Source organism: Melanotaenia boesemani, chromosome 5, assembly GCF_017639745.1.
Source record: "Melanotaenia boesemani isolate fMelBoe1 chromosome 5, fMelBoe1.pri, whole genome shotgun sequence".
Classification (NCBI taxonomy): domain Eukaryota; kingdom Metazoa; phylum Chordata; class Actinopteri; order Atheriniformes; family Melanotaeniidae; genus Melanotaenia; species Melanotaenia boesemani.
Genome location: NC_055686.1, coordinates 5,874,183 through 6,018,361, shown reverse-complemented (window position 1 = coordinate 6,018,361; position 144,179 = coordinate 5,874,183). Strand labels below are relative to the sequence as shown.

General features: G+C 39.0%; 1 protein-coding gene across 1 annotated transcript; it reads right to left on the bottom strand.

Moving 5' to 3' along the window:
* Positions 1-31,066: 31,066 nt before the first annotated feature.
* Positions 31,067-113,536, bottom strand: npy2rl (neuropeptide Y receptor Y2, like). Its single transcript, XM_041984556.1, has 6 exons — positions 113,050-113,536; positions 79,305-79,556; positions 78,955-79,087; positions 46,351-46,516; positions 38,387-38,540; positions 31,067-33,366 (listed from the first exon to the last, which is right to left on the bottom strand). The coding sequence occupies exons 2-6, from the start codon at positions 79,491-79,493 to the stop codon at positions 32,785-32,787; spliced, it is 1,224 nt and encodes a 407-aa protein (XP_041840490.1). The 5' UTR covers positions 79,494-79,556; positions 113,050-113,536; the 3' UTR covers positions 31,067-32,784.
* Positions 113,537-144,179: the final 30,643 nt, after the last annotated feature.

The following is a 144,179-nucleotide window of genomic DNA, read 5'->3' as shown; positions in this document are numbered from 1 at the left end:
GGAAGCAGTCAGTCCTTTTTAAAGGAGAGGACATAACTACTTGTTTACAAATGCATGAATCCAAAACTAATCTGACAACCAGCCCAAGGCAAAAGCTGCTTCTCTCCAAGTTAATTAACCAGTAATAATGAAAAAGCTGCTGGGTCCTTTAAGAAGCCCCCCTGTTGCTCCAATGACAGGGCTGCAATCCCCAAAAGGCAGTGTGGATGAAAAGTAATATTCATTTACCTTCCTATGTTACGCTACTGTTCTTTAATACTAATTAAATTCTACCCTGAACTTTAAACACTTGGTTTTCCCTTTGATAACTTTCATAATTTTCCTTACCCGGATACTTGCAGGAGTCTGTAAATAGGTGCAGGAATTGGGCCACATATTAGAGATTATGGCTCTTTAGGATCTAGCTCCCTTTAAAGTTATTATTTTTAAAATTTTAAAGGTAACTCATTTTATCAAAGAAATTAGAAGTTTGATTTATTAAGAGCCAAATCTTACCTGCAATATTTATAAAGGTAAAATTTTAATTTGAATTATATACTGTTTTGGTTAGAATATTTCTGACACATTGGTCATAATTTCATCTGGCTTGTGTTTTGTAATCATTATAATACATTACAATCATTCCATAAAGTGTCTCCATATCCCCATGTTCTGACAGTCCAATCACTATTTTGGATTTTCTCTCTCCCAAAAACTTTGTGGTACAACAAAAACTAATCAGGCAAAAATAAACTTTATTCCAAAATTTTCCACAAAACGAAATAAATAAATAAATAAAAATAAAAAAATTCAGTCATGCAAAAAACTCACAATATATAAGAATAAAAAATGTACTTATATAAAATCTACTATACAAGATAAAAAAAAAAAAAAATACTGGAAAAAATACAGAAACACAAGAAAAATATAAATAAAAATAGAATAAACCTGAGCGACATCTTTGAAAATTTTAGTGAAAGTTTTTGAGAAAACTCACAATATGTTTCCAATCAATACTACCTGCCCGTACATGCAACACGTGAAGGGAGCGTGTTGGACGTCAGACTCCCACGATGGCGCCACACATCACATGAATTTGGTTATTTGTAGGGAAAAAAAAGAACCGCTCTCAAATGAACTACTCACAGCTGTGTCTGGTTTCTCATCATTCATTTAAAAGAGCTGTTCAAAAGAACTGATTCGTTCATGAACGATACATCTCTACCACACGTTTCTGAGATTTTATTATTGTACTGTTCGCACTATGTGTTAAACTTAAGAAAAAGTGGCTATAGATAAACAGCAAGTCAAACCCTAGCCAGGATAGGGAGTAAACTTGATCTTTGATTCATCACAGTGGCAGCATTGATTTGGAGAGAAAACTCAGAAAAAAAAGAAGGTAAGGTACTTACTGGATTTCCATCTTAAATCAACGGATAAGTGTAAATGCCCATTTATGAGCAAGTAAATATGCAATAAAATTATTTAAATTAAAACAAAGTTAGCAAAACATGAACAGAAACATTATTAACAACTGTGAGGCACACGAACAACCTCTGGTACTTACAGCCATTTCTTTCTGGAGGTTTAACAATAAGGATGGCTTTGGATTCAATGGAGAAAACATCAGGTGCAGCCATGATCTTCTATTTTTACAGCTTGAACTTCCTGCTTCCTACCAGATGTCAAAATAAAAGTTCCTACTTCCTACTATGGAGGACCAGTAGGGTCTTCAAAATAGAAATACAGCATTTTTATGATGAGTAATTAATTGTGAAATAAAATATAGATTGATAAATATTATTTCAAATTCAACAATTAATTTATACAAAACTAAATCAAATTGCAAAATGTTTTGTAAATACACTTTTAAATTGAAATACTAAAGAGAAATTGCACAGTCAAATAATAACTGATCATGAAATACTGTGATATGTATTTTCAAATGCTATTTCTAAAAGGAGAAATAAAAAAACACAATTCCTAAATTTGGTTGTAAATACTGTACCTTTAATGACATACGTTTAAAAAGGTGATTTTCTTTTCCCCACATTTTCAAATTATTTTTGCAATTGGATATCCTGAATGGTTTACTCTCTCCATTTAGTTTTTGCGTGATACGTTGGGCCTTGAGCAGTAAAAATGAAGTTAAACCAACCACGGCTGCTCCCCGAATGTAACCACCTCTCTCGGTTAGACAGCAATACTTGCATCTGTCTTTCACCTCTGATTTGGCAACAGCTTGTAACTGCTTGCTAACAGCTTGCTAACTGTGTCAAACATGCAGATGTAAAAAATGCAAATAATTTGAGGCGACATTTGCAGATAAGGAGAAACTTTAAAGCATCCGTCCAGCATTCAGAACAGTTTTCTCTCAAAGTTTGATGAGGTTGAGCTGTAACTATTTCAAAGACCTTCCTGTCCATATTATACTTCCTTTTTTCTGTGTTACAAAATAAAAGCCTCACAATATGTTTTAGCAAATAATCCTTTAAAATAACTTTCGATGGAAAACTTGGTCACATTAACATACAAAAATACACTCAGAGCAGGACAATCGGAATGATAAAGTGATTTCTCTGAAACAAGGAACTCGATAACAGTGGGTCTCTAAAGTTCTACAATTTATTGGTGTTTAAGAAAGATTTGATTTAAAAAAAACATCCAATCTCTTTAAGCATGGTTTGAATTATGGCAGAGCTAAAGAGAAGAAGCAGTAAGTAGAACGGTACCACTGATGTCTCACATCCAGCTCAATTAGTCACAGATTCCTTTGAAAAATGCTGTAAATTAGCTCCTCAAAAGATTAAAAAGTCTAATTACATGAAAGGCTGATGTGACATGTCAATCCTAAATCTCTCAACATTAAGTGTCTTGCTGGCATCAACCTTTGACTTATATTTTCTGTATAAAGTGAAGTGAAGGCTGTAATGATCATTTATTTGTATTTGTCTCTGCTAAAGGTTCAAATTAACTAAAAAAGGTCAGATTTTAGCTTTTGTTTGCATTTTTGAAAATTAAGTCAAATTAACTCATTTAGTTAAGCTAAGTGTGGAAATTCTCCTTAAACAACTGAGTCTTTAGCTTGCTCTTAAAAGTGGATAAGGCCTCTGCGGATCGGACGGAGTTTGGTAGATCATTCCACCACCGGGGGACAACAGAGGAGAAGAGTCTAGCTACTGATTTTGCGCCACGTTGTGGAGGGAGCACTAGGCGTCTTTCGCTGGCAGAGCGTAACCGTCGAGAGGGAGTGTAGCTCTGGATTAAGGAGTGAAGATAGACCGGAGCTGTTTGGGTTATTGTTTTGAAAGCCAGAAGCAGAGCTTTGAATTTGATGAGTGCTGCAACTGGAAGCCAGTGAAGAGCAATTAGCAGCAGAGTGCTAAATATGTGAGAATGACGAGGTTTATCCTTTGCAGGAGTCATTTTAAAAACCGTTAAGCATTGTTAGATATTTATCCTGCCTAAGAAATTATACAAAACTCTTTCTGTTACTGATAAAAAGTCCACCACATCCACTATTTGGATTAAAGCACATCAGTGTACCCTCTCCTACCACTACTTTCATGTTGACTAAGGATTAAGATCTTAATCTTCCAGCTAAGGGCCACAGTGTGCAGAGCAGCCAGCAGACCCTCAGTGTTGGCAGAGATAATTTTATGTAGGAGGTATTTGCATTTGATTGGTTTCCCTCTTGGGAAGGGACTGAGCGTAATTATAGACAGCAACCAGCCATTTAACTGATCAGTGTGATCATTGCCCATGCAATCTCTATAATTTGCAGCACTTTGCTAAATAAGGTTGGAAATGTTGACAGCTGTAATCAGCTGTTTCAATCTCCCAATGCCTCCCACTCACATCATAATAAAAGAATCATCATCAATATCAATGGAGATGAGTTGATAATGGGTTTCTGCTCTAAGGCTCAAGAGCTGAGCTATTTCAGGGTAAATCCTGGATTACTTAAATATGTCACACTAGTGTTTAGGAAACACCTTCCACATCTTGTAGAGAGTCCTTATTTAGAGTCATTTTGACGTCATTTCAGCTAAAAAAAAATGACTGGTCTGAGAGCTTTGCAACTTTAGAATAAGGTTGATGTATGAGTCAAGTCTTATCACCTACACTTTTCTAGGGGCACGGTGAATGTAAAATGTAAAATACACTGCTTAAAAAAAGTAAAGGAAACACATAATCATTACCGTGTACGTCAAAGTCAGTCCCATTTCTGGAATTTTAATCTGTCCAGTTATCAGTGGTTCACCATCAGTGTCACTTCCACTGACTGTGAATAAGTTTCACCTGCTGTTGTACAAATGGACCAGACAACAGGTGGAAATTAGACAATTAGCAAGACAACCCCTAGAAGGAATGGTCCTGTATGTGGGGACCAGAGACCATTTCCCTGTCTTCATCCTTTCCGGCTGATTTCTGCTCATGTTTGCATGTTGACAGCGCCTCTTACCACAAAAGGTAACATGAGGTGGTGCAGCTGATCCAGGACATCGATGTGTGCTGTGGCAGGAAGGTTTGTTGTGTCTCCCAGTCAATGTGCATAGAGGATAGAGGGGCCTAGAGCATAGAGGAGATACAAGAAGACAGGCTAGTATACTACGAGACATTGCAGGTGGCCATAGGAGGACAACATTCCAGCATCAGGACCGCTATCTCCTCCTCTGAGGGTGGTATGAAGACCCCACGTCCACAAGTGGGGCCTGTGCTCACAGCCCAAGACTGTGCAGCTCGACTGGCATCTAAGAAAACAAAATGTGTTAATATCCACTTGCTGGCATGTGACACAGTGCCACAAAGTGAAACTCAGTTCTAACTTGAACCTCTGGGGTGGAAAAATAAGTTGTTAAGCATTGTTTCTCAGCCTGGGACTTTGCAGTACAGTAGCTCCAAAAATTACAATAATGCATGCCAGTGTGCCATCAAATTGAGTCAGAAGCAAAGTTTTAAAGTCAGAATAGTGCTGCTTCAACCAAGTGATGTACTCTAAAAGTGACCCTGATGTAACCAAAAGATAAGGATTTCAAAAATCTCTGCTTGAGAACGAATGTATTTTGTTTTGAACAGCAATGAAATTTCTTTTTTCCTCCAAGGCTACAATACCTTTAGCTTCCATCACTTATCACACTGTTGCTCAAGGTTTTTTTCATGTCATAGTTTAAAGAAGAAAAAAACTTGATAAAATCTCTCAGTGAAAAATTAAAGTCTTTATTATCTCCCCTCCAACCTCTAACAACCTCATCCTCATCTCCCTCATCTCACCACCTCAATGTCAACGTCCTACCTGTTTCCATGTGTTTTGAATCTCCGAGCTGGTGAAACTTGCTTCAAGCAGGTGAAACTTATTAGCATATAAATACAAGAGATGCACAAACACTGAAAACACTGGAGCGCGAGATGCCTTGGCTCCTGGTGGCCTCATGGGGTTGAATACCTCCAGATAATCAGCAATGAAGAGAGAGAGAAAAAAAACAATCAGCAAGAAAAGATGCAGAGCATGATTATTAATAAAAGTCTTAATGGATAAATGGACCAAACAGCCCAGCAGGGATACGTTCCGCTCAATTCATGAATAATAATTATTAGCATCTCAGTTATTCGCTCTGTGTGCTTCTTTTGAGGCTGTTTCTACTGATTTTAAGGGTCTCTGAAGAATCACTTGAAAGTCTTTTCCTTTTAAAATGCTGTCCCAGTGATACATGGAAGACATGAAACAGGACAAAACAACATGTGGCATATCATCCCCACAGCCTTCAATCCTATCTAGTTTAAAAATCCATTTTGTGTTTAATAAAGTGCTGCTAATGGAGCATGATGGCTATCACAGGCACAGTTTGTCAGCGTCCAATACCAATTAGTGAAGTCTGAAACTACCTCTGGGTTTAAAGATATTAGAGGTAAAAATGGAGCAGATTCAGTTTACGTTGCAGCTCGCTCGCTGGTGAAGTGGACCTCTGAGCCACAAATCTTTTAGCCATTAATTCTTAAAAAGATGTGAAATTTGAAAATTAATGTGTCATATACTGTGATCCACAATATAGAACAATAACAGTAACAGGAACCTGAAGGTGTAACAGAAGCTGAAAGACTGCAGGCCAGATAAAGAAGCAATCCTAAACACAGCAGCAAGAGAAAACAAGCACTATGTTTGATGTTGACATCAGTAGGGACAAATAAGTGTCCCACAGAGGTCCCTGGAAGAGAAGTGTTATTTAGCACTAAAACAGACGTTTATTTGCAAAATGTGATTTAGAGCAGATAGAAAATCTGCTTTGTAATAAGTTTATTACCCAAGATATTCCATTCAGGGTCTGACATAAAGGTTTTTGTCTATACTGAATGCATTAGTAATTTGTGTTATTATAATTTATTATTAACAGTTTTATCATCTGACAAAATAACATGTTGATGCCGTATGAGATCAAATGACCACTTAAATAAAACAAAGAGAAATAACTGCTACTATGGTGATAAACTATTATAGCTATAGTTGTGATAACTTTAAAAAAAAATCTATTTGTGATCATTTTGAATCACCGGTATATAGAATTTTTATATTAGAAGAAATGTTCATTTGTATGTAATTCTTATTCCCATTTTAATAAAAACAAAATGCCTTTTTTATGGTCTACAATATCATGTGAAGTTCAGGTAAACACCAATTCATCCAGTTTCTATACCCACTTATTCCAATGCAGCATTGCCGGGGGGGGGGGGGGGGGGGGGGGGGGGGTGGGGGGGGGGGGGGGGGGGGGGGGGGGGGGGGGGGGGGTTCTGGAGCAGCACGTAACAGGCCAGAAATAAACATTTTCATTACATTTTATGTTAGTATGAAGGCCATGTTACAATTGTAAGTACTGAAGCTCACTTGCTGTGACACCTCTCCTCCTTGCTATAAACTACCAGCAGTTTTGATTGGGTTACCTGACAAAATAACACTGCATGTATGCTACGGAAAACAGATTTTTGCTGAATCATTATCACCATGGTTATAGAAGTCAAGAAATTAATTTCTTTGTGATTTAAACTTTAGTGTTGACTCACTCTAATGTCCACCTGTCTTTTCTTTTCTCCTGACAGGCTGACTGGAGACACAACCACTGTTAGCATTGCTAGCTAACCAGCTAACATAGCTCTTTCAACAAGCAGGGACAGTACGTTAGCATGTTAGCAAGAAAGAAAAGAGCAGAACCCAATCATGTACCAAAAGAAGCAGGTTATAAGGAGGGACTTAGAGCACAAACATGGACATGTCCAATGATGGTACAAGTCCTTTCCTTGATTTTACTATTCTAATGTTTGATATGGAACCTGAATGCAGCCATGCTTGACCATTGTTTTCTTAATCGTTTTGTTGAAATAGCAGATCTCAATATTATGGGAACTGTTTTCTCATGATAATGGGATAATTTATTTATTTTTATATTTAGTCCCAGTACAAAAAAGTCCCAGAAGGCCAAGTTTTTCTCAAGATGATGAGAAAAATTACACTACCTGAAAACAGTACATATGATCTTGAGATAACAAGAAAGTTATCTCATGATACTGGGATGACCAATATCAAGAAAATAAAGTTTGTTTTCTACTTTTTGTTTTATACTCACTTAAAAAAAATCCCACAAAAACAATGTTTTCCTAAGGATGAAGGGAATAAATTATCTTTTTATCACAAGAAAACAGTTATTATTGTCTCAAGATAGCAATTTAGCTTGTCTTGAGATCCTGGGACTTGTTTTCTACTTTATGTTTTATAATAGTGCATTCCCAGTTGAGAGAGTCCCAAAAAACAAAGTTTTTCCTCAAGATGATGTGATAAAGTATCCTTTTATCATGAGAAAACAGTCAATTTTACTTTGAGATAACAAGAGCATTGACTTATCTCAAGTTAATGAAGTTAACAAAACAAAACGCAAGCACACCTGCTCTCGGCTTCCATAGTTGTTAAAATGTCTAATAATTGGACTGTTTTTCTTATTTAGTTCTTCCACCCAGGAAGCTAACAGAATATAAATATCAGTGAAAAAAATTAAAGCTAGATGTTGGTTGAAACTAAGAATCCAGAGTATCTTCTGCATCTTCTTTAGCAGGATTTATTGGTAAATCTGTGTATTTCCCAAAGATGGAGCTGTCTCTGAAATCATTAATGAACATTATTTACCAACTCATTTTTAAGATATTTATTCACTGCTGTCAATCTCACAAAACCTCACAACAAACAGCAGAGTGTGTTTCCTTTTAAGGACAACATTGATTAAAAGAAAGCAACCAACATATCCAGTTTATGTTTGTGAGACACTGAAAGAAGAAAACATTTCCAAGATGTCAAGGTCGACTCATTCCGGAGATTTCACTTTGAAAAACAACATATTTTTTCCACTGAGACTCGTTTAAAGTGCATATCAAACTACACCAGGTGATTTATTTTGTGATTTTAAAGACTATTCATCAAGTCCTCCATATGCATCTTCTGGCAGTGTTTACATTTAATCAGGGCCGTATGTCTTACAGCTGCAGCTATTTACAGCCTCTTTGATTAATATTTTCTCCTTATCTTTCCCTGAGACTGTGTCCCCAGAACAAGAAGATAAACTCCGGATAGACCTGTGCTTTGATCGCAAACCAACCGTAGACCCCCAAGAGCCGAACAGCAAACAGAGCGGAGATTTTGGAAAGTAAAGGAGAAACACATCAAACTTATCAAAGCATCTCAAAGACAGACATCCAGCTCTGCAGCGACATGTCATGCTGAGTTAAACCTGCATTCACAAAGGTCCAAACAAAGAGGCTGAAAACTGGAAAACTTTTCCCCCACTGGTCATCCTGTTATTAAGCAAAACATTGATGTTTTTCCCAGTTAGAGCATTAATCTGATGAACTGTTAATCGTCTAATCACTGATGTTCCCTCTGAGCAGATAAGCTGTGTCTTTGTCTGCAGCGCTGTGTGGAAGCCGAGTGTATGAGTGTGTGTGTTATAACAAATTATTAATGCTCTCTTACCCACCACAGCATAGCACTGACTGACAAGTTCCACACGGAGCTGAGCCGGAGGGAACGTTTGTGAGGCCTCAAATCTGACAGACTCACAGCAGCAGAAAAGCACTCGCTAGAGTAAAACCTCAGGACCTCCGCGAGGGAGGTGGGAAGCTCGCGGCTCTGGCTACTGAAGTCATACCAGCAGCAGCTGGAGAACCTGAACAAAGAATTAGTGGGAGTGCTGATTTGTTATCTTCAAGACTGGCTCAAACCCCATATACCTATTTTTAAGAAATGAATGTCAAGGTCTTAAAGAATTGCTCATCTGTGTACAGATTAGATCACAGACTGACCCAACTTTGGTCCTCAAGACAATTCAAAATAAGGGTTCAGTAGGGTGTGTGTGGCCTCCGGGTGCCTGTATACAACGTCTGGGCTTCAGATGAGACCATGGAAGTTCTCCTGAGGGATCTCCTCCTAGACCTCTATCAAGCCATCAGTAGACCCCTGGACAGTCTGTGGAGTGATGTGGCGGCCGTGGATGGAACCAGGCAAGGGGTCCCAGAGGTGTCCAGATTGGATTCAGGTCTGGTGAACGGGCAGGCCAATCCATGGCATCCAGGGCTGGACTGGACAAAAAGTCAGACTGGGAGTCATAAACCGAGGTGGCCTAATTCACACACTGCTCACATATGCTCACACATGCATGTGAGCATATATGTGCAGCATATGAATCACCAAAGCTTATTATTCTGAGTAGACCAACATTTACACAGTACTATCAGCCACCAGTCCACAGCTTTTCTCTCTCCTACACTCATCTAAAGACTCAATACAAAATCCAGTATTCATATCATAGGTTAATCTGAAACAACATGATTGTGTCTTTTAATCAGCAAATAATTGAGATGCCAGTTTACCATAAACATGTTACATCAATAATCTCTGCAACAGTTAAAACAAGAAGTGGTCAACAGCAGCTTCACCTGATGTGATTCTACTTACATTAGAAATTTAAAAAGTTAAGTCATCCTAGACAGATAAGAGACTGTCCAACCTTAAGAAGGGTTCCCAAACTTTTCCATGCAGCAGCCCATCTGTGGAAGTATGTTTGGTCCAGCAAGACCCACCAAATATTTCATGCTGTAAAATAAGCCAACGAGCATAAAACCCTGCAATCATGTCATTTACAACCAGATAAACACACTGATGAAGTCACAAAGTTTCCTCATCAGCTTTTAAAATTTCCTCATGGGCCCAGTTTACAGCTGTTTCTGAGCTGGACAAGAACAGATGTGGACAGTAGCCTATGTGTACAGAATAATTTTGCTGAGCAGCCTCAGTATTAAAATATTCACCTGTCACTTTAACACAGCACATTAAATTAACTAATATTTTACCTATAGTAGAAAATCCCATATAGGGCCCCCTGTATATCCAAGGTTGGAATAACCAGTAGCTTTTATGTTTGGGCTGATGGGAGATATAACAGTACAGCAACAAACCACGGCAACATTAACAGCAGAATAAAGTTTTGACAAGTAGTACAAAAAAATGATTACAGCCGTAGTACCAGGATGACAGCTACACAAATACTAAATTTTCGCTTGCCACCTCCTCCTCAACTGTCCTCCCCCTTTCATCTTTTTATTCTGAGTCCATTTCGCCACCACATTTCTCAGCATTTTGCTGAGCTTTGCTCGTGTTGATTTCTGGTAAATACCAATGGGGCTGCACGGTGTTTGGATGTGAGCCCATCCTCACTCGTGAAGTCTGTTTCTGACAGTTTGAACAGCAACATGAACATTAGTGTCTTTTGGAGGTCATTGTTGAGGACTCGGGTAGTGCTCCTCCTGTTCCACCTGTACAAACGAGCAGGTAGGGGTCCTGCTGGGTTGTTGCCCCTCTACGGACCCCTCCGCATCTCCTGGTATCTCCTCCATGCTCTCCACACTGTGCTGAGAGGCACAACAAACCTTCTTGCTATAGTCAGAAGCAGTTAAGCGCAAACACCAACAGTTGGGACACCAATTGGAATTGGTAGCACCACCTTTCAAGGCTTGTTTCACTTCTATTGCAGAACAGCTTTAAAGTAACTCTAGACAACTTTCTGCCCTTCAAACTTTGTGCTTTTGGCTTGTTTTGATGCTACACTGAAATTCAGTATGTAAATTCCTGGAGCTGTCGTAGCCCAGCAGGCAGTCAGGCTGAAAAACCACACTGGACAACTTTTATTCTCCAGCCAGGAATATCTCATTCAAGCTGCATTTTGCTTTACGCCGCCGCATCACATGCTAACACTGCCCGTTTGGACAGATTCAGCAAAGAAACACAAAAGGACATTATCAGAAGAAGAGAGCCTGCAGTCCAGACCTGTCTCCATCTCAAAACATTTCATGCATTATGAAACAGAATTTATGTTAAAGGAGCTTCTGCAGGTTCAATACAAGCAAACACACACGGCCTCATACTTGTAAACAATGTAAAATATCAACATGTTTGTGAAACGCAGCCTTTAATTCTATGAATAAATCATTAATGCATTAATGTCAGACTCCGTGAACAATGTCAGATATTGTTTTGATGAATAAATCAGTCACAACAGGTGTCCTTACAACTTTCACAATACATTTCATGGTTTCTCTCAGAGAGGAGAGATGTAAAGGTCCCAGCAGTAATCAGGCTTCACCCCGGGAGAGTTGGTTCAGGCTGATAAGCAGCAGCCATGTTTTCTGTTCGGCATGACCTCACGCCGAGCTGCACAACCAGGTGTTTCTTTCACAGAGAGTGGCCTCAACCCATAATTCCTCTCTTTGTGGTTTCAAGCTTTGACATGTTTTTCTTTCTGAGCTTTCTGTTTCCAACAACTTATTGTGTTGCCAGTTTTTCTGCTTCCCCAGGTTGTTTTTCCAGGGGTTGACTCTAGTTTTGGACTTAACTGTGGGTCAGTCATCCAACAGATGCCGTTGTAGTAATTGTTTGCTTTCCGCCACATTGCCGTCACGGTTCAATGATCATTGCCAAAGTGAGGCCAATTATGTTGTTTGCTTTTTGTTCGTCCTTCTCTGTCTGTCTGAGAAGCAATTAGTGTTTTTGGAAAGAGCATGTCATAGAAAATGTTGCAGAGAGACAGCAGATTCATAAATATTCAGCCAATGAAATAGTTTTTTTTTCACCACATAGCTTTAATTTCTTTTCAGTTAACTCTTTTTCACAAAAAACAACACACACAAAAAAAAAACATTTAAAACATAAAGAACAAGTTAAAAAGATAAAAATAAAAAATAAATAAACTTTTACTGCTGCTGTGTCACCATTACCAGCCCCGCTACTTCATTCATTGTACTTTATCCATTTAGTAGATAATACTTTTAATTATTGGAACCTAAGGACTACAACAAATACAACTAATTGTCGCTGCTGCTGTGTTATCTCTGTGATACTTTACTTTGTTTTGCCTGCTTTTATCCAGATGCAGCAGGAACAAAATTGCAGGAAGGATTTGAGTGCAGGGGGAACACATCTGAGAGAAGTGTCCTTGTTGCAGGAGGGTCAGTGGAAATTGAAAGGCTGCATTATTGCTGTGGTTTAAGAAACACGGTGGGTCAATGAAAATCTTCCATTCAAAGTTACTTTTTATATCTTTCAGTTTAGCTCTCACTGCTTGGCTTCTCTTCAAGGATGTGGCTCAATATGTGGGAGGCCTTGCATTATTTCTACATTTAGACGTCAAAGCTTCAAACTTACACAGATCCTGCAGTTTTCTCTGACCCTGGAAAAAGTAGTTTGTATAAGGAGAATTCTCAGACTCTCATCAGAATGATTTTTTTAAAGAAATTGTGTTACATCGAGTGACATTGAGTGCTCAAGCCATGCCATTCATCCACCAAATTTTATATACTGATCAGAAATGTTATCAGGTTCACCTGTTAAATTGTGTGTTAACACAAATATCTAATCTCTTTTCCAGACAAGATTTAGAGAAACTTTTTCATGCCTTCATCTCCAGCAGGCTGGACTATTGTCTTTTGTCTGGTCTTCCCAAAGACAGAATGCTGCTACCAGAGATTTAACAAGAACCAGGAGAACAGAGCACTTCACTACTGTTCTTAAATCTTTACACTGCTACATGTTACCCACAAAATCAATTTTAAAGTGCTACTTCTAGACTATGAAGTCACTCAATGAAATGGGGCCAAAATGCACGTCTGATCTTGAAGTCTGCAAACCCAGCTGGGCTCTGAGATCTTTAGGAAGCAGGCAGGTGGTAGTACCTCAGGTCAAGTTAAGCTGCTTATCTTAAATGTGCCCAAACTCTAACCACCTTCAAATCTCAGCTGAAGACTTCTGTTTTCCTCTGCCTTTTGATTGGTTTCACCTTCTGCATTGTAGAGCGTTTCTTTCATTTTCTTTTTATCATATGTATTTTATCTATTTTTATCTTGTTTTTTTTTCTTGTTTCTGTAAAGCATTTTGAATTGCCTCAGAGTATAAAATGTGCTATATAAATAAAGTTGCCTTGCCTAATCAGCCAATCGCAATCGCCAATGGCAGCAACTCAACACATTTAGTCTTGTAGGCATGATGAAGACAACTTGCTGAAGTTCAGCTGAGCATCAGAATGAAGAAGAAAGGGGATTTAAGAGACTTTTGACATCTCTGAACACACAACACGTCCAGTCTTGAAGCAGATGAGCTACAGCAGTAGAAGACCACACCGGGTGCCTCCTGTCAGCTAAGAACAGGAAACTGAGGCTACAGTTCACACAGACTCACCAACACTGGATAATAAAAGATGGAGAAATGTTGCCGATCTGATGAGTCTCTATTCCAGCTCCACATTCAGATGCTAGGCTCAGAATTTGGTGGAAACATGAAAACATGGATCCATCCTGCATTGGATCAAGACTTCAGGCTGCTGTTCGTGTAGTGGTTTGGAGGATATTTTAATGGCCCACCATTTGAGATACCAACTGAGCATAATTTAACCCCTTAAAACCAGTGAGAGTGCTGGTACTTCCAAAAAGATTGCTATCATTCCCAATGTCATGCACACTAGCAGTAGGGATAATGCCACCACAGCCTACCTGAATATTGTTGCTGACCTTGTCCATCCCTTTATGACCACAGTGTTGCATCTTGTGTTGGCTACTTCCAGCAGAATAATGCACCATGTCACAAAGTTCAGTTCATCTCCAACTGCTTTCTTGAACATGAAAACAACAAATTTCTGTGTCTTTAAGCCTTTAGAGTCTGACCAAAGAAATGAAAAATTTGTATCTACTTATCTTACTTACTTATCTCTATTTAAGTCTATACTTCAACCTTTAACCCTGACCAGGCTCCACTGTATATCAAAGATCTCATCATTCCATATGTTCCCAACAGAGCACTTCACTCTCAGACTGCAGGTCTATTTGTGGTTACCAGAGTCTCTAAGAGTACAATGGGAGGCTTTCAGGCTCCTCTCTAATTAAACCAGATCCCAGTTTGGTTTCAAGAGGCAGAAAACCTCTCTCTTTAAGATCAGGCTTAAAACCTTCCTTTTTGATAAATCTTATAGTTCCAGGTGGTTAGTCTTCCCTTCGTTATGCTGCCACAGGCTTAGACTGCTGTGGGACATCCAATGACAAGATGCCCTGAGCTCTTCCCTTTCTATTCTCTGCCCTATGTTTTCCATATATAAGCGTATGCCAGTATTGGCATCAATTAATGCATTCTCCTCTCTCAGCAGGTCTTCCTGGCTAAAAGGTACATTACTTGTTGGTCTCTCATTCCTGTTCTCTTCACCCCAACCGGTCGAAGCAGATGGCCGCCCATTCACCCAACCTTCTTCCGATATGCTGTCACCCAAACCTTATGCATGCTCAGAATTAACAAAATGTATAAAACAAAATTAGTAAAAATTATTTGCATGTGCTCTGCTTGATATGCCAGAATTATTGCAGTGCATAGGTTATCCACAGTATCAGACTGTTTACTACAGGGTCTTAGAGCTGGGATCACCAACTCTGGACCTTTTGAGCCAGTTTCCTGCAGGTTTTCACTACGTCATTGCTGCAGAACACTTGGTTCAAATAAAAGAGTACTCCAACAGCTTATCGTCAAGGTCTACATCAGCCTCTTAATCAGACAGGTGTGCTGCAGCATGGACACATTAAAAACCTGCAGGACACAGACTCAAGAGGTCTGAAGGTGGTGATCCCTGTTTTAAAGCATAAAGTCTTGCAGCAGCTCTCAGAAACTGTATAGTTCAATTATGTTACAAATAGTGTTGAAGGGTTAAAAGGTTTTGCTCTTCATCAGTTATTTACAGCTGGGAAAAGTCACGGTAGCCCCTTTACAAACCTTTTCAAGCTAGATCTCTTAATGGTCTTCCATTCTTGTAAAGGTCCTTCACATTTCTTCTATAGTATTTCATCTATTTATTTATATCCAGGAATAATAGGAGAGCTTACAGTTTGTGCCCTTTGCATAGTCGTTTTGTGTCTGTACTTCTCCTGGTTAATGTTCTATTCAGTGATGATGCTCTATTCTATTCCTGCAGAACTGAAATACCTACCTGTACAAATAAAGCCACCTTTGCCTTTGATGGTTGACCAGTGAGATGTGAAAGGGCTGAGATGGAGTTGGGGTCAAAGTTAACCCACCTTTGATACACCCCTGAGTCAGCATGGGAAGTAGTACTAGTCATGCCACATCATACACTACATACCAACTTTACCAAGTTGACGTCACGTCTCTTATGCAACTAGAAGGGCACATTGCCAAAGGATAAAGCTTCTATCGATGTACAAAACCCTAAACATAGTGCTGGATGTAGAGAAGAAATGGTTCATTCCTAAAGTCAGATTTAGTTGTTGGGAGAGATTTCTTGCATCTACAGATATCTTAATCTCCTCTTGTCTGGAGTGATTGCTCATAAGCTGTAGACAGTCATTCTCTCCCTGTCAAAATACATTAGTTCTGGTCAAACCACGTGGTCCCATCTTTCCACAGATAAAAGATTTCATGAGACAATTATTTTGCTACAGCTCAATGGCCAGCTTTACAATTTGCCTCCATTTCTTTCCTAACCTTTCAGTAAATGATGTATTTATGGAAAATGAGATTTTATTATCATCGTGTACGCCTCAACACCAACCAGTCCAGCTCTGCAGCTTTTAATACACCCCCCCGCCAGCCTCAGTCATTCAGTATGAAACTGGAATCCAGTGTTTAGTCATAGGGGTCAACAACAGTATGCCCTGATATCAACTATTATCACATCCGCTCTGACAGATGTATATGGACTGAAATAAGCTTTTTCTTTCTATCTCATCTGTGTGGAGCCTTCCATCAGTCCTCATCTACTCACCCACTCCATTCTTGTCAGTCACTGTCTTAGTTTTCCTCCTCCTCTGGACTCCCTACAGTTTTAAATCAATAGCTCATCTGCTATGTCTGAATTTTCTTCTCACCTGTTGTGTTCATGTCTGTGATAGTTTTATCTTCCTCTCAGAACAGTCGATAATTACACTGACATGATATAAATGTCTTTAAAGTGGGCTCTCCACAGTTCATACAGTTAATTGTAGAATTTCAGTAAATAATAAATAAACTAAAATAATAGATCTTTATATTTGGTCATTTTGACCATGCAAACGACTGAATGTAGTTTTCTCATAGTTACGTAATATCGAGACAAATAATCCATCAAACCAAAAGTAAGGCTCAATTCGTTTTAAAACAACAACCCCCAACACTTTAAATCCACTATTAAACCTTTGTTTGGCAGCATAGTAAGAAAGAATATGAAAGAAGCTCATTTGAGAAGTTGAACATGCCTTGGTTGTAAATCCTTTACCTTGTGGATCAATATTAAATAAAAAAAATCTATTCTCACATGAACAATGTGAAGGAAACTAAAGGGACTGAACAGCTGTGTAGCCATAATAAACCACTAATGAGTGAGGCTAACCAGAGAAAAAGGCTTCAAGTTGCTAGGAAGCATAAAGATTGGACTCTGGAGCAGTGGAAGAAGGTCATGTGGTCTGATGAGTCCAGATTTATCCTGTCCCAGAGTGATAGGAGCATCAGGGTAAGAAGAGATGAGGATGAAGTGATGCAGCCATCATGCCTAGTGCTACTGTACAAGCCTGTGGGGGCAGTCAATGATCTGGGGTTGCTTCAGTTGGTCAGGTTTGGGTCTAGGTTCAGGTCTGGGTTCGGCAACATTATGTGTCCAAAGAATGAAGTCAGCTGATATCTGAATATACTGAATGAGCAGGTTATTCCATCTTCCCTGACGGCTTGGTCATATTCCAAACTGACAAAACCCAGATTCATGGGAATCAGATTGTGAAAGAGTGGTTCAGGGAACAGGAGACATCATTTTCACACATGGATTGGCCACCACAGAAACCGGACCAGAACCCCACTGAGAATCTTTAAGATGTGTTGGAGAAGGCTTTGAGCAGTGGTTGGTAGGAAATAAATCTTGTGGCACTGCAGAAGCTTATCAAAACAACACCACAGAGAATGCTGCCTTAGTCAAAGGTAAAAGCGGTTAGACGAAATTTGTGTGACAATTTCTGTGATTTTTTTTTGTTTGTTTTTTTTTTTGCCAGGCTGTGAATGCTGTTCCAAAGTGCCACCAGGTGGCAGCAATTTGTACAAAGTTCAACCATGCTGTTTTATTATCTTGAAATACAGCTGACAGTTTTCAAGACAACCACCATCAAATTCTCTTTTCAAGAAAGTTTTCCATGCCGTTTTGGAGGCTGTGCTTTGCCTTGCACATTAAACTCATGGCAACTGTGGAGTCGTTTACCAGCGGGATCAATTTCACTCATTAAATTAAATGAGTGAAATAGCACATGAAGCTCACGAGTTGAAGAGCAAAGAAAGACGACAGGAGGCATGCTACTGCAATGCTGCCCTCTTCTTGGCCTTCAATCATTGCCTGGATTGTGTCAGCCACGAGTAAAAACGAGCTTAAAATCTAACAGTCAAAGACTCTTAGAAAAGTTTTCACTCACCTCTTTGTCAACATCAAACACTTATATAAACTATGGATCATCTCTGGTCCACTGCCCTTCCCCCGTTTTTGTTAAATAAAACTCAGCCCACTACAAGGTTTTGGGAAATAATGAGGGGAAATCTCACATTTTAAAAACATACTCAGTTCATGGGTACTTAGGGTCGGTGTGAAAGTCAATGCTGCTATTTTGCTGCTCTGTTTTGCTCTTTTTCTTGTGTATGTAAATATGCTCAGGATGGGGGAATTAAATCAAAGTCAAGATTCGGTGCAATCTGCTGGTTTCCTTAGCTATATTTTTTAAATGAATTGGCTTACATGCATGCGGATTAGATGACAATGAATTGACTTTAAATTGATGTGTCTTTAAAGTGCCCTGAGGTGATGTTGTGGTTTGGTGCAGTACAAATAAAGCTGAATTAATACACTTTTATGCTGCCTATCTTATATCAGCTGGAGTTGCTCTGTGACTCATTTTCTCTAAGACAAAAACAAGCCTCTGACTGCAATGTTTATCCTGTTTTATTTCCTTTATTCTCCTCCACTTGATTGATGGCTCCCATCTGTGGCAGAAATCAACATTCATATGTGCATAACAGCAGAACTTCAGGAGATTTTCAACAGATTTCTGGCCTCTTGCAGTTTTAAATATTAGAGGAAAGGTGTGAAATGGAGTCACACAGCATGTTATCCAGCCTTTATTAGAAGGAGTGATGAGTCAGAATGCTCTCCCTGCTAGTAAATAAAAAAATAAAAGACAAAAAATCTGTTGGATTAGCTTTTTCTTTCAGCTCCACTTACATTATGACTATCTGTGTAAAATCTGAGCAAGCACACACAAGCACGTTCTCATTTAAATGAAGTGGTTGGCATCTCTTCATTTTCAACTAACTTTAAATGCAAAACTATGTAGATTTACATTTCCTAATTGTTTTTTCTATCAGTTTCATCTAAAGGACATGTGTATGAGCGTTAAGAGATAATACTTATTATTATTAGATCAGAACTCAATCACACTTGATGAGAAGCAGCATAGGGAGAAAACTAAAGGAATTTATTGATGACATCAATGAGAAAGTAATAGTTGTCACAAGAAACACTATTAGCACTTTGCTAGGAAAAAAAACTATTGACCTTGATTCTTTACTAATGCCCTTTATTGCATTTCATTTCACCATAAACTGTGAGCTAAAACCATAATTTGGCTGTGTGGCGGCTAGAGTCCTGGCTCAGATCCTAGTTTGGGTATTCCTCTGAGTTTACATGATCTCCCTGTGCATGCATGCATGGGTTCTGTCTGAGTTCCCTGGCTTCCTCCAACAGTCCAAAAACAATGTGTAAAACAAAATGTTTATAAGGTTAACTGGTGACTCTAAATTGACTCTAGGTGTGAGCATGACTGGTTGTTTGTCTCTTCTATCTTTGTAATGGACTGATCCACAGTCCAGAGTTAACTCTAGAGATGGGCGATGTCAAATTCTTCCCGTTGATACGATACCATTAGTTTATGGTACTGATATCAATACTTCATGGCCCCTGTGAATTAATATCTTTCTTCCAGCAACAGCATCATCAGGACATCTGACTGGTTACCATGATCAGAAGGAATATAATGCTGCTTGGCTTCACATGCAATTCTATAGCCTAAAAACTCTCAAGAAGTGAAAACAAATGGCACGTTTTGTATCAGCAGAGGTGTCTTGATACTCAGAATAGTATCAAATCCGATATTTTGACTGGCAGATGTTGAAGTATCAACTCCAGATTATCAATCCACCCATCCCAAGTTCACTCCCCGGCTCATCCAATGGCATGTGGGACTGCATGCCTACTAGAGGGTATAGAAAAAAGATGGATGGGTGGTCTTGCCTCATATGTCTCACTTGGTCCATGGCTGATGTTTCCTGTGGTCATGCTTCTTGCAGTCCCTCCAGTTTATCATTCCCTTGAAAATTAAATGTGAGGTTTACTCTGACAAACCACTTACTCAGGGTGGGTCTGAAGAACATTTATCTTGTTTCTCCAGTCTGTTTATATCACTGATAACAATCTCAGACAGGTTTGACAATTAGTTCCCCAAGTGACCTTCTTTAAGTAGAAACTACTGAAGGAAGTTTGTCCAAGTCACAGTTTCCATGCAGTCTGGGGAAAACATTGGATATTTCAGGAAACCTTAAGTGATATCATTATACTGTTAAAATAATTGTTTATGATTCAGAGAGCAAACAGGTTTGTTCTAGTAAAGGCAGATCAAGGAAAGTCTCTGTCAGGCAAATGTGTCGTATTAACAGAGCAGCTGTAGGCTATATAAAGCTGCTGCTTATCCTCTCCATTAGGACACTCCAGAGGCCGCAGTGGTGCATAAAACTGTGTCTGGGCAACCCTTAACAAATGCTCGCAAAGAGTAACGTTTGTAGTGGAAGAACAAACAGTTTTATTCACTGATGAATGCCGTGCTGCACTTTATGGTCCAGATGGATGGAGGTCTGGATGGTTTTGTGGATGGCCACCATGTCCCATGTCACCACATCAGCAAGGTGGTGGTGGAGTGATGCTTTGGACTGGAATAATGTGGAGTGAGATTGTAGGACCCTTTAGGGTGGGCTCTCATAAATCTGCTCAGTTTCTAACAGACCATTTCCTGTCATGGTATTAAAGGAAGAAGCATTTTTTCTGCACTAAAGACAACACTCCATCTCATGCTGCAAAAATACCAGCTGAACCTTTGGCTACTATGGCTATAAAGGGAGAAAAACACATGGTAAGGTCACAATTATCTCCTGACCTCGACCCTACTAAGAACCTGTGGAGCATCCTTAAAAGGAAGCTGTATGAGAGGGGGTGTTAGACCTTCAAACACCAATTTTGATAGGAAATTCTGATCGTCTCCATAAAATCCAGGCAGATCCATGGACTTCCAGATTCAATGATGAGTTGCTAAGGTGATATCAATGAAGGAAATGGGTCTGGAAACATTTTTGATTTGTTATTAGAAAAATTATCTTCTATGTGATGCAAAACAGACATTTTCAGTTTAAAAAAACCTATTTAATGTTTTGAAACTTATGCAGAAAAAGCTGAAACACTGGATTTTGAATGGTAGGAAAAATGGCTACTTTCATCATTAGTATGGTTCCTCAACAAAATCTAGATTATTATGTAGCCTAAATACAGTTTACTATCATTAGTATTGCTTATTTAGGATAAATTATCAAAACATATGCAAAATTTGGTGATAATTTTAGCTAAAATACTAAATATCTGATGGTTTCAGTATAAATACTTAATTTTGTCAGAATAACATACTTTTATTTTTGTTAATCCAATTAAAGTAACACAGCATAACCTTCTCAGTTTAAAACTCTGTGGTTCTGACTTTTACTGACTGTAGGAAGCTCAGAGAAGAGACAGGATGCAAGATGGATATCGATGAAGCTGTTGCTAGGAAGCACTTCAGCCAGCCTGAGCAGTAGGGCTTTAAAACTGAAAATTATTATACTTTTGTAATGTAAAATGTCACTTGCTTTACATATTAATATCAAAAGCAGATTATTAGGTTAACCCTAACTTTTCATATTTTAAGAGTAGAAGAACAAACACTGTGAAGGAAAGATTAGTCTCCATCTCCCTTCGATATTCATGGATCACCTAGTGAATCTCTGAAATCCTTGTTTTGTACCTTATTTCTTCAGACAAATAAAAACATTAAAATGGGATTTATTGGTTGGAATACCGTGAATAGAGACTTTAATCCAGTATGGAGCATTTATGATTATTTTTTCACACCTTTGTGACACACAAGTGGAGCCAATGTTGCCCATTGTTTCCCTGCACCTCTTAATTTAAGTCCCATCTATGTACATTATTCACTTTTTTTAACCTCTTTTATGCCAAACAGGGGAAAATTCTCCATACTTGTCATTTAAAGGTATAGTAAATTAGCTGTTAGCCATCCTATGAACTTAAAAATCTAGTTGTTTTCATATAATTCTTTGAGCATCTTTTCTTTTTAAAAGAATAAGTTGACCATTAATTTCTGCTTTGGTTTGTGCCACTTAATGTCCATGTATATGATGAAGAAGTGAGCTTCTGCTAATTCAAGTTTTTCCATTCATGATGAGCAATCAGGAAAGTCTGATAATAATATGCATCAGAGTCTTGTACAATGTGAGTCATGAATGTCAAGAAGTAAATATGAAGATTTACATTTATTATAAGATCAGCAGTAATAGAGGAATTATGAGCTAGTCTTATGGGCTTTCATCTTGATAATCCTTGATAATCCTCATAATGACTCTAACATTTCAGTTTTTAACCTGAAAACTTCATAGGTCACACCAGAATTATGGCTTGTTGTGACCTGCTGTAATCAGCTTAATCTTAGCATTAATGAAATTGGGCTTTGTACAGCTACCATTCTTGGGATAATGAATTGACTTTAATTAATTTCGTACCCAAACCCTCACCCTAACCTTACCCAGGACTTACCAGGGCCCTATTTGCCAACCATTCTTACGAAATTTGTTCTCACATCCTACTTTCAAACTTTGAGGATTGACTAAAGACTGAAGATTGTGGCATTTATGAAAATCCTTGTATCTTGGATTGGTTGGATTTTGAAAGTCATGACCCTTTATAAGAATTTTTGGGTGTTTATCTGCAAAGTAGGGCTGGTCATTTACCAATTAGAGTAAATATACAAAAAATTTTGCAGTCTACAAATGCATTCGTGATTCTGATGAAGGGTTTTCATGAAAAGCTTCCTCACTACAATGTCAGAAGAAAATCATTCATAAGATAGTGACAAAAATGAGGCCGAATGTTCTGTTCTGTCTCTGGACCCCATAAGAACAAGTATGCCCATCAAGGTTGGTGATTATGCAAGAAAAAGTCCTTATAAGGTAACAAAATTAAGAAAACAATACAATAAGAAAGAACTCAGAGACATGGTTGTGCTTCACAATGGTACGTTCTGTGTTGGACATCAGGCCAACAGTTTGTGCTTGGTTACAGTCATTCACACAGTTGCTATTTACACAGAACTATACAATTTACATTGTTACAGCCATATTACAAAGCAGTTTACATTCACGTTTGATAGAGGTCAAGCAGCATCTGTGGCAAACCTGTCACAAACTTCATAATAACTAACAATATCTGTAAGAATTTAAAACTTTTCACATTTTATTTTTTCCTTACAAATTAGAAAAGGGAAAAAAGAACAAGATGAGGCATTAAAAATATAAAAAATTAAACACCAAGAGCATTTGAAACAGTAGTTCATAAAAGTTGGTCATTCAAGCTCACACAAATAACCAACATAAAAAAAATTTATGAACCACGTTAAAAGTCAATGTTGCTAGCAGTGCCACAAGAGCAACTGTGAAGCAAACAAGTGAGAATAAATGACTGTAATAACAAGAAAACTTCATAGAAGGCCTGAAGATGCTAACACTGCAGTCAAACTAATTAGCCTAATTTGCTAGCATTTACACTTGCTAACTAGTCGCAAAATCAGAATTTTATTGTTCATCATTTTATTCCACCATATCCCAGATTGGTAACTCACCAGGCACTATGATACTTAGCAAATAACTAGTTAGCAAGTGAGGTAGCAGGTATGTTAGCTTGCGCATTTGATTGCAGTTGTCTCCCTAGGTAAATAGTCCTATTCATTTAACTAAAGTGGGACTGTAGTTGGTGTATTTTGGCAGCGATGATCAGCATGAAACTCTTCTGGTTGAACAATCTTTACAACAGAAATAAATTACATAACATTAGCATGAACACAATACTTTGTAGAGACATGTATTGCTTTAAAACTACATGTCAATCAGACACAAAATGTGTTTCCAATATTATCTTTGTTACCATGATGAAAATCCTGCCTTCTATAAAAATGTTTAGGATTTTAAAGCTGATTCATGGGACTGCAAATACAGGTGTGGTTTTTTGGTGTTGTCTGGATGACCATCACCTTTCCATAAATCAAACAGTTTTTTCTTGTCCAAACCTAACCAAATAGTGACTGAAAACATACATAGATACAGCTGGCGTACATCTAGCCAAAAACAAAAACTTTAATATACAGTACAGAATTAAAAATAATAATAATAATAATAAATAAATAAAAATAAAGACACAAATGAAATTGAGCCAAAGTCATAATGAAAGACTGGAGTCTGTGAAGTTCACCAGCATCCCCTTCAACCTCCAGCTATAGATTTCCATGTGTACTTTTACTTGCTCAACTGAGAAACTGGCATTACATTTCATCATGGCTAAATGACTTTCGAAGTCCATAAATAGGCTGGAGCACTTATTTTGGGTTTGCGCGAAGTGGTTTATGCATCTCCACAGAAATTAACGTTACACGTTGACAAGCTGCAGTATTTCAGTACCACTGAAAGTTGGAAAGTTGGGGCAGTGTTGGAAAGAATTTGACTGGAAAGAAGAGGATTGACAGTGATAAAATGTCAAAGACAAAACACAGGATTCTTGTGTTAAGAATCAAGTACTAGCACCCTCTGTTGCCTCAATGTTTTGTTTACACCTTGCAAATTCAGCAACTCTATCCTGTCAGTGATCTCTAGCGCAGTGGTTACCAAATTATTTGAGCCCCGACTTCCAGGATAACATTGGGGCCCGCGACCCCTGCAAGTGGTTAATTGTGATATACTGTATACGATTCTCTAAATGTAAGGCTTGAAAACGGCCAGAATCTTCATAAATATTGAGGATAAAATGGTTTTTGATGGAATCTGTTCACAGATGTAACAAAGCACATATATGCCCAAAATCACCTCTTGCCGAGATAATGCCGAATTCAGATTTTTAAAATGGTATGAGTGATACCTTTGATCATTAATGCCCTAAAAATTAATGCATTACTTAAACAGATTAATCTCTTTGACATGTTTATTTTGACAGCTTTAATAAAAAACACTTATTTATAGAAAAATTTAGGCTATTTGTTTGTTTTTTTTTTTTTTTTTTTTTTTTTACAATCATCTAGCGACCCCCTGAAATTATCTTGAGAGCCCAAGTTTGGGAAAGGCTGCTCTAGAGTGCCCCCTAGTGCAATCCTTCGGTAACAAGTACAGAAGCAAGTGCGTGAACAGTTACAGAGTAGTAAGCTGGATGCTGACACAAACACAAAAAGCAAGTATATTCTGGGCTTCATTTGCATTCATTTTGTGCTACTGGAACATATTTTGATACATTGGTAGACATTGACCCCTGAAGCCCTGTTTGCTTGTTTTGGACATTTGTATATTTAAATGCTTGCAGTTTTACTGTACTCTGTTTTTCTAAAATTGGTTTTGCTGAGCTTGTAGTTGACTTTTTTTTAGTTACATGGATGTATAACATGTAAATTGATCATGCATCAACCACCATACACATACTGACACAAGGGGTTAAGGGGATAAAGAGATTGTAAGGGTTGGAGATGTTTTTGTGCGTGCAAGGCGAAAGCCAATATGCATAAAAACTTTAGAGCAAACATTGATTACCACTTCCTTGAAGCATTTTAATGAGGACTATCCACTTCTGCGCTTTACCAAGCAAAACATTACTCTTGAAATAATAAGCCTCAAAACTGAATTGATTTACAAAATTTGAAACAAACCTCTGAGTTTGCTGCAGTTTTGGTTTGTGTATCATCACTGCAGGAGGGACTTAAACTCATATCTGTGAAACACAAAATGGTGTGTCATGTTTCGTTGTTAAATGTATTGATAAATGTGTTCAAGCCATCAGGAGAACTGGAAATTATTGCAGCACTTTCAAACTGTCTTTTAGCAGGTTGGACCAGTTGGACAGCTCCATTAATAAACTAAAGGACTTCTCCTAAGATTTGGTGGTAGGCAATTGGATTTCCATTCTTTATCCTAATTAATAGGAATAAATTGTTTTCTTACCTTTCTAGTCATCAAAACAAGTAAAGATGGGTACAGACTGGGGAAATGGCATAATGAAATATAAAGTTTACCTTTGTTTTCAGTCTCTGTTTATTTAACTCTCAATGGCTTTATGGTTACATTAAACTACCCATGTTAATTTAGCAGGCACTTTCAAACTGTCTTTTAGCAGGTTGGACTGGTACAATCACAACATTTTATCCAATTAGATCAATGAAGCACCTCTCAGATAAGTCAAATCACTGAAAGTGTCATAATAGAAACAAAGCAACTACGTCCTTCCTTCTTTCCCAAAACATTAAGTTAACTCAGCATCATTTGCCAACAAATACTCTGTCTATTGAAAAATGCAAAACACTTTTCATAGTTAAAGGTGATGGCTTGTGAATCATCTAGCAGTGAGCCATTCTGACATCTTAAATGTAAACATGTAAGAGCTCCAGCTCAGGAATAGCGCCAGCATTATCTCGCTGACATTTGTTGCCATGCCAACACATGTTGTCCAGATAAACATAGATGGGTGTAATTTAAAGCAGTATCTGTTAGAGAAAATAAGTTAATGAGGATCGCAATGGTCTGGTAATTTACAGACAGGTTCTCAGAAGTGTTTTAATTTATTTTTAATTAAACTTTTGACATGAAAACTGTTATTTTTAGACAGTTCTGATACTCATTAAACTTTGCTGTGCAAGAATGAAAAGAGGCCAGAGAGACAATATTGTCTATAAATGGGAGGTACTAAATAACTTATCTAGTCTATGGTTTGTCAAACTATTTAACCAAAAATATAACATACCAGCGTTCAAATCCATGTCTTTTAATAGTATGGACTCCAATTTTCTCCCAGAATTTCAGTGATTCATTTGACTAGTTACTTTTTAAAATTTTCTTTAAAACACCCTGACTTCTTGCAATCTGATGATTACACAACAGCCATTTCCACTTATTGTGTGTGTTGACGTATGGTCAATAATTGTTGTTTTGGCGCTTGGTTGGGAAAGCCACCATACCCTGACAGCTCCAATGATATTAGATACATTAATTTTTTTTTTACCACCATCTCACCTGAAAACCTGCCAAGCAACATTCAATAAAGGTATAAAAATCACTCAAAATGTTTGTGTCTTGGCCACTGCTTAGAGCTGGAGAAGAGCGAGATATTCACTTGCAATTATGAACTTGAAACTGATTAGTGACGTCTGAACATTTGATCCAAAAGTTGAGATTTTAATTCAGGTATAATGTTTAGTGAAAGGTACTTATAGGTTTAAACTGTTGATAACTGAAACATTTAACAGTTTCAACAGAAAAAAAAAGTTATTAATTACGTACATGTGTGATTACTATGGCTGCTTTCCATACTTTGCATTTGTTTGAAGTGTCATGAGAGCATGCTTTCAGAAATTAAAGCTACACCTCTGCAAGCTACAACATGCGAGTAACCAGTAGGGGAAGTGTAGGGACCAATGTGACTAAATTTAGTGTCATGTAGTTGTAAAAATGGAGGGAAGTTTCAAAGACACAGCCTGTTTCAGGGCTCTTACATGTTATCTATAGCCCTCCTTCCACTAACGGGTCTAACTCGGGACAGGTTTGGTGCAGTGTGGTTTGGTTAATCATGACCTATGTTGTGTTTCCACAGGCAACCGTCCCCTTACCTGGTAAGCAGGGTATAGGCCAGATAGTGATGCATCAGCTCCATAACAGCGAAATGTTATAGTGGTGTGACGCCTTCCTTAAGTTATAACAAAGGAGAATCTTACACAAACAAAGGAGAATGGTGGACATATAGCAATTGTGTGTTCTTTCTTCTCGGCATGTGGCTTTAAACAACAACAAATCCACCATATAGTCAAACATGGAGCTGTTCCCACTTCACTCTTATTGCTGACTCAAACGACAAGTGATGATTCTTTTGACTAATCAACAGATTGCAGTGTGTTCCACTTCACTCTTTAGAGTCGGATTGGTAAGCCCCAGTGGAAAAGATCAATAGGATGGATCAGATTGGATACTCTGGCACCCGTCCTAGTCTTAGTGGAAACACAAAATAACACCTACTGACTCGTCCTGCACCGAGTTGGACCCATTGGTGGAAATGGGGCTTATAATATCATTGCTATGTTGTTTTGTTTGTTTTTTTCCCCCTTCCTTAATCTCAATATTAACCAAATTGTAAACTGTCAGTTGTCACCATGTTTATTGTTTTGTTTATATCCTACAAATTCTGAAGCTAATTTTGGTCAGAGTTCACTAATGTGCCCCCTAGTGGTAACAAGCATAGTACACAAGCAAGTATGTGAACAATTATGCTCACGATGAAACCAGTTGTCTACATGAACATAACGTTAGAAAAGCAAGTCAGTTCTCAGCCTTTAGCCCAGAAGTTGGATTTCATACTAGCTTTACAGCCAAAGAACTTTTCATGCTAATCAACCCTTGAAAGGCTCCCGTAATTAGCACTCTTAGCTAAAAAAAAACTCCAACCTTAGTGACAACAGGGAATGCCGACACATCCACACAACAACATAGACTTTAGAGGTTCAAAGGAAACCAGATAAAGTCTTATAATTACTTTGGTGAACTTCCATCCGACCTGCTGTCATGTAATTAAATTCTGCTCAAAACTATATGTGAATATTTCCCAATTAATCACAGATATTTAAATTCTGTCTTTGAACTAAAGTGCATCATGGTAGAAAACTTTAGTCATTAGAAAAATATTTGAGCTCTTTTAAAATGAAATCTTGCATTACACCCTATAATTGTCGTCAGTATAATTTTGCAGGCATAAATACTACCAGATATATTCATGACTCAGCACTTGGTCATATCAAACTAAAACAGGCATTTATCATAATTTGTTTTTGTTTCATCTATTTCTAGCTTACTGAGGCATGCATTCATCCGGATAGATGACAGAACAGACACTGAAGGGTGGAAACGAGGGCAGAGATAAACCCTGGGAAGGAACAGAAGGATTGTGAGATTTTAGGTTGCAGAGACAGACGTGCAGTTAAAGGATTTTATCTGCTTGGTGTTTTTTCAGTTCTTATATCACAGTTTCTCCTTATAGCTGGCATTCATTCACATGTTTTAAGTATTTTTTTTTAAACCAGAGGAACATGCTAATGTAGGTCCTGCAATAGGGACACAGATGCCGTAATTACCATGTTAAATAAAAAAAAATCTTATCTGTTTCTAGCATTTTGAAGAGTGGATTGAGGAAATCAGCTGAATTCTTTTGCATATGTACCACTCTAAGCTGAGAACACAAAGTGGAAGCTGCTGCTGTTTCTGCTACAAAATGTAAGGAAATTAGACTTTAGTGGGTTTGTTCTTTGTTGTAACAAAGCTTTTTGGTAATGAACCTGATACAGTTAAAAAGTCTGTTTGCTTCCCTTTTAAATGGAGCCGCATTAGTAAAGACAATGCATTTTTGGGATGAGCAACAGAGTATGTGGGTTTTATACATAAAAACAATAAGGGTTAGTGGCAGAATCAGCTGTGTGCCATTGGTAGAGAATATTTTACTTTTAATTTTTTTATTTATTTAATGGATGCAGTCCACATACTCAACTATGCTGCTCATCCCACACATGCATTTTCCTCATAAATGTGGCTCTACTTAAAAGGGAAAAAATCAGTCTCCAACCAAGATGGACTGTTACAACAAAGAAACAATCCACCAAACACTAATTTCCAAACTTTTTATGTTTAGTTTTGCAACTGCAGCCTTTTGTACCAAACAGCAGTCATTTTATTCCCAAAGCGTAAAAAATGTGGGCGAGCAATCATGTTTGACTGGAAAAAAGGTCAAATATATCAAGGCCACTTAGAAAAGGTGGAAATCATCACATTCATCACCACATGATAAATAACTATTAATTAGGTTTTCACTTTTATACCCCCCCCCCCCCCCCCCCACACACACACACACACACACCCCCATATAACAGCAGTGATAAAATAATTTGGCTAATACACCAAATTTTTAATCAGGCCACTAAATGTACAGATAATTAATCAAACTCGATAATATATGATAAACACTCATGAAATGGATAGAAAAATATGTAAGAATTTAAATTTAAGCATTAAGGTCTTTAAAAAATTGTTGTTGAATTAAAGTCGGCATAAAATCCATTTTGTATTTAAATGTTTTGGCTCTGTACTTCAGGTAAACACCAGAAAGAAAAAGCTATTCTGTGAAGCCTGTTACATACTCAAGAAGCGAGAACTTACTTCTGGTTCTCAAGCCCATACTAACATCACTTTGTTCTCGTGGCTTTGAAAACGCAATGACATCATTTTGTTCTGGTTTGGGTGTTCTTGCATCTTGCTCTGGCCACATCAGCCGAGCAGAACTTTCTTCTTGTGATTCTATGATAAGTATTGTGTGATTGGTAGGCGTGGTTAATGTGGGGAAGCAGAGAGTTGTCACTTCCACCTCTCCGCTGTTGCGAGGTTAAACAGATAGTTAATGAACAGCTGATCAAGATGCTGAAAAAGTACAAAAATGTATACAACATGTGGCATTTAAAGACAAAGACACCACTGCATGCTCAGCCCTGCCCTGCCATGGACAAAGTTCCTCTTGAAATATTAAATAAATGGGTCAGTTGTACATTGTGCATATAAACATGCAGTTATCCCCGTCCTGTTGTGGATGAAGTATGAATTAGTGATGTACCATGCACAAAAGATGCAGCTCAAAGAGCCGATTCGGCTGTTTCGCTCTCACAATGCTCAGTAATGAACGAGAAGAACCAAATCTTCAGAAGGGATGGGACATTATTTTTATGGGCTCACCATGCAGTCGATTTCATACGAGGAAAGATGAGGATCAAACCGCTATATGAAGAAGGAAGGGCCTTAAAGAAGACAGAGTGTAGTGGTACAGATCAGGTACATAGACAGAGCTGAGAAGCCAGAATTAAACTGCAAGTGTGTCAGGAAAAAAAAAAAGAGAAATTAGCTAATTTAAAGTGTCATACTGTCCAGATTTTGGCCTTATTTACTTGATTTGCTTGGTGTGGTTCTGTGGTCAGTTTTGATTAACGTATTAAACATAACTATATTTTCTAATTTATAAACAAAAATAAGACTTTCATAATAAAAAAATAATAATTGCTTACCAAGAACCAACTAATCATAATTGCTAAATTAGACTTAAGTAAAACTCTGAGTGAAACCAAATAAAGAGCCATTTGGGAGCCGAAAGAGCCGACTCTTCTATGGGAGCCGAGTCAAAAGAGCTGAATCTTTGAAAAGAGCTGAACTTCCCATCATTAGCATGAATTGACTGGATTAAAACTAATGTTATTCCTCGCATACACAGGTAAGTCCTCGCTTCTGTGGCGTATGTAACAAGCTCGAGTTTTTTTTATTTTCTGGAAAACAGTGAAAAGGAACTGTTGACTGATCTTGCACTTGGGGGCGTCTACATATTTTGCAGACATTAAATAGATTTTTTTTGTGACCAACAAAGAGGTAAATTGAAGTGGCCGTCAAAGGGTAAATTAGGTTTTTGAAATGAAGCTGAACTAAAAGTCATCATAAGATTTCAACTAAAAGTAAAAATCCAGTCCTTGTGCCTTTAAAACCAGCGTTTCAGCCAGATGAACAAAGGCTCTGAAATTAACCCCCAAAAGAGCCAAATCAAATCAATCACTCTAGTTGTAATTTTTTTTCCAAACATTCATGTATTGGCTTGAAAGTGGAGATCCTTTCTCAGCTGTTTGAACTAAATTGGAGCCAGTTCGTTTGAAATATCTTTTGCTTTTACATGCCATCTCATTAACCCACATTTCACACATCTTCCGTCCCACTGATGCCCCTCAGCGCCTGTTCCTCTTCTGCCCTCGTCTCTTATTCCTTTGCCCCTTCTCCTTCATCTACCCAGTCATTTATAAAAGCATCTCCCTTCTAGAGCACAGCTGGATGAATTGTAGCTATTGGTCCCCTTTTCCCCAACATCTCAGTCATAATGTGTCACATCTGCCACTAGTCCACTTTTCCATTCTGGATTCCTACAACTCCGGATAATCCACGTTAAACATTCCCTCGGAGATTTCACAGAGCTTGCATCATGCGCCCTTCCTCAGCTCTGTCCAGACCCAGCCAGCCACATCTTTCACCCACAGAAATATTCTTTTTGTCTTGTCTTCTTCTTACTCGACAGTGGTCGCTCATTAACCCCACCCCCAACAGAGACACACACACGCACATACACACACATACAGACACAAACACACTCCCTTTCCTTATTAAGCCACTCAGGGTAAGATGGATGAGCTGAAGGCTTCACTTGTGCCGTGAAGATGGAGTAAAGCTCTGTTTCAGCAAGATTAGAAAGTCAGTTTGTCACCATGAAACAAAGAAAATCCCTTTAATTGAAGCATATTCATGATCTGTTTCTCTTTAATTAAACAAACCTTGCTGTACTTTTTCTGTGAGTATCTTAGATTATTTTTTCTGTGAACAAATGCCCTGAAGAATGACATGCAGGAGTTCACAGTCACGATGAGGTCACATCCACAAAGACATGCTGCTTCAATTGTTCCAGAGCCTTTCAGAGCAGGTCCTCTTCCTCTCTAGTGTCATTCTTCTAATCCTCATCGTCTCCTCCTCCTCTATTTTGGGCTTCTGAAAACTCTTTAATCCCCTCCACCAGCTCCCTTCAGCGCCGTAGTTTCTATTTTCACTCAAGTCTTTATCACACTTCTGTTTCTGTCCCAACGTGGAATTTTCTTACTCAAGTCTTTTGTCTTCCGGGGAAGAAAAGATTCCCAAACAATGATTTTATTTCGTCCATCTCCATCCGTTGTTCCCTTCCTCTCCTCCATCAGCTTCACATTTTCATCCTCCAAAGGATTTCACACATCTGTGGCATTCAGGTGTGTTGACATAGCGTCTTGGGTTTCCAGGACGATCTTCTTCGCCCTCCCTCCACCTCCGCCTCCACCTCCAACAGGGTGGATGCTGTCCAACCGGCCGGTCCGCCCCCTCTCCCCGCTCCTGTGACACTTGAACACAGCAAGGAAGGCGGCGCGGTAGTTGCGGTTCATCCAGCCGTACAGCAGCGGGTTGGCGAAGGTGGAGCACATGGCAACCACGTGGAAGATGGTGTACAGGAGGCGGAAATCACGCATGTCCAGCACCGTGCTGTCAATGTCGGTGGCCAGCTGGAAGGCGTGGAAGGGCAGCCAGCTGACGGCGAACACCACCACCATGGTCACCAGCATTTTGGTGGTTTTGCGACGCCGGCGGTGTCGCTCAGAACCGGCGCTGCTATTGCCGCCGCTCTCTGCCGGGCTGACGTGGCCACGCAGCTTGGACCAGATGCGGGCGTAGGCGAAGGAGATGATGGACAGTGGCAGGAAATATTGCAGGATCAGCATGGAGATGCTGTAGACGGTGCCGTCTGTGTTTTTACCCGGCCACTTCTCCGTACACACCTGAGAGAGGACAGAGCCACATGTTAAGTTTAGTTCAGACTGAAAGAAACCAGGATGCTTTTAAAATACTGCTGCCATGAAGACGTGTAACCACAGGTGTCATTTATTTATGTAAATACAAGGGATGGGACTCCATTAAAAAATAAATCTAATGAATTACAGGCTTTGTAATAAATTCATCTTGATTAATCACATTTTAATTGCATAACAATAGCTGCCCCAAAAAGTCTGTTTTTTTCATTTAAATAGATTTTAGTCGATAATTGAATCAATAATACTGTAAACACAAGCTCCAGTAATGTCTGGAAAAATGCATTTATTTGCATTTCAATTCAAAACAGTAGAAGAAGAAATAGAAAATACATCTGGCCATTTGAACTATTTTAACTCAAGAAACAATCCCAATGATAACGTACATTAGTGTTCAGTGTGCTTTTGGATGGGGAGGGGCCTGCAGCAGCACCCGCTGCTTGAGAAAAAGTAAATGATACGTGTTTTCATGTCAGTCTTCTCTGCAAAAACACCAGATAAAATTGATAGATTATTTTACTAGATTTTTTTTTCTTTTTGCTAGAGGGGTCTGAGAACTTGCTAAATATTCTATTCTATTCTATTCTATTCTATTCTATTCTACAGTCATTTAGAAGACACTTTTATCCAAAGTGATCTACATCTGAGAGTAAGAACAACACAAGCAAGAATTCAAACCAGATGGGACATCATCATTAAGTGGTAGTAAGACTGCTGTGAGTTGAGTTGGACCCAGGTGCTGTCATGTAGTGCTAGAGGCAGTGCACATAGATATGTGATAGATGATATATATATATATATATATATATATATATATATATATATATGTATATATATATACAGGGTGTGCAGAATTATTAGGCAAGTTGTAATTTTGAGGATTAATTTTATTATAGAACAACAACTATGTTCGCAATGAACACAAAAGACTCATAAATATCAAAGCTGAATATTTTTGGAAGTTGGGGTGGGGCTCTTTTTAAGTTTATTATCTTAGGAGGATGTCTGTGTGTGCAGGTGACTATTACTGTGCATAATTATTAGGCAACCTAACAAAAACCAAATATATACCCATTTCACTTATTTATTTTCACCAGGGAAACCAATATAACAACTCAAAACTTACAAATATACATTTCTGGCATTCAAAAACAAAACAAAAACAAATCAGTGACCAATATAACCACCTTTCTTTGCGAGGACACTCAAAAGCCTGCCATCCATAAAAGCTTGGCAATTTTAAGAGTGCTGCATCCCTCTGCAAGACATCTCACTATTTTTGACTTTTCAGAGTCCGTCAAATCTCTCTTCTCTCTATGGAAGTTGCCTAATAATTCTGCACACACTGTATATATATATATATATATATATATATATATATATATATATATATATATATATATATATAGAACCAACAGCTTGTTGGCTCTATGACACCAAGAATTAAGACCATTTCAGAGGAAAAAGATGCCCAACTTGGTTCTATTTAAGCACACCTGATAAAAGAGGCCAGTGAGGACGTATTAAATGTGATCCATTCTGAGTGTCTAGTGTTTCTATCTGACTTTCAGGAAGAATTATGATAAAATTATAAATAGTGTGTTAAGAAAATATGTTCAACTTATTTTTTACCAAAAAAGAAGAATAACTTTTTCATTTGTTCATACATAGTGCACATTTTAATTACATTTTAAGAAAATCTGCTAAACAGAATGAAAATTTGTGCAAGCTTCCATCCACAGTGCTTTTCTGAGGTAAATAGTAGCTGCTGATTCTTTGGCATCAATCCTCCTCTCAAGCTGCAGAAGAGGAGGGCTCTGCCAAACAGTTTAGTAAAACGGTAACCTTCACATTTTTATAAAAGAAAACATGAATGCATGCATGAATAACTTAACATAATGAAAGCCTACTAACAAAATTCACAGAGGACTATGGAAACAGTCATTTGAATAACCAATATTACTACTGTGTGCTCTTGGAAGAGTTCTGCTAACAAGTGATATGTCAACATTTGTATGCTGGAAACACTGCTGTTTGGGATTGGAGAAAATGGAAAACTCCAGATAATAGTATGCAGCCCCATTTCCCTTCTTAAGAATGACTTCTTGACAGCCACCCTTCCCTGGAGAGCATTTCTGATGAGGTTTCAGCTAACAACAGATGGATCAACTGAAGGTCCAGATGCATATCTCAGGTCTACCACATGCTTTAACTTAACAATTTTAATTAATTTAAAAACCAACAAAAGCAAATATTAACAGATAGACTAGCTTAGATTGGAACTGCACACTGGTGCAAATGTCATGGTCCAATCATGACGTGTCTACAAGCATCACATGTTTGAATGGAATAAATAATTCTGACATGCACAGAATCCTACCACTGTCTGACTTTCCGGAAACAGCAGTAGAAGAAAAAAAAAGCAATTTCTGGTGTAAACAAACACTGCTACATGTACGTATTTACTGACATCTTTTTAACTAATTCTTTTAAGTCTAAGGCCATTTTTGACTACTTTGGATTTTACATTTGAATTTCAGTTTAAAACAGTATACCTGCCTTGTTTGGTGTCATTCTTTTTGGCACAACCTCTCATGTGGTATTTTACCATTATTTTTTTTCATTTTGACATCCTGTATTAACACACTAGATCAAAAGTCCCACAAAAACATTCAATAAAATAAAATAGGAGTAGAAAACGTTTGATATTTTAGTATGAAAACCGCAAACATGTTTAACAATTTTTTTATATCAGAATGCAAATATAAAATGTTGATTTTAAAAACTTATGTACAAATTTAACAAAGTTATAAATAAATATTTTTTTTTTATTAAATTTTCACATCTTATAATAAACAGTCTACAAGTGATCAGTATTATATTATTATGACATTATCATCTCCTATCCCCCACCCCCACCATATGAACAGAATAGAACTAAATAGAACAAAACAAAATATCGCTCTCTTAATTACTCAAAAATGATACGAAGATCATCAAACTAAAAAATGCAAAGGAGTATATCAATTACACTATCATACCTACAGTTACCTTCTAATCAAATATGCATTGCTGTACATTACACACTCCAGTTATAGAATACTATTAAGAAGAGTAAAGAATCTCTACACCTCCTGTAGAAAATGACCAATATTAGATTTTTTAATATAATTAGTAAAAGGTAGCCAAATTTCTTCATAGACATCTAATTTGTTTTTCAGAAAATATGTTATTCTTTCCAAGGCCATGCACTGCACCATTGAATTAATCTAGGCTCCAATACTAGGTGGTATAAATAAATATTTACTTTAAAATGCAGCAATGTCTCAGGTGTTTTCTTGTAAATTTGTATGCACAAGAAATAATATATTTGTATTTGTATTGTACATCTGTATGTTTATAAAACAATCAGATGTGACTATAGGATGCCACATGAATTATTCTTCTCCAGAAAATAGTTCCGAGTCACTACAAGAGAGAGAGGACATCAAAAGCTGGACATTTCCAGGGTGTGTTAGTCCTCCTGTCCACCAGGAGGCAGGACTTCAATCTACTTTTGGTGGACTTTGGTCACTCACACAATTGCTCCTCTTCCTCAGCAACTAAATGTGTCACGTTGTCAGAATTTGTTGACTGGTTGATGTGGTTTATATTTCCACCAATAGAAAATGGGTTATTTATGTTTGTTTTAATCATTTTTAAGGCTTTTTTATTTCTTGTTTGCAAGCACTTTCCTTATTTTTACTGGTTTTTTTTCTACACCAAATGTGACAGTAATATTCTTGGAAAACTGTTCTGTACACTTTTGATCATAGCTCATGGTTCAACTGGTCTATCAGCACTTATCACATATCCATCAGTTCCGCTTTGGTTCTATTTTACCACATCTTCTGCTCATCATAAGGGTTTTTTTTTAACAGTATGATACAAGACATAATGTCAAGTTCAGGATTACATTATGTTGACATTTGCCTGACATGACACGTATGCATAGTAATGATAATTTCTACCTGAAATTCAGATCATGTTTTAGGCAAGCTGATTCAAAGAACAATCAGCATCTCAAATGAAATTAAATTTTAGACCAGTCTTCTGATTTGTCTGTTTACATTAAGCATTTTTATGCCAATCAGCATTTTAATGTGAATACTTGTATCCATGTAAACCAGGGCCAATGTTGACCCTTTAAGATCAACACCAGGATTATCACCATTTCCAACATTGTGCACGCTGATGATCTCATCAGGAGTGCCAGCAAACCCAACATTGGAAGTGACTTTAAGACTGTCTGTCCACGTAAATGATGGAGAGAAGTGGGCCGAGCCTTGAGGAACACCATACTTGAAGCACATTTCCCAGCTGCCTCATATTTTCCAAAGACACATTGCAATGCCAAGACCTGCCACAATGGGTAAAAAGTTTAAAAGACCTTCAGAAAGTCTGGAGAAATACCACCTCAAAAGGATTATAAAAAAGTCTGACTGTTTGGCAGTAAACTATAAAGAAAATAAAACTTGATCAGGATTTCAGCCCAGTATTGTAGTGGAGGTCTCATTTCTATGACCATGTTACACTTTAATTAGTTTTTTTTTTTTCTTCTTTTATTCAGCTTAGACTAGTTGGATCAGATTTACTTATAAATGTCATTTTTACAAAGAGGAAGGATCAGAGTAAGAAAAAAGGGCAGGGGATTGGAAATAAAACACATATAAGAAGGATTTTAATTAAATTTTCAGTTCAGTCCTATTGTGCTGCCCAGATGTAAAATGATATGATTTTGGGGCTCATTATCCTGAGAAACCCAACACTTCTTTTTGAGCGGGATGAAAGCATGTGAAAGGAGACTCTACAGGGCGGAAATGTGAGAAACTAAGTCTTTAGCAGCTTCAAAAGAAATTTATAAAAAGAGAGGAAGAATAGTAGAAGGGTGGGAAAGAGGAATGTTTCAGAAGCATGCTGTTATATGTTATGTGTGTAAACATGCATGTACCTGTATGGTGTGTCCGGGCTCCAATGTGAAGGAGCCGTACTCTCTGAAAATGGCCAGAGGGCTGGCCAGCACGGCGCTCAGCACCCAGGTCAGAGCAATCACCCCGAAACAAACGTCTTTGCGCATCCTGGTCTCCAGGTGGTACACGATGCACCTGAAACAAACAGCAACAGACACACACCCATATGAGTCCAGCTTCTGGTTTGTGAATGGTTTAGCGTAGTTAATGATGGTTAAAGACCAGTCATGGATGATGGAGCAGATGATGTTATTATAAGCTGCATCAACCGAAGTGCAGAAACAGTCACGATTCAAGCTATGACATAATGCTTCGTAATGATCTCTGCAGCCACAAGTATAGCAGTTTCCTCGGCTGCTTGTAGCCCAGGAAACTGATCTAAAGAGCAAGTTTCTTTCTGTTTTTATTAATTAGCTTCGTGCTTCAAACAGCTCCTTGTTACTGGGATCTTACCATCTGCTGACTGGTCAGAATGTGCTGGTCGCATATCAGAGAGTTTCTCCAGTAAAAATATATTAACATAAGAAAAAGAACTTTCACAGCAGCTTTCAATTAAATATGTCTATCATAACATACACTCTCTTTACTGCTTCTTATACATATATTAAAGGAAATTTAAATAATAAAAAATAGATAAGAAGAACTTAACTTCATCGTAAGGCCTATTTTTTCTGCTTCCTGTCTAAAATAACATACTTAAAACAGCCCTAGAAGGGCTGTATCTATAATCTTGCCCTCAAAAGAAAGCCAGAATGTGTCTGAATCAAGATGTGTTACTGTTGTGTTCAGGGTAGAAAAAATGTCATTTCCCCCTAAAATAAAACCACATTATTTTCAGTGAAAACCAGAGAATAGCAGCCCATGAATGAGTAAAGTAGTCCTGGAAAATTTGTAAAGTGCTCCTCAGAATTATTGAACTAGCCCTAGGAAATTAGTTAGTCCTAATGATTGTTAAAGTACACTTAGGAAATTAGTTAGTCCTAATGATTGTTAAAGTACACTTAGGAAATTAGTTAAGTAATCCCAAGAATAGGTAAAGTAATATCTGATGAGGAGCTGTGCTGCAGTTGAAGGTAAAAAGTGAACCTGAGCAGGTTCCCAGGTGTTTTAATAAAGGTGTTACACAGGTAAAAATCTCGGCCGATAATGATGGACACCTCTATCAATGGTCAGAATTAGGAGAATCCCGGGATAGCCCTGACATTCACCTTAGAAACACCATGAGGATCCAGAAAGAAGGGAAGACCAAGATCGTCTAGGAAGAGTGAATACTAAGTAATCACCTGGGTAATAAAAGAACGTGGAAACCCTCTCTGATGTATTTCTTCCTGTCTTCATGTAACAAAATACTAGCAGTCAATGAGATGTCATTTTAATTTTAATTTCCTTGTTTTCTTTTTTTATTATTCTTATACTGAATTGGGGTTTGGGTTCTCCAAGTCTGAGCCCCTTCAGCTGTAGACTGTCGCAGCGACACCACTCTAACAAGAAACCTAATCCACCTTTACACCATATTAAAAGAAAGTTGTGTGCACTGTTTCACTGACGCTTTCTATGTTACATCCTGATGAATTCATTGCTGCAGTTTTAAATCGGGGCATGTTTAATGGACTAAAATCAGATTCCCACACTCACCAATCTCACTATAAGAAATAGAAATAAATTATCCAGAAAATAAATGTGATAGAACAAAAGCCCCCGTGAATAAATGAATGAAATGATAAAATAGGTCAACTGAATGAAATAATCTTGCTATATGAGTTTTGTGTATTTATTTCACAGTTATTTCACAGTTTCCTTTATTCATTGCATTTACATTTATATTATATTTTTAAGCAGATTTATTTAATTGGTTCAATCTTATTTTAGTATTCATTTAATTATCCAGTATTGATTAGAAATGCATTCTATACATTTGATTAAATTTAACATTCATTTTCAAAAAGTATCAAACTTTTTCCAGCTCTATAACAATATAAAGGAGTTTTAAGTAAAACTAATTTAACCTCATAGTATATACAGAGACTTAGAAAAATCCTCTTGCAGTGTTGCATAAGTGAGAACATAAGCATAATGCATTCTTTAGATGTCAGGCTCCTTTTCCTGGTCTTGAGCGAGCAGTTAAGTTTAGGATTCAGAGCTGTAAATGTCCAGGCAGCACAATGTGCTTTAGTTTTGCCAACTCCAGTATCTGTGAGCCAACTGGGTCTCTGCAGAGGTTCAGGTCAGATAAAAAGCTGGGGGAGCTGCTTTCAGGTCTTACACCTCTGCTGAAGCGCAAACCCGAGAGAAAACCTGAGCTGCAACCAGCTCGATTACAAGTTTTACCTGCCCCCAAGTGCCTGAAAAGGTTTCCAGTGCAGCCCAGAGTAGATGGACTGGCTCGGACAGGCATCTGGGAAAAGGCAATGGATTCTCATTAAAAGTTAATACATGATGGTCTATGTGAGCAGCTGTTCATAAATTCAATTAGAATAAAATTTAATTAAAAGTGTTGAAGCCTTTAGTGCCTGCATGGTGAGTCGGTTTTTATCTTGACCAGCATACCAGGCTCATTTACACTTTAAACAACTTTATGTTCATGTTTACATTTGCTGTACTAATTTATGTGGTTTATAAAGAGGCAGCTTTCCAGAAGGTTGTCTGGTAGTTTGTAGTGGAATGAGGTTCTTTAATAAAGCAGCTCCTTCTGGTAAATGTGATGATGAAAAGCAAAATTAAAAACAGAATTGTGGTGAAAAAGATTAGATCTCTTCAGTGTTCATTTACTGAAGATGTTCTTCATTAAAAGTTTGAAGCTCTTGTTTGTAACATAGACTGAGGAAAGTGAGGAAGTCTTAATCCTATCAGGACTCTTGGTCCAGTTTCAATGGCTTTCAATTGCGACTTTCCATGCTAAACACCACTAAAACCACCATGTAATGTAATTATCTGCCCCTGAATAACAGCAACTTACCAGTTTCTTAGCTTAATTTAATAATTCGGTGATGCAGTAGTTCAGTTGTCTACATCCTGATTCCCATGTTAAGGTATCCATGGCAACAGAACAAAAACCCATTGCCCTTCCGTATATTCCTCATTCATAATTGGTGATGAATATTAACTTTCGGTAAATTAACGAGTTGTATGTTTGAAAAAAAAAAAAAAAGCACTACAAGGTGCTCTTGATGATTGTCTGCTGTGTTTTCTTACAGAGGCCACTGGATGTTTTCTGTTTACAGGTGTAGCAGTTGGTTGTCTTGCTTTCTTTCTTTTTATAGTTGTTCTCTATCTTTTGTATCTTTGTCTCCTTTTTCCTCTCTTCACACTCTTGTGGTGCGGCTGATGCTCAGGAGGAAGAGCAGTCGTATACCAACTGGAACCCCACGTTGCCTCCCAATGTGTATACTGTGGTAGGAATATGAGTGACAGCAGAAAGCACCTACTGTAGTATATAACAATAGAAGTGTTGCATGAGTGCTATTGAAGTTGAGTCCATTTACCAAATGCCATCTTTTTTTCTCTTCTGTCCATACTTTCACTTCTTTCTCTTTTGTCCCCATTTGTCCCCTATCATGTCTCGCATTAATATGCAGAAATACTTAGGTATCAAGAGGAGCCATGTATCCATTAAAATCCTCTTGGCCAAGCAAATCTGTTAAGCACAGCATGGCAGCCAGATCTTATGATTCTTATGATTTATTAGAGGGATTTCCTGTTGTTCTGAGCAGTTAGCATACCATGCTGTGATACAGATCTGTTAGGATCCCTAGCAGGGTTCTTAGGGACTGCTCTCACCAGCTTACAGAGGTTTTAACAGACATTTTTGATCTCTAACTGGTGCATGCTATTGTCCATGTGTGTGTCTGCTAACATCATTCCAGAGTCAAAACAAGCTAACAACAGCTCCCTCAATGACTACAGATCTGTGGCTCGAACCTCAATCATCTAAGTCAGGGGTGTCACACTCCGGTCCTCGAGGGTCAGTATCCTGCTGGTTTTCATTGTTTCCCTGGTTTAACACACCTGAATAAAATCAAATGGATCCAACAGCTTCTTGTCAACTTCTTCACAATAACCCATTAATTTCCGTCAGGTGTGTTAGATCAGTGAAACAATGAAAACCTGCAGGACACCGGCCCTCGAGGACCAAAGTTTGACACCCCTGATCTAAGTACTTTAAGAGACTCATCTTGGGGCACTTGAAGACGACTTTCTCCCACCTTGGACCAGCATTTGTATGCGTACAGGGCAAATAGATCCACAGAGGATGCCTTAAAATCTGCTCTCCACTATGTCTCACCCGGAGCAGAAGGGGGCATATGTGAGGCTCATGGATTTCAGCCCCACTTTTAATACTGTTGTCCCTAGCGTACTAGTGAAGAAGCTATGGGACCTGGGACTTCGTGGACATCTGAGTCTGTGGATCAAAGATTTTTGACAAACTGCTCACAGTGAGACTTGTTCCCAGCACCTTCCCTGTCCTGAAACTTAGTACAGGAGCACCTCAAGGATGTGTGCTCAGCCCTGCCCTGTACTCCCTCTACACCTGGGACTGCTCACTCATGCACCCAGCAAACACCAGTATTAAGTTTGCGGATGATACAACTGTCACTGGTTTCATCTCAAACAATGATGAGACTGCATACAAGGACGAAGTTCGCAGATTGACCAGCCAGTGTGCAGAAAACAACCTGTACCTGAGCATCAGGGAAACTAAGGAGCTCATCCTGGACTTCCAACCCAACAGGAAAGAGTACCTGCCACTGAGGATCGGACACCAAGAGGTGGATCAGCTTCAAGTTCCTGGGATCTTAATTACATCAGCAACCACCTGAAATGAGGCATCAACACCACTGCTGTAGTGAAGAAGGCCCAACAGAGGCTGTACTTCCTCAGGATTTTGAGGAAGAACAACATCTCCCCAGGACTGCTGAAAACCTTCTACTACTGTTCTATAGAGAGGGTACTGACATATTCTTTTTTAGCCTGGTTTGGCAGCTACACAGAAGCCGGCAGAGCTGCTCTCCAGAGGGTATGAACTCAACCCAGAAAACCATCGTTCTCTCCCTCCCTTCTCTAAAAAAAATCATCTACAGGGTCATGCTGCCAATATAAGGCCTGCAGAATCACCAGAGACATCACTCGCCCCTTCCACCATGTCTTCTCTTTGCTGCCCTCTGGGAGGCGCTACAGGGCCCTGAAGTGCTGTACAACAAGGCTGAGGAGCAGCTTCTACCCCTCAGCTGTCCATGGGCTGAACTTGTCACCCCCATCCCACAGCCCCTCACCTCTACTATCTGAACTGCCCGTGGACTTGTTTTTATTCACTGATGCAACTTAATTTTTTATGATATTTTTTTACACTGTATTTATTGTGTTTGAAGATGTCTGCCTGTGTGCATGCGTGTCTGGGGGTGAGTGTGTAGGGAAGCGTTTTTTTTTTTTTTTTAAATTATTCAATGCAATGAATATACAGCAACATAAAACTATCTCAACAGAGCAATGATAAAAAGTCTTCAGCAGCTTAAGTGTTTGTAAATAAAAAAAAATAAAGCTGCTGATTAGTTTTTTTTGTTTTGTTTTGTTTTTTGTTTTTTTTGTTTTTTTTACCATGGCAGTTGTGATTTTTCCCCATCTGAGATCCTCTGAGATATGGTTCCCCAAATTCTTTCTTTCAATCTTGTCATTTCCAGCATCACGACACCAGAAAGATGAACATGTTTGCTTTCCCAAGGGAAGTTTAATAAAGAATATAAGGGCTCCCCTTGACACTTGATCCTTGTTCTTTATTTTGGACATTACTAAGTTCCATTTAATTCTGGTCCTGACAAGGAGAAACCACCCACATCTTTCAAAAATAGTTATGGCTGTTATGTTTTTTTTTTTTTTTGCACAATACAAATCAGATCTATGTTTATTTCTGCAACTCACATCTGATGGAGACAAAGCTCCAAATGGAAACTATAATTGCATCCAGTTTTGTTTTCAGATAAAATATAAAAAGTGTTTCCCCTTTTTTCTTCTTTGGTGGTTTATCAAGAACCGTCTGACAGAAACTAACTGAACGTATGTGCTGTTGCTTTGCAGCTGCTTTTCCATAACAAGTGATGACCACTGAAAACACAGGCAGGTCTGGTTTGACCTCCAGGAACTCAGCCAACCCCGACCCTGTATTAGATTAAAATGTGATGCTTTGCTGTTTCAATGATTAATAATAATCCATAAACCCTTCTGGTCCAACATCCTTTAACATCTTTCCTCAGGGTCATACAGGTTGATATTATGTAAACCAGCCATTTTTCAACCAAACCATTTGCAGCTACACTGAAAAAGCCAAAGAAAGACTAATATGAACGGTCGCTGGTGCATCCAAGCGAGGTCCATTTGCATGAGGATCTTTATTGTAATCCTCTTTTCTAAGAAAACAGCTGTATTTAGGTGGAAAGGCTTTCATATTTTTACAGTTGTATTAGGACATTATGGTAGTGAACAGTAGTGAGAGGCTGCGAGAGGTTTATGATGGATAGAAACCACACTGGGGAAAAATGTTCCCGTGTCCTCAGAGTTTTCTGGAATTTGGTTCTGAATACTTGCATGAAATAACAGAAGCTTGGAAAAATAAGTCAGTACTTAAATCTCACTGTCCTGTGGCCTCATGATAAAACTATGTATTGTTAAAATATCTGCAGGGTAATTTATTTCCCCATGGCAAACAAACACCAAAGCCCCTCAAAGAAGATTCCTTTAGCTGCTTTATTCAACAGAAACAAACTAAATAAAAATCAATAAAATTGTGATTGAAGTCTTTTTTTTTTAGATAAAATACGGAAAATTATTATTCAATCAATAAATCACAAGAAGTTTAAAAATGCAGCTGCCCGTTTTCTCACTGGCACAGAGAGAGATGGGAAAATAACTGGTTCTTTCTTCACTCCACTGGCTTCCAGTTAAGTACAGGATTGTTTTTTGTATTTGTTTTTAAGTGTGTGAATGGGCCCCAGATTACCTCTCTGATGTCATTGTACTGCATGGGCTCTCCAGCGCTTCATTCAGTCAGTCAGTTGGTCTTGGGGGTTCCTCAATCTAACAAAAACTACAGATCAGTTGCAGCTCCCACCCTGTGCAACTCTATGCAGTCTGCAAACGGTCTGTCTGCTTTAAATCTGTGCTTATGACTCACTTGTTTACCTTGGCCTTTGGTTGAGTACAGGCAACTTATTACAGTTTTTATGTAGTACCTTTGTGTATTTTCCCTGTGTTTTTATCTTTTTATTGATGTGTGTAAAGCACTTTGGAGGCTTTGGCTGTGTAAATGTGCTATAGAAATAAACTTGGCATTTTAGTTTAGATTGTTAAATGCTGGCATCTTATGTTGCACAGCGCCTGCTGCCTCCTCACATTCTAGTCACAACCTCTTCCCACTACTGCCATCAGACAGGAGATACAGCAGCACAAAAGCAAGGACAAAACGACAGAGGAAGGAAGCATTAAATGCCACTTAGCACTTTAAATGTTTTATGTGCAATAATGTCTTTACATAGGCACTAATGTCCTTCACATGCAATATTATGTTTGGTGTTTTTAGCTCAGTTGATATATATTTTATCCTTGTACCTATTTACATATATTTTCCTACACTTATAGTTGTTGCATTGACAATGAAAATATCTGATTCTGATGTTAACATCTTCATTCTTTTGAAAGAAGCTCTTTTATTACTTGGTACTGAAAATCTCAGATTATACTGAACATGGACATCTCTTGCAGGTAGTTTTGTAGGTTGTTAATCATAAAAAAAGCAGTGATCAAGCTTAAAAATAAGCTTTCTTTAAGTTATATATATATATATATACACACACATTTTTGTGTGTATGTGTGTGTGTAAGAGAGAGGGAGAGAGAGAGAGAGAGAGACTTTTGTATAAAAACAGGCAAAACTAATGCTCTGTATAAGATTTACCCACCTGTGGCGGTCCAGGGCGATAACATTGAGCGTAACCGTGGAGACGTGCACGGCGAGTCCCTGGGCGTAGGGAAGGAGGAAGCAAAGCGTGCTGCCGAATTTCCACTCTCCCTGCAGCGTGTAGACGAGTGTAAAGGGGAGGCACAGCGTGTTGACTAGCAGGTCGGCTGGAGGCAAAGAAAGCAGATGCTTGTTTAATTTTCTTCATCGTTTAATGCTGAACATATTGATGAAAAACACAATCCCATGGTTTCTGGCTTAAACTGAATCTGGGTTTGTGGCTTTATGCTAAGTTATTGACCTCTATTATATATATTTATATATAAAACTGCAGACACTGCTGAATCACCAGAAGGCCAACTGTAAGAGCATTTAACCTTTTCTGTGATTTACAAATTTAATGCCAAGTGCTCTCAGTAGTATTTGTCTGTGAAGTCTCACTGTTGGTAATTTGGCACAGCTTTTTCCAACAACATGTAACATTTATAATGCTGCTCCTTAAGTCAAACAATTGATGGGAGCTTCTAACACACTGATGCTGCCTCTGCTCTGAAGTAAGGTGGAGAAACTTTACATTAACCCCATTAAATATAACAATTAAAAACAGTTTTAATAAATAATGCTTCCTTAGCAAGTCTACAAAATGTTTTTTTTTTTATCATGATCAAGTCTGTTAGCAAGCATAGAATATTTTTTTTTTTTTGTCAAATGTCAAGTATATATTTTGTCAAATGCTCAGTTAGGCTCCAGCTTCCCCGCATTTATTGGACGAAGCGGTATAGATGATGGATGGATGGATGGATGGATGGATGGATGGATGATTGACACCCATCAAACTCTGCCTGTAGCTAAGAGCTAACTGAGCTAACCCTGAGGTAACGGTAGCTAACCAGATAACAGAGGTAAATCGTAAATGGTCTGTTTTTATACAGCGCTTTACTGTACCTGGAATGATACCCAAAGCGCTTTAAATTATACATCACATTCACTCATTCACACACACATTCACACACTGATGGCAGAAGCTGAAGTGGTAGAAAGTTACCCAATAACAATCTGAGCAGTTTAAGCAGTGGTCTCCTCTCTTTTTTCCCGTACTGTATATAATCTCCATATAATCTCCATGAAGTTCATCCCAACCTTGTTTTGAAGTAAATCTTTTTGAATCTGCAGCAGAAAGAGTTTAGCTTTGATTATAGCGGAAAAATTAAATTGCACAACACTAGAGGATCTGCATTTAATCTCAAGCCCATATAATTAAAGAAGCATCAGGCCTGAGCCGTCTGTGTGATGTTCGGAGCAGTCACTTTTCAGCTTTTTCTGTCCTGCTAACAAGCAGGAAGCAACAAGATGAAGATGGAGGCGAAGACACCTAACCACCCATTCAGATTCATTTCCTGTGCATCTGTCCATGGAATAAAAGCATTTTGGAGTAAATAGGATTGCACATTCCACATTTATGATCCTTCCTGAAGAGAGAAAAGCTGTAAAAACGCTGCTCTGGGTTAGAAAGACTGACAGCTCAGCTTTAAGTAAGTGCAAAAGTGAACCGTCTTCATAATTATGAGATCAGAATCTCTAATGTTCCCATGTTAAATCATGACAAAACTATAAAATTCAGTTGCTCAGATGGACAAGTTGTGTTGTATGTGATGGATTTCAATGGACTGTTTTTTTTCTTTTTTGTTTTTTGTTGTTGTCTTTTTTTTGTACCTACCTACTTCATATCTTTTGCTCACATAGTGGTGCTACAGCAAACCAGAAAACAAAGATTCCTGACATGTACGGTGTCAGGAATGTACATTTGGTCATATGATGATGATATGATATGATGGGGCGGTCCGGTTTTGTGAGTGACATCTCAGTACTGGGCTGAGCTGCTCACCCAGATGCAACCAGCTGCAGTGCAGATTCACACAGCTGCAGGGTGTTGGTCAGAATACTGTACATTCCTTAAGGGTTAGAAATGTTATGGGATGGGTTGGTAGAAGATATGATGTATTCACTAAATCAAATGATTGTTTTTACTTGCGTTTTTTCACTCTGTAAAGCACTTTGTGTCACATGGAAAATTGTAAAATAACTGCTTTATAAAAAAAGTGTGATTGATAATTGATGCAGTTGTGATTGAGTTGAGTCCAGGTAAGAACTACAGTAGTTTTCCTGTTTCTTATTTTTCCTTTTTTTTTTTTAAATGAGGAATTTGGCTTGGGCATCATGTTGTGGTCTGATCATCATCATCCATTTTTCTCCTTCTCATGCAGCATTAATCTGAGGCCATGACTTATCTTGTTCACACACGTTATTAATTCATGACTTCAGCCCCAGTGGGCCCAGGTTGGAACACATCTTTTGGTTTAACTATGCAAAAACTGGGAAGGGTGCCAGAGTATTCCCTGAATATATTTTATATTTTGGGACCCTTCCGTTGGGTTCTCAATCTTACCGATTTGACCCAAAACGGTGGAGCTTGACACAATGCAATCCACTGATTGGTTGAGACAATCATCACAGCTCCATGTTTAAATATACAATGATTTTTCTTTATTATTCTTTTTTTTTTTTTTTTTTTAAAGCCAGAAAACAAGAAAGAACACAAACTTCTTAAAGGTCCATCATTGTTCTCCTTTGTTTCTGTGTCCCGCTCTTCTTTGTTATAATTCCAGGAAGGCGTCACTTCGCTATGACATCACATTATTACGTAGCTGACGCATCTATTGAAATCTAGCTGATAAACCACCTACCAGGTAAAGGTTGTCTGTGGAAACACAAGGGAGATCAGGGTTTACCGAACCAGACCATCCCATCCTGAGCCAGATCTCTTGAAAGGGGGCTTTAGTAACTATCTCTTCCCCATGCATCAGAATTCCATGGCATGACTTAATTATCTTTACCAGCATTTGTAATCTGTAACTACAACTTCTCTTGTTCACGTTAGTGATCCATGACCAAGACTTAATTATCTTGTTCTCAAGTATAATCTCCAACTACTATTTATCTTGTTCACACGTCACACATTTCACAACTTAATTATCTTATTCCCACATGAAAATAATCTATGGTGGATAAGTGTCTTGCTCCCATCCATAAATAATCTGTGTCCATGATTTATCTAGTTTACATGTTAGTAATTCATGTCTGTGTTAACATGTGACCTAACTTAATTATCTTCTTCTTACATGTTAGTAATCTGTGGCCACAGCATACTTATTTTATTACCATTCATTATTGATTTTTATTATTAATATTGATATTTATTACCATCCTAATATGTAGTTTCATAAGTGTTCTGTGGCATGACTCAATCATCTTGTTCCCAAGCTGTTTGTAATCTGTGGCCATGATTTAATATGTGACCACAGGCTAGTTATCTCAGTCCTGCGTATTAGTAACACAAGGTGACAAATACATTAACTTGTTCTCACATACTAGTTTTCTGAGGCCACAACTTTCATTCATTTTCATTCTCACATTCCCAAACATAAATCATCTGTGGCCATGCAATGAATATTACTATTTCACCAGTAACATGTTTATATGCACTGCTGTGTGACCATGTTCGATATATGACCTTTGTTTCTTTTTTCCTTTTCTATTTACAAAAGCTCTAAATTATACATGAGCTTGTCTCAACTAATGAAACAGCTGCAGAAATTCAATATATTGAACCAGTTTTATGTTTAGTTTTCACTCTTCTCCTGCCAATTATCTATCCCCATCATCTGTTTTATCCAATAAGGTAATTTATGTTATTTAATTTGCATTCATTTTCTACCGCGTATCTGGGGTCAGGTTGCAGTTTCTGCCTTAGCGACCACCGAAGCCGCATTCTTCTTAGCCTGCCGATACCCATCAGCTGTCTCCAGAGTCCCACAGGCCAAAAAGGCCCGATAGTACTCCTCCTTCAGCTTCACGGCATTCCTCACTGCTGGTGACCACCAACAAGTTCAGGGGTTACCGCCATGACAGCCACCGATGACCTTACGGCCACAGTTCCAGCTGGCTGCCTCAACCAAAGAGGCACGGAACACAGCCCACTCGGACTCAATGCCCCCCGCCTCACCCAGGACATGGTCGAAGCTCTGCCAGAGATGGGAGTTGAAACTCTTTCTGATAGGGGACTCCGCCAGACGTTCCCAGCAGACCCTTACATCACGCTTGGGTCTGCCAGGCCTGACAGGCATCCTCCCCCACCATCTGAGCCAACTCACCACCAGATGGTGATCAGTTGATAGCTCCGCCCCTCTCCTCACCCGAGTGTCCAAGACATGCGGCTGCAAGTCTGATGTTACAACTGCAAAGTCAATCAAACTGCTACTTAGGGTAACCTGGTGGCAAGTGCATATGTGGGCACTCGTATACCTGAACATGGTGTTCCTTATGGACAATGCATGATGAGCACAGAAGTCCAATAACAAAACACCACTCAGATTCAGATCAGGGGGGCCATTCCTCCCAATCGCGCCCCTCCAGGTCTCGCTGTCATGGCCTATGTGAGCATTGAAGCCCCCCAGCAGAACACGGGAGTCCCTGGAAGGAGTGCTCTCCAACACTCTCTCCAAGGACTCCAAAAAGGGTGGGTACTCTGACCTGCTGTTTGGTGCATAAGCACAAATAACAGTCAGGACCCGTCCCCCCACACAAAGGCGGCGGGAGGCTACCCTTTCATCCATCGGGGTAAATCCCAACATACAGGCGCCAAGTTGGGGGGTAACAAGTAAGCCCACACCTTCTCGGGAGCAATTCATTTAATTTCTCTCATATTTTTCCTTGAGAATCTGTTTAGGGTTTTCTTTAATTCCCATGTTCTTTTTTTTCCATGATTATCCTTTAGGCCAGTTCTTATGTCATGAGTGGGAGGATTAGTTGTTCAGAATTCACAGTCATCTAAGGACAAATGCTGAAGCAAACAAGCTGGATGCATCAGAGTAGACCCCAAGTCACCAGAAAGACGGTGACGGCATCTGCCCAAAGAGCAGCCAACAGACCACAGGTCACATGATCAGTAGTCACTTCCACCTCTGCTTGTGTGTTCATAAACATGTGTGATCTAAAACCATGAATCAGCAACAGCCAACACAAAAGAATAAAAAGCTGTATCATGCACCATTGTGTAACAAATGAGGAGCCATTTCTACTCTTGCTGTCTTTCTTGCTTATAATAATCCAATCAAGAACCACTAAAATATCTCGGAGTTTAGACAAAATCCAGCTTTAACCTGACTGCACAAACAGTTCTCATTACAAAACAGTTATTAAGAAAACAAACAATACAACTATAATCCTCTGTGATCTGGATTTTGGAGGTAATATGAAGTAAAGATCAAAATGTCTTTACTCAACTTTTCAGGTAATATGCAAGTCTTTGCATGAAAGCTTAACTTACATTAGCTTTTTTATCTATGTATTTTCTACTTAAATATAAGACTAGACTAAACTGGTTAGATATTGTGTTCTGAATTTGCATCAAAAGTCACAAAAGATGCAAATAGATGTGTTTTTATATCAAGCAATTCAAATGGATCAAATACATTATTGACATGAACATTTAGCAAATATTTTTATTTTGATGTGACCTGAGGGGTATTCCACGAAACCAGAATAAAGCAATCCAGGATGATTAAGCAAGCCCAGCTTGACCTAGCTTGCGCGGCCTATCCTGGCTTAATTGGTTGCACGTTTGCTGAGCCAGGATGAAAAGGTGCGGCTAGGTTAAGCCAGGTGAAGATAGTTGGGATAAGTGCGTGTGCACGGCATACTGAAGCAGACCTCGCGATCGCTCACAGAATCACCGATGGGGAAATGGATAAAAGTCACGCGTCCTACGTCACGGCCGCTGAACAACAGCTCCTGACGGAGTTCTCTGACGAAGTTAAGGATATTATAAGGAAAAAAGGCAATACCAATGTCATACGTAAAGAACGCGAGAGAGCCTGGCAGACAATAGCCGACCGGCTCAATGCGTAAGTGGTCAAAAACTGTACAATTAATAAACAGTGCTCCACTGGAACTGTCATAATTAGGCTACAATTAAAGGAGTTACTTTTCAAATCCACTAACTGTTGTATACTTTAAGAGTGACAAGCAGGTGCATGTTACTCAGGAAATGTAGAGCAAACAATTATCCACAATGTGTCATTTAATCTGTTTTCCTCGTGTAACGTTTTTATCTATTTTATCTTTCTGTCCTTCATAAAGGACAAACCTGTCTGGCCATAAAAGGACCTGGCAGCAAGAAAAAATTAAATATAAGAACATTTTGCAGGCTGGTAAGTGACTCCAAAGTAGATAACCGTGAACAAATGAGGTGAATAGATGAGGTGTCTGCTGACATGTTCAATGTCTGTATGATTGTAGCAGTTAAAAAAAGACCTATAGAACTGGCACAGGGGGCGGCCCACCAAGCCAGGATGTGACTCCAGCAGATGAACTGGCACTCCATTTAAATAAAGGGAGGCCAGTGATGGAGGGGATCCAGGGAGGGACAATAACTGACTCTGTCCCAGCCACAGAAACTGTCCGCTTCATACAAGGTACATCACGTACTGCAATTCTACTGCACATGGAACACAATCAAATATAATATAGTGTCTGACTTTGGATTTCCTTGCAGTGTCTGGGAACACAATTACACTTTTGGAGCCACCAGAAGATGATCCGGTTAGTACAGTGTCTCGAAATCACAGGCTTGGTATGTTCTGTGAAATCTTAATCCAAGTCCTCTCGCTGCATGTATACGGCAGGGGGAAGGCACATCTGCAGCTGCAGAATGCACGTCTGCAGATGAGGAGACTGTGTCAGTGGAGTCCAGAAGGTTTGAGGCATGTCAGTTTTATGGGATTGGCCTGCTTATTTATTCCATGAAGGATATAAAGTCAGTGATGTGGTGCTAATAGAAAATGTGTAGCAGGACCCGGATGCTGCACAGTCTCCTAAGCGGCCTGGTAACATTGTGAGTATTGGTTAAAGTAAATCTACGTTATGCACAAATCCTGCTGTGCTAACTGACATTTCCTTTACAGACTTCACAAACTGTCAGAACGCTTTATTCAGGGCACCTGGAGAGAGAGATAGAGCTGGCAGATGTTAAAAGCTGACTCAAAAAGAGCAAGCTCCAAGGAATGGAGCTGGATCTTGAGATTAAACGCCGGACACTCAGAAAACTGGACCTGGAAATCCAGTAACCGAAAATCTGTATCTCTCAATGACATAGTCATCTCCAAAGGCCAGGGGATGTGAGCTGTCCCTGAAGACTCGTTCACGTCTGAATGCTCTTCTGAGGATGCGGGCTTCCTCGTCCAGCACATCCTCCGAAAAAGGGCAAGCCATTTTGAAGAGGGAACAGGTGAAGGGGAGTTGGACCTGAATATTCTACATTGCCCTCGTCACGGATTTCAACCTTTGTAACCTCATCCACTGTGTTTTGTAATCTCAATTAATGCAATAAAACACATATTTATAAAACCTCTGACAGCAATTTGACGAGCAGTCTTCATTAGCATAGCAATATAACACTTGGCCTGAGTAATAATACTACAACTCGAATCCATATAAAAAGGCTGTTGAGATTACGAACAGATTTCGATTAAATGTACAGTGACCGTATATGTAATATTTTAATACTGGATGATTAAAATGACGCGCCATACTTAGGAAGACCATGGACATGCTGTAAAACACAGTAATTCCTCATAGAATTGACGTTGGACATGCAGGTGACTCGCTAGGATTAATCTTCCGGCAGTTAGCCTGGTCTGGAGCAGGCTAGCTGCAGCGGATAAATTACCACAGTAACTTGGCCGGGATTAGTTTGAGCTGCTTTCATGCAACCGACTTAGGGCTAAATTCAGCCAGGATAACCAACATATCCCGGCTTAATCGCTTATCTTGGTTTCATGCAATACCCCTCAGGAGCGAGAATTTATTTATTTATGAATTTTCCAAGTCTTTCCTGAAACTTGTGCGGCCGGCTAACCCCCACGTGGTTCAAGCATGTACAGACAGAACATCCACCAAAGGAAAGATGAGTCCCTGTTTCCCTGTTGATCAGATTGTGAAAAGGTTTAGACCACCCTCCTTGATCTGAGAGAAAGTTCCTTCCAAATAATAACAAGTGTTCCATGTAAACACAGCTTGTGTTAAATCTAAAGACATATTACTGCTCTGTGGTCGGTGTGTCCACTAACTGGATGCTGCAGGATTTTTTTTAACACCACCTCCAACAAACTCAAGCATACACCAACCCTACACTAAATGTCCTACTCACTTCATACAGGATGTTTCTAACAGTAGTTTAACTCTACATTGAGCATTTTCCCGGGATGATTTTCCTCCCTACCTGCTACATAAATTAGAAACATGTCCTAGTTCATGATTAGGTATTTAACACCCAGTGGGACATCAGAAAACGTCCTGCTGAGATCAGGCTACTCTTAGCGGGGCTCAACCCAGAAGCAAAAATTCCAGCTGTGAAAGGCTTTAAAGACACACAAGCAAAGGAATTAAAGGGAGAAAGGCCGAAAACGTATTTGCTTTTATTTTGTGGATGCATATTTACCATGGTGCTGCATTCTGCATTTATTTGAAATGTTGTTTGTGCACATCCTCAGAAATTAGGACTATAAGGACACCAGCTACGATATGGAGCTAACTGCCAGGCGGGTGTTGGGACATACTTCACTGGATGCAAAGTCACAGAATCCACAGAGGTATAAAATGAGGGTTTAGTGTCTAGGGCTTAAATCTAGTAAATCTAGGGTTTACAGAGAATGACAAAGACACATCACGCTTGTTTTACATGTCATCTGTGATACTACTGCAGTTGTTTTTGGTTTCGTTGCAATCTGTAAATTAGCCAAATGCTGACCTCCTCGACTGACTAATTTACACCCAAATTTGGCAACTCTGTCCAGTCTAAGGTGTCTAATATGCCCCCTAGTGGACTTAATTTTATAACAAGTGTAGTACACAAGCAAACACCTGTATGTGAACAACTTTGCTCACAATGGAGTTGATTGTCCGTACAGAAACAAGGTTAAAACAGAAGTTCATTCTCTGCAAAGTACAAGCAAAGTTTAAATTTACATTTGGTTTGAGTTCACCACAAGGAAACTCATTTCAGTCATTTCTATGGTTATATAAATGTAGATTAACCAGTAAATCAACAGCTTCCCTCGTTTCTTAACCACATATCATGCATATTTGAAGAATTTCACTGATAGTGATGTTTCAATGTAAAGTCAGGACACCCGAAACGAAGGTGGTGAGACAACAGATTCAAAGTCTGAACAGGCTGTGAGATATCAGGTTGTGGTTTGTAGGCACTCTACAATGACAATTAATTATTCTTGACTCAAATACACTGAGAAATGTTGAGATCCAGACACTTTTCCTAATGATAAATGGTTTGATGTGTCTTGTACAGCAGGTATAATTTTTATACATATCAGGTTGTAAAGTTTAACTCATAATGGACATTAATTGGATTTTGAGCCCAGTGAAACAAACCTTACTACCTGTCTGCCTGCTGTATAAACGTGCATCTAGTCATTTTTATAAGCAAGAAACCCATGTTTACTGCCTGAAGGGACAAATGTATAAAAGTGGACATTAAGTTATGACCAAGCTTTGACTTTTCACTATCCCTGTCCTGATTGGACTGCCTCCTCCTGGGTCAGTGTGCAAGACAGTGTAAACAGGAGCTGCAACAGTTTTAGCTGAATCCTACGTTTGACATATAACTAGATATGACTGTTTGTCCAGTACAGGTAGGCCAATGAACCGCTGTCTCTGCACAGATTCGGCGTCGGTCTGTAACCCACTGAACCACACTGGTTTTTTTTGGGTTAAGGGCATTGTGTGTGTCAGAGCACGTTAGACAAAAACAAAAGCTGTTCAGAGTCCGTCGTTGCCTGCCTCTGTTATCTTCTGTCTTTTATTTCAGTTTCCTGTGATGCTTTAAGATGGCAAAGGTTGAAAGAAACAGCAGGAAAATGTTAAAAAAAAAAAAAGACAGATGAATAGAAACATGTGAATCAGCCGGTGGGAAATTTAAAAGAAAAATGAAGAGTGTTAGTGTAAGACAAGGTCTGTAATGCTGAGGGGCATCGTCTTTCATGTAGTCACAAATAAATGGTGCGAGAAAAATGGGAGAAAGTTTGGTGGTGAAATTGTTTCATCATGCCACATTAATCTGGTGCAAAGTAAGGAAACCTCGCTTTAAATGCCATCAGCTTTTGTGAAAACTCATGTTCAATAGTTGTTAATAAACAGCCACTCTGGTTGAAGTGCTATGTGACGTCTCTGGCTCTCAAATACCACATTAATTTAAGATGTTTCTCTCATCACTCTGAGGTTTTACATCCTGAAGGAACAAAAATATGACTCACAAACGTCAACTTATTGTTGATCTCTATAAACCAACTGTAGTGGTTGGAGACCAAAAATTTGTATTTTTACTGAGTGACCTAACATCTTAGAAAACCATTTATCAATCCATTATCTATAAAATTTATCTCATTATCTCAAGATAGCAAGAATTGTTTTCTTAAGATAACGAAATCATTCATCTCCCTAGATAGAAAGAACTGTTTTCTGAAGATAATGGAATAAATTATCTTGTTATCTCGACACAGCAATGACTGTTTACTTTAATGGAATAATTCAATTTATTAGCTTTGTTTACGTGGAAAAGTATTTCACCTATCCAATTAAATTAAATCTGACTGGAGATTCCAGCTGACGTGTTAACATGGACGCCAGATAAAGTGATCGGATCAGTTGTATTTACATGATAGACAGATTTAATTCAATCATAACACTTTTGACATGCGCAGTGCTACTAGAACTAGAGAAGGGTTTTCTTTTTTTTATTTTGAACCTTTCTTTAACTCTTTCAGTTTCTAACAAAAACATTGTATTTACCACATTCCTGTTCTGTTTTGTTGCCACCATTTTCCAAGTCTTCCCTGGAACTCATTATGCCACGTAACCACGCACAAACAACACCCACCACAAAACGTCCAGAATGAGTCTAGACATGGTTGTCTTTTTTTTTTTCTGTTGATCTGATTGTGAAAATGTTTAAATCAACCCTCTCGATCAGATTGAAAATTCTTTCTGATCGAGGCCGATCGGATCAGCTGACATGTTTACTTGACACATTTTTAATCAGACTTTCGATCAGATTAAAAGTTCTCCATGTAAACGCAGCTATTGTCTCAAGGGTTGTGTTCTTAGAACTAACGGGATATTTTATGTCATTATCTCATTACAGCAATGATTGTTTTCTCAAGATAAAGAGATCATTTATGTCGTTATCTCGACATAGTAAGGTCGCAATAACTTAACAATGAGAAAAAGCAACAATTTATCTTGTTAATTTTTAAGCCAACATAAACATTGACGGCTCAGTTTGTGGTGTTTTGCCACTGGTCCTGCAACAAAAAGCCAAAACCCTTAAAAAGAAAGCCTGAAGAAATAATGGAAACCAAGTTCAGGATGCAAAGTTTTTTTTCTTTATTTCTACACACCAAACTGCCAGCCCGCCTACACACTCCTTTTATTCATGTGGTAGCATCGAACTAACAATTTTGTGGCCACCACCCTTCTACCTTTCTACACATTTCACAACCCATCACAACACTCGCCAGCCTTTTTCAATTAATTGTCTCTTGCTTTTTATTTCTCTCAACATCACTCTTCGGCTGTTTTCAGGTTTTTTTGTCATTCATAAAAAGCCATTCCAGCTTCATCACAATAACAAAACCTCAAGAATAAAAATGTGCCTGTGAAACGCTGCTGAGTACCTCATGTTTATATACATGAACCTTTCTGCTTCCATTACACCTTTCATATAAAACCATTACATTTAATACAATTGCAGCCAAAGTGAAACCAACAAAGGCCTGCTTGGAAAGACAGTTTCGTCCTTCCAGCATTTCTTCAACTGAAACAGCCTGAAAGTTTCAATGAAGAACTGACTAACTTAAGAAAGGATTTTCTTTGATAAATGTAATTAAATCCCAAAAGGTAAACCCTCAGAAAGATATAGCTCACACAAAAGACTTGATAACCTCCAACATCAAGTACCAGCAGTTCAAATAACTTCTGTGTCAGACTTTATCACTGCAGAAGAAACAGGAAGATCTTTCCTGACCCCTCATTCTGTCATGACTGTATGGCAATGTTTCAGCCAGTATGGTTGATATGGTACTGGACAAACTCAACACATCTAGTCATGCAGACTTGGGAAAGACGACTTGCTGAAGCTCAAACTTAACATCAGAATGAAGAAGAAAGGGGATTTAAGTAACTTTGAACGTGGCATGATTGTTGAAAATTTCAGAACCTGCTGATCTGCTGGGATTTCATGCACAGTTAAGGGGAGCTGAGTCATGATGCATGGGGAGCTGAGCTCCCCTTAGCCCCCCACAATTCCAACCATGCTGTGGATGCACCGTAAGTGAGTTGCTCATCTGAAGAGACTCCCCAACATCTGAGATGAACCTGTTCAGAACAAAGTGGTGGACCAAAATTCCTCCATATAACCAGCAGATAGAAGAAATTTTTTATTCTAATTATCGCTGCTGGAGGAGGTTTAACCCATCCACAGTTATGTAATGTGCAGTTTTTTACTCAGTCAATGAATGATTAAGTACAATATTTGATCTAATTTGTTTAAGTGGGCTCCCTTGGATCTGTGTCTATGTTTTAAGGTCATATTGTTAGCCTGATAGCATATCAAGCCATATTTTAAGGTTTTCAGAAATGATGATGCATGGTGAATCAGCTATGTTGGGAGTGTAGAGTTAGGTAGATGTCACAGTTTGGCCAAAATATGACTTATTAAGTTGTGCTATGTGGTGAGCTATAGTGATGCTTATATTGAAAGAAATCTATGCAAGGGTTATGGCACAGCCATGTGATGATGTTACATAAGAGTAAGACTTGAGAGGGAAAGGTACTCCGTACTGTGTCATGATTGACTGCAGGAGCACAACATTCATGTCTTTGAAGTCTTTTCCTGTCATCTGCTTATTCCCCATCTGTGTCATCTGAGGAAACCAGACTGTCATGTTTTCTGACTGAATAAACATACAGTAACATGTAGTAAAGTGGCAGACGTCCATTTTGTGCTTTTTCTGCACATCTTACATAATGAGAAGAAGTATTATTGAGTGGAAGTACATAATATGAATATGAATGCTGCTGTCAGCCTTTTGTACCAGAGCATGGCCAGTTTCAGTCAAGTACAGCTAATCGTGAGGCTCAAATGAACAACCAGAGGATAAAACACCCTCAAACCAAAGCAAAAATGCTCAGGTAAAACATCAGTGTATTGTGTTGGAGATATGACAAGTGTTTGAGAAAAAGCTTTTAACTTTATGTATTCATGAGGGAGCTACAGCACAGACAGAAGAAGCAGCTGTAGAAAGAACATTTAAAGGAATGAAAGAGAGAAGTGAACAGAAAAACAACTGAAAGTGAAAAGTCATTAACTTTTCTCCCTATGAAGTAGAGCAAAACTAAAATAACTCATTGCATGACACAGGAAGTCAAGAGAAGAAAAACCAAAGTCTAATAATAATAAAGAATTACATAATTTAAGTACTGTTTACGTACATACTCAAGTAAAAGGAAGAGATACATATACTACAGGATATCTTGTGAAATTTCCTATGATGTCTTAATTCCAGAAAACTTTTACTGCTCTGCACCTCGGTGGGGACAGGGTAGAGAGGGTGCTGTCCTTCAAGATCTCAGCTGGATGTTATTCCCTTATTTGGATCCACATTAGCAGGAGCTAATGCTACATGTTTCTCCAACAAAATAAACCTACAAGGAAGAGATGGTGGGAAAATTGTTCCACACTGCATCCGGGGTTTTTTCTATCAAGCTGACCCCAGAAAACTTGCTGGATTTTGAATAATCTTGACTAATTTCTGATTGCAGACAATGTTGTTGTTTGTTGCATGCCATCCTTTTGTCTACTCTGAGCCATGACACTTCCATATGGCTTCTCTGTTATCTGTTTTTTTAGCTAGATGGAGTTTGAAGATACTTCTCTTGGCTGCAGCTGAACAGGTTAGGAAATATTAAGATGAGACTGAACTAGTGCCTGTGTCACCAGCACTCCAGTGAGCCAGCCCCCCCAGTAGGTTCCCTACTGCCCCCAGAGGTCTGTGCTGCCATTAAACACATCATGATAGCACTATTAGCTACATCTGGGTATGCATCTGCAAGATCTCTGAACGAACACAAAAGAAGAGCAGAAGACTCTGTCTGTATGCATATTTAACAAAGAACAATTTGCTTCTGTGGTAGAGTTTATGTTTATCCAAAACAATAATGTCAACTGAACGAAAAACAGAACTAAAAATTAATACACAATTATTTAAAAGCATTTTTCACAAGCCATGGTTAAGACATGACAAGAGGAAGAACCCTAACATGGGGCAGCAGGCAGTTCAACGTAGGAACTAGGATTTAAAGAAAGGTGCTGCAAATGCAGGATAAATAAAAGTAAGCAAACTCAAAACGTTGGATTACAAAAGAAACCAGGATAGGATCAATGAGAATCTATGGATGAAAAAAATGGAAACCAAGGAGTATTTATGAAGCTAATTACAAACAAGGTCCATGTGTTGGAACAAAGCATCAGATGAAAGGGAAGTAAAGAAAAGCAACACAGAGAAGTTGGAAATCTCAGTTTAATTAAACAGGAGGCAGGATAAGAACTCTACACACAGAAATCTAATATAAAATAAACCAAAATCAGTCAAACGAATCCCACAGATGACGATAGCAACATTCATTCAGCTGTGTGCTGTCAGTGCATGTGGCATCAAGCTTTGTGACTTCCTCTCAGGACGTGAAATTCCCTGGAGTCCAAAATGCAGTGAGCTGTGACTGTCGCATGTGTGGCCAGATGTCCATCCATCTGTGTTTAGATCACTATCACCTTAATGTTTTCCTGTGAGGTGTTGTCAAATTGTATTGTGTCTCAGGAAATTCCAAAAACATTGGGAAGCTGTATAAATGTAAAAAAAAACAAAATGCAATTTCTACATCTTATCACCGCATCTTATCTTCCCAAGAGAACATAAATAACATATCAGATGTTGAAACTGTCATATTAGCATTTCATGTAAAATATGAGCTCGTTCGTATCTGATGCCAGTAACACATCTGTAAAAAACTAATAAATTTACAATTCAGTAACATGACTGGGTATAAAAAGAGCATTTCAGAGAAGCAGAGTCTCTCAGATGGAACATATATATATATATATATATATATATATAGAGTCATATATATGTGTGTATGTACACACACACACATATATATGAGACTAAACTGTTTTAATGCCTACTATTCAGGTTCACATCACAGCACAAGACTGTTCCAGTCACAGTCCTCAATGAATTCTGCCTCAAGAACAGATAGTGGACACATTGTAGTCCTGGTACTACTGGACAATTTGTACCAGGACTACCGGACAATCTTACTAGACCAGCTGAAAAACTGGATTAGACTTTCTGGCAATGTAATTATTGATCTGAGTCTTTTGTAAAAGAAGGGGACTACTTTGTCTCTAAAAATAAATATAAATCTGACCAAGCTAAAATAACCTGTGGAGTTCCCCAAGGCTCCATCCTGGGGCCACAGCTGTTCAACATCTACACGCTGCCACTCGCCTACATTATGAAAAACAACAAAAGATTTTCCATAATTATGCTGATGACTCACAAATCTACATAACCATCTCACCAGGAGTCTGATCCAAACTCTGATCAATCAAATTAAAGATTAGATGTGGCAGAACTTAGTTAAATAAAGACAAAACAGAAATAATAGTTTTTGGAGTAAAGGAAGAAAAAATTAAAAGTCAGCATTCAGCTTCAAACAGCGATATATCGGATATATTTGATGTATCCCGGGAAGTTTTACGTGCAATATATAAAATGCGCACGTCACGAACGTCATGCACAAACTGACATGGATGCATTTAAAGCGTCTTCATGTGGTTTTATTCGTAGTTCGACTTCTATCACTCACAGCAAACAGAGAGCTCACTCCCCCGCCCATCCAGAAAACTCTCCTGCACACATGAACATTGTTTTTTCAGGGGAGATAGGAAAAAGACTATGCAGCTAGCTAGCAAGCAAGCTAATTTATTATCGTTAAGAGATGGAAGCTGGATGCAAGATGTCTGTTTTAAACAGTAATATGCCTCAGAAATGATAACAATGACGAGGAGACTCATTGCTGATTGTTCAACTCTGCGTGTTTTGCAATGGACATTAAGGTCTTAGTACACCAACTCCTCCAGCTGCTCTTATTATTAAATAAGAGCTGATCTTAAACCATTTATTTTTGTTTGTTTTACAGGTGGTTGATGTGACAACTTCGAATGTATGCTCTCTATCTGCTGATGGGAGTGTAGCTCACCTGTGTATGTATGCAGCACGGCAAACAGACATGACGTGACGCAATCACATGTCAACATAAGAATAAGACAAATAAAACCAGGCTGTTTATTTTTTATAATAAAAGGACAAAAGATCAACCTGTTCCAGAGGACAAGGAACCTTAGATTACTTCTGTGGTGATGTGGTGCAACATAAAATAACCTAATTAATAAAATAAGATATTTTAAAGGCAAAATAAGTAGCGTTGACACCTAGTGTTTCAAATCAGAACTGCAGTCGAAAGAGAAAAACACAGCGAGCATTCTTCCCCTCTCCCCTCCTCCCCCTCGGAGAGTTTCGTGTAGGTTGCCGGTTTGTGAGAGAACGGTTCTTTATACAGTCTATGAAGGACGGAGAACATAATAAAAATAATAATAATAATAATAATAGATTGGATTGGATTTGATATAGCGCTTTTCAAGGCACCCAAAGCGCTTTACATTGTGAATCCATTATTCATCCACTCCTCACTCATACCTGGTGATGGTAAGCTACGTGTGTAGCCACAGCTGTCCTGGGGCAAGCTGACGGAAAGCTGATCTCCATCTGCTGATGGGATTGTTCTAACATAGCGCCAGCAAACATCATGATGAGGAGCGAAGATGATTCACACACACAGTAAGTAGCTATGCTTTGCAATGCTAGCGCTAATTTCACACGCTAATTTACTTTAGCATAAAATAGAGTGTAAACAAAGGCTACATTAATCAACAAATGCCACACAGCGGCAGTTTTCCCTTAGTCTCACTTAATAAATTAATTTGATAGTAATTTAATAAGTTTATAAGGACAAACACAGTATTCACTTGGCCCAAACATCATTACAATTGTTGTTGTAAACAGACCACCAGTTTAGTCCACTAATGCATCCATACAGTCACACAAATTAATTTAATTAGTGCTGAGAAATAAATTAGACAAATTAAAGTCTTTGTAAATCAAGATAAACTTTTCATTTAATGTAAACAAAATTCCAGTGCTTGCCTGTCGAGGAGAAACTTTGCCAGCTCTGCATCCGTCTTAAAATGAATTTGAATTTGGTCTCTCAGACTTCTCCACCTTGCAAAAGATTCTCCAATATTGATCCTCGTTTTATTCCGTTTTTGGTCATTTGCTTTTTTAGCAGGATGCCGAGGCTTTTTAAGGTTTTTCTAAAACTACTTCTGGTCCGCTTCTTTTACTAGCTTCCATACCTGCACGCTGCTGCTCTTTTTCAACATAAAATACCAAACGCTGCCTTGTTGTTGTTTGGCAACCATGTGGAGTCACATATGATTGGTTAAGGGACCAATGAGAAAAACTTGACACAGACATTGTTGATGTAGGAGACAGATTGTTTATAGGGAAACTTCCTTTTATACCTCGCAGCAAATGAGAACATTTTAAAATTTAAAATCCCAATTATTTATCCTTTAAAATAAAATAATTGAATGAAAACATATATCAGATATTAATTAAGTAATTATAGAAAATAAAATAAACTTTTTCATCTAGGGGTGGTGGGAGTTGCTGTTGGGAGGTTGGGGTGCCTCCCTAATATAGTGGTTGGGGAAACACTTGTTTTTATAAATGTTGGAGTGCAGGTTCCTGGTTCAACATAAAAAAGTTTGTTGAAAGTGAAAAAATAACAATAAAGATAAATTTTGATGCTTACTTAAATCCTACTGGTGTCTTTTTATGCATGATAATGTTGAATTTAATATTTACACGCCCAGCTCTACTTAAAACTAACTACCAAGCCAGAAATCTGGGACTTGTCATGGTTTTAGCAGCTATATTAAGATAGTTGGGAAGTCAGTCTATTATCACTAAGAGAACATCTGGAGGATAAAAGGACTGATGCTCTCTGGGAGAAATTAAATAAATTCAGTTGTGTTTTGTTTGTCTCTCTTACAGTGCAGCTGATTGGTCTGCAGAAACTGGCATCCGCCCATTAGTTAATTATTTGTGTTGTATTAAACTGACAGGTGGATATTTTAATACTTTAGCTGCTTGGCTATAACAGTCTGTCCTCATATACTGTCCGCATCTGTCCCTGTCCACATCTGTCTCTGTCCACATCTGTCCCTGTCCAACACACAAGTAGTTGCACAACTGAGTGAAGAACATTTCATTAGTCCAGGTTAAATGCTAATGAGGGAACATTTTAACTTAATCAGCATGTCAGTGTGTTAATCCGGATGTAAATAATGTGGCTGCAGCATTTTATGCTTGTTGGTTAAATGTCGATTTCTGAGGTTTTAGTTAAAACTCCATATGGAGTGTGTGTGGATGTGTTTCTGTTCCCATGGTAATGACATGGCTTATTTTCCTGCATAAAATATTTGGTGGGTCCTGCTGAGTCAAACATATCTCCACAGGTGGGCTGCTGCATGATAAAGTTTGGGAACCCCTCCTAAAGTGTCTTATCAAAGTTGAGAAGACTTTTGATTTTCTGATACTTGAATCACATCAGGTGAACTTGAAATCATGTTCATTGCAAAAAACCACTTCATAGTGAATATTGGTGTTGGTGTATTAAATACACTCTGGTAAACTCGCATCTAAATGATTTGTGATAAAATGAAACAATAGTGTTATTTATCTCAACGGAAGATCATCATTAATATATAAGTACTGGTTTTATTTTTGTATTGAACATTTTGACGAGAAGAGAGAAACACTGGACTAGTGATTTGTAGTTTTCTGTGAATGTTGGTCTAGAACAATGAGCTTTGGTGATTATTAAGTCCATGTGTGTGTATGTACACTTGTGCAAGTGTGAGCATATGCATGCAGTATATATGTTAGGGTGACCTGAGTGAATGTATGACTCCCGGCCTGACTTTGTGTCGCAGTCCGGCCCTGCTAAGAGAACATCTGGAGGATAAAAGGACAGATGACTCAGTAGCATTTCTGAAAGTCCCTTTAGTAGACTGGACTACTGTAATGCTGTTCCTACAGGTCCTCCTTGTTACATCCCCAGGCCTTCCGCCTGAGAATGTACGTAAAAGAATGAATGAATGCTACGACTGATTGACTGGAATTAGATCCAGCTGGAGAGACCCGCCTGCCATGCTGAGGATTGGACAGCGTCATTCACTTCTGGGTTCCTTTGCACCGCCCACTACTGGATTGGATAGATTGCACCGCACCTCCACCAGCCTGGCCCAATCAGATCGCTGTGGGAGCCATAAGAAGGAGCTGCCAACATCGATCGAGGCAGCTGTGATTCATTGGACTCACAGTGTGCCAAACTCTGGGATTGTGGTAGACACTGGTCTGTATTTTTTGGATTTGTGGTAAAACTTGTGTGGTTTGTTAAGATTTGAGATTCCCTTATTTTGATTGTGTGCACGATTGTGCTAGTCCTTAAGAGTTGAGAAAAGACACTCCTCTTTTGTGAATATTTTGAGTTTGTATAGAAGATGTTGGTTTCTATTTAGAAAAGCTTTTGTTTGTTATTTCTTTAGGAGATCTTTTGTTTGTTTGTGATATCCTCGTTAAAGAGTTGAAGATTGTTTGTTTGTTATTTTGGTAATTTACCTAATTAAGGACACCTTTTGTTTGACTGTTTGTTTCTTTTGTTACCAGATAGGATATATAACCTGAGATAGGACACCCTTTGTTTGTAACCCGGTTATGTATAATAAATTATTGTGATCACACACATATATATATATATATATATATATATATATATATATATATATACATATATATATATATATATATATATATATATATATATATATATATATATATATATATATATATATATATATATATATATATATATATATATATATATATATATATATATATATATATATATATAAAAATAAATAAATAAATAAATAAATAATCCTCCCTTTGGTCTGGTTCATTTCAGTTTGTTATCGTCCCTGTTCCCCTAGATCTGAGAAGGGGACGTAACACTCCTAAAAAGTCCATCAGACAGTTGCAATTAGTCCAGAATGCTGCTGCTCGAGTCCTGACTAAGACCAGAAAAGTGGATCATATAACTCCAGTCTCCAGATCTTTACACTTGCTTCCTGTCTGTCAAAGAATCGACTTCAAAATCCTGCTGTTATTTTTACAAAGAACTGAATGGTTTAGGACCAAAATCCATTCAGGATCTTTTGGTTTGTTAGGAACCAAACCAGATCCCTCAGGTCATCAGGGTCAGGTCTACTTTCTGTTCCCAGAGTGGGAACTAAATGTGGAGAGGCAGCGTTCAGCTTTTATGCTCCTCACATGTGGAACTCCCAGAAAACTGCAGGTCTGCTGACTGAGCAGTTTTACATCAGGGTTAAAACTTTATGTGCCACCTTTTATTAAAGCAACGCTTAATTCCCCACACCAAAACTTCATTTCTTGCATTTTATCATATTCTATTTTAGCTTTTCTGTCTTTAATCAATTTGATTTCTTTTTAAAGTTTGTTTTTAATATACTTTTTAATGCTTGTTCTGCCCCCAGCTGTAATGCTTTTAATGTTTTATGTAAAGCACTTTCAATGGTCTTGTACATGAAATGTGCTATACATATAAACTTGCATGGCCTTGCTGAGTTTGTCTTACACTCAAACAGACAAGATATCTGGATTATTACGTTTCTAAAATATTGCTGCTGGAGTCACAGCTCCACAAATGAAACAACAAAATTAAGTGAAAAGAATTTAATTTGGCAGAAGATTTATTTTTTCCTGTTTTAGTGTCTGACCTGAGGTTGAACCGGCCATCTGGCAGAGTTTGGCCCAATCATCTCTAAACCATGTCACACTCTGGGTTCATTTCTTTCACTTCACATGTGACAAAATAGTAATATTATAAAGGCTGAATGAATAAGACCAAATGCAAAGGATATGTGGTGAAATCATGAGCTATAAAAAGCGAGGTGCTTCAGGCAGATGCTGCCAAATATGCAAAAAAAGAAAATCACTGACATGTTGGCTGCAGGGGTTTTTTCAGCACCCCTGGCTGACGATGATGATGGAGGTGGTGACTAACACCAAGAGAGGGCAAAGAGATGAAGGTGAGCACTGAGGGATAGTAGGACAGCAGAGGATGACAGTGTCACAAGAGATGATGATTATAGATTCAGACTCTTGCTCTAGTCCATAAATCTACAGATATCCCCACAATTCCAACTAAACCTTTTCATAAATCTCAAATTAATCAAAAGCAGATGTGGTAGCAGTCTTTAAAAATGAAAAGCAAGAGGATAAATATACTGGAGTGACCAAAAGGAAATCGTCTTTAATAATACAAAGAAGATTGTCATAGCATGCCAGGAAGTGGTGTGTTTAGAATACGCATTAGGATGACAACAGGACTGTGAAGTGCTATTTCTGTCAATATTAAATACTTGATATGAAAGGGAAAAAACTGTTTGTGCAGTAATGTGAAAAAGTTTTTAGTCAACCCTCATTTTGCTTCCAAGCAGCTGAATATTATTGTAGCCGTTTTAAGTTGTCTTAAGCGATAGTGCCCCAGGATTTCCTTTAACACAGAGGTGTATATTATAGATCTACTTCATCTATTCATCATTCCATACCCTCATTTACTCACTTCATTGCATAAACAAACTATTGTCTGCTTTAGGCCTAAAAACATAGGTCAAAAATATTGTGCTGTACAGTAAATACTCACTACTACTTTATTAGAGTTGTTAACCCCAGTAGCTAATCAGCCAATCACATGGCAGGAACCCAACACAGTTAGTCATGTAGACGTGGTGAGTATAATAGAAAGTAGAAGAGAAAATATCCAGTGAGCAGTGTTGGAGTAACAATATTACTTTTTTGGGTAAAGAAGTAAAGTAATGCGTTACACTTAAAATATCGGTAATGAAATTACTTTACTGAACTACAGTAACGTGTTTTTTTGCGTTACTTGAGCCGTGTTTGACTATGTGTAAAGTCCTGATCTGTTTTAAGTAGAACGTGCATTCTGCTGCCTGTGTTTGTGCTTGCCTGGGCACGTTGCCATAGAGATCGATTTGTGTGATGTAGCTGATTGTGCGCCAACCAATGAAAAAGAAAAATGGAGCTGTGGTCGGAGAAACGGACTTTTGGTCAGTGGCGATATTCTTATTATTTTCAGTTCAGTCCAGTTTCAGTCCAAACTTGTGTTGAAAGATCCTGCTCGCTGGTCAGTAGAAGGAGTCATTCAGCCGCTGACCCACCTAAACAAGCTTTTTTCAACATTTCCTGGAGCGCAGCAGCCGATAAGACAGAAATTATCAAGCTAGTTGCAGGTTTCATTGTAGGAGACATGCTCCCCTTGTCGACTATTGAATTGCCCAGGTTTTGAAAAATGATAGATAAAATGATTATGAGACAAGTGTGCCATTTCTTCCCACAGACAGGTGTGTTGTTCTTATGGTTTTAAAGCCATTTTGATTACAATATACAGTAAACACTATGCAGTCAGGCAGTGACGATTCAGCTATGATTCGGTTATCCACTTTTTATGAAGAACCTGTTCCTGTCTAAAACAAAAACAAATCTACTTTTTCCTCCAAGCGAGGCCAGGAAGACACCATATGTATAATAAATAGACTCAGCATTGGGTCTTTGAACTCATCAGACTGCTTTCTATTCAGCGCAGTCAGCTACAACAGAGCCATCTGGCTGAAACCCATCATTTATACATGTGTAAAGAATTGTGTTACATTTAAACAAATTTAAACTGAATTTTAAAAGCTGTTTTCATCCTACAGTAAAGCCAATTTTATGTCAACTTTTAAATATTGCTTCATAGAAGATGCTTATCAGGCTTTTTTCCATGTACAGGTTTCTAGTGAGTGAATAGTCTGTGTAGTGTTGTCAGGAGGTGGCGCCATAGACTTCAATGCACATGGCTTTTAAAAACAGTATTAAGGCCTTCATCAAACATGTATGAAAAACAGAGATATCTTCAGGAATTCTTTTCAGCTCTTATCATTAGTCATTTGTGTCAGAGAGTAGGACCATGTTTGTTATCTGGAAGCAAAAACAGCTGATTGTTTACGTCATTCACCGCCAGAGACTAACAGCTTAATATGCACCAATCATCTTCTTTTGGTCCCCTGACGACCGCTTCCATCTGTTGCAAACTGAACTGGTGAGGTTGAGGAATGAATAATTAGATGAAGAGCCATTTATTTGCCTGTGTGAGTGTTCAACTGTACAAGTGTGTGCTTAGCTGTGTGTGATGTGCACTAATATATTTGTTGCCTGAAGTGTCGCTTGTTCTGAGACGAGTTGAGAAAATTGGCTGCTAAGTCAAAGTTACCACTGGCTATTATTAAATATTACACACACAGATTGCTGTCCTGAAAAAACATAGACTTTTTCATTTGTAAAGTCCTGAGAGCTTTGTTAAAGTTTCCAAAATTGGCTTCATCAGTATTTTCTGGTCCTGCTGAATTAAAAATGTGTTTATCATACTCAGACTCTCTTAATCCTTTTTTACAAAGAGATTCGGGTAGACTGGCATAAAATACAACAAACTAGCCACTTTATCAGGTCCACCTTCCTTGTACTAAGTTTGACCCCCTTCATCCTTCACAGCCTCACAAAGGATTGGTGTCTCTACCTCCTCCAGTGCTGACCTGCCATGGGGTGTACCACAAGGCTCTGTTCTTGGCCTCTTATTTTTTCACTGTAACTTTTGCCGGTGCAAACTATTTAACGAAAACACAGGATTTAATTCCATTTATACGATGACAATTGTTAGATCTACTTCCTCCTTAAGCAGTCAGATGGTAAATCTATTCAACCCCTTCTTGACTGTCTTAGTGATATTAAGTCATAGATGGACCTTAACTTTTTTAAATTTTAACAAACCTGAAACTGAAATGGTTTTATTTGGTCCTGAATGCTCCACCAGTGCCCCTTGTGCTGATCTCTCTGCTCTGACTCAACACTTAGAGTCTGTTGTCACCAGCTTAGGTGTAAAAATAGATGATGTGCTTAGGTTTGATTACCACATTAATGTGGTGGTAAAATCTGTGCCTAGTCTTGGCCTGATGTGTTAGCTCTTCTGGTGGTTGATTGCTTTCTCCAATGTAGAGCTCAGTGAACCGCTTACACCAGGTTGCTTTTTTGACAACATGGAGTTGGGTCCTTGGGATGAACCAGTTTCTCTCTGATGGTAAGAATTAAAAAGGATTCCCATCATCCCCTTGAACACAACCTGGGAGTTATCACACCCCTTCAGTACCAAGCAGAAAACATCTCCACTAGTGCAGAAGTCCAGGAAAGATAATACAAACATAAAAGGTGACTCTAAAGGAGGGCTATGCAGACTGAACCTCTGTTAAAATGGCAACAATCCCAGAAACACCACCAACACAGGTAGAAAGGACAAAAAGGAAAGGAAAGGCCTTATCCCTTGATTTTCTGGAATGCCAATGACACTTGTAGACTAAAACATCAGTGACTTCACAGGCTACTTAAATGAAATAACACTGAATTTTCTCAATTTTAATGACAAAAACTGAGGTCATGCTTTTTAAATCCAGTGGCTCCAGCTGTACCCCTTCCTTTGACCATTCCTTCCTGGCCCTGCATGAAAAATCCAGCACCACTAATTCAGGTGTGCCTAAAACTTGACTCGCAAGTCAATGCCCAATTTTTAACAAGCAGGGGAATAAACTGGAGTAACAAGAGGGTCATTGCTGATTTTGGACTGGTTTTAGAAAAACCACCTGCTCCTAAATACCAGTAAGACCAAGAAGCTTGTGGTTGACTTCTGCAGGAATCCCCTCCCCCTTACAGACAGGTGAACTTCGAGGACTCAGAGATTGAGATAGTAGACTAATTTCAGTACCCGAGTGCTCACTTCAACAAGAAACCGAACTAATTAAAACAACACAGATGACCTGTACAGGAAGGGTCAGAGTCGCCTCCACCAGCTAAGGTCCTCTGGTATTCATGAAGCTTTGCTCCGGACATTGTAATGGTCTCTTCAGTCTTCTATGCCAGTGGTTTCCAACCTGAGTTGGGTCCCTGAGGCTTTGACTATTTAGAGCTAGTGTGATTTAAATTAGGGCCATGTCCACACAAGATGAGTTGAGGTGTTCACTTAAGTTTTATCGTTATTTGGATGTTTCATTCACATGGAACCAGTCTTTTGGGAGCCTAAAAGACCGTTTGCACCATTTGATTAAAGAGACATGTCTGAGAAAATGCAGATGGCTCATCTGACTTGGAAAGAAAAAGTAATGTTGGTATTTTCCATAACTGTGGTTTTGTCAAAGGAAACGAGTCAGCCAGAATGCATAATTTATGGCAAGAAGCAGCTAATGAAGCATAAAGCCAAGCATGGTTTCAATATGGGGCGGGCGGGGGGTCCACAGCTTTTTGGTAGTTGCATTTAGGAGGTTCTCATGGAAAATAGGTTAGAAACCACTGATCTATGGCATCGTGTGCTGGGGAGGGAGCAGTACAGACAGAGACAGGAAAAGACTTAATCTGTCCTACAGTCTTTCATAGAAGCGTCATCCGACCACTGTGACAGGTCGTTTATCAGCTGTTCCTGGTGGGCGTGGCCAACCTGACAGATCTGACAGGTTACCATCCTGCTCGATGGTCTCTAAATGAGAGTTCCAGGTATGTGAGGGTATAAAGGCTCCCTTAGGTGGCCCTGGTTTGCTTTCTGGTTTCTTAGTCCTCCTTGAATTATCTTTTGTGTATGTCTCTGATCTGATGACGTGTGCATTGGCCCAGTCCATGATGTGGTTATTATGTTTGCAATGATGCAATATGGCTGTTTTTAATTGTTCTTGTTGTGTCTTTTCTTTTTGAGTTCTTTTCTTTTTAATGTATTTTCTTATGTTCAGTGACCTCTCTGTTTCTCACACGTTTAATTGCATAACTTGTGTGGTATCTTTTATATTATGTTGCATTTTTTTTTTTGCTCTGTTCTTATTTATCCTTAGGATGGATCAGTAACTGTACTAATTTTATCTGGGCTTTTACTATTTATTTTGTATTTTGTCTTTTTTCTCTGTTGTGGTTGTGTTATACCTCTGATATGTGGCATGATCACTGTGTCCTTATCTTTGGTTTCAGGTTTTTGTGTGGCCCATGTCAGATACTGGCAATGTGCAGGTCTGATGCATTTTTCCTCCTTCTGTCTTCTTCCTCCATCATGAAACTGTCCTGTTTGTAGAGTGTTCTGACTACTGATAATGTGTGTGCTGTGCGGTGTTCAGGTGTCCAGAGTAAATACAGATCAGTGCCGGTTGGTTTCTTGTCTACGATTATTTTTATGTTGAGATCAACCCAGTGGTTAATTTTCAAGTTCAAGAAAACAATGGTTCAGTTTGTTTCCTCCTCGTGTGTGAATTTCATGTTTATAAAATATATTTGCACTTATATAGCACTTTTCTAGTCACCTGTTGACCACTCAGCGCTTTCACGTTACGTCGCATTCACACATGCACTCATACAGCTGTTTTTATATACTAAGTGCTTTCTCCAACACACACATTAATACCCTGATAGACACATTAAGAGGCAACGTGGAGTTCAGTGTCTTCAAGGACACATCAACATGCAGTCAGCGGAAGCCTGGAATCGATCCACCAACTTTCCAATAATCCTCCATCTCATGTTAGAAATATTTTTCTGAAAGAACACTGAAATGAAGCTGGAATTTAAAAGATTAAATCATAACATTGGTCAAACACATCGCAATTAGCTTGTTTTTTCATACCAATCAAAACTAATACTTGCCAATCATCTCGGTGGTGAGTAAGAAGGATATAAGGAGGCGCTGGTTTTCCTAAGAACCTCCCACTGTTGAACAATGGTTTGCAATAATCAGGTTAAATAAGTTATTCAGCATATGGAAGTTAACTTTCAATCTAAAAGTATAAAAAGGGAAAATGTGACGCTCTCTGGGGGAAATTAAATAAATTCAGTTGTGTTTTGTTTGTCTCTCTTATGATTAGAATTTTGAATTTTGAGTTTTCATGAGTTATAGTCATCAGCATGAAAATAAATAAACACTTGAAGTCTCTGTGATGAATCTATATTAAACCATGTTTCACCTTTTGGACTGACTCAGTGCAAAAAATAAATAGTTTTTGGTGATATTCTAATTTATCAAGAGCATTGCAATGATCTGTATTTCTTGTCTTTTGTTTTACATTTTTAATTTCCCTTGTAGAGGTTTTGATTTCTACCGCTCATACATTAATTCTTCTTTTTTCTTGTTTTCAATCAGCTGTCTTATGACGGAATTCCTGTTTTTTTTTTTACTTGTTTTCTTTGACATTAGCTTTGTCTGAAGTGTGTGTCATGTTTTACCTCTCCCACACCACTTCACACCCCATTACTTCTGTTTGCGATCCATTAATTAGCATGAAGTGCTTATTAATTCACCTATTTATTGGTTTCAGTTGTGTCCGTGGTAATTTGTGCATCTTAGTCTTATGTGGTATGCTTTTGTGTTTTAATAGATCTCTTGCTTTCTACTTGAAATATTCTGAATTTAAGTGAATTTGTTATGTTTATTTATGCATTTCACGGAACAACTATGAATATTTTAACATCCTGTTGACCTTGGAGGTTAGATGTTGCATATGTAATGTTGTCAGGTGTGTGATGAAATCAGCCCTTTGACTTTTTCTCTCTTTTCTCAGAGTAAACAGACTTTGAATAACTCTAAATCAACTTTGGGTAATCATACACCAGTTAAATTTCACAAGTGAGCATCATGTATCACTGCACTGGCGGAGGACGTGTGAATCTGGTCCATTCACACTTGTCTCATAAGAAATAAATAAAGCGGAGGTGAGATGGCCTGCCGTGTGCTGAAGCAGATGACTGGCTAAGAACTGGCTGCAGCTTCTGTCACGTTTGCTACTGAAATTCTGTTTGCAGCTCGTGGTTGAAGCTGAGAAATTTTCTCAGGTCATTACAAAGATGCAAACTTTCCCCTCCGGGCGTGGCTGGAGGGAGGCAGAGTCCCGGCCTCATAACGCTGAGCTGATTTCTGACATCTTTTATTCTTTCATGCATTGCAGCTACTGCTTAGTGGACGTTAGCTTCATCACAGAGCAGATATTCAGGGAGTGAGTGGGAGATGCTGGTGGTGGTCTGGGCTACACCACATACACATGCTGACAAACTGCTGGAAATGTACCAGTAATATAAAAATATGTGCAGGTTTATCCCCAATTTACAGCGTTTTCTATCTGTTTTTGTCCCCAAAGTTATGAAACCTAACTTCATTAGAATACCCTGTAACTAGCCACATTTACAGGGACAAATATTTTATTCCATCCGACTGAAATCTGGTCAGAGATTCCAGCTGACATGTTTACATGGATGCTGGATGAATCTGGATTCGATCAGTTGTGTGTTTACATGGACAGACTTAAAACAATCATAATGCTTTCCACATGCACAACCTGTAGTAATCCAGAAGAAGAAAATGGCTTCCTTCATTTTAACATTTTACCTGTTTGGTAAATAATTACATGAATTTAACATCAGCCTCCACATTTAACCAAGTAAAGTCGTAAACACTGGTAAACATCACTCTTGTAAACACTTTGAGTCTAGAAAACTTAGATAAAAAAGATGGAGTGAAACCCAAGACTTAATATAGAGACTATATATATTTGAACTAACTCCACCCACTGCAAAATTTAGGAAAATAGAGGTTTGTGTGAGATGATTCATTCAGATTTACTAGGGCCTTATATTTACTTGACCAGCAGCATGTTGCTGGTAACTAGACGAGTTTAAAATGGCGTCCATCTTTATTGGGAACTCTAGTGGTCATCCTCCAAAGAAACGCAGGTCTGGAAATTACCGAAGATCATTTTTCTGTATTTATAATATAGACATAGTAAATAATTATTATAATCTGAAAATTCATAATGGGAGCATCACAAATCCACGTTTAACCCACGTTGGAGGTCTAGGGTATGATTGGCTGTTTTTGACTATTTTACCTTTAGATTTAAACTTTAAAACAGTTTACCTGCCTTGTTTGGTTTATTTCTATTTAGAACAACCTCGTGTGATTTTATAGTGTTTATTTATTTTATTGGCATCTTGTATTGATACACTGGGCCAAAAATCATACAAAATGATAAAAGCCGATGAGAAAAAGGTTTGACTTTTTTTATTGTTAAAAGCACAAACATGTTTAATGAACCTATTTTTATAACCTGGAATGTAAATATAAATAGTTGATTTAAAAAACATATTTACAAATTGATCAAAAAACAGTTCTAAACATTTATTTACATAAAACACAACAATGTTTCAGGCAGTTTTGGTACAACTGTTTACTAAACAGTCAGTCATCACCACAAGATGCCACATGGCACTTTCAGCCCTTACATTCGGAAACTTGAATACCCGTGCTTTAATAAAGCCAACCAACACAGTATGTGTTTTATTGTAACTGTTTCCTTGTAAGTATTGTATTATTATATAATTCTGTTGTTATATATATATATATATATATATATGCTGCTTTTTTAATGGGACAATGGGATAATTTACATCGAAACATTGTACATTCATTAAAATGATCTGTCCCATTTAAATAAATGAGTAAATAAAAAAATTATTTGTCCCACTCTAAAAACCAGTTCCTGACCACTGAAGACAAAGAAAACATCACAGGTTGGACGTTTCCGAGGTGTGTTAGTCCTCCTGTCCACCAGGAGGCAGCACTTCAATCTGCTTTTGGTAAATTTTGGTCACTCACATAGCTTTTTTTATGATGTAGGAGAGTCCCGAACGGTCATCTCTACATCAGGTATGAGCATGAACAACTAAATCTGGTCATTCAGCTACAAAGGTGGTTTCAATCACAATGAAGTCATATGATGTTGTTTACAGCTCTAAAAACGCACTGTAGAGTGCACTACCCCTTTAAGAAGATACATGACTGCAAGCTTAAATGATTTTGATTCCATCACTGTCAGCCTGCTGGCTGTAATGTCACATTAGTGCTCCTATCTGTGGTTTGAATGTAGAGATAAAAAGAAGCTCTTCCTCCTCTGTACCCTTCTGTATTTTGCCTCAGTTTTCAATAAATAATGACAGTGTAAAATGTCATGTGGTGCAGCTCCTCTGAGCTTTTATTTAACACCTGAATTTGTGCATGTGAATGCATTATGCTCATATTTATGCATTCTGAAGCAAAGTGCACTTAAAACAAACTATTTGCACACAATATTTCATTGATAATATCCACAGTGTTTCTTTAAGGCAGCATACTTTCTAAAATGTCAAAAATAAAATAAATAAATTTGAAAAACAACATAGTGTTCAGAGCAGCAGAGCCATTCATCATCAAAAAGTGAACTCGAGATAAAAACGAGCCACCCACGGCTTTATTTTCTATGAAACGGGTCAGGATATCATTTAAAAGAGCATGACAGGTTTCTTTTGATCTTTGACTCACTTTCTTTTTACTTTCAGGAATTAAATATGTGCTTGGCTCATAAACTAACAGTGATTTAATGACTTGTTGTCATTAAATGAAAATGGAAAAGTAGGGAATACATGTAAACATACACTTGGGAATTTTAAATGGTTTGTTTAAACATTTCTATTCTGTCTGCAATAAAATATTAATTCATGTTTTCACACAGTCACATTTTGCATCCTGTTACAAGCTTTATTTCTGGTGGTAAATTGCTTTAATGTCACAAGAAGAATAATAGATGAATATCATCTCTGCTGCTCTGTCAACTTCTGTGAACCAGAAAATCAGCTCCCTGTAAACTACACAACTGTAATTCCATCACATAAAGTTACATTTCCATCACTAGAAGGGACCATTACTCGTCAGTCCTGGGCAGTTCTTACTGAAAACCAGTTTTTATTGTTATGATGAGAAGTTGTCATTTTTCACAAACACTGGTTTAAACAGCCTAAACAACGTTGTGAATATGCAGCAGCAGGAAACTGTTTGAGGGGGTGCCATTTTCACTGCTGCACCACTAAACATGCAGCAGAGCGGCTGTGTGACTGGAGACGTCGAGAAGTGAAAATGGACTCAGAAAGCGAAGCTGGAGCAGACCAGGGCTGGCAATCACCACTAACTTCCTAATCGAGCCTGATTCAATTAACTTTAGATTCCTTTACAGATTACATGCAGTGTGACCCTGTTAGACACAGATTGCAGTATATAGATACTCACATATTGTAGCTTGTGTGTGAAGATACACACAAACAAGGGATTTGACTCTGGTGCATTTTGTTCTCATTGTAGAGTACACACACACATATATATGTGTGTGTGTGTGATAGACATGATAGTTGTGTATACATAATTAAAAGCAAGTATATTCTCAGCTAAAACGTTATAGGACTGAATAATGTGTTCTGTTGCTTGTAAATAGTTACAGAAGGAAGCTTAAGGTAGTGGTAGCCTAGTGGTTATAGAGGTGGGCTTGAGTCTGGAGAATATGGTTTGGAGAACCTGCGGTCAAGCCCCCAGCCTGGCAACTAAGGTAAAAACCACTGTGGGTCCCTGAGCAAGGCCCTTAACCCCTGTGTGCTCCCCGGGCACCGGAATCTGGCAGGCCAGAATGGCTTAAATGCACAGAAAGAATTTTCCCACTGTGGGACTAATAAAGGGTGATTATTATTATTAATAACCCAACGAGACCAACACCTGATGCATAACCAAAGACCTACTTCAAGTTTTACAACATATAGACAAAAAAGAAAAAAATCCAGCTTTTTCTAAAGGTTCATATCCATAATTAAATCACTATAAATTTTCTTTTCTTTTCCGCCTATTGGTGGGACAGATTTTAGATGCACTGAAATCATAACCATTAAAAGTAACCTTAACCAAATCCCAATGTAACATAGATCAACCAGACCTCAAAATGAGCTTAAATTTTTCCAGACTTTAAACCAGTCTTCACACTGCCAGTGTGGGACACACCGATGGCCCCACAGTATGAGGAATGCAACACACACACACACAAACATGGCGCCATATTGACATGTCAGACAGTAAATGGCTGCTATGACTCATGTAATCTCACATGAAAGAACACAGAACACAGCTTTCGTGTGTGTGTGTGTGTGTGTGTGTGTGTGTGTGTGTGTGTGTGTGTGTGTGTGTGTGTGTGTGTGTGTGTGTGTGTGTGTGTGTGTGTGTGAAAACATACCAACGGCCAGATTAGCGATGAAGAAGTTGGTGACAGTTCGCAGTGTCTTAAAGCGATAGATGACGTAGATGACCAGAGAATTACCCAGAACCCCCAGCACGATGATGGTGCTGTAGGCCAAGATTAACACCACCTTCAAACAAACAAGAGCAAACATCTGTCAGAGGCAGGATCAGCTCGGCTGCAAATGCTGAAGTAATTAAAGAGATTAAAGAGAAAAGTGGAATTTAACCTGTAAACCATTTACTTCAGTCTATCCACCACCACAGAGGCTATTAGAGCTTTTATATTAAAGTGATTTTAGGGAACAAAGATGGATAAATTACAGGAAATCCTGGGAATAATTTTACCTGCACACTCAGCAGTCTAATTGGGTCCTCTGGAAAATTCACTCCCTCAAACCCTGTAGGCAGACTGGGAAGCTGGGCGCTGACATTTGGGTCGTAATCAGGGTAAGCGAGGTTGCCTGGGTCACCATCAGGCAGCGGCAGGAGGCGAAGCTCATCCTGCGTTGTGTTGACGGCGCTGATGGCCTCCATGTCTGTTCATATGTGTCCACCTGGCAGATCCATTTTACAGAGACGGGTTCACGCTCACACAGCCTGTGTACACAAACAGAAGTACACAAACATAAATATCAGATAATGCTAACAGAGGTTTAGAAATGGCACAGAAAAAAAAAAAAAAACATTTCATTTGTGACCTGCAAACAGACACAGCTCCCTCACATATTACTAAACCACGGAACTTAAATATCTATCATAGATTAGGCTGTTATGTCTTGTGCAGTTATATAAATGTACTGTTACATGAGCAGCAAGTGCATCTAAAGAAAGGCACACGAAGGTGCTTCAGTCTACTTAAATATTACAATATACTTCACTTCCAATTACAGAATTTTTTTTGTTATTTCCATCAACTATCAACATCAAATACATTACACTATTGTTTAAAAAGGTCCAATTATTTTTAAAAATAATTTATATAAGTCTAAAGTAATAGTTTATATGGCTAAACAAAAAAGATAAATGGGCCAAAAAAAAAATAATTAATTGTAATGGTTCTCAAAAATTACCAATGGGTTAGCTAAAACTAATAGGTTGGATAGCTAAATTTAAAGATACTCAATCAAAAGTAATTATTTAAATAGTATTTATGAGCTAAAGGTAATGACTAGCTTACAGGATCCTAAAAAATGCAGTGCTTTAAGAAGTTAGCCAATTAGCTGAAGGAATAGAAGTTAAAGGAATGGAAAAAAATAACATAGCTGAGCTAATAAGGCTTTACAAGCACCATTATTTATCTTGGCAAGATAATCTTACCTCTAACTGATTTTCTTTAACATCACCAGCGGAAAATTTTTCATTTAGAATTTGTCACTGAATGCCCCATCAATACAGCAACTGTACTAGCTGTTACGATAACCATCTGTGAAGTACTGGTCTTCATGTTTGCAACTAGACTAAAGTTCAGCAAGAAGGGCTTTCAAAGTTCTTGGAGCTGACATATGGTGGAAAAATTAAACACTATTATTAAGTAGATAAAATACTCCACTCTCCAGCAAGTGTTTCAGGAACTTGGGCCAATCAATAACCTTCCTGCTGTCCACTGTCCACTGTCCACTGCACATGAAGGATTTTAGTATTTGTGAATGAAATTACCAGTGAAGTATTTTTCTCTAAGTTTGGTGTGTGGTCTAAGCTCTTGGGACTATTTTCTGGCTCTCTCATGCTGTAATAACATTCTCCAAGGGTTATTAATGATCTGTTTCAATAGAGGTGTAAATGAATGGAAATCAGCCGTCTCAGTGGTGTTTCATTAACAGCTTAGGAAACTATGTCACCAAGTGAGAAAAAGGGCAGAATATGTCAATTTGTGTAGTTTGCTGGGGGTCAGTCTGTTAAAATCAATACAATTACACATTTAGTGTCTTAGGAGGGCAAGAGAATCTGCACAGACACATGCAGAAATGTCCCCATATTTAAGTAACTTGCTCAACATGAGGTTTGTTTTCTTTCTATATATATATCTATATATATATATATAGATATATATATATATATATATATATATATATAGATAGGTAGATAGATAGATATAACAACAATATAGATACATACAGGAAACTTCACATGATACTAGTTAATTGTTGTAATTTCAATTTGGTGGAGAAAATCTACAATCTGAGCCAAAAATGAATCTCTTAAACTGCTTGAGACTTGAAGGTTTTCAATTAGTGAATACTGTGGCCACATCAGGTGTCAAATATTTATAGTTCTAGCAGATTTTCTCATTTATATCATGTTATGAAGCAAAAATGCCCTGTTAATAAGCAAGTCTTTTTCTTAATAAAAGACAATACCAGATGAAGTTGACAGTTGTGAAAGGATGACCCATTTGGCGCTACACCAGTCTTATCATAAAGCCACTGCTGCCCAAGCAGCCCACAGGTTTGCCAATCTCATCTGCTCATCATGCTCCGTGTTTTGCAGATTATCTGATGATCTACTACTGGCTGTAATCTGATCACATCCATGTTCCATGCTGCTTTCCAGGTCAAGGGATTAAGAACAGTGCAGGTAGATTTGGGATGATGACCTGGTTACATTTTAGAAAAGTAGGGAAATAGATGCTTAAAAACAGGAAGGGAGCTTAAAAGGAGAAATCCCAGTTGTAGCTGATTTGTAAGTGAAACATTGTGTAGGCAGAATGACAATCATTTTGCGTCGTCCATTGTTGTTCGCGCAAGAGTCCATGGTTATTGTGGACAACTGGTGGAAGATTAAACTGGGGTGTGTCATCTTTTCCATGATGCGTCCATGGAAAAGATGTGTTCTGGTGGTCTTGTTGCTGTAAAATATCTCTGTTAAGTGGAAATGTGCTTTGCTAAGTGTTCAAGAACAACCCCATACAATCACAAAACAGAAAAAACAGCACTGAACAGGGGAGGTGTCCTCAAGTTTTATCTGGGTAACACCGACTGCAACAGCAGGTGATGATGCATTTAGGGGCATTTAAAGAGAACGATAAACCAGCAAAAGGTCATTTGGCCAGTCTGACTGGGTCTCACGTGTTTTATAGTCAGTTCGTTGTAGTAGGGATGTGTGGTGTCATACAAAATGATGTTACTTTCAAACCTCCAAGATAAACGCCTCGTCTTCCATGGGGTCAAGTACCAAGAGAAACCCTGATGGCTTAGTGCTTGTGTTGCCGGTTATGACGTATCGCCAACACAGCCTTTCTTCAAAAGCTCTCGCCATCTGCATGGTTGTTGTCCTCATCACCGTCGCTTCTTGCTCCTCCTTCTCTTGTTCCTCTTCTTCTCTGGTTTGTTCCTTTTGCTGGTCACATGTTAGCCATACAGCTCAGCACTGACCCTGCAGTTTCCGGTGGTATTGCACCGTTTCTTGAGGCAAGTGATGGATCTGCAAGCCCCACTAAAACGGACCAAACAAAAGTGTTTGTCAGTCTGTATCCGCCTTAAATGGGCCTTAAAACATGATCCAAAGTCTGCACATGGTGTTTAATCCTGAAAATCGACCGAATCCACTTTGCTTTTCTACGACTGACTTTCTGCCTGAAAGATACGCTCTAATCTAGATTGGCGTGGTTTCCAAGTGTCAAAAATGTCAGAGATGCAGCGTGGTGCGCCTGGTGGAAGGACTCTGATTGGCTAGAGTTGCTGCGATCAGCCGCAGAACAGCCGTTCTGTGGTGCTTTCATGACGAGGGGTCAAGGTGTTCAAATGTCTCTTTTTTAGCAGTGGTGTGATGATTTTCAGGGTTTGTGGGAAACAGCCTGACAAAAGAGAGGTGACGTAGGAGGTGAAATGATGATGCAGCTTAAAACACTTCCATAGAACATTGTAGTGAGCAGGATGAAGACTAATGAAAAATGAAAGTTTGAGCTGTTTAATTTTCAAACAAAATGGACTTAGATTTCAGTATCGTGATGTTAGACCGGCTGCTTTAATAGCTGCCAGTGTTACACTCAAGATGAATTAAGAACAGCTGCTAAACATGCATCTTGTTAAAATTGTGTTTGGTATGTTAAAGATAAGGCACATGTAATGGTATGAACATTGCATCCTTCACTACAGCTCTGTTTGTTTACTAATAAACACATATCTGCATTATGCATCTCCAACCAAAACTGGATACTGAACCATTTCTAAAAAGCTGCATCGTCAATGTGCCTCAAGGTAGTTACTCTCTGATGAAGCAGAGCAGCAGATGTCAGCCATACTGGGCAGCTCCCAGTGGTCTGACACCCTCAGGCTGCTAATAATCATAACGAAACAAACAAGGCGTTTTTTTTGCAAACTGCTGAGTCAGAGCATGTGGGTAGACTGAAAGTCAGCAGATATTTCAAATGCCAAAACTGTTCTCGTCTCTCAAATCTGTGGATCCACATAATCTACAAACCAAAGAGAAACTGTCAGTAAATCGTTAAATTATATTTTGCTTCTTATTTTTCACAAAGATGATTTTAGAAAAAGTAAACACTAAAATTGTATTTAACTCTTCCGGGAAATTTTAGCAATTTTCTGCACATTAACTAAACACTGATTAATTTCTATCAAAGGCCATAACATCTACTTCTCAGTCACGCAGCACATCTTAATGAATCTTTCTGTATGTATCCCTAAAGTTTTGGGGCCAGTTAGAAGCTAAATGTGTTGAAAACAGGTTAGTGATGCTTTCAGTGCTTACAAATTTGCTCGGTATAAACACACGCTTACTGGTCACAGTGTCTGCAGGTTTGTCGGCTGCATCCATGATGAGAATCTCCCTTTCCACCACATTTCAAAGCTGCTCTACTGGACTGAGATCTGGTGACTGTGGAGGCTGTTGGAGTCCAAATGAACTCATTGTAATGTTCTAGAAAACAGGTGGAGATGGTCGGAGCTTTGTGACATGGTGCATTATCCTGCTGGAAGTAGCATCAGAAGATGCTCCACTGTGGTCATAAAGCAGAGCTCCAGAGTGCGAACAAAAACTTTTTTTTTTTGGTTACACCGGTGCTCCTAACATTTCTCAGGTCTAAGTAAAGGACTTTGATTGGGTCTCAGAATGTCTGTCAGCATATTCTGTATTCATTCCTTTTTTAGCCTAGCTCTGGAAAGCATAACACTGTGATAGAAAACTAAGTGTGGGTCTTCACTTGTGACTGGCTTTGATCCACAGTTCTTTGTTGGTTTGAAACGGACGCTTATATTAGACAAAGTACAACACAGACGAGGATTGCCGAAGCTGGAATCGATTGGAAAATGTGGAGCATTGTGGAATTCACTCATATGTGTTTGTTATCTACCATGCCCTCTAGTTTAAGATTTTCCACTGTGCCTGAGCAGCATGAATCAAAAAAGCTGGATGAGAGTTGAACCAGTGCAGCTCCCTGTCTGTGTGTCATCACCTGCACTGACCCAGCTGAAATCTCCCCCAGAAGTTCAGCAGTGGCCAACTTAAAAAATCCAGATAACATAGATAACATGTTAATGTCCAGTGTTGGTGAGTCTGTGTGAATTGTAGCATCAGTTTCCTGTTCTTAGCTGACAGGAGGCACTCGGTGTGGTCTTCTGCTGCTGTAGTCCATCTGCTTCAAGGTTGGACGTGTTGTGTGTTCAGAGATGCTGTTCTGCAGATCTTGGTTGGAACCAGTTCTTACTGGACTTCCTGTTGCCTTTCTATCATCTCCAACCAGTCTGCTCATTCTCCTCTGGCCTCTTTGGTCCAGACAACTGCTGCTCACTGGATATTTTCTCTTCTTCAGACCATTCTCTGTAAACCCTAGAAATGGTTGTGTCGTCTCGTTCATGTCTACATGTTTTGTTTCCTCAATCTCAAACAAAAACTACAACCTGTTATCTTGACATGAAAAAAGTCTGTTTCTCAACCACATTTCACAGCTGGTTCATAGTTTCGGTCCAAGCATACGGACACCACCTTGGGAGACAGATTCCAGTTTGTACATTCCAGTGCTGACACACTTAAACTGCGGTTCACAGGTGGGAGGATGTCACACCAGCTGAATGAAAGCTTCTTAACACTCGCCTGCACATACAGCTGTGACCTCTCCGTTTCACCGCTCTGCAATGTAGGCCAGTCAAACAGCCTCCGGGGGACGCTCCAGCACACACACCCAACACACCATCATGAGAACCAACGCAGGCACAAACAAACACAACAGCAAACCCACATGGGAAAGAACATTCCCGGACACACACATTTCCACACACTCCAGTGAGCTGATTGACTGAGCAACTTGTCTGAGGGCGTTCGGCCCTCCTGCTTTCGCTTGGCTGATCTTCTACCAAAGATTTCTTTAGTTATATTTTCATTTATTTAATTTTTTTAAGAGAGCACTTCCTGCTTTTCAGCTCTGCCGCTGATCTTGTTCCAACGATATGACCACACGCCATCAGTTGCAGTTATTCTAAAAGTTACTGACACATTTTCATCGTTTAAATTCACTAATTGACAAAGTCGGGCGAGAAAACGTAAATGAAGCACTCAGATGTAAAATCTTTCTGTGTGAGTTTAAAATAAATAAAGTTTAACACCAGAGATCAGACTTCACGCAGCTGGCACAGCTTCAGCTCCCCTCAGTAAATGTTCCCATCATGCATCACCTCTGAAATTAGGCAACACTGCGTTTAAAAGCCGACACCTGCTCCACATAATGACTGCTGACCTAAAAATAAACATCATCTGCTGTTTATAACCTGCACGACTCCCTGCTCCTGCTAAACACAGACAGATGCAGCCATCGCGGACAACGTAGACGCTTCATCTCACTTCGACTGAGCAGTGTGTGTTTGTCTTTTCTTTCTGCTGCAGACATTAATCTTGCATCTGCACCGGGAGCGTCTTCACAAACACTGTTTTCACATTACAGCTTGACCTCGGTGTCGACGAGCCTCCTGCGAGCCACCGATTCCCAGAACTCAAGTTAAAAGTTAGGGTAAGAGTAAAAGCAGCATCTTTAAATTGTCGTCTTCAGCATTTCACATGACAATGTCTGGTTTTTGTTTGAAGGCTGATGTCTGTTATTTCTCACCATTTCTATGGGAGAAAAAGCCTTTTTAGGACTCGGAGTGTCTTCTGCAGGCAACAGCAGGTGAAGATTTACACAAAATGATTAAAACATGAAGCTATTTAAAAACAGGAGCAAAAGATCAGAAGCTTTAAAAACCCAAATTCAGAATATCTAATCAGCACTCTGGTCGCAGGCCGGACACCAGCTGAATGTTAGATCCAAACATTTACAATCTGTAGCTGATAATTTCTTGGTTTGGTTGACTTTGTTTAGTGAAGTCAGCTCCATGCAGCCTGTGGCATGATTAAACTCTTTTTTATCTTCCATAATCCAGTTTAAAGAGGAAAGAACAGCTTTATTTTTCTAATGAATCAATCATAATCCCCCTCTGGGACAAGCAAAGTATCATGCTAATGCTCGAGTCTCCGTCCTGTAGAGACGATGTCATGCTGAGGACAGACTGTTGTCATACTAATGTGGGAGATTTTGACTTGATCAGATAACTTCAGCTATGTTGGCTGTTGTGGATTTAGCTTGGAGATGTTTTGTGTTTCTGAAAAAGAAAAGGTCACCGCAGCGCTTCAGTCTATACACCTAAAAACCACCAACCAGGCCAGAAATGTGGATGTATTGATGGAATCAGACCTAAATTTTGAAAAACACATTAAGGGAATCACAAAGTCAGAATATATCAAGGGTAAAAGATCTGATGCAGCCGAGTGTGAAGTGGCTGGGATGAGAATCAGCACCTCCAAATACGAGACCATATTCCTTAGCTGGAAAAGGGTGGAGTGCTCTCTCCGGGTCTGCAATAGGGTCCTGGCCCAAGTGGAGGAGTTCACATATCTCAGGGTCTTGTTCTCAAGGAGGGAAGGATGGAGCGGGAGATCGACAGGCGGGTCGGTGCTGCGTCTGCACTGATGCGGACTCTGCATCGGTCTGTCGTGGTGAAGAAGGAGCTGAGCCAAGAAGCAAAGCTCTTGATTTACCGGCTGATCTACCTTCCTACCCTCACCTATGGTCATCTGATGTGGGTAGTGACCAAAAGAACAAGATTGCTAATACAAGCGGCCAAAATGAGTTTTCTCTGCAGGGTGGCCGGGCTCTCCCTTAGAAATAGGGTGAAAAGCTCGGTGATCTGGGAGGGGCTCAGAGTAGAGCTGCTGCTCCTCCACATCGAGAGGAACCAGATGAGGTCGTTCGGGCATCTGGTTAGGATGCCTCCTGGACGCCTCTCTGGTGAGGTGTTCTGGGCACATCCCACCGGAAAGAGGCCCCGGGGAAGACCCAGGACACGCTGGACAGACTACATCTCTCAGCTGGCCTGGGAACGCCTCGGGATCCCTCTGGATGAGCTGGTGAATGTGGCTGGGGAGAGGGAAGTCTGGGTTTCCCTTCTTAGGCAGCTGCCCCAGCGACCCGACTCCGGATAAGCGGCAGAAAATGGATGGATGGATAAAAGATCTGATGTGTCAGCAGGACCTGGAAAAACTAGTCCATGCTTCAATTTTAGTCAGCTTGATTATTGTAACAGTGTTTCTACAGGTTCTACCTAAAAAATCAATTAGACACCTGCAGCTGATTCAGAACTCTGCTGCTCAAGTCCTCACTAAAACCAAGAAAGTGGACCACATCAGTCCAGCTCTGACGTCTTTACACTGGCTGCCTGTTCGTCAGAGAATAGATTTTAAAGTTCAGCTGCTGGTCTATAAAGCTCTGAATGGTTCAGGACCAACATACATCAGTGACCTCTTGACCCAGTATGAACCTGCCAGAACCATCAGTTCCCTGTTTTTATCCAATGGTCTTTTCCCTTTTTCTTTTGTTTTTATTGTTAAATTAGGCTTCTTGTATTCTGTAAAGCACTCTGAATCACCCTGTCGTTCAATTGTTGGACAAATGAAGCCAGAATTACACATCAAGACCTGACAATGAGAGTGAGACTGTTACTGGATACTGTGACGTCTAACAGAGACGTTCAATCTTTGTTTTGTGTTAATACCAGACATCCATGGTCAAAATAACAAATGCCTGTAAGAAAATTCTCACTTTTCCCTTATTTACACAAAAACCAACTCCTGCCTTTGAGGGCCAAAGTCCTGCAGGTTTTAGATATTTCTCTGCTCCAACACAACTGATTTAAATGAAATGGATCCAACTGCTTGTTGTCAAGTTCTGCATTGTGACATATTCATTTGAGTCAGGTTCTTGAAAAAGGGGGAAATCTAAAACCTGCAGGACAATTTAAATCTTCCAAACAAATTAAGTTTATGAGAGAAAAGTTTCTTTCATTTAAAAGCGTGAACAGAGCCTGGTGACTCCCTTCAGGTTTGACAATTGAGCCTCAAGATCCTCAAGCTAATCCTTCAGACACAAAAACTGATGCTAATGTTTCTGCTAAGTAGGTGGTTTTAAATATAACTAATATGTCCTTTGTTTGATGGCTGCACAACCTCCTCTCATCATAAAGTACCTTTGTTCACCCTGCTGACAGAAAGAGAACAAATCCTCTTAAAGGTGTAATCTTCCGTTCACACTGCACACTTGTTTACATTGTCTATATAATTTCTGACTAAACTTAAAATTTAGCACCAATCCAGTCTTTAAAGAAACAAAACAAACAAAAAAAAAGCAAAGAAATATTAGATAATTCTCTGTAAGCTGGAAGCAAAACACCGCCTGCAGCTGTAAGTCCTGCTACACAGCCCTACAGGACTTTCAGCGGACGTCTGAAATCTGTCCTAATCTCTGTGGACAACTGTATATGAGCAGGGTCAAAGCCAAGAGCTGCACTTATTGGGAAACATAAAGACGCCTCGGCATGGAAACACGAGATGTTTTCTCTCCAGAGCTAACAAAGTGTGGTAAACCCTTTCAACTTAATTGTATGAGGCTCTCTGAGGTTTCTGTTGAAAACAAAGTGACTCAAACAGACATCAAGGATGAAATATCGTCAACAAAGCAGCAGGACAGAGCTGGGCATAAAGGTGATAAAAGCAGCTGAGAAAAGACAGAAAATCATTTAACCATATTGATTTTCCTCTGTTATCCATCATGGACATGCATTTGAGCCCGTTGGGTGTTAAACTTTGTTAAAAATTATCATTAAATCATCTAGTTTTTGCCTTGTTAGACCAAAATCACTGCGGAAGAAGGTAAGTTATCCAATCATGAGCTTCGTTTCCCTGTATGCTGCATTTCTAGTCTTATGTTGACCACTTAAAGAGCTTTTACACCACATGTAAACCAGAAATTCATCTAATGAACCTCTGGCTGTTAGACGACTGCTCTTCTATCTGAGCTACAGCCACCCAAAATTCCACAACTTATTGATGCATGGATGGTAGGACATGTCTCTGCCCGAGAGGTCTCCACCATTCACACAAACAGCAAGGGGATCAGTCCTCTGTACTCTAAAACAAGTTAAGGTCAACCCCATTTTCATTACTTGGCTCTGCTGTTTCATTTCTTGCTAATGTGATTGGCTGTCACTCCTCTGGTTGACACAGCTAGCGCCTCTGGCTAGCACTAGCTAGCAGCAAAGAGCATTGCTAGCATGGTTGTGTCTTCAGTCAGAACGTCACGAGTAAAGAAAAGAAAGGAGGACATCAGAAGTTTTATTTTTGTGTGTGTGAGTCAACATAAAAGTTTAAATCACAAAGAAATAATTTTCTTGTCTACTTAGTGCAGGGGTCAGCAACCTTCACCATTCAAAGAGCCATTTGGACCCGTTTCCCACAGTAAATAAAACACTGGGAGCCACAAATCACTTTTGACATTTAAAATTTAATAACACTGCATAAAATGTTTTTAAAAGGATTATTTCATTGAACAATGAAAAAATATGAATATATGCAAAATAATAGGCAATTTAAATATTTATCATATTTGGTTAATGTGACTTCTGCTCTTGAACCTCAGCGTACGGCGTCTGCACATCAGGGCTGCACGCCGTCACCTTCATCTTCACTCAGGACTGTAGGCTTACGTCTGTGAGGCGTGTACGATATTTACTTTTAATAAAGTTCATGTTGAAGAACACCTGCTACATATCTGAATCCAACGATCGACAGGACTCCAAGAGCATACTTTCTCATGTTCACATGAATGTTGGGGAGAGCATTCCAAGTTTCAAACACAAGTTTGTCCAGTTTGGGGAGGTTTTCAATAACACGCCATTTGTAATTCTGAGTGATTCAAGGTCTGCTGCCAAGCGTTTAAACTTGGACACCCATATGTCTTTGTCTGCTATGTCAGCCAGTTCCATCTCAAGATCAATGCAGTTGTATTTAGCAAGGATAGAGTGAGGCTTAGGGGAGTGACAGGGAAGGATAATATAGTTTTTTCCCTCTCTGAACTCACAGAATCTTTTCTCAAACAACGTTTGTGGTGATTGCAGAATATAAATACTCTGAATTTATCATGTGAGCTTCTTTGAACTCTCTTAAACTGGGGAAGTCAGACAGTGTACCTTTCTGTAAATCTCTGGCAAGCATGGTCAGCTTGCACTCGAATGCCAAAACCACCTCCAACATGAGCAGGGGTGTGTGTCCTTGCCCCTGAAGGGCTGTGTTCAGCGTGTTCAGGTGCCCTGTCATGTCTACCATGAAGTAGCTTTTCCAGCCACTCTGGCTTTTCCAACTCAGGAAGTGTGAGCCCTTTGCTGCTCAGGAAAGTTTTCACTTCTTTCAGACATGCGGCAAAGAGTGAAAATACATTTTTTTTTTTTTTTTTTTTTTTTTACATTTTAATTGAATACACATTAATTATTTTCAAAAGCCAGGGAGTCGCATCAGAGGGATGAAAGAGCCGCATGTAGCTCCGGAGCCGCGGGTTGCCGACCTCTGATAGTCATTAGTAATGGTGATAACAGTCACTGAGTGACTAAAGTCTTGTTTCTTCAGCATGAATCAATGTGAGTAAATGTTTATTTATTTTGTCTTCAACTCAGAACTTTACATAAAGCATTTATTAAATAATCCTGTATTCGGTATACACAATAAACCTTGATATCATTGAGTGATAAAATATTGTGGATTATAATCTTTTGCATGTTTAGAGTTTCTGTCTGCCCTAAATTACATTGTGTTGCATGTATTCAGGCACTTCTGTGAGACACTTTCACATCCCTGCCAATGTCAAAGTCAAACCTACACCCTTGTTATTTGCGTGCATGCTTGCCTGTCAAATCCTGAACAGTTCATTTAAATGACTGAGTTTCAGGTCCTGAAATAGCCACAAAAAGCATTTGTGTACGTTTTTCTATATGAGCTGTGCATCACAGCCTCTGCTATCTGCGTAGTCAGTTTGGAAAAATCAAAGAGCTAAACTACGTTATTAACTTGCTGCCACTGTCTCCTGATGCCTCCCCTCTAACTGCCCTCTGGGGAAGCCATGTGCCCCAGTGATGTAACTGGAAATCCAGAGACAAACATAACAAGTCCTTGAACTGATGACTAATTAACTGTCCAAGTAGCATGCTAATTCAGCTGTCAATTGATTTCTTTATTAAACACGCCATTAGACTTCCAGGTTACATGTTGTCAGTGTTAAATAATGAAGCTTTATCTCTGCTGACCAAGTTTAAACCCCAATACTTTCTAGTAATTTTAGCTATTTTCTCTAAATTATTATGAAATGAACACATTAGCACAAAAGCACAAGAGAGATTTTTATTGATTCACAGCACCATATGGTGGTGAATTGTTATGAATCAATGTTTAATCAGCAGAAATCGATTAGAAACCAATTCTGCTATGAAAAAGGCTTCTAGAGGAGTAATAATGACACTATGACGGATGTCTGAACACCAGAACACAAGCTGCTCAGATCATTTGCATCCTCCATGTTTTTATTTATTATCCACTGTGTTTGTGTCAGTCGCAGATGGAGCCACGAAGCCAAAAAGAGACTTGCAACATGAAACAGGATTTGTATGAGGCTCTAGTTTGTGGCAGATCCTAACTCCTCATCTCCACGTTAACAGTGGATAATATACACGTATTCAGTTGCATTGTCAGCTACAGGGAGCTTGACCAGAGGCACTAGGCAGGGTACTGACCCATGGTGGGTGGCTCTCTGGCCCTTGAGTGGCTTCTGGGGCCCTGGATCCTGCACTCGACTCATGCTTGGGGGGCTGGTGCACCTGGTCTCCTGGGGCCTGCACTCCGTGGCAGCGGGGGGCTCTGGCTGGCTCCGACCTTCCTCTGCCTCCTTCTTGGTGGGTGCATGGCTGTCCCTACAGTGGGCTGCCTGGTTCTGTGCTCCCTGGTGGCTGCTGGTTGCCCAGTGCTTGTGGGCTTCTCAGCCTGCTTCTGATCCTTGGAGGGGGGCATGGTTGCATTTGCAAGATCACTCAACACAACTCAAAAAAGTAAACTCATTATCTTGTGTACAAACACACACACCCACAGTTGTCGTTCACGGTTTTTACAATTTTTCTTCCTGCAGGTGCTCCTGATGATTGTCTGCTGCATTTTCTTAAAGGCCTTAAAATGTTTACTGTTTCTTTCCAGGTGGAGCAGCTGGTTGCCTGGTTTTCCTGTTTGGTTTTTGTGGTTATTTTCTAACTTTCATCTCTCTCTTGTTTCTCTTCTCTTTACTTTTTCCTTCTCTCCTCTGTTCATCTCCTCGCTTCTGTTCCTTCCTCCAGCAATTTAATGTAAATTTGTTATTAATAATAATAATAATAATAATAATAACAATGAAAATTAAAGGGCAGCCTCCTCTTGGCAGAGTAAATTTGCTCAGCACAACACGGCAGCCAGACCATCGTTCTGCTGTCATGATGCTGGACAGGACTGATTCAGTTACCTTTATGATTACAAGTTTAAAAAGCAAGTAATTTCTCGGCCTTAATGCCAAGGAAATGTCTTGTCCTGGGAAACTTTTTAGTTTCAATCCTCCACTGTTCCCACTTTAGTCTAATTAAGCGCTTTTTTCATCTCTTTAAACCAATCAGTTGTGTTTTGATTTTGGCGATTTTACTGAATTATATCTAAAAAAAAAAAAAACAATCAAATGCTGCCATTAAAATTAAAATGAGATAATATTTTCCATAAAATGGTAAAATGTCTCAACGTATGGCTGTGTAAACAGCTGTGTCTCTTTAATTCCAAAAAGTGGCGATGCCGTGTCAAACGTCCCTGATGTGGTGGAACAGGAGCTGGAGCAAGGAGAAAAGAGTCAGACCGAGGCGACAACAGATCTGTCGCCCTGCAGCCCGCGATGCTCTCACACAGGAAGTCACACCATTTACTCTTACAGCCGAGCAGGAAGCCACACAGCCGAGTCCAACAGAGAATCTGGGCCAGCCTTGCATCCAAAGGTCAGTCTCTGTTAAATTTGATGAGGGAAAATGACAGCGGGAAGCAACTCGGTCAAACCTCAACTCTCTCACTCTGAGACTTTATGGCAGGCCTATCAGCATCTGAGCAGCTCATCTAGAGCCATGTGGGTGACAGAAAGACGATGGATGATTGTCTCTGATTTGCACCGAGTCAGGCTGGTTTCCAGTGGGAGATAATCTATGCTACAGTAGTGAAACATGGAGACTGAGCCCTCCGAGAGCTGCTCATTAAGAGGATTTAATGAAATCACATCACTGTGGAGTCACTCTCAGCGTGCTGGACCACAGGCCAAAGGTCCACTTCAATGCACATTACTCCAGCACAGCAGTTTGTACATGGACGAGAGGAGACAAGGAAAATTTTAAAAAACTTGTGTCTGTCTAGAAAAATTCCCCCACCAACAACTTTATCAGGTCCACTTCTAGTACCAAGTTGGACCCCCTTTTCCTTCAGAACTGCCTTCGTTCTTGGTGTGATAGATTAAACAAGGTGTTGGAAACAATCCTCAGAGGTTTTGCTCCATATTGACATGACAGCATCACACAGTTGCTGCAGATCCATGATGAGAATCTCCCATTTTACCACACCTCAAAGCTGCTTGTGTTAGAAAGCAGGTGGAGATGATCTGAGCTTTGTGACATGGTGCATTATCCTGCTGGAAGTAGCATCAGAAGATGCTACACTGTGGTCATAAAGGGATGGACATGGTCAGCAACAATACTCAGGTAGGCTGTGCTGGTTAAACCATCGGTTCGATTGGGTGGGGAATTCTGAAAAATTTCACATTTTTGTTTTGTTTGGTTAACTTTCAGCACCCTGTGTTAGCAGGTTTTATGTTAAATAATAATTCAACACAGTGATGACAACAAGTAATTGTGGTTCCATAAATCCATGGTTCTGCAGTTATTCCATGTGTTACCATTATTTTCAGCCTCATTATTTCAGATGCAACCCGAGTGGAGCTTAACGGACTTGGGAACAAGAACAAGGACAAAAACATACTTTAAACCATGATAAGGCTCCATTTCTTCATCAAAAGGATGCATCTATACCTGAAAACTCTTCCTCTGCTAAGCCTCCTCTCATGATCCGTGCACCGACGTCACCAGGATCTTCTAAAAATGAGCGGGACATTTTCCAAGAGAACTGATTGGTCAGGAGGTGGTGCTTTTATACTCTGTGATCTCTTATCCAGACCATAACCTGATCTGGAGCCGTTTAGCCGTTCAGCGTTAGTTACCATGGTTATATACCCGGTAAGAAGTGATCCAGCTTCTTAGTACAGGAAACCCAGGCTTAAAGTTACCTGGATAAGAGAAAATCCAGCTTCTTAGTACCAAACTTTAGTGTTTCTGTTTTCGTTTTGGTGTTAAAACCTAATGCAGTTTTCACCTGGACCATGTTTATGTGGCTAGTTGCTGCCATGTTTATTGGCTGACTAGATTTTTGTGTGAACAGGTAACTGAACAGGTGGGCCCGATGATAACGTGCTGGTACAGGTGTAAATTAGGTCGCAGCTAAAATTAAATAATAATAATAATAAAAGAAAATACCCACACTGCTTGTGTATTTTATGTGACGCACAAACAAGAGCTCCAGATAAACCCTCAGAGGCAGTTCTCCAACAGTATCTTCACTTTAACAGCACTCACCTTTATCCAGGTAATCACTCCCTGACTGGACTGATGGATTCAGAGCCAGCAAGCTCAGTCTCGCATTCCCCCCCAAAAAGAAGTAAATAAATAAATCTCACATGAGAGCAGCAGCCAGAGGATTACCGTCAGATTGACGATTACAGATGGACACTCAAGCTGCTGTCTGGCACAACAGACCAGTTCTATCAGCACTGTCTCAAACGAGCATTGAATACATTTCCTAAAACTCAGTACAGAGGAAGCGCCTTTCAGTGAAAAAAATATAAAAAGTCTGTGTAGGGGCTCTGGGTGTTCATGCAATCAGCTGCTTATCAGGAGATAGATGTTTAGAGAGGCATCTGCTTTTTCAGGTCAGATTTCCACATATTGGTGGTAAATATGCTCTTTACAAAAATCAATCCAGGGCTCAACCAGTTCATTATGATGATGGATGCCGACAAGAGGCCAAACACCTACATGTGGTCCACAATAATCACCATGAAGGACAGCTTTTACTTTCATTTATCTAATTTTCAACAGAAAACAGTAAATTTCCCTCTTAAAGAAATGAACAGATCCATGATCCATTAACAGAAAAAACCCAATCCAGTCTCACCAGTAATATTGTTCATTTGGCCATATCGACATAGCAGTGACAGTCTGGTTAGAAATGATGAGATGGCAACATGTGCTCTATCTGATGGAAAACTGAGATTGAGGGAGTAACGATGGGCCTTTCACCAGCTGTTCTTACCATTAAACTCATTCTTAAATTAGCACAGTGCAACTTTCCAACTTTAAAGTGTTTCTGACTCATGTTAGTGGCAGAGTAACATTCATGATGTACATTTCTGGAGCCGTTGTTGCCCTGCAGCATCCCGAGTCTGACAAACTTAGGGTCTCCAGCCTGGAACATCACGTTACTGCTGTGTTTCGCTTTACACACCAGTAACTGGATATCAACACACTGGCCGTTTTGAACATGCACCATGGCCAAACCAAGAGGTCTGAAGTCAAGAGGTCTGGAGTTAGTTATCCCTGATACAGACGTTCTGCAGCATTGCTACTTAACTGAAGTCCCTGAAGGCCACCGTTCTTCAGGTTTTAGATGTTTCCCTGCTCCAACACACCTTAAACATCTAAAATTCCAGGATGGCGATCTGTGAGGATGGAGTTGAAAATCCCAGGACTAAAATCTGGAACTCTTACAGACTGTAGTTTCCTAATTCACGCAGACAAATTTTCAAAGTTTCCCCAAATTTCGACTGTACAGCCCCTAGTGTTGATGGCTTTCTAACATTCATTAGCAGCTCACTTATCACATTATAAAAAATAGTTAAATTCACTATTAAATTTCATTTACTGCTTTAATGTTTTTTTTTAATGATTTATTTTTCATAGTGTATCTTGTAGTTTCCAGTGAGGTGAAAAAAGGGTATTTACTGGAATAGCCTGAAACTTTGAACTGCAGCAGGGCTGACATGGAATAGTGGGTGGAGCCTGATCAGACCACTAAAGCCGACCAATCAGAGCAGACTATCCTTTTGGGAAAGAAGGAGGGGTTGGGGCTTGCCTTTGTGGCTTTTCTGTCAATTGGTATTTCATAGAAACATTTAATCCAAACCTTATGCATTGATCATATTTTTCTGAAATAAAAAAAAGCTGCCAGTCACTTAAAGTTCAAATCAAACTAGAAGCATTAAAATGTCGGAGCTAATTGCTTCACCTCCAGCTGTTTTCTGACATTTAAAATTACTGATCCTGAGAAGGTACGTAAATCTTTAAATCTTTACCCGAGGTGCACCTCAGGTAGCGAAGAGTTGAAAAAGTATGATTTTATTGTGGCTGCAGGCTGTTTTTCTAATTGAACCAGTATTTAATTTTAAAGGGGTGTTACTGCTGATGAGTTATTGCTTTTTAATGAAAATATTGATTTCTAAGCCTTTACTTAGATGAAAGGACTTGTTATGAAGCTTTTCTCTTTTTCATGGTTCAATTCTTTTCCTCTCTATTGTGCCATCTGTCCTCTTGGTGTTGGTCTCCGTTTGACAGAAGTAATCCTCCGAAAGGAAACCCTTAGCCATTGGCTAGAAGGACTTCAAAGCTCCATTCCCATGGAAAAATTCATATTAGCTTTAAAGGACGAATCCAAAAACTTCAAAGTCCAAAGTTACACAGAGGATTTTCAACTGTAGAAATTTTGTGTCTTAAAGTAAAAAGGTTGTGTCTAATGGGACACGAATCAATTTGAGACGTTACGTCCACATTTTATTTAGCTTTGGTTTGATCTTCAACACTAAATGTTCCAGCCCTCCTCAATAAGTCGTTTCTACCCGAGTCCGTCGACTGCTCTGTGCTGAGCAGGCAGGATGAAACGAATTTTAAAGCATGTTGAAAAGAGCCGCTTCCTGCTGATAGAACTGTGTCACAGTGACCAAAACAATATGCTAAAAGATGTTAGCTCCACTTTAACAAATTAAGTTCTAATGACTTTTCTTGCTTGTTTTGACACTGATTCACATGGAACTGCTCTTGTTGGAAAATTATGTTGAATGAGTCTAAAAAGGATTACAAGAGAAGATCTTAGGAGTGTAAATTTATTTATAGGCTAATTTACACAAGTACATTTTAGTTACAAAAAGATACTATTTTAAACACAACTGTTTTTTTGATGCAGTTCTTATTATTTAATGTATATTTGAAGATCAGCACCAATCCCATCAAACTGGGAAAACTTGTATTAAGTATAAAACAAAATAGTTTTTGTCATGTACATACTGGACCATTTCTTTTCTTTTCCTCCCTTTTTAACATCTTTCTGTACACTGATATTCAGTTCGTCTTTTTACATGCTACAGTAGGTTTTCATTAAAGTTTAGTAGATCTTTTAAAAGAAAATATTTTTAAAAACTATACTTAAATTCATCACCCATTTCGTAAGGTTCACCTGTTCAAGGACAATCAGCCAATCACGTGGCAGCAACTCAACACATGTAGTCATGGAGACATAGTGAAGACGACTTGATGAGGTTCAAACTGAGCATCAGAATAAGGAAGAAAGGGGGCTTTGAGCCATGGTTGTTGGTCTGAGTATTTCTTTGCCCACTTAGGCCCCCTTAGTACCAACGTGGTCTGATTTAACCAGCACAGCCTACCTGAGTATTGTTGCTGACCATGTCCATCCCTTTATGACCACAGTGTAGCATCTTCTGATGCTACTTCCAGCAGGATAATCCATAATGTCAAAAAGCTCAGATCATCTCCACCTGCTTTCTAGAACATGACAATGAGTTCACTGGACTCCAACGGCCTCCACAGCCACAAGATCTCAGTGCAGTAGAGCAGCTTTGGGATGTGGTAGAACAGGAGATTCTCATCATGGATTGTACTATTGATAAGTTTATTGATCTTTAATCAGTATTGATTTCAAAGTCCTAACTAAGCTGATAGAATTTGTTATGAAGTTGCTCCTTGTCTCTTTTTCCCTGTTCAACTCTTCTTTTTATTCTCTTCTTGTGTCCGTTTCCTCTCTGTTTTGTCATCTTTCCTCTTGGTGTTTGGCTCTGTGTGACAGAAGTAATCCTCCTAAATGAAATCAAAGCCAAATCCTCAGCTATCGACTAGAAGGACATCAAAGCTCCATTTCCACTAAAAATAAAATTAGCATTAAACTCCAAAGTTCCATGGAGGATTTTCTTACTGTATGAATTTTAATGTGTGTGTAAAAAGGTTGCATTTAATGGTTCATGGTTTAATGGTTATTTCTACTTTAGAAGGTGGTCCTGATGAAGTGTCTGGTGGGTATTTTTTAACACTAGAAAAGAGTCCTTAATTTATCTGCTGAGAATCATTAAGCTCAGAAAGTGAATGCATCAAATAACTTTTTTATTTATATGAATTTGATTATTTGCTGACTAAAGTGGTAAACTAGCAGCTAACAAAAAGCATTAATCTGGTTCTGTACACCACAGCAAAATAAACAAAATGTTTAGCAAGACTCCACCCCTCAAATGTTTATCGAGGCGCATCCAAAATTTTACAATAAGAAAATAATCTGATTCCGGATAAAAACGGGTGCTGGGTGTGAATATTTAGCTTGAAGTACGGGCAATCATCCCCTAGAGTCTGAGGAGGAAATGACCTTTTTCATTAAGAGCACGAGGAGCTCACATCTAGAACCTCACGCTCGGTGCCTCCAAACACTCAGCTCAGTGGTGCATGCTTCAGCTCAGCCTCTTTCTGCTCGCACCAGGACCGAAATAGAGGTGCTGCAAGTTACAGACAAGTGAGAAAATGGAGTGATGAATAAATCAGTGGATGGCGATGAGCGGCTAAATGGAGATAGAAAGAATACTATAGTGGGAAGAGAGGTCTGCAGACTGAGAGGCTGAGTATCTGAGTACCACTGGAAGCCTGTAGATACAAAAAGCACAAATGTTTGAGGGAGTTATTCAGTACTCAGCTCAACTGACAAAGGATCTCTGGGATTTTTTTCCTAAATGTCTAAAAAGAGAAGCATAAATATTCAACTTTTCAGGGCAATGAAATCCTCTCACTGCAGGACTTGCTGTTATGTAGTAAAGGGTAAGACAACGCAACGGTTTTACTGTTACACACTCACGTGTTGCCCTTTCCTCCTTTTCTAAATCTACAACCCCAGAACAGAGTGTATGTTGAGCCCTCTGGGAGGAACTTGTGGCTTCGACTATAAAAGTTTTACAGTTGTTGAAAATCAGCAGGATTCACTGCCATCCTGCAGGACTCTGACACTTGATGCTTATCAACAGCAGACAGATTTGAGTCAAAGCCAGGGTGTAAGTCAGAGCAGGTCAGAGTTCAGACAGTGAAGCATAAACCTGCCAAGAGTCGCTGGGAAGATTTATTTTAGTTGAAGGTGGAGATCAAAGGTCATACATGTGATTCATGTGCTACTAGCTGTCACTTGGATGAGGCATGCCCCGTGTCTATTCCTAAAGTTTTATATGTGAAGGGAAAAGAAAAAAATGTCTGTGGCTCTACAACACTCAGGTGCGTGTTAGGCCTGGTACAAGCATACCGATTTTTTTAATCTTATGAGATTTTTTTATCTGGTCAACACCTTACACGTGAAGATAAAAAAATCAGTTTTGATTGTATTGTGTGTGGTGTGCTCTGAAAATATAATCACAGAAAAACATACACATGACGATGCTGTCCCGCAACTCATCTACAATCTAGTCCTCCAAACCAGACAAACGTTGAAACGTAGAAGAAGAACCATATCAACAACTGGCAAAAAACAAAGAAGAAGAAACATAGTAACAACCGGAAAACACAACACACAGCATGGAAGAGGATATATAGGATGAGGGAATGATGGTGGTCTTGGGACTACTGTTAACAGAAAAAGCCAGAACTGAAAAAAATAACAGACTGGAGATGGCGTGAACTTGGACTTGTCGGCTACGACCTGTTTTGGAGCGGATTATTGGGACAAATCGGCTCGTAACACACCTCAGACCAAATGATAATTGGACGGGGAAATCTCACGATGATTGGGATGTTTGCCATCTGAGGTCAGGAAGAGGCAAAATCAGGAAAAAAAACAGGCCAAAAATCATTATGTGTGTACCAGACCTTAAGACAATGCCACGGAAGAAAGACATCAGAAATCGTCATTGAGAAGCAACTGTTGCTGGCCATCAATCTGGGAACCATTGATCATTTGGAGCCCATCATTCTACATAGAAAGTGGGGGAAAAAAAAAAAAAACATGCAAGACAGCTGGTAATCTTTGCAGGAGATACCCCAATATCAGACCTGACCCATCCTACTTTTTTGGGACCCTTCTGTTGGGGTAACAGTCTAACTCATCTGACCCAAAAGGGTGGAGTTTGGCACACCATAATCCGTTGATTGATTCAGGAAAAAAGTCACTTCCTGTCTGACCTGGCTTTAAAAAAAAAAGGAACGGCTCCTTGTTTAGAGCAACAGATTTTCTTTTTTTTTATTATATTTCTGTTAAAATTGTGTTATCAAGCACCGCTAAGAAGAAAGAACACAAACTGATGGATGATGCCGTTCTCCTCCTTTGTTTCTGAGTCCTGTTTAGATTCTACTTTTAGGAAGGTTTTGTGCTCCGGTGGCGTCATGTTATTACGTAGCTGAAAAATTTATCGCTATCCAGCTGAAACTCCACCTCTCAGGTAAGGTTACGGTTGGCTGTGGAAACACAACAAGATTACTGTTTACAAACCATATCTGCATTCTAACATCCCATCCTGCACCTGTTGGTGGGTTTAGTGAGTTTTCAGACCCCACAACATTATTGCTCTCTGCAACAGCGTCCATTACAACTATATGTACCAGGTTGATTATGCAAAATAGATGATGACTTAATTTAGTGGCTGCCAGTAGATAATCGCCTTACTGAGGAGTTTCAAACAGCAATAAAGTTTATTCAAAACAGGGCAGCTGTGTCCTCGGTACTGACAGCTCTGTTGCTGAAACTGCTGACTTTGGGAATATATCCTGTCGTGCATCTGAGAAACGTGCTTTGGGATAATAATGAGGATGATGATGATGATGGCTGCTTTGCTGCCATATTGGTCATAAAGTCTACACAATCCGTAAAGGAGTTACCTGCTGCTCTGCACAGAACATATGAAGGCAAAGCTCTTTTAGTCATTCAGAGCTGCCTATTCTCTGTTTGAAGGATTTGGTTTGATGGGAAAGGGTAGATAAAAAGTAAAGGAAGGGAAGAAAAGGTGGAGATTAGCAAGAATAAACACTGGAAAAGATGAGTGGAAAGAAGGTGACACATGTGAGCAGATTAACTGCTGCCGAAGCTCTGCAGCTGCTCTTAAATGCCTCACCTGCAGGCCACCTGGCTGACAGTTCACGTCACTGCTATATTTCTAAACTAAGATGGACTGAGGTTTGATTAAATGTAGGGAAAAGGATGGGAATGGCATGTTAGCTCTAGCCACCAGGAAAATTCCTTCAAACTCAGCTGAGCCAGAAGAGGCAGGAGGGGATGGATTTAAGTCAGTAAAGACTCTTTTAAATTAGTGAGCGCTGTGGTGCACAAGGCTCCATGGTTTTATATCTTTGGATCACATCCAGTATCTGTGAAGGGCTGCTAAGGTAAGATTAAGAGGAAACACTTCCAAATTTACATATCAGATTTGCATTAGGAAACACTTAAAGTCTCAAGTGTCATCAGTGAGTGTTACACAGGAGCACTAAGCTACAAGGAAAAGTCAGCTAAACTACTCTGAAGAGGATAAGAATTCAAATTAAAACTGATTTTTAAAACTGTATAAACAAAATGGATGAAAAACTGGTTTGATGATCTAAAGGCTGCAAAGTATGTGAAGAGTGTGATTATGTCAGGCCGCAAAAGATGGGAACCACCAGTTTAACAATGTTACCACTGAACACCAGGTTTATTTCTGCTGCTATGCTGCACAGAGTTAGAGCCTGGCCCTTTAAATGACTGCTTAAATGCTGTGGGTGTTCCTCAAGGCTCCATCATTGGTCCCCCCTTCTTCCCTCCTTTTGCATGATGCTGCAAGTCCAAAAATTAGAATATACTGTATATCTTTTTGTAAAAGAAATGGCTGATAACGCCCCCTTTAGAGTAAAACCAGGTTTTGTTTTTAGTGATGCAGAGCCATACATGTGCTTCTCTACATCATGAGAAAATTTTAAAAAACTCCACAGCCCCTCCCTCCAGATGCAAATAGATGGATCCTTGCCTTGCAGGCAAAGAAAACCACGCCCACCAACGCATGTGAAGGGATGTAAGCTTATCTGGTTCAGATTTGCTAGTTTCAGACTTCTATTCTTTCACTTGATCTGATGAAATGTTCATGCAATGGGACGGATTTGTGCTTTTGAGGGGTGTAAAGGTAACACCGGACTTTATTTTTTACCTGCTGACCCTCATCTGGCAACAGACAGCAGCTGAAATCGGAGCAGCAGCAACTTCCAGCAGCACTTCCTGCTGTAAGCTACAACCTGCCGCGAGTCTCCACAGCTTTCCAGAGCTGCTGACAGGCAGCTAACAGTGCTAACGGCTCAGACTGATACGGTTCAGGACCACCTGGTTTATGTGCAGCTGAGGAGATTCAAGAGGGGAAAAGTCTTCCACCTCAAAGACACTCTGTGGTGTAGCTGCTTTGTGAATTTCACTTTCCATCTTGCCAGTCAGCTGAGCTGCTGTCTGTCAGTCATTTCTGCCTGCACATCCTGACCCGCCCAGTCTCCACCACCTGATCCCGATCCTGATCATCCCACACCTCCCACCCCAACCCTTGCAGTTTCAGGCATTTTTCAAAGTGGGCAGTGGGTGTAGTTACACTTTAAATGAAACTTTGACAAAGGACAGCGCTCAACGTGTTACACGGTGTACTTCATCAACTTTGCTTCACTGTTTCTGATCACAAACGCGAAGATGCTTGCGAGAAGAATGTGTCAAATCTAAAACCACAGGCATGGACTGAACAAAACATTTTTCCTGTGTTCTGCAAGAGAGTGGAGGCAACCATTTTATACTGGGTGCAGCATTGGAAGACATAGGAAAGACAAACACTTTTCTACAACAAAAAAACCACCGGAACACGTCTGAAAAGTGCAAACAAACCAGACAAATCACCAGAATGGAGTTTATCACATCCAGATCTGCAAATATTGAACGGATCAAATTAAAGAGCGCCCTGCTGAATGGTGAAATACTCTCCCATAAATAATTATGACTAGTACTTCTACTTGAAATGCTAGTTCCTACTTTCCATGATCGTATTAGATAATTCACTGCACATGAAACAAAGCATCTGCTGTTACAGCACATACTCTAGCATCTCAGTCTTTCTTTATCTGGCACCTGATGTAAAACTAGAAGATACACTTTCAGATACAATCTGGTTTTCTATCCTTCTGTTTTGATGAAATGGATCATGAATTATATCTGGAACAGAGTTACTTTCTACATTTAGTTTATTTAGGTGCCATATGGAGAAAATCTCACATGTGCTGCAAAGATGTGGCAACAACACACATTATTCTCAGCACATCACAGAAAGTGAAAAGCCAGATAGATAAAACTTATCAACAAAGACTTTAAGCCACATTTAACAAGCCATACAAAACACAACAGTTAGTATATGTAGACTTATTAAAATCTGAGACAAGGACAGCATCCGTGTGGCTAACGGAGCGCTTACAGCTCCTTTGAGAGTCCGGGTTGGAATGAGTTGTTGATAAGGAGACGAAAATGGCATTTTATGGCTGAATGTTCCCACCAAATCAGCTGTAACCTCAACAGTCAGCTTTAATTAATTCCCCTGATAGATAAAGGAAGGAAAATGGGAGGAGGGAGGATTAATATGAACTCAAACAGAGGCGATAACGGAGGCCTGATGGAAAAAATGTGGTGGCTGAAATAGCCAATGGGAAAGCTGGAGGAGGTGCAATCGTCTACTAAATATCACCAGAAGTTAGATTGTCCATATTTAGTTCTGAAATTATGAGTTTTGGGGATCTTGATGTTAAGATGGTTGCAAGTTTTCTGCCCCATTTTCATTTCTGGTCTCATTTGAGAGCAGAAGGGAAATCTAAGCTAATGAGTTATACAATATTAAACAATGAAAAAGTCCAAGGCTCGATAAAAAGAAAAATGTGTTTGTAATGAACTGACAAGGGTGAAAAGTGAAGAAGAGGCAACCGAGTGCGAGTAAACGGCACGCTTTGTAAAAGCTGACATGCACAATTTTCAATGAGAACTTAATTAACCTGTTTGCCATGTTTCCCTCACCGTCCTCAGACTGACAACACGCTTCGATGAGCACAACAAACATCCTCAAAATGATGTCAATGAGCATGAATGAAGCCATGCAGCCTGTATTTAATTAAATGTGGTGCATAAACACAACAGCACCACAAGTAATTTAGGAAGCACATGGATTTATGTCAACTGGATTGTAGAACATGTGAAATTAAACTGGTTTATGTGAAGAGGTGAAATATTAGAGTTTTTCTGACTCTTACAAATAACTTACTCAAATGTCAATGTTCTACTTTCCTTACAGGACTAAAACCACATCGTTCACAAACCAAATCGTTTCCTTTGCTTCTGTGACACGTTCTTTGTTATAATTCAAGAAAGACTTCACACTTTTATGAAGCGGAAGCATCTATCGCTAGCCGATCAATACGCCACCTACAACAAATGCAACAAAGTTCAGGATTTACCACACCAAACCATCCCGTGCTGACCTGGACTCGCTGGAGGAAACGTGGCTTATAAAACCTCCATCACTTCCATGGAAACCGGCAGGACCTTCACAATTCATTTCAATCATAGACAGAGTAATAGGAGAACACACTAGCAGAGTTTTTTTTACAGCTGGAATCAAACTTTTCACCACAAAACAAGGAAAAGTAAACAAGATTTCTGGTTCTGGCTGCTAGGTCCTGGTTTTCTGTCCCACAGTGATGAGACTTTGTTACCAGCAGAGTCTCTGCTTTTCATATGACTCCTTGTTTGTGGAGATGGGATTTATGGCTCTTTGAAGGGAGCTGGATCTTGAGGAGCCGTTCCTTTCAAAGTGCCATTCAAAAGACTGGCTTGTTCTTACAATATCTTACAAAATTTCACAATATATAAGTTGTGACTCGGTTCCCATCGTTCATTTAAAAGAGCCGTTCAAAAGAATCGATTCGTTCATGAATGTCACATCTCTACTTGTTTGTGTGGTTTGCTTGAAGTGGAGAAATTGGCAGAAGCTCTAACGTGAACAGAGCTGTTCTCATGCTTTTCTTACATTCTATATAACTTCTTGGTGTTTGAACTGTGTTTTGTTTGGATGCCAACACTTGGTAGAGTCTCCCCATCATGTTGCCATGCTACATGTTAGCATTGCTGCTTCCTAGTGTGTACTAACATCTTCTGGACTGTGTTTTATGCTGAATAAGTTTAATACCTTTAACTGCATTTTTGTTGCAGCATTTTATAAAATGTATGATGGAAAATAAATAATCTCTTTGGTGTTTTGTGACATAATTCAGACACTTTGATGACAACATGTACTTTTGTCCCTCGGAGACAGATGAGGGAACATGACTTCACCACCAGCCTCCAACACACATGTGGGGGAATCAGGACAACTGACAGGAGCCAAAACGTGATGGAGGGCGGGCCCAGAGCAGAACGCTTACTGCCGCAAGGCAAAGCGTTGCATGTTGAAGCTCAGCTGCCAGCAATCATTAGATCATCCTCGGTGTGTTTCTGTGGATGTGTGTGGGAGGGGGCTGATGATAAACCATGACTTTAACTGCCCGACATCTGTAGTCCTGCTTTACTTATTAGACGGGTGACAGAAAAACACAGATTCAGCTGTGGCATATTTCCAATTACATACAGATGTGTGTGAGCATGTGCTGGTATCCGTCAGTATACACCCACAGCAGGGCGATGTTAGAGGCACAGCAAAGCTGCAGGCTTTTTCCGATTATGTAACCATAGGAACAGATGCACTCATCACTTTTGGACGTCTGTTTAGAGAGGACAACCGTCCTGCTTGCCGGTATGGCGTTAATTAGCAGTCACAGTTTTTGTTTGTATCTGATTTGCTCAAATAATTTATTTAAATTGATTTAAATTATTTAAATCCTGGTTTTCTGATGCCTTTAACCCAATTCTGTTCGGCCATTAGCAAAAAATCTGGTTATTCAGTATCAGAAAGAAATAAAAAGTGGTAGAGTTTTCCCTCGGGAAGCAAACAAAAACATGACATGTTGAAAATGCACTGTAAATCATGGATTAGTGGAACGGAAACTTCTGGTAACAAAAACTGCCTTCAGTCAACTACCTGTACTATTCTAGCAAAAGTTTGAGTACAGCTGTAATCCTGTATGAGACAACAATGGGACAATATTCTTCTCCCAAATGTCCAGCAGCTGATCTCGGCATCTAATATTCTGGCGTTTTGGGTATAACTGGCCATTTTCAGCTAATTTAGTTTCCCTTTATTTGCTATCTGGGTTTCATTCTTTGCTGCAAAACCTCACGTGTATAATTCACTTTTATTTGGTCTTTACATACTGTATTAACACACTGGACACAAAAACTGAAAACGTGAAGCAGGAAAAGTTAGACAAAAATAATTTTACAAGCCTGTTTTATGACATTTAATGGGTTATGTACAAATTCAGTAAACAGGGTTATTTACATTTAAATGCAGGCAATGCCTCGGGTGTTTCTTTTGTACAGCTATTTACAAAACAATCAGGTGACACATAAATTATTTGTTCCACTGCTAAGACCTGTTTCTGTCTACTAGAAGGGGGGCCTTAGAGTCCTGATACTTCCAGGCTGTCAGTCCTCCTGTTGTCCACCAGGTGGCAGCACTTTAAGCAAATTTGGTGGCTTTTGGTCGCTGTTACTCCCACAACTTCCCCTTCTTCCTCAGCAAATGTGTCACATTGTCATCTTTTTCTGATTGTAAAACATACCACATCAACCAACCAGTAAAAGGTTTCATGTTTTTTTGTGAGCACTTTACTACTGAATAGTCTGTTTTCACTATTTCTTCCTGCACCAAACGTAACAATATTACAGAAAAAGTTTTCAGAAATATCCCTGGTTGTACTTGACACATCAACACAATTTAAAAAGTGGTGGGTTATTCAAAGTCCACACTGTCAAAATCAGTTGGAACAAAGACTCAGACAGGCTGAATTTTGCTGCTACCTCATCTTAAAACTGATCATGTGATTTGTCTGTCAACTCCAGATAATTAGATAATATAGGCTAATTTTTGTCCAACTTTCTATATTTTTTCTGTTCTGTCAAAGATAAAATATTTAAGATTTGCAAACCATTTTTTTTTATTTAAATTTCATACTGAGTCCAAACTTTATTGAAACAGGGTTGTACACTGAAACAATGTACACTGATGCAGCCTTGTTATAACCTCCTGTACAGCCTTATACCTGGTTCACACAACGATTTTTGGGCTCTTTTTGTCCTGTCTTTTTGTTGGGCTGATTTTGCTTCTTCCCAACCTCATCATTGTGAGATTTCACTGTCCAATTATCATTTGGTCTGTGGTGTGTTACAAGCTGATTTGTCCCGATAATCCACTCCAAAACGGGCCGTAGCCGACATTTAGGATTATTGAACATGTTCAATATTTCAAAGCCGATTTCTGAAGAAATGTCGATGACTCGTGCATTCTGGCTGTGTGGATGGTGATGTGGTATGGAATGTAGCCAATCAGAGAGCGAGCTAGCTGGGAACAAGGACGTAAATAAAGTCCGTGTTCACCCCGTCTCCAATCTGTTATTTTTTCAATTCTGGCTTTTTCTGTTAACAATAGTCCCAAGACCTCCATCATTCCCTCATCCTATATATCCCCTTCTATGCTGTGTGTTGTGTTTTCCGGTTATTACTGCATTTCTTCTTCGTTTTTTGCCAGTTGTTGCTATGGTTCTTCTTCTATGTTTCGACATTTGTCCAGCTCGGAGGACTAGATGGTAGATGAGTTGCTGGACAGCATCGTTATGTGTGTGTTGTCCTGTGATTAGATTATTGGTGCACACCGCACACATGATCAAAACTGTTTAATGCCTGATTTTTTATCTTCACGTTTGATATCTTGAATTGATTAAAAATCTCATAAGATTAAAAAAATCGTTATGTGTACCAGGCTTTAGATCACCTGCAGCAAACACTGGAAACGTCTTTAAGAACCAAGAAGTCCAGTTGTCTTTATTCAACCTTTTAGGATTCCTTTTATTTGGATGACTGAGAATCTACACCAGGGATCTCCAATGCCCACTGTCCCTCTGGTTTTAGATGTTTTCCTGCTCCAACACACCTGATAAATGGATCCAACAGCTTATCAAGTTCTGCTTAATGAGCCATTAACTTCAACATTTCTGTAAAGTTTAAAACCCAAAACACACAACTGTCAGTCCTGCCATTTGAGTTTGTTTTTATGTTCAGACCAATATTTTCTATACACTTAAGACAATACAAGCTACTTTGTGTCCTGGCTTTTTTAAGCCTTCAAGCCTTATTTCTGAATTTTCCAGATGTACAAATGACGTGCACATAAATATCAGGATATATATAGTGGATATAACTGAGAACAGATGGTGCCAAACTGGCCAAAAACGGCCATTTTGGAGACCTCCGCTGAACCTCTATAATGTAGTTTTGCTTCATTTTGTAGAGACATTGTTTAAATATTGAACTCTGATCTGACAGAGGTTTAGAGTTACAGCTGTTTTGTCTCTGTGTGGATGTGGCCCAAGTTTGAAAAACACACTTTTATTTTCTCCCTCAATCTTTGTGTATCCTCAAGACAGCTTCAGAAATCATTAGTTTTCATTAATTGGAGAGTTTTTATTTTTCCGTGTATTGACTATCAAATGATGCTTATGTACAAGAGGAAGAGAGATTTGAAAAAAAAAGTGCTGTCAATCACATTGGGTCAAAACATTTAGATGTGTGAAATTCCCAGAAACTACAAACAGGCTCAGGAAGAAGGTGGACAGGTGTTGAGCCGTGTCTGAGGCTTTAAAACGTCTGATCCCATTCACAGCGCTCTGATCTTAGGACTGCTGACCCTTCAGATCTCAGCAGGGGATCCCTCCAGGTTGCTGGCTGACAGAGATCTGAAGTTATCAATCCCAGATACAGATACATTCTGAAGGCGTTTAATTTCTGACATGAAAGAGAAACTCGTGTCTGGATACTGAGATAATCACCCAGTTTCAGTTCACAGGATGTTGCCGTGTTTTGGTTTACTATAAACACTCCCCAGCTTCACCTGTTCAGCTGCTTGTTAGTTTAGTAGATCTTTTAAAAGAAAATATTTTCAAAAACTATAATGAAACCCACACTCATTGCCCATTGCGTGAGGTCCACCTGTTCAAATACAATCAGCAGGATTGCAGCCCTCAAGGACTGGAGCTGGACAACCCTGTTCTAATCGCTGGTGTATCAATGTAAATGAATGTTCGGTGGCGGTTGGAGAGGCCGTAGGCGTAGATTGGCTGCCAGGTTTCCATCAGTCTGCCCCAGCTGTGGTAACACAAGTATGCTATATAAATATAACACATTTTAATTATAATGGCTACTTCCAGCATAATACACCATGTCACAAAGCTCAAATCATCTACAACTGCTTTCTGGAACGTGACAATTAGCTGACTGTACTCCAATGGCCTCCACAATCTAAGAATAGTAAAACCGAAGCTTTGTGAAACACTGAATCACTTTGACACGTCTGCCATGAAATCGATTTGCTGCCTCAAACCATTTGAGCAGGCCAGAGATTGCCATCTGCTGGCTGTGCATGTGTGATGCATTTGAGGGAAAAGGTTGTCAGGGCTTCAACGCCTCTCGGCTGTACGTCTCATCTTTGTTCAATAAAGGTTACAAAATCATGCACTATCATTAATAGAAATGAGGAAAGGGGGCCGTTAGGTTACTGTGATGATTGTGAGATGATGGACTAATCTGTAGGCTTTTCCAGCTAAACCAGTATTTTTAATGGGGAAAGATGGGAGAGAAGCGTCCTGTACAGCTGTGATAGTGATGCGTTAAAGTTTTAGTATAAAGAATGAAACTCCTTTTAAAGCCTTAAGACACTGACGAGAGCAGAATTTTCACATGCCTATGAAGCAGCTTGACATGTTTATGACGTAAGAAGACCTTAACTAGTGTGGTCACGTGACTGTTGGCATGCTAAAGTAGCATATCAAAGCCCTTCTGCTTGATAAGTATAGCCAGTGATGGGTGACTCATTTCTGTGCATTTCCTTGAGATATGTGCTAACAAATAAAGGTCTCTGTCTCAAATCTACAGCAACTGTGTGAAGCTATCCAGTTAATTTGGAGCAAAATCTCTGAGGAATGTTCCCATACCTTGTTGAATCTATCACACCAAAAAAAAGAAGACAGTTTTGGAGGAAAAATTAATTAAACTACAACACATTTAAAGTAAGCCGTCTCTCTAACAGCACAACCAAGTGATCAAACCGACTCCATTTAAAATCCAATTACAAGATTATTTTCTAGATCATAAATTTCACCTCAACACAAAAACTACTTGACTAAAAGCTAATGAAACCGACTGCATTCACAGCCATCCATCACTCGGTGGTGTTAGCCGTTGAGGCTTCATAGTGTCAGACATCCATGTTTAAACATGAGATGTAAAGTCATGTTTGCTGGACTTCGCCTGCTCTGCTGCCTGCAAACAAACCTGAAGCTTTCAGCGCGCTGCAGCTGATCAACATGATGAATCCTGCTGCAACAGTGTCTTGATTTACTAAAGATTTCCCAAGAAAATGTACACCATGAACAAAAAGATCATGTGGAAAAGCTTTGATTGACTTCCTATCCAAAAATCAGTGGAGTGTAACTAACAACCTGCTTCCCCAGCAACAAATCTATAAATAATTAAAGTATTAGTTAAATGTATAAGATCTTTAAAATGAGTGAAAGGAAAAAAATGGGTTCAAAACTGTGTGCCAAATGATTTAAATTTGATAAATGACTTCATCTCCGGAGCCCTGGTTAGTTGCTGCGTCTCTGGGGAAATAAGCCGAGAATGAGAGCTGGTGGCAGCCGTGGAGCCAAATTTTTCCTGCCCCGAGGAACTCCATCCAGCTGGGAATAAAGATATTTCTCTAAAGTATAAGTCAAAAATTTGTGTAGAAATTTTAGTCTGAGGAAAGCATTGTTGCCTTTTCAGATCTTTTAGAAAAAACTTCTTATCCCAATACCACAGAAATAATCAATGTATCTCCTCTCTGTATAATAATTCAGATAATAAGAAGTGGAAATAGAGAATTAACAGGAAAATCCTGCACTTCCAGGCAGATTAAAGCCAGCCTGAACTCCCCATTCCTTTGCTTTGCTCCCCACCACTTTATTATCCACACCAGTCAAACCCAACCAGTAACAGACTGGAAAGCGTGACCTAAACAGGCTGAACCATCATGTTCTGAGCTGGAACTTTACTTTCCAGAATCAAGGGGCACCATTTTCCAGCTGAATATCTTAAACTTTGGTCCGAGTGCGCGGTTAGAGGCGAGTCACCAGCTGTCAGCTCGGTGGGGAGATACTGCACCTCATTAAGCTGGTGATGTGATGGTCATCAGATAAGAAGCCCAATCCGAGGCCAGAGCTTCATTCGCAGAGACCAAGCTTTATATCTGCACTTCATCTCCTGTGATGGAGGGTGACCAAGCAAATCCCAGCGAGGGAAGTCAGGAGAGGAGATTTCTACTGGAAGCACCAGTTTAATAATTAAACTGCAGCCTATTCTTATCATACTGTGGATAAGAGCGGCGGCAAACGTCTCTGGCAATCACAGCCGGTTGTTTCTCTCTCATTTAGCAGCACATCAGCCGTAGGGGTGAAAGTACGATCTCCATCATACATGAAGCCAGTCACCGTATTTAGATCTTTCTCAGTGATCTTTACAATTATTCAGTTTGAATAAAAGATTTTTAAAACTAAGACATGAGTTTTATTTTTAGAGAAAAAACTAAATATACTGAACTTGTAGAACACAATCCAGATTATTATCTCCAAGGTTTTTTATTTGGCTTAATTGAATTGGATAATATCTTTAAAGCAGCCTTTAAATAAAGCTAACAAATTTAAACAGACTTTATTTGGTTCAGTTTCTTTTCACTTCCTGTATTTCTGGGGCTTTAATTCAGTCCAATGTTTGATTATTTTAAACCTCCCCCCACAAAAAAAAAAAACTTTTGAAAGCTAATTAAAACAGAACTTTTCTAAAATACGTTTAAAATTTTTTGAATTTATTTCATCAGATTAAAATGAGAAGATAATTTTTGGACAGTATTCAGTGCGTTTTTCTCCATATGTGCACGCGCGTGTATAATGCACATCTTTCTTATCAAGCCGTCTCCGCGTGCATCCTTTATTTCGCACGGGTTTCTGTGCATGTTTAGCGCAACTTATGAGCGCGTGCCTGTAATATAACATGTGCGTGAATTATGAAGCGCCTGCGTGTGTGTGCGTGTGTGTGGGACTGGCACACTGACCTGCGCTCGGGTCCCAGCAGCGCTCACAGATCCAGGTTTCCCTGCAGCCCGGACTGAAAGCACGGGGACAGGCGCGCGACTCTCCGCTGCCATCAAATATAATGAAGACGTTGATGATGACTTTTTTCTTTTTTTCTTTTTTTTTTTTTTTTTTAAGAAAAGCAGGACAAAAGAAAGAAAAACATGGAAAATAAATAAGAAAGGAAAAATACGTTTGTGGAGATTTCTGCGAGTTTAAATCCACATCCTCTATCCGCGCGCGTCGCGCGAGTCTTCCTCGGCGCTTCTTGTGCAACTATGTCATTTTTTTTTAACAAAGCAGTAAAATTTGAGTTCTCATCTCTGATTCTTTGTTCTTTATCTTTAAAAAAAGAAAAGAAAAATTACTCCATCCTTCAGGCTCGCGCTGAAATCCATGCAGCGGAGCTGGAAAGACTCGCTCACCGACCTCCGCGGCCAGAACAGCTTCAAGTCCAGAGTTTAAACCATCTCCGCTCCTCCTGCGCTGCCTGCTGCCGGTAGGTCCGTCCGGAATGAGCGTGCCTGTCTGCGTGCGTGCGCTCTGGACACGAGTGAGAGCCTTTACGCACAGCGCGTCAAAGCCGAGTGGAGCATCAGAGGAGGAGGGGGCGCTTTGTTGGGGGAGAGGAGGTGGAGTGAGGAAGGAAAATGAAGAGGAGATGGTGTTAAATTGAAGCCAGTATACAAATTTGGAGATGCAGGAATAAAACAAATAAATAAATAAGGGAGTGATGAAACAGATTAAAAGAGATGAAGAAACAGTGGTGTAGCTAGACTTTTACATAGGAGGTGGTGGAGGTGGTGGTGGTGGGGGAGTAATAAAGGAAATGTGTAGTTCTCTGATTAAATTTTCAGAGCACACCACACACAGTACCTTCAAAACAGATTTTTTTTTTTTTTTTTTATCTTCACGACCAGATAAAAAAATCTCTTGAGATTAAAAAAATCATTATGTGTGTACCAGGCTTTAGAATGTCTTTATAGTTATTTTCAAATCTAATGTGTAAATACACTCACTAAAAACTAAAAATGACCAGGTTTCCCACCATTATCTTAAAACTCATCTAGTGCTAGCATATAACTACATTAGCATTGCTACGTAGCTTCATGCTAACACGAGTTTAATAGGCTTACATAACGATTGTATTTGAATCTCTTCTATAAATATGCAGCCACATGTCAGCATTTTTAAATGATGAATAATTAGAAACTACTTTAAAAATTTACTTGAAACTGGTGCCATGTTACTGGTGATTCATGCGGGTCTGTAAAGATGTTCCTGTCCTCCTCCACCTGTCTGTCACTTGAGGTGTCCAATCAGATTTCCTCCCTGGCCTCCTCGCTGAGGACAGAAGCTAGAGGAATGCAGAAGAAAAAAGATGATATATAAGTTGGAAATGTTCACGTGGGATCCCGATTGGAAGCATCTGAGACTTTATTCATTAAAGGCTACAACGGTTATGTTGCTTCTTCAGAGATGGTGACATACTGATTACATGGCTGGTGGACAAACCCTCTAGTTAAAGGATCATATCAGTCAGATTCAGACAACTTTATCCCAGGAGGACAATTCAGCTTTGTGGCATCAGTCTGATATAAATGACGACAGAATGACAGCGAGCCAGTCGTGACTAAAGTAATAACTACTTTACTCAACGGATGTCACTGTGGACTCTTCATTTCATATGTCTGAATACCAGAATAGAATATGATAAGAAGACCTGCTCAGCTTTATTAGCCTTTGAATGAGGACTGGTGGAGATTAATTTATTCTTTCATTCATTTTCCATACCTGCTTTATCTTATTAAGGGTCGTGCAGGACTGGAGGGGATGCCCTGGACAGGTCGCAAAGCTCATTTCTACAATATATATTATTTATATCTCACTTCACATCAGTGGATGTGAAAACACCTCAGCTCTCCATCACACTTTCTTTTAGATGAATAAACACCCACTTCAGTCAGGTTTCAGTGGAGTCGTGACCCTGCTGTATAAATAAAGAAGTTTTATGAATGTATGCAGAAATGTTAGTGGACTCCAGCTCGTGGTGATTTAAATGCAACTTTCTTTCATTTCATTCTTTCATTTTCATTCATTCTTTTCATTGAAGCAGAAACAAATTTGGTTAAATGAAGTTCAGTTGGAGCAAGAAAGTGAAAGAAGTTACTTAATGCATATTATGTTTGACAGTAGGGACATGGACAAAGACTTCACCTTCCACATCCAGAGAGGTAGGAGAGAGTTGGTGGTGGGGGGGGGGGGGTTATATCTGCTGCTTATATCAAAGTTTCCCTCTTGTTGGGTTTAAATAACAGACTGCTACCTCCATCCAAGTCAGTAGTTTTCTCAGCTTCAAGCAGCCCCTTCCGGTTCTCCCCATCCTGGCTTTCAGCTTCCTTTCAGTCAATCAGGTGGCTTAAACAGCCACATCTGCCAGTGTTCTGAGGGCTTCTGAGAGATGTGGTCTGAAGTACAGCAGACATTTTGTCTTTAGTTGCAGCTGGACTGGGACACAGTGATCCTCCACCTCATGACCTGTATATATGACACTGCAGCCAAGTTTTGTTTTAGTGTCGCGCTCTAGGAAGCAGTTAAAAACAGTCTGGACTCTAAAGGAGCACCATGGCGAATTCAGTAAAGACATGCCAGACAAGATCAGAGGAAGAGAGGACAAGAAAGAGAGAAGACACGACACAAGACGGCCTTTTACTGGCTGGACAGATCTTAAAGTACAGTCAGGATGCACGATGGATGCTGGATTAGCTGCCGATAGGGAGCCTCGCTGACTAATTCTGCAAAAGTCCTGCAGTCAGTGCTGCACTGAAACTGGTCAGCTCTTTGTTGGGTCAAATACTTACAGTATTCCAAGGTAATGTAGTAAAAAACATGTTTTCCTTAAGAGAACTTTGGTCTTTACATCCATAAATTTAAATTAAAGTGTTATAATATAAAGATTTGTTCTCAAAAAACATTAAAGACGTTTAACTGAAAAGCTGCCAAGATGGTTTACATTTTCTCTACCTATAGTTTTTTTTTGTTTGTTTGTTTGTTTGTTTATTTACACAAAATAAAAATACATCAAGTACATAAGTAAAAGTACAGCACAAGAAGAGGCAAAAAGCCAGTCTGGTTTACCTGAAGCTTCCACCAAAAAACAAAACAAAACAAAACAAAAAAAGTCAGTAGTCCATTGTAAACTGTAAACTACAGTATTTTTTTTATTTAATTTTTTTGCAACAAAAATGCATAAAATTAAACATAAAACAAATAAAAAGAAAATAACACATAAGCAGCATTTTGAAGCTAAATCAGGTTAAAACAGAAGCTGTGAAAGCTTGAAGAGGAACGTTACGGTTCTTCTGACGGAGCTGAATCTCTGAAAAGAGCCCGACCTCCTGCCATGAAGAATAAAGCTAATCACACCTCTTTGGCTGGGTGCTGACTTTAATGCACCTGATGTTGATGAGCTCCTGCCTGAACAAAGTACAGCTGAAAGAGGATGAAGGGAGACGTGCAGAAGTAAAATCTGGCACATGGAGTAAACTGCTAGGCTGGTTAGTAGCTGGGTGTTAAGTTACTGAGGAAACTTTGTTGTTCAGCATTTCCATTTAACATGTATAATAAAAATGTGGCTACTGGAAAATCTGATGGCTTTCAAAATCTACTAATTCATTTAGAACCCTGGTTAGATTGTCTAACCAGGGCTCCGGCTTAATGATTACTATGAAGCTTATAAATAATAAATATTGCTCTATCAAGCAGCTTGATGTGTAACAAAAATGTCATATTTGGAAAGATCTTTGTTTTAATAATCTTTATTTCATCCAGAAACTAAAACATTCTGAGAAATACAGAGGAGCAAAAATAAAAAACAACATATTTCCACTGTAGAGAATGTTCTGGTGGTTTGGCAATGAAACCAGGACCTGGTTCTGGTCTGAAGCTTTGCCATGACAGCTTCCATCCTTCAACATTACAGCTAGAAAGTAAAATTGATCTTATGACTGATACAGTAAAGACACTTCTTTTAAATCTGTTCAGTTTCTCTATTAGAAACCAGTCAGACAACAGTGGGAAAGGCAGCGTCTGCTTCATGAAAAATGCTTTTCACCACATACATAAATATAGCACATAACCTAAAAGAGGCTCTGTGTTATAATTCATGTCTGACGTTATTTATTTATTCACCTCAACAGCAGCTGTATTACAGTACAGTATATCCAAATTAATACAGCTAATGGATATAAAAATCAACCTTTTTCTGGCTCAAGCAGGTAAATTTTTCTGCACCTTCATCCATGAAGGTAATCTTTCCTCATCATGCAGTGTGAATGAAGACATCACAGCGTGGAGTCATTTAACTGACAGGCAACCAAATACTAAACTAACGAGCTGTCAGTCGTGTTTAACAAGTCTGCTCCACAGCATACAGATCTACACCGAAAACCTGCTCAGGAAATTGACCTGATTTTAAAGATCAGCAGGGGCTCATTTTACGTTTGTGCTTCTGTCTACAGGACACAAAGTGCATAGAGTAAAACTGTAGGTCAAACCCTTTATTACATAAGCAGAGGGAGCTTATTTTTATAGGGGTTGTTATCCTGTTTATAACCTGCCTCTGTGACCTTAGAAAAAAGGCCTGGGATGGACGTGGTCAGCAACAATACTCATGTAGTCTGTGGTGGTCACACCAGCCCTTCTGAATTGAACCCTGGGTGTGAATAAGCTAATGAACTCTGATGCGGATCAAAGAAGTGAACTGTGGTCGTAGGTCTCTTTTAGTTTCAAGTCAGCCAAAAACAGCATGGTCTACAGCTTGTGACGAAACATACAAACTTATTGGCTCTTATCTGGTGGAAACAGAAGTTGTCCCGTAGAAACCAACAGATACTTTCCTTGTTTTGTTTGTTTGGCTTGTTTTCTTCTTCAGTAATTTGTAATGCAGCGCTGCCTCTGGTGGGGACAGGAACATGCTATTTAAAAGGTCTCATTTATTTACGTGAAGTAATTGAACAGGTGGAGCCAATAAAGTGGGTGATATGCAACATCAGCTCATATCCAATGCAACCGTTGGTTTATAATCGTGTTTATGAGCATTTTTATGATAAACCTACATCATTACCTATAAAGGTCATTAAACAGTTAAAACTACACCTGCAGCTTTTCTTGTCCTTCCCAATCATTACCTCTAGAGTTGAACAAATGTTTGGTCTCCTCTACAGCTCAGTGATGTCTGTCTTCTGCATTAACTTTCATTTCAGAACTGCTCATGTGTCTCAGTATAATCTCCCAAGTGCTCTAACAACTATGAGGTATGTCTGCTTAAAACCATCAAATCTGTCGGACTGAGTTTACACAATTTGGCAGGTAATCTGAAGAAGGTCACAATGTCAAAATAAATCAAACAAATACTCAGAAACAGGAGATTTACAAAAGAAAAATATAGATTTAATGCTATCTCAACACCAGAATGCACCCCAAGCAAATAGGAAAACAATAAGACAACCACAAATCTAAAGGATGTATTTAACTCTAACAGAGGAAAATAAAGATTACATGACCATTACAGTAAGAACAAACTGCTGTGTGTAGTTCTGATGATGAAAATCAAAGTGACTCTTGATAAGCGCGTGAGCTGAGAAATTTGAGGAATGTGGTGACCACCAGCCGCCGACGGTCACGGTTTACATTGACCAGTCATGCGTGAGCGTTGTTGGGAGGTCTGGCACATCTGCAGCCCTGTCATGTGTGTACATGTGCACACATGGCACGAGCTTGTGCTGGGAGGATGTTGTGATGACGACATTGCTCGTTTGACTGTGTGAGTTTGGCTTGCTGAAGCAGAAACATGCGTTTGAGAATGTGTGTGTTGCTTGGTTGGTATGTGAGTGTTACTCTGTGTTGGTGGAGTGCTAATTCAAAGTGAAGTGTGGTGTTCACATGTCAGAGCAGGTGTGACAATCAGTCTGAAGAAGCAGTTTTCAAGATGGAGTCAGCAGAGCATCCAAGACCAACCCTCTGGTAAAGGACTCAAAAACCCAGCATATCTGAGAACATCCATCTATCTATTGGAAGTCCTGCTTTTGAGTCCTGCGAGTATGTTGAAGGATGAGATTTTTTGTTTTATTCTTATTCTCAGCAAACCCCATGACAGAGTATCCCAGGTGTGGTTAAACAGCTTTAAACACCAAAGTAGTATAACGTTTCATTTATAAAATTGTCCAAAATTGTAAGTTTTAGTAAACTTAAGTCAAATACAACAACATTTATACTTTTTACAGCTATGGATTATATGACAGGAAGTTTACTACTCTGACCATGAAGGCTCATCTTTAAATCCAAAGAATTTCAAATGTATTTGTTTTATATAAAAAAATCTGCCATATTGTGTTATTTATTTGGCAGAGGCATGCACTTAACCCTTTAATGCTGAAGGTATCATATTTGATAGATACAGTTTCTGAGACCTTTTGAATCATTTTGTGGTAAAAACTTGACCCAAAACCCTGTTGTCTTCTCTCCACTGGTGGATACCTTTTGCACAGCAGTAATTTTGACATATCACACAATAATAAATGGTTAATATAAAAAAGGAATTTTGTTATTATATTATTATATTTTACTGTTTTTACATTTTATTAAAGAGCCAAAAAACAGACTTTTCTCCCTAATCCTAGTCCCCTAATGATACAGTAATGAAGAGCTGAGTGTCATCAGCATAATAATACAGCATAACGGCTCTCACTCGTGTCCAGAGTGCACACACACGGACACACACACTCATCCCAGATGGACCCCTAGGCAGCATGCACAGCAGGAGGAAGCAAATACATGCTGAAAAACAGGAGGGGCCCAAAACGGAGCCCTGGGGAACTTCATGTGTCATATTTGTTTGAGTATATTTATAGTTTTTAGGAAACTTAAATCAAAGATATTTATGCTTTTTGGGGGGGACTGTGTATAGATACTACTCTGACCCTGCTGAGAAGAAGACAATGAATTTAAATTATGTTTATGTAATTTAAGAAATCTGAAACATCCAGGCATTTATTTGACTGAGGCACACTATTAAGATTTGTAAAGGGGCAGAGTCATCTGGTGAGACATTAATATAGAGCTGAGTGTTATCAGCATATTTAGAAGATATTTTGTTTGTTTCTGTGATCCAAGTTAATGGAAACATACATGGATGCTGAAAAACAAGGGGGCTTAAAATTGACTTTGGGAAACTCCACATCATCTTTGAGTAGATTTATAGTTGTCATCTGCATTCAAACCAACTCAAAACTGGGATGGAAATTCCTATCCATTTTTCCAGTCAGTCTAATTATGGCTAACTGAGTCAAAAGTAGCAGTGAAATCTAAGAAAACCAAAACCAAACACCTACCTGTGTTTATATTGATGCCATTCAAGACTTTGAGCAGGACAGTTTCAGTGCTGTGGCATGGTCCAAATCCTGATTAAGAGACATCAAAACAGTTGTGAAATGCCAATAATTTGTAGAACCGTTGAGAAACAGATTTTTAAATCATAGTATTTTAATTAAAACGGGAGGTTTGCGATGAGCCTGTAATTCATTACTGAGATGTCCAAAGTGTTCTTTCTTGGCAGTGATGTGAACATTGCAGTTTTCAGGGTTTCAACACAATTTCCCAGCATGCATCAGACTGACTTTAGAGACAGAAATCAGACATTTAAGAAAAGCTGTACTTTTGAACCCTGTGAGTTTGTTGAGGGATGACATTTCTGACTGTGTTTCTGTTATTGTTAAAAAACCCAATGACAGAGAATTCTCAGTGAAATTAAACATCTTTAAACACCAAGCTAATCTAAAATGTAATTTACAAAATCATCTCAGGAATTCTCAAAAATAGTTTCGAATTGTAGTTTTTAAATGAAGCTTCAAACACAGGAACACTTAAACTGTTTTGGGGACCATTTACTACTCTGACCCTGTTGGAAATTTCTCTTTTTAAAACAGCAAATGATTTATAAAGAATTTATAAAGATTAAAACAGTTCAATATATCAGATTTATTGAATGGTGTAAACATAGTGAGCAATCTGAAGTAGAACTTGGTTTCCAGAATCCCTAAAGTTATTGGATTAGAGTACCAAACCTACGGGTGTGACTCATCCTTCAGTGTGCAGTGCACTAAAATAGGCAGTGTAGGAAGGCTATTGTATTGGTTGCACTATAATTGATTATTAAAGAGCTTGTCAACTGACCTCCTTAAAAGGCCTATTAGGTGCATTCGCTTCTCTGCTTTCTGTCAGAGGTGAGTATAATTAATTAGGGTGCACATGCATGAACACACTTATAGGCACAGTTACAGATTATGTCCATACCAACCAAAGACTTCCTCTACGTTAATATTCTTCTTGGCCGTCTCTGTGCACATACACAATGTCTGGGATTCTGTTTTAAACATATATAAATGCTGTATATTAGTCATTACTTACATGAAATGGTAAGTACAGTATGATATAAATAGATGATATTGTTTACATTAATGTGTGTTTCTTTCCTTGTCTCAGCAGGTATCCTGGGCTTAGAGTCATGGTGCTTAATGATGCTTCTGTCCTGTTCTCTGCACTCACAACCAGTCAGTTCAGATGACCACTTTTCCTGAGTCAGGTTTTTCCTCTCCACTGTCCTCCACTGTCCCCACTGCCCCATGAATGCTCGGGATGGGAGATTGAATCGAGAAGATGATGCAGCACAATCTCATATCATTACACAATAACATTATGAGATTATGAAAACATATCTCTAAAATTATAGTCTTAGAATCAAACAAACTTATTTCAGGTAGCCAAAGGTTTGGTTAGATCTGCTAAACAGTACAAAAAGGGTGCTGTTTTTACCTCTGATTGTATTTGATGTGACTTTTTAAAGATTTATTTTGACTTTAGTGGCCTTTAATTGACAGTAGCTAGACAGGAAAGGGGTCATAGAGAGTGGAGAATGCCATGCAGCAAAGGGCCCCAGGCCTGGATTCAAACCTGGTCTAGCTCTGGCAAACGTCACCGTCACAGTGCCACTTTTTTTTCCAGGAATTCGGATAAACAAAGCATCAGAGTGGCTACTAAACCTAACATTATTTGTTGTAATTGAGAAAAAGTTCTATGCACATATTCCATAAAACTAGGCTGAAAGCAGTTACAGTTTTCCTGCTGCTGCTTTGAAGTTTTAATTCATCTGAAAAGAGGTACATTTATAGTCTATATATAAGATGGGAGTTACAGACCAAACACAACAGTATGTAGAAATGAGGCATTAAAGTTCCTTTAGACTCAAATCGGAATTTCTTTTGCATCTAACTGGATATAAATCCTTCGGTTCTTAGCAGGGCTCATGCTGTGAAAGATGTGCATGCATACCATAAATAACAGCAGACCGGACTAATCCAGTCTGGTTCTGAATGGCTTAATCAGATGCCACTGAAAGAAAATAATATGCCTGTTATTTCAAATGCCTAATCCAATTTTAGACATGGGGAGAAACAAAGCATATAAAAATTAAATTAAATAGATCAGATAACCATGATAAACATCTAAATGTTGGCCCTGATTAGAGACCTTTATTTTAACAAAATCCTGATTGTAGGAAACGTGTCAGATTATAACACAAAGATGGTTTTAATTTTGGTAAACGAATTAGTGTTGTCTAAGAGAGACTGTTCAACTGTCCTCAATTTTAACATGATTTAATGTCTCGAAAAGCACCCCTGCAGATTCTGCTAGCGTACCAAGCCTGACATGCTGGCTGAGCTGGGGAATTGGTCTGGTTGAGCTATTTGCCAGTTAGCTGTTGGTTTTCCAGAAAATTAGGATATCCACAATACATTTTAATGTTGAGCCACATACTGGCCAAATAGGGCCATCCAGACATGGCCATTTCAGTCCAGTATGTGGCCAGTATGATTCAAACAGCAGGTGGTGTGTTTGATCTGCCCATAAAATGTTCATTTTAAAGCATGTTTTTTTGTCCCATTTTAGAGATTTTATTTTTAAATCCAGCATTGCTATATACATTCTCCCAAGTTCATGATTGGATAACCAGTATAGTCAGTAGCCTAACATTTAGTTTACAGTAGAGATGCATGATATTATTGGCACAATATTGGTAATGGATGATATCAGCTTCAAAATTAAATATCGCATATCGGCCAATCCATCGATATAATTACCTGATATAATAACATAACATAATCCAAGTGTTTTAAGTAGGATAGGATTTGCATTTCTTATTTTTGTTTGAAAACGATTGATATGAGTCAACTTGTTACATTGTAGATAATGCAAGAAGAATATTTTTCTTATTTTGTACAAAGAGTAAAAATTACATCATCTTTCCGTTTTTTTTTTTTACGTCTGCAGCTGCCAAGAGGCCATGATGACAAAAAGTATGCAGAATAGTGCGGTATTATTCTTATCCTGTATTATTTAACAGTGGAAACTAGTTAATCTTTGCAATTAGGTGTGGGGGAGGAAATTTCGGTATCAGATGTCAAATATCGACCAAAAATCCAATAGAGTGCATCCCTAGTTAACAGCTGAAATATATTATTTAACAGTGCCATACATCTATACCGTTAGCACTGAATCAATAGGCAATATTAATTATAATGATTTTATTTGTAATGGCAGGGTAAGGTCTGTTTTTAATGATGCACCCTTTTAGTGTTGCTGCCAAACTGCAATTAACTGGCAAAAAGCACATTAGTCTAAACCATTAAATGTTGTGGTCATGATTGATTATAGCCCACAGCTAAGAAAGATCTTGCCCTTTTCACTTTCAGCAAATAACAAAAAATAGAATTATGAAATATTATGTATAATATGGCAGATCTGTGTGGTAGTAGGTCATTTATCGTAATTAATCTCTGGTGTAGAGCCTGAAAAAATCTCTCCCTGTGACCTATTTATACATTATAAATTCGTCTGTGGATCAAAATCCTGATATAGATGTGAAATGACAGATGCTAAATAAACGTACAACATACAAAATCAGCAGCAATGGTTAAATAACCTCAGCGGTACTGAAGATGCAGGACTTTCCCGCAGCTTGGATGCACTCTGCAGCTGAAAGTCCCGTCAAAACACTGATTACGTTTGTCAAGACCACCAGCCAAGTGTGAATATCAGACTTAAGGGTTCATCCACCCAGCACACTTACTCTCACAGGGTTATATAACAGGTCTAGCTTTCCATCAAACAGAATTTTAGGGATGCTTTAATATTCACTAGTCAGTCTGAGGGAATTTCATTTCCCATGGTTGTCATGAAATGCTGCCTCATGCTTACAAATACACCATCTCTGCCTCTTTACAAACAGAAAACATCACTGGTAGCCGATTTAAAAGTTTGGAGAGTGTTTGCTATGGTCTATATTTGTCACTGCTCTAGTGCATCAGGTTTTTTTCCCCTCATCAGCATTTGAGGCCCTGCTGTAATAAGCCTGCCAATCACAGAATCAGGGATTTAAACACAGGAGTGCCATGACAGTTGCAGGAAAAACAGCAACGTGGGAAGAAAGACAAGACAAGAATGCTTTTTTTGTTAAAAAAAAAAAAGAGTCCTTTTCTTTTCAAAGTTTGATGTTACGAAGCTGTAACCTGGGAGGGATAAGTATTTGTCAGGTGTTATGGTAAAAGTTGTCTGTCTGGCAATAAAGAGAAATATTAGAATGACGTATCCCCTTTATCTGCAGAGATTTGGTTAGTCAGATTCAGCTTTACACAGTCAAACTGTAATTAAACATTAAGCTTTGACTGAAGGCAGAATTAGTTTCTTGAATCATTTTCAACTGAGAGGTGTAAGAAAATGAGAATTATATGATATTTTCAAGCTAAATACTGCCAATGCATGTGACACACATATATATATTTTTACTTCTGGGAAGGTGGCTGAGTCATGGCTGAGGCCAAAGACACTGGTGGGATCCACAGCTATAGGGTTTGCAGGCTTTGGCTGCTTTCTGGCAGCCAAGGTTGACAAGGCTGGAGGCAAAGAACAGCAACATCTCCTGCAGAAGGAAGTGTGGGCAGGTGTGGAGGAAACACAAGGCAGCAGAATGGCAGGAAAGGGGCGACAAGATTACATGGTCCAGTATCTGGAAATCAGATTTTCATCACTTCTGGTTTTAAGTCCAGACTATTTACAATGTCCTACAGAGTCTAGAAAATCTCCATGTTTGGAGGAAAAACCAATTAACTATCCTGCCCCCAATGTCCAGGATGGGGATCCCTGGAACACTTCCTCAGAAGCTGCACAAAAGCCCTTGGGGACGGGTGCTATCGCTGGCACCAGGACCAGGAACTTAAGGCAGTTGCTGACAGTATAGCCACTGCCATCAACACCACCAAGGACCACCACAAGCTAAAGACCATCATATTCCACAGAGATGAACAGAAGCCAGATATGCTACTACGAGCAAAGTCTGGCCTCTTTGCCTCTGCCACTGACTGGAAACTGTAAGTGGATCTTGGCAAACTGCTGAAGTTCCCAGCCAGGATGACATCAACATGGCTGCAACCACATATAATTATAGTGTTAAATTCCACCAAGCAGTTGATCATCCTGGAACTCACTGTACCCTGGGAAGAGCGTATATTTCAGGCCAACGAGGGGAAGCGCAGCAAGTATCAGGAGCTGGTGGAAGAGGCAAAAGAGCAAAGTGGGAAGAAAAGCTGAGTGGCAGGGTAACTTGCTGTGAACCTCTGCAGCGTGATCTTCCTGTGAATCCTAAGCATCTTTAAAGTGTTCACACTGCTCTTGATCTGAAGGGGCAGCAGCTCTACTTTGCCTCTGAGCTTTTCACTGTTTATGGAGAGTCCCAGCCACACCACAGAGGAAACTCATTTCGGCCACATGTATCTGTGATCTCGTCATTTAAATCACTGCTCACAGCTAATGACCATAGATGAGGGAACATCAGTCAACTGGTCAATCTTTGCTCCTCTTTGCAATCTCGGCTCCTCCTTCTCCACAAAAGACCTATCCACCGGTCAATCTTCCTCTTCATTCTTCCCTCACTCCTCACTCGGGGTGGGATCGCATTCCTGACCTGGAGTGGACAATCTACCCTCTTCTGGCTGAGGACTGTGGTCTCTGAACTAAATCATCAGGAGGATGTTCAGGTTGCTACTCCTTCATATCAACACAAGCCGCTTAAGTAGGTTTGAACATTTCGTTAGGGTGCTTCATGGGAGCTTTTCTCTGGAGATTTTTTGGGTACACCCACTTTGATAAATAAAGAATTCTCTGGAGAGTTTACAGATTTAATTTAGGCTGGATACACTTCTCAACCTCCCATGAGGACCTGGAAAGTGTTGTTGGGAAGAAGAACATCTGGAATGAATTGCCACCACAACTCAAACTAGGACAAAACCTGACAAAAAGACTTGCATTCGTATATATTTCTCAGTAAATCCAGGCTTCTCAGGCCAACAGCTCACAACCACGGATGCCATTTACATGCTGTACATAGTTGTGAAGATGCTTTTCCTACAAGCTGCCTCATCAAAAAAGCAACTCTTTCACAGAGCGAGAGAAAAAAAAGTTTGTTTAGATGCAATACCCACACTCTATTCCAGGCAGGTTAGATAGATGCTATTTTACTTACAAAACCTGCCTTGTGCAGTTTGACTTTCATTCATCTGGCAGCTGTTTTGCTGAGCAGCTACACCAGCTCTCTTTTCTTCAGCAGAGGGTGTGAGGATGAGGAGCACAGCATCAAATATCAAGCTTGTCAGCAGTTGACAAACCATTAAAATGATGCATGTCAGGCATCATTTAATTTCCATAATGCTGAATATAAATAGAGAGAATATGTTCTTGGTATCTGAGGGAGCATTTCCAGTTCCCACAGAAATAATTTGACAATCTATTTACAGAGTTTTGAAGATTGTGTCAGTTGAGATTAAAAGAAATCGGAGGATATGAAATGCTTACTGAGTATCATACAGACGGCAAAGAAGAGAACACTTCTGATAAACACAAAGTTCTGCTGATTCTAAGTTTTCCTGATATCAAATCACGATTCCAGTGTCTTCCCAGATTATTAATGCAAGGAGGGAAAAAAGTCAAAGTGGGGTATTAAAAGCGACACGTCATTTTCACTTATAATTAAAATCTGAGTAGTCAGGTGTGTTTAATTATGTAAATCTAAAACCTGAAAGACAGAGGCCCTCGAGGGCTGGAACTGTGCATCGCTGGTTAACGGCTGAACCTTCTGAACTAAAATATGTTATATATTTGACACAATATATTGACAAAAGTGTGAGACGTTCACACACATAAATTTTAATGGCATCCTATAGTTAATCTATAGGGTTTAATATGCATTTATAACAGCTTCAACTCTTGTGGGAAAGCTTTCCACAAAGTGCATTTACAGGAACTTTTGACCATTTTTCCAAATACACATTTGTGAGGTCACCCACTGATGTTGGATGAGAAGTTTTGGCTCATAATCTCTGCTCTAATTCATCCTAAAGGTATTCTGTTGGGTTGTGGACAGGACATTGTGCAGGCTAATCAAGTACCTCCACACCAAACCGGCTCGTCTTTAAGGACCTTGCTTGTAACGCCTGATTTCTTTCATTAGGAGGGGTGTCCCATTACTTTTGGCAATATAGTGTATCTTGAAAACTCAACTTTTACATATGGCACCATCACCAATCAGCAACATTTCAAAAATTAACTTTAGGATACACAAATACTTAACCAACCGAAACCATATGGGAGTCCTGGCCAAAGGATGTTTCCCTAACCAGATCCAAGATCCAAAACTAAAAATAGGACTACCGGTGACTCCCAACTCAGCTACATCCGCTACGACATCAGCAGCAGTGCCAGGCTGGTGTTGGTGGCGGCTTCCTGAACACTGCCCTCTCCAGCTTTATACTCCTACCTGAGTCTACCCAGAAAGTCACTGAGGAGGAAGAAGACAACATGGGTTAAGCCTGATACACACATAAGGATTATCAGGCTGGTTTTGTCCCGATTTTGCCTCTTCCCGACCAAGGATGGCAAACGCCTGATTATCTTGAGTCTTATAAGATTTTCCTGTACAAATATCATTTGGTCTGAGGTGTGTTACGGCAGATTTGTCATGATAATCGGCTTCGAAACGGGTCGTAGCCAAGAATCGGAAATATAAATGTGTTCAATAATTATGACCCGATATCTTCATATGTACGAGGAAAGCCGACGACTGGCTGAGGAACAAAGAAGTAAATAAAGTCCGTGTTCACACCGTCTCCAGTCTGTTGTTTTTTTCAGTTCTGGCTTTTTCTATAACAATAGTCCCAAGACCACCATCATTCCCTCGTCCTGTATGTCCTCTTCCATGTTGCGTGTTGTGTTTTCCAACTGTTACTTTGTTTCTTCTTCTTTGTATTATTGCCGGTTGTTGCTATGTTTTTTTTCTTCATTTTTGTTAGATCACGTTTGGTCACTTGAGATGTCCGGCTTGGAGGACTAGATTATAGATCAGTTGCGGAACAGCTTCATTATGTCTGTGTTGTTCTGTGATTACATTATCGGAGCCACCACACACAGTATGATCGTAACTGTTTAATGCCTGATTCTTTATCTTCATATGTGAGGTCTCGAACAGATAAAAAATCTCATAAGATTAAAACATCGTGTGTACCAGGCCTCAATCACAAAGCAGAACAACACACACATGTTCAAGGTGGAAAACCACCTCGGTCCTGCCAACCAATGGAGAATTAAGGATGTGATTTTGAAGCTACATCCAACCTGGAAAGGACAAAACAAATTCTGTCGAACATGTTGCCAAAGATTTGAATCCAAATTCAATGTCACACCTCTATTATGCTCTACTTTAAATATGTTTTCTACATTCTTTACATGCATATTTTATCCATTTTCAGAAAGCTTGCTGATGCATACCCAACACAGCAAACGGAGCAGTACCATCAGAAACTAGTGCTGTGCAGTTTATCTGTCATACAACCAGTGACATGAACAAAGAAGAAGAAGCTGCAATGTGTTTAATGGCTGCACAGACCACTGCTGTCTACTGCACTGCCTTTAATGTCTCTGAGAATGATCGTGAATATACTCTACCACCACGGTGTTTGCATTTTTCTGAGACTGATGTCAGAACTAGAAACTGACTGAGCTATACAGCTGTTTTTGTATGACCTATTTGAATAACTGTCCAGAGGAGAAATAAACCCATGACATTTTTGGAAAACAAGGTTCATAATGATAAAATAACTTGGTGGTGGTCCGCTCAAGCCCGCTTGCCACCACTGCTGTCATGTCTTTGAGCTCTGCTGTAGCCACGAACCTTAGGGAAAATGTTTCCTCCTGGAATCAGTGGAACCTAAAGAGCTGTCTTGAGATGATGATCAATCAGATTTGATAAAAGCGCTTAAGCTCAGTTCTCTGGGGACGGGTACGCTCACAAATCCTCACTCATTTATTACATGAAAATGAGGGATATGATGTTGTCATTGTTTTCCAGTGAGCAGGCCAGCAGGAAACAGCGTCTTTCGAGCAACACTCCATTTATAATTAATGTAATGTCGAAGCTGATATCTGACAGCAGAAATTCATACATGCAAGGACAAAAAATAACAGCTACACATGTGTGAACGCTGGAAGGTTTCCATCTCAGCTGCAATGAAGCACAGTCCACACATCCAAACACTGAGGATTAGCTTGATGTTGGTGACGCTCCGCTCCAGCACAAAGCTCTCCCTGGTGTGTTTCAGTGTTTGATGTTGCACAGTTAGTGGAAATTGTTGTCCTCTTGGTGGGGGTTGTGAGTTTCCCTCAACAGCTTTTTCAGTCAAAATTGCATTTATTGTTTTGTACAAACAAAATGCCAAGTCCACTGGGCTCTCTGGAATTGAAGACGTTTTGATGGTTTGGGGAGTGAGATTACATAGTGGTGTGTGGGGACTCAGCCTCCATCTGGGGACTTTAAGACATGTGGAAATTACTAAAGTATTATTTACTTTGACAGCTGATACTAATCTTCTGCCTCAGTGTTTTCTGTCTTGTGCTTCCCATATTGATTAGAGGTACCACCCTTAGCCAACCACATCAGCAAACAAAGGAGAGCAATTCACATGGGGTCAATTTCTAAACAATGGAAAATCGGCCCACATGGGACTCCAGTACAAATGTTGGATAGAAAAGACTTGACGGAGAAGAAAACACCTCATTTAAAAGCCTAGAGATGAACAATTATTACCTTAAGTGTTCCTTAATTAATATTCTTCCTTTACCCTCAGTATGTCAGATACAATTAATAAAATTTTAATTATTTACTAAAACTGAAGGTCAGAATTTTAAAGGTTATATTTTCATTACTGAAACATTATCAAAATATCAGCTGTCCCTCTTTAACCCGTTAAATCCCAACAATGTTCTTCTTTCCTGCTCTGCTCATTTTCCCCGAGAGAGGTCTGGGATTACTGTAAGCACTGAAGAGTAATGCTTATATAAAGCTTTAAAAACAGAATAGAAACTTTAGTTCTGAGCCAGCTGGACTGGATAAAAGTGACTGGCCAAATGCAGGCCATTACAGTATTATATCCTTCAAATGATTAGGGCTGGAATAATCGTCTTTGTTGGAAAGATTTTAAGTAGGCTGGATGACGACTTTAGCTTCACAAAGTTACTTAAGTAGAAAAAGCTGATTTTTACCGCTAAATTTTTCTGATCTACAAATTCCTGGTATGTGTTGGGGAAGTGAACTGCAACAGGTTTAATGGGCTCTTAAAGTTATAAATCATCCAACTCTTCACCTCCTAAAATGCTGGATGTTCCTTGACCTCTAATCTGATCTTTGGGATATTTTTAAAGATGTCATGGTCAACCGTACCAAAACGTACACAAAAATATTTCACATTTGGAACTTAGCTTCCAGATAATCTGCACAAATCTTCTTTCTCTGACTTTGATGATGATAATTGACATTTAATTTGTGTCAGTTATACATTAAATTAAATCACGTTGAATTAATATTAGAATTAATACAAATCCATCTCATGATCCACTATAATCCATCCTATGGTTAGTGTTCATATATGATATATATATTTCATCCTTATGAACATCATCCTTGATGTTTACCTCCAGAAGTTCTGGGACTTTCAGCCTTAGCTTCATATGTGAAACATCTACTGGCTAAAACGCATGGCCGAATCACGATGGATCCACCTCTCACTGCTAAAGCTTCTCTTTAAATGGACTACTAAATGAAAATGATTAGAACAAACTCTATATACACCATGCCAGCAACTCAGTACATGTAGTCGTGAAGACAGGGTGAAAACGACTTGTTGAAGTTCAAACTGAGCATCAGAATGAGGAAGAAAGAGGATTTAAGTGATTTTGAAACTGAGGCTACAATGCACACAAACTCACTAACACTGGACAATAGAAGATGGAGAAACATTGCTGGTCTGTTGAGTCTCCATTGTCTCCATCCATCCTGCCCTGGATCAACATTTCAGGCTGCTGCTGGTGTAAAGGTGGGGGGAATATTTTCTTGGCCCTTTAGTACCAACGTGGCCTGGTTTTATCTGAGTATTGTTGCTGACCATGTCCATCCCTTTATGACCACAGTGTAGCATCTTCTGATGCTACTTCCAGCAGGATAATGCACCATGTTACAAAGATCAGATCATCACCTGCTTTCTAGAACATGACAATGAGTTCATTGGACTCCAACGGCCTCCACAGCCACGAGATCTCAGTCCAGTAGAGCAGCTTTGGGATGTGGTGGAACAGGAGATTCTCATCATGGATGCAGCCGACAAACCTGCAGCAACTGTATGATGCTGTCATCACAATATGGAGCAAAACCTCTGAGGACGGTTTCCCAACACCTTGTTGAATCTATGACACCAAGAATTAAAGCAGTTCTGGGGAAAAGAGTCCAACCTAGTACTAGCAAGGTAGACTTAATATTGGCTTGTGAGTGAATATGTATTTCTAAAATGTGCATTCTTTCTATGACATAATTATTTAAATGGCTAGCACAGCATAAAAGAAGGCACAATTACTTTCATACATAAGTTAGAAAAAAAAGTCTTTCCTACAATCTTGTTCTGCCTTTGTTCACAGGGAGCAACAGAATATTCTTAAAACAATTATGCTTTCATAAACGGACTGTATACTTCTTCCCAGGGGTAATTAAAATAAATTCAACACATGAGAAGAGTCAGTTAAAGGCCTATTGGCCTGATTAGAAATGTCTTGTGGGGATGAAGAGTCTTCACACAGTCTCACACCACTATGTGTTACAGCTATTGGTCCAAAGAGCAGAATTCAGCAGTTTAACAGCAGAGGATGAAAACTGTTAAATGAATGCTACCTTCTGGACTACAAAACAGTTTTATTCATTCCTCTGCCTTTAACCAGTTGAACCATAGTGGTTTTGGAGGTGCGGTTCACCTGAACAGACCTACCCAAATTAAATCAACAATACCTCAACAATTATCAGGTCAATATGCATAGGTCTGGCCTCACTGTATAGCTTAAAACTGACAGAATATAATCCCAGTTTCATAAACATTGTGAATGTTCATATGCCTGAGCAAATTGCGATAAACAAAAGAGGGGAAAAACATTTCATCCTTGCCTAATTGTTTTGTTTGTTTGTTTTTTTGTATACATAGTAGAAAACATCATAATAAAGATGATTCTATGCATAAGGTTGCCACTGCATGCATTCAGCAACACCTTGACTACAACTGTAATAAGCTACATGAGAATAGCACAAAGCTCATTGATTTTATGAAGGTTTTAGTGTGAACAGTACCAAGCGGACTCTGTTTGGCTACTTGAGCCTCGTTCCCACCGACTGGTGCAAGTTGGGACACATTATTTGGGGTTTCCACATGCAAAAGTTGATAAGGTTACTCTAATACAGGGCTATTCAATTCGGTCCTACAAGGGCCGCAATCCAGCAGGTTTTCCATGTATCCCTGCTTCAGCACACATGCATCAAATTAAATGGATCTAACAGCCAATCAAGTTCTGCACAATGACTAATTAATTTGAGTCAGGTGTGTTGAAGCAGAGATACATGGAAAACCTGCTGGATTGTGGCCCTCGTAGGACCGAATTGAATAGCCCTGCTCTAATATCTGACCTCACCCCTCCTACTTTGTTGGGACACTTCCGCTGGGGTACTAATCTATCCAACCCAAAAGGGTGGAGTTTGACACACAGCAATCTGTGATTGGTTGAGAAAAAAAAAGAAGTCTCTCTACGTGCAACCTGGCACAAAAACAAAGCAGGAACAGCTCCTTGTTTAGAGCAACAGATTTTCTTTTTATTGATTAAATCAAATCTCATTGTCAAAATAAGAAGAAAGAACACAAACTGTTGGATGATTGCTGTTCTCTTCCTTTTGTTTCTGACTCGTGTTTTGGTTATACTTTAAGGAAGACGCTGTGTCATGCTATTACGTAGCTCAGGCATCTATCGCTATCTGGCTGATACTCCACCTTTCAGGGAAGGTTACGGTTGGCTGTGGAAATGCAACAAGATTACAGTTTACAAACCATATCCACACCCTAACTGTCCTGTCCAGACCCGCACCCCATGGTGGAAACAAGACTTTGTTTGCTACATAGGTATTTTACTTCTTGGAAGGGAAAGTAGCTACAAAATACTGTGTGCATAAGCCTTACAGTTTGGCCCTGGCATTTAGCTACTATATCATTAGTTTCTACCGCTGTGCACAGTGTATAGTCAATAAGTGTAAAATACTTAATTATAGTTAGCATTAGCATTGCTGCTATCTTCAGAACTAGATATAACAAGATCTCTGGGTTTCCTTGAAAACTTCTAAGAGGGTGTGTTTAGCTATTTGAGGCCTTTTAGACATGTAGATGACAAGTAGCCTTTGCTCTAAATGAGTAAATTGTCTTAAGCAATGACAGAAATCAATACTGTTCTATATTCACTCTGTGTGGGGCATCAATGATCTTACATGGTGGTGATGCTCCTCCTTTTACGCTCAACGTTATATAGCTGATGGATAAAGTCTCATTCAAGAGTAAGATATCATTTGAAAGCTCATGCGATGTAGAATGTCAACAATTTATGTTTACATTCCCAAGACCCGCAAGAAATCAACAAGATGGCCTTGAATGGTAGCATATGAAACATTGCTGCATATTTTCACTGCTATGGACGAGAACGCTGTGAATTTTGAAACGGTAAAACATATTTTTTGACAATACACTTGGAGTGTTGATTTAGTGGCGTTAGAGTTTCTTTTTTAAGAAACAAAATATCACTAAAGTAACTTGTTACACACATAAACTTGTGCATACAGCTGCTGGACCGGGTTGATCTGCCACACACACACACACACACATATGCAAAAATAAAAAAAATAAATAAATAAAAACTGAAAATAACTCTGGCAAACTCCAAAAATGTTGTGTGCACAAGATTGCACTTTCTTGCAGTCTTGTTAAAGCTCCACTACTGAGCTTTAAGTGGAGTTTCTTATTGTGGGGCTTTCTAATGTTCTTTCATTTAGCATCAGTTTTGCATCTTGTCTCTTTTCTGAGATCTATCCAGCCAGTAAAAGTCAGTCGTTGACTTTTGTTCCATCTCTTGCTCTGTTACTTCTCTCGGTCTCTTCCTCCTCTAATGTCCTATTGGGTTTCTTTGCTGAATCAGCCATGGTGCACCTTCAAACCAGCCAGTAGGTTGATATCCAGTTACTAGCATGTAATGTGGTGCTGTAAGGTGAAATGCTGTTGTACAGTGATATGCTGGGAAGGGGAAAAATGATACATTCACACCAGGACAGCCCAATCAGACTCAGCTTGATTAGGCAGGGAATTCAGAAAAATTTCGTACCTTCATCTGGTTTGGTTTGCTTTCACTTCACTTAAACGGAAAAAACCTGCCTGAACAACGTCAGACAGGTCCAACAACTAAAGGACAAGATTCTTCAAAATGACCACTGACCAAGAAAAAAGCAGCAGAAAATCCAGCTCGTTGGCCATAACCGAAAGAGACTTGTGCCCTGCAAGTAAACAATGGAACAACAATAAATGTATGCAGTCTTATGGCTTCTGTTTTTACTTTGGTGTTAAAGCCAAATGTGGTATTCACCTGAATATGCCCAGTATGAGCAGCAGCAGCAGCATGCCAGGTCATGTTTGCAAATGAAACTGGTTCTCAAACCTTTTTCCCTGGTTAAATAAAGATTAAATAAAAAAATAAAAAAGGAGAGGCAGCAAGTTATCCAACATATTGCTCTACAACACAACCTACGTCAATTCCTCTCATTGGTTCACTGATTTCACAAACAGAAAGAGTGCTTTAATGGGTGCAAGACGCCTCATTGTACACTAGCAGATCAATTTTGGTTATGTCGGACACTTCAGAGTTTTAGATGGTAATCTTCTGCATTGAATTTAAACATCGACCCTGAAACTGCTCTACTTGGAAATTCCATCACTATGGAAAACTTGGATTGTAACTCAAACTTAGTGATAGAATATGGCATGGTTATTGAAAAAAAGTGTATTTTGAAACTGAAAATTTGACTCTCCGCCTTTGTTTGAAAACTGTCTCTGGGAATTCATTGGCAGAATTACAATATTCAGGAGAGTTCTGTATGTGGTCGAGGCAGCAGAGGTGGAAAATGTAGCACTGAAAGATCTGTGGGAACAGCATAGGTCCACGTAACGTTCTAAATATCATGATGGTGGCTGGATATATTTGAAAAATTCTGCAGGGCACCTTTTTATCCACCGTAGTAATGTCAGGTCCCTCCCATCCCACTACCACATGCACCCCAACGCCTATAATAAAATGTAGAAAGCAATGTGCCATGAGCACATAGAGGCTTTATCCAGCTGTGAGCATAATCCGCCCAAAACCACTTTATCCTCCTTATTTATGAAGTTTGATCATTTTCCACTCTTACATTTAGAATTTTTATCATCAAGTGTCCAGAAACAAACTTATTACAAGTGCTATTTTAAAAAATCCAAATTTTACATCATCACGGTGAGAGAAGCTGCTTTTGGATGAAAGTTACAGCTTATTGCCCACGCTCAGATGTAAAAAGACTAAATAAATCAGATACACGGCTCTAGATGCACAAAGGCAGAGTATTGGGGAGAAATCAATGTGTGTTAATCAGATTTCTGATGAGACCCCTGAGGGACACACGAGATACTGTGATATAATTCACAATGCCTTAACTTTTAATAATAAACAGTACTGAGTAATAATAAATTAAATTTGTCATAAAAATGAATGGAAATTGTAGTTTACTTAATAAATCAATTGTACTTTAAACATAAAGCAAAACACAAGCAGCCAAAACAGTAAAGCAGCAACATGTTTTAATACCATTTCTGATCACAGCAAACCTCTTTGTGATGAAAGCACTTTGTTACAATGACATATCTTCTCTGTTAACATGGACATAATGTCAGGTGTATGTGTGTGTTATGTTGACTTGCTGCTGAGAAGGGCATATGTAGACCAGAAACATCTAAAGAAACCGACAGCTTTAAGAGGCTGTAATCGATGTCTTAGCCGTAAAATCAGTGTCATATAGATTGCTCATAATCCGATTATGGCAGTTATCTGATAAAGAATATCAAATTTAGCTGTTTACATGATCACTTGTATTATCTGATAACTCCAAACATCAGGTAATAATCAGATTTTTGTTGTGGATGTAAATGGTATCAATGTGATCTATGATATTTAGGCATTATAAATAGATTTGTATTTTAAATCTGGGAAAGAGGCATTTCTTTTGATGACACAACATATGAACTGTATTTAAGGGTTAAATTAATATTTTCTCAACATTTGATACATTTTCTGTGATCTACTGTAATAAAATATGGGTTTATGAAATTTGCATGAATGCAGATCATTGCATTCTGTTTTTATTTACATTTTAAACAGCATCCCAACTATTTTGGGAATAAATAAAGGATTAATCAATCCATGTAAAAATACTGAGGAAATTACATCATTTGCACGGATCACTTGTATAACAAAATGCTTATGATGCTTTTTGGAGCTCCTCTGTTGTAATCTTTAATTATTTTGTAATGTTGAAAGTTAAAACCCCGGGCCAATTCTCATTATTTCTTTGGCAATAAGACTTTTAGTATATATTTCATTTCATCAATTCAGCTGAGAGAGAACCAGCTCTTCATTAAAAGTGTTCAGAAAAAAATGAAAAGGAAAAATGTAATCAAACGTAACATTATTTTGCTTTAGCTGGCATAATTTCTCAAGGGGATGTCGTCAAACCTCTCTGGAACATGTGCTTTTGAATTTTCAAATGAATAAAATGTGATTATCTTTCCTAAAGACTGGATCCCAGTTTCTGCATTAATATGAATATTTATTGATTGGTTTCCCTATCAGATATCCAGAACATGCCCCATTTGAAAGACGTGAAAGTGAAATCTTCTAACTCGTTAACAGTTTCGTGCAAAATGGGTCCATTTAAATTCAGCAAAAGCTTGAAAAATAAAAAAGTAGATGAGCTCATTCATTTCAGTTTATTCAATTGGCTGGTATATTAACTTCTTTCTTTCCTTCTTATGAACTAGCTAGCTAGTTTGTTGCTGATCGAGCTAGCTGGATATCACATACCTTTCTAGCTAGCTAGCAAATACAAAACTAATAGTAAGCTAGATATTCAAATACACTGCCCGAAAAGAAAAACAAAAGTCACCACCAAATTAAAAAGTCACTAATATTTGCTTGGACCACCTTAAGCTTTGATTACAGCCTCATTCTCTGTGGCATTGTTTCTATAAGCTTCGACAACGTCAAGATTTTAGTGTTGAATTCTTTTTTCTCCAAGATAATAATAATATTAATAAATTTTATTTGTAACGCATTTTACATTCCAAGGAATCTCAAAGTGCTACAAAGGATTTTAGTAACATACAAAACAAATCATAAAAATATAATAAACAGTGTAAAGGATGAAAGAACAACCATTAAGTTTCACTGCAATCGTTCACAAATATCAAACCAAGATAAAAGTTTAAAACTAGCAAAGTGCTGGTTAGCAAAAAGCTTTTTTAAAAAATAGGTTTTCAAGTTTCCTTTAAAGTCATTTAGAGACTGTGAGCCTCTCAGATTTTCTGATGATGGAGAGTCCGACCACTGCACTAAGCCTTCTCCAGCACATCCCAAAGATCCTCAGTGGGGTTCAAGTCTGGACTGTGGTGGCCTGTCCACCACAGTCCAGACTTGGTGGACCAAATGAACCACTCTTTCACAATCTGATCTCCATGAATCCTGCACTGGCATCTTGGAATATGCCATCAGGGAAAATGGAGCAACCTTCACATTTAGTATATTCAGGCATCAGCTGTCCTCATTCTTTGGTCACATAATGATGCTGAACCGAGACCTGAACCTAGACCTGACCGACTGCAGCACCCCCAGATCATAGTGATGCTCCCATCACTCTGGAACAGGGTAAATCTGGACTCATCAGACCACATGACCTTCTTTAATTGCTCCAGGGACCAGTCTCTAAGCTCCCTAACAAACTGAAGCCTTTTTTCAAGGTTAGCCTCACTGAAAAAAAAATTATATATACATACATATATATATATATATATATATATATATATATATATGTATATATATATATATATATATCTGTGTTAGTGTGTGTTTGTGTGTGTGTGTGTGTGTGTGTGTGTGTGTGTGTGTGTGTGTGTGTGTGTGTGTGTGTGTGTGTGTGTGTGTGTGTGTGTTAGCCACATATTTAATGTGTTATGTGCAGACAACTAATAATCAGTACCTGTGTGGTTAAATACATTAATATTTTAGAAAATACTGGGATGTGATTATTTGGCAATATCACCCACCGTTAGTCGACAAGCTACAGAAAAGTGCAGAAACGTGAGCAAAAAAGAAGAAGGAGCACTGAAGAAGCTGGAAAAATACCAAAGACTGAAGGAGGAAGGTGAAAAAAGCAAGTGAAGACAACGGTGGTGGTGAGGGGGTAATGGAGGCACTGTGGGCTGTGACCTTTAAACTGGGAGAGCTCCAACAGATCCCAGGAACACCATTAGAGGGACGGACACAAGGTTATTCACGCGATATAAAGGAACATACTACCTCCACAGCCTTTTGATGTGCTCACAATGCTGATTATTTTTGACACATTAAAATTGTGCTCTATTTTAAAGAAAGCACATTATTTTTATCTATTATTACTTTCAGAAATAGATCTAGGCTCCAATTTCACATCCACTCCATCCATCATTTTGAGTCCCTTCACATGATGAATGACACTGCAGAGAGAAACCAAACTGCTTTGGATACAAAAGGAGAAAAGGATGCAAATGTCAAGAAGCAACGGAAATGCAGAGGACCAGCAGTTCTTGTGGGGGTATTTCTCAAAATCTTGGATGTTTTTCCTCATCATATGTCATGTTTATGAAGAAAATCTGTGTTCTACACTTAGGAGAATAGCTGTCTATGATCTGCATCTGTCACAAATGTTAGAAGAGGAGGAAGGCAGCAAGGATGCGTCATGTTCGACATGGGGAGAGGAGTGAACTGAAAGGTTGATAATAACCACAGAGGACAGCAGGGGGTGATGTGACTGGACTTGTAATGGGGATGGTGGAAGATGTATTTACAGTTCTATGAGTCATTAAAGCACAGAGGACAGACAGATTTTGAAGGAAGCTTTTTAGATTAATCTGAAAAAATGTGACATATAAGGCGACATGACAGGGGACTGGGAAACGTAGAAGAAGAAACTAATGACTTGACAACGGGGGCTCTTTGCAACATCCTGATCCACACCCCAAACCAGCTGACGGTGGGAATGCATTGATTCTTTGCTGCCTACTGCTGTGCCTGAAAGATTAAAATTGAATTTAACTTAAAAAGAAGAGCTAAAATTAATAAGCAGTAGGGAACCGGCCCAGAGCCATGCTGGTGTGAAAGGGGTCAAAAGTTGCTTTCCAATACCACGAAGAACTTTAGGAGGCATCTGAGCATCGTCTCCCTCTGTATTTCATGTCTTCTTTTTTAATTGTTAATGTTTACACCCACATTTATTGTTATTTTTCACATATGTTTCTGCTAAAAATTCAATAGAATTATACCTTTCTGATTCAAGAAACCACATTAGTCTCCTTAAATCATCAGATTCTGATTACAAATGCAGATTGATGGATGCCAGTGAAGCTTTTTTTTTTTTTTTTTTTTTTTTTTTTTTTTTTTTTTTAATATATACACTACCGTTCAAAAGTTTGGGGTCACTTTGCCATGGGATTCAATAGGGAAGTGACCCCAAACTTTTTAACGGTAGTGTACATAAACTCGTCTTTCAGTTTACCTTCACCCGTGATAAACCTGGAGCTACAAGCAGAGAGGACTGTAGGTTTCTTTTACAAACACCCGTCTGTGACTGGAGTTAATGAGTATTTTATTCCAAAGCTGTGTGGTGTCATTGCTGAGTTTTTCTCAGATCTCAGCAGGTCGCGAAATAAAAAAAAGTAAAAAAATATGGGAGCCATCATCAGCAACACCAGCAGGAAGTGGAGTTCGTCCATGAAATGTGAACTCTGGCCTGCTGAGGAACGAGAGAGGCAGGAACAAATCAGCACTACTAACAACACATTGAAATGCTGACACTCAAGGTTGTGTTGTGGGGGTGTGTGTTTCCTGCAGGCAGCAGCATGTGAAACACCCTCATCCTTCACTGTTAGATTAAGCTCCCAGCAGGATGCAAGTTACATGTCTGGGATTTGAAATGTGACTGTAAATTAAACACTGTTGAGTTATCACATAAATCTCAAGCATAATAGGCAGAATGGGGGACTGTGCATGAAATAAATAAGTTTAAGAACCAGAAGCACTAAAAATATATATATATATATATATATATATATATATATATATATTTTCATTTTCTTTTAGAACGCAGGAGATCATTACCTGAGGTTTTTTCCAACATCTTCCCACACATGATGACCTCTGCTTACCTTTTTACTCTCTGCTCAGCCCTTGTAAAGCCTGGAGTTCCTTATAAAGTTTAAGCTGGGTTAGTTAGAAACAGCAAAAGAAAATTATACCTATATTGTCATAGAATATAAATCTGATATTTTGTAAATATTTTGAAAGAATTGATAAACAGAATAAAACTTCAATTTTCATTAATATATTTTTAAAAAGCATCACTGCATATATTTGTAGACGTAAAATATTGCATGTGGAAAAAATGTGGCTTATTTTTTTTTATCCATGCAGGGTCTAAATACAATAATAAAATTATCACAAAATGAGAATTATACTAAATTATTATAAAAACAAAAACAAGAATTAAAATTACAGTCATGTTTTCTTTTGTCAGATCCTTATGTTTTTATAATTTACAAAGTATTTTGTTGTTGTAAAATAAATTCCAAGATATTGCAGATCATGTCCAAACAAGAACTTTAACTTTGTTCGTTCGTTCGTTCGTTCGTTCAAAACCAAGTTGTATGGGATTTTTTTTGGTTGCTGGTGTAATTTAAACCATTGATACAAAGTGCATATTAAAACACCCTTGACAAGAAATGTCACTCCATAAATTTCCTGTTTAGCTCCCATAACCACCTGCTGAATTTTCTCCCACTTCCCTGGTGGATCACCTGACTCAGCTGCTGAGGATGTGCTCCACTTCAACATTTTTTCCAGCTCAGATCATCATGTGGCAGCTGAGTTTTACTTTATGGCACCCAATCAAGTGCCGGCAACTGGATATCAACACGCTGGCCAATTTGAATGGCTGATTCTGCAAAAAAAAACAACAACAAAAGAAAAAAAAAAAACAGCGGGTCATTGTTGGAAGAAGAGGGGAAAAGAACATGATGTAAAACAATAGTCATCATCAGACTGACTTTTACTGGCTGGAGAAATCTCAGAGAAGAGCCAGGATGCAAGGCTGAATTAGTTTTCATTAGGGGGCAAAAATCATGAAGAGAAGTCAGGAAATTACAGCTGATTATACTCCTTCCAATCAGCATTACTTTTCTTTGCATTGTAATTATTGTCAAAGTCTGAACCATGTTAGCAGTAAACTCTCAGTCATGCTGAAGACCAAAACTATAATAACTAAAGAAAACTACCTACTTACATCAAGTGGTTAATGATGGTTTTAATCATATAACCCGTTCCACAGATTATTAGCCACACTGATAAATCATCCACACAGACCTGTGGTGAGGCTGCCTTCAGGCTCTAAATAACTACTGTTTCCTAACAAATATTTCACAGCGCAGTGAAGACACTTTAACACACTGCTGTCCTGTTTCCTAATTACCTGCAGCTGAAAGGAGTCTCGCACAGAAACACAAACAGGACGATGATGTGGGTGTTAAGCACACTGATGTAGATTCTTTACAATTCAAACATCAACACAAACGTTTTATTATCAATATGAAGGGCATCTAAATAATAAAAGTGTCATTTTTTCCTAGTTAAACATCTTAAATAGGTGAATGCATCAGATGCAGTTGGAAATATTCAGATTGGCTTTACACTAAAAATGTCCCTTTAAGGATCTGGTTTTATCCAGGATTTGCAGGTTAAGACTCAGCGGTGGTGGCTGAGAAAAGTATGGGGGAGAAACTGGAGACAATTTGGATCTGTTAAGAAGGATGGATTGATAACTTGGCTCTAATTTGATCGACATGTTAAAAAGAATTGCGTGGCCCGCATCCTTGAAGAGCACCAATCTTTGAGATTTGGCTCTTCAAGGAGCCAGATCAAGGTCTGCTTCTGCAGTAAGATTGGTTTATAATGTGGACAGCCACAAATCTTCAGAGCTTGATTTATCATATTTGACCTCGACAATGGGAGCCGAGCTACGTGCTGCTTAAAATTCCAGCCATGTTTTTCTTTTACAAGCTTTTCACACAGCAGCTTGAATGAAGCAACAAAGATTAGATGAGAGGAGATAGTTTTTCAGTAATTAACTCACAGCCTGTGATTACTTTCAGTGAACATGAAGAGAAACAGGGCACAAAGACTTCATACATAGACAATGTGAACTCGTCAGCTGTATTTTTTTATCTCAATGTTCCTGTTTTTGCTCAGTTAACAAATAATATGTTGGATCTTACAGCAAAAGCTGGATTTATAATTTTTATAACCACTCTGGGGTCCATCATTACTGCTTCCACAGGAATTAAGGTGAGTGTTAACAATGTCAAGGCCTAAAGACACCAGTGATCCCAGAGAAGCGACCGTTGACCCTCAGAGAAGGGTTGCAAGTTCATCATCAATCCATCATTCTACAGAGAGAAAGATTATTCTCAAGTGGAAAGCATTAAAGACAGCGACCAATCTTCCCAGGAGAAGTGGAAATCTATATAAAAATCTCTGCTATTGTCAGATATGGGTTACATATGGACACTTTTACCTGCAGTGTGAACGTAGACTAAATCAAGCTATTGTTGTTGGCCATCAATCTGGGAAGTGTTATAAGATCATTTCCAAACTATTTGGAGTCTGTCTAGCATAGAGAATGGTTATTCACAGGAGAAAAACATTTAATATGGCTGCCAGTCGTCCCAGCACTGGACGTTCCAGCTAGTTTAATCTTAGACCATGCAATGTTTGGAGAAACCCAAGAGCTACATCTCAGACTCCCCAGGCCGCTGTTAGCATAATGTTAAAGTTCATGACAGTCCAATTAGAAAAAGAAAAAATTTAGCTTTTTTTTGTTTGTTTTATATTTAGGGAAAAAGCTTCTCTTCACTAATAAGAGCATGAAAGTACAGTTTATGGCCATTTCATACTCATCAAGAGCAGATCAGTTTGTTCTCTCTCCAGGTTTGAGGAAAAAAAAGGAAAATAATTATGTTCTCTTGGTCCTGGTTTGGGAGTTTTTGCAGATTGTTCTTGACACATCTGGGAAGAGCTTTTTACATGTGTGGTGTTCAAAGGCTATGGTGTGATTGGTCAGAAATTTGAACTGGGCATGGTTAATGCAGAAAAGCAGAAAGTTTTCATTTCCACTGAAACAAAAGGGTCAGTGTCAATGTCAGATTTGTTTCTATAGCACATTTAT

Coding starts and splice junctions, on each gene's coding strand:
- npy2rl (XM_041984556.1), bottom strand. CDS start 79,493: ATGGAGGCCATCAGCGCCGTCAACACAACGCAGGATGAGCTTCGCCTC. Junction 79,088..79,304: donor TTAGACTGCTGAGTGTGCAG/GTAAAATTATTC, acceptor GTTTGTTTGAAG/GTGGTGTTAATCTTGGCCTA. Junction 33,367..38,386: donor AGCCCGGACACACCATACAG/GTACATGCATGT, acceptor GTCCTCTCTCAG/GTGTGTACGGAGAAGTGGCC.